Consider the following 124,908-nt stretch of genomic DNA (forward strand, 5'->3'; position numbering starts at 1 on the left):
TTAGAACAATGCTTGGCACATAGTAAGCACTTAAGGAAGTATCATTATTATTATTACATAGTTAAGGGCTTAACAAATATGTCGAGAGAAGCGGCGTGGCTTAATGGAAAGAGCACGGGCAGGGGAGTCAGAGGTCGTGGGTTCTAATGGCGGTCCCGCCACTTGTCAGCTGGGTGACTTTGGGCCAGTCGCTTCCCTTCTCTGGGTCTCAGATCCCTCATCTGTCAAATGGCGATGAAGACTGCGAGCCCCACGGGGGACAAGCTGATCACCTTGCATTCATTCATTCATTCATTCAGTCAGTCAGTCAGTCGTATTTATTGAGCGCTTACTGTGTGCAGAGCCCTGGACTAAGCGCTTGGAATGTATAATTCGGCAACAGATAGCGACAATCCCTGCCCAATGATGGGCTCACAGTCTAATCGGGGGAGAGAGAAGGCAGAGCCAAACAGAATGAAACACAAGACAACATTATGATGAAGGGGATGTACACCTCGTAAACAAAATAAATAAGGTAATAAATGATCTATACAAGTGAGTACAGTGCTGAGGGGAGCGGAAGTGGGGAGAGGGACGAGCAGGGAGTGGGGAAAGAGGGGGAGCGGTATCGCTCCCAGCGCTTAGAAGAGTGCCTGGCACAGAGTAAGAAGCGTGGCTCAGTGGAAAGAACATGGGCTTGGGAGTCAGAGGTCGTGGGTTCAGTCATTCATTCATTCATTCATTCAATAGTATTTATTGAGCGCTTACTATGTGCAGAGCACTGTACTAAGCGCTTGGGATGAACAAGTCGGCAACAGATAGAGACAGTCCCTGCCGTTTGACGGGCTTACGGTCTAATCGATGGGTTCGAATCCCGGCTCTGCCACGTGTCAGCTGTGTGACTGTGGGCAAGTCGCTTCACTTCTCTGTGCCTCAGTTCCCTCATCTGTAAAATGGGGATTAACTGTGAGCCTCATGTGAGACAACCTGATGACACTTTATCTACCTCAGCGCTTAGAACAGTGCTCTGTACAGAGCAAGCGCTTACCAAATACCACCATTATTATTATTATTCACCTCTCTGGGCCTCAGTTCTCTCATCTGTCAAATGGGGATGAAGACTGTGAGCCTCACGTGGGACCACCTGATGACCCTGTATCTCCCCCAGCGCTTAGAACAGTGCTGTGCACCTAGTAAGCGCTTAACAAATACCCCCGTTAGTAAATGCCGTCGTTACCATGACGATGACGGTTCTACCATCTTTTTAAAAAGACAAAAAAAGCGAGAGCTCCGCCCCGCCCCGGGCCGGTGTGGAGGTGGGGCGGCCGCAGGGTGCAGTGTGGCGCGGGGAGCGGGAGGGGGCGCTGCGGCGGGGGCCGGTGGGGCGCCTGCGCAGTGCGGTCGGCGGGGGGGGGGGGGGGGGGGGGAGGAGGCAGGACTCCCGGCAGGCTGTGCGGTGCCGTTTGAATGGCGCCGGCTTGGGGCCTGCGGGAGGTCGGGTCCCACACCTTCTAGGGCGACGCCTCCCCGCCCGCCGGGACCCCACTTCCCCACGCACCCCACCGCCGCGCATTCAGGCCCCGCAGCCCCCGCAGGACCCGCGCGCTGCTGCCGCCCTGGAGCCGAGGCGCCGCGGGACCATGAGCCGCCGGTCAGTGCAGGCCCTTCCTCCTCCCCCCCTGGCTCCCCTTGGGGTGACCCCCCGCCCCCTCCCCGGCCTCCCCTTCCAGGGGGGACCCCCCGCTTCTTCCCCTAGCTCCCCTCGGGCCGGGGGGGGACCCCCCCACTCCATCCCCGGCCTGTCCACAGCCGGTCCTGAGACCCCCCCATGTGCAGCCGGTCCTGACCCCCACATGTGCAACCGGTCCTGACCCCCCCATGTGCAACCGGTCCTGACCCCCCCATGTGCAACCGGTCCCGAGGCCCCCCGTGTGCAACCTGTCCCGAGCCCCCCCATGTGCGGCCGGTCCCGAGCCCCCCCATGTGCAACCGGTCCCGAGGCCCCCCGTGTGCAACCTGTCCCGAGCCCCCCCATGTGCGGCCGGTCCCGAGCCCCCCTATGTGCAACCGGTCCCGAGCCCCCACATGTGCAACCGGTCCTGAACCCCCCTTGTGCAACCGGACTGCGTCCGACCCTGACCATCGGGTAGCCGCCTACCCCCCCCGCCAAGTCCCCTGCGTGGCACAAAGTAAGCCTTGTAAAAATCCCACTTAAAAAACAAAAAGAAGAAGGAGAAAAATAAAGCGTGGCGTTAAAGAAAGGCACGTAGGGAAAGGTGATGAAGGCCCTTCCCGGGCCCGTCTTGCCCCTTCCCCTCCCGGGGACCCCGGATGGGGTCGGGGTCACCCCCCTCCCGGCCCTGCTAAACGTGTTATTGTGGATTGGCCTTTAATGGAAGGAATCCGGAGTCATTGTGTGTTTGCAGGCCGGGCCCAGACCGGCTGCTTCTATGGGGATCCCGTGACCCGGTGACTGCGGGTCTCTACATAGGCGCATATCCATCCATCCGGCCCCCACTCTTCTTTCGGGGTCCGCCGAAAAATCAGATCCAGCCCGACATTCCACCGTGAATTGCGCTTTGAATGGAGAATTAAAACCGGCCGGGACTTTGCCTCCTCACCCCCGCCACATGCAGCGCACACATAGGCGCTTCGGTGGTGATTATTATAGATTGGGTCGTACGGCAGGCGGTGAACGATTCGACTCTCTTTTTTTGTTTCTCTTCTCCTGCCCCATCAAATGGGCCTCGGAGAAGCGTCCGGCTGTTTTCGCTTCGGTTTCAAGGACGCGCTCGCGTCCGTTGCCGGTGAGGCTCCTGGGCTTGGCGAGGGCCAGGGACGGCGGTGCTCACCCGGGTGTCCGGCCGGGAGCCTGGGCGTGCAGAGTCCTCGGCGTTGCCCGGACGGGAGAGGGTACAAAGGCGACCAGCTCCCACTGCTCGTGCGGCTTCTGGATCCCCAGGCGGCCCCCGTCGGCCGGCAGACCGTCCCATCCTTGGATAACCTCGGTATGGATGCAGCCCCTGCACTGGGCTAAGTGTCAGACCGCCCTCAGTCTGCGGAAGCGTCAGGAGTGTCAGCCCGGCCTCCTCCTTCAGCCTCGAGGAGATCTGAGCTCATTTTACAGATGGGCAGACCGAGGCCCAAAGAGGTGAGGTGCCTGCAGTCTCCCAGGGGGCCGGGATGAGCCTGGGCCCAAGCCCCGAGAGGATCGCCGTGGAGCTCTTGAGGCGTTTTATTCCTAGGTTTCTGTGAGCAAGAGAGAAAGAACTGCTTTGACCGGTTGTGCTCCTCTGGAGAAATTCTTTGATGGCACTCTTCCCTTTAAAGAAAGGGTCTGAGTTCCTGGCCCCTCGTCCTCCTCCTCCTCCTCCCCCTCTGCAGGGGGGGGTTGTTGAACCTCAGGAAGTTTATTCAGCTGGTCGCTCGGGGCCACTTCTGAGGAGGTCCTCTGGACTCTCCCAGGCGCCGAATCGAGTGGAGCCGCACTCTAAATTTGCCGCGTCCGTCACAGGTGATTTGGATTTTTTACAGCTTTTTTTCCCCCAAACGTTGAATGGGACCTAGGGCGTCTCTCCGGGGACTGGTTAAATGGGAGGAACCTCCCTGCCTCGCAGAGTGGGCTCTGGAGGCCACGTTCTAGACGGCAGGCGGCGGAGGAGCGGAATTCATCCCGGCGGCGGCATCTTCCGGTCGTTCTGCCCGACCTCGAGGTGCCTCCGACTTGGGCCTTCCGGCCTCGGCGGTACAGAGGACGCCGCCCGCCCTCCTCGACTCCGAGGGGCAGCCGTGGCTGGGCGGGAGAAGTGGGGAGGCCCTAAGCAGGCCGGGTGGAAAGGGCCTGGTGGCCCGCGGGGACGGGGAGCCCCACGCTTCCAACCTGCGGGGGTCATGGCGACCAGAGGTCCCGGGTGCCCTTTTCCTGTCCCACAAGCTCAGTGTCACCTCCCTGTGGGCCATCTCGGAGTTCTTTCCTGCAGGGTTAAGAAAGGACGGCTTGTCCCCTGTGAGGGCGGAAGCGCCTTGTGGGCAGGGAACAAATCTCGGGCTTCCCGAGCACTAGCCCAAGGCATCGCCCACAGTGGGCGTTCGTGAGTCCCCCGGCGGTGGGTCTGAAGGAAAGCCTTAGCGCCCCGCTGGATGCTCGTGTGGGCGAGGATCTTCTCTCACCCTGATCGAGGGGACCGGGGGGTGTCCGATTCCGTCAACCCTTTCGGCCGTAGGGGGCCGCCGAGGACCAGCGAGGGGAACCCGGGCAGCCCCCACTCGAATCGCCTGCCCGTTGGCGTGGCCGGCCCTGCCCTTCCCCAAGTGTGATTTCCTCGCGGGCGGAGCGGCTGCCGACCTCCCAAGAGTCCTCGGCCCGGGCTGAAGATTCGTACTGAGGCTGGAGAAGGGAAAGTCCAGCGGTGACCCGGGAGGACGGAGAGCTGGGGGAGGAGACGGGGAAGAATCGCCGCGCCGAGACAGCGGCCGTTTACTGGGGCCAGAGACGAAATTCTTCTGCCTCGGTCTTATTGTCCATTGATTTCTCCCCCGGCCCTCTCTGGGCGCGATGGACGGGGGGAGCGGGGACCGGGCCGAAGCCGGAATTTGGTGGTGGGCGAGCGTCGAGGGGCCTGGAAGCCGTCCGACGGGAAGGCGGCGCCGTGGACCTTGGACCCCCTCCCCGACCCCAACTGTCATCTGATGTTGCCGGGGGGGGGACTTTGGGAACTGAGATGTTGGCTCTCCAGAGAAACATCCGTGGAATGGGCCCGGAATAAAGGCTCTTAAGAACTCTGCCTCACACGCGCGCCGACGCGGTTCTTTTCCCAGGCTGGACCCGGCGGGCTTCCTGGGAGCGTTTCCAACCGCGAGGCCCTATCCTCCGGAGGGGTCACCTGCCGGGCCGAGCCGCCGGCAGGAAGCCCGGGACCCGTCGGTCGGGGTCTTGGGGCAGATGATTTTGCCGCCGGTCCCCCCTTGAGAGCCCAGGAACTCGTAGTCTCCATCCAGGCCTGTGGACTAAAGCAAACGGGCAGGGTGTTTTCCAGGGGGAAAGGGTAGCAGGGCCTATCGGTGGGAGATCTGGAGGGGGGACCTGCACCTTAGAAGCTGTGCGACGGTAACTGGGGTGGGGGGATCAGAGCGGGGTCAAAAGCGATGGTGCGGGGACGGGGACTTTGGGGGAAGAGGATGCCACAAGCGGGGAAGCGGGCGTGAGCATCGGCATGCGGGAAAGAGTCCGCGGGTCCGTGCCGGGAACGGGGGTCGCGGAGCCACCCTGCGCCTCCAACCCCCTTCTGCACTGCGTGCGGGCCCGCCCGGGGGAGGAATCGCCCAGGAACGGACCGGTTCCGCTTCGGGTCTTGGGCCGTGGGGGAGGGTGTTGGTCCCTCCCACGGATGCCCGAACGTAGCACGGGCCCGTCCGTAGTGACTTCCGCTTCCCAGAGACCTCCAGGTGGTGCCGGGTTGGTCTGGGCCCCCGGAGAAGGGCCCCGGGCCTCCTCTCGCCCGCCTCCGCCCCCGCGGGCCCCGACCCGGGGAGTTTGCCGGCCGGCAGATCGGGGTGTCGTGCAGACGGGCCTAGGGAGTCGGTAGTTCCTCGGGAGACAGAGTGGCCTGGTGGAGGGAGCCCGGGCCCGAGAGTCAGAGGGCCCGAGTTCGGATCCCTGCTCTGCCGCTTCCTGCTGTGTGACCATGGGCGAGTCACTTGACGTCTCTGTGCCTCAGTTCCCTCATCTGCGAAATGAGGATTCACTCCCTGCCCTCCCTCCTACGTAGACTGTGAGCCCCGCGTGAGACCTGACTAGCTAGTATCTACCCAGAGCTTAGAGCAGTGCTTGGCAGGTGGTACGCGCTTAACAAAAGCCACGATTCTTCTTCCTTCCGCCTGGTGCGATCACCTCTGGGGAACCGTGCTCAGGGCGGGCAGATCGTCGGCTCCTCTGGGAGCTGCTTTCCGGGAGTTCAGTCCGAGAGCTGGCTCTTTCGTGGCTACAGAGACTTGGAGGGGATTAAATTGGATTCAGTCGCAGGAATTCCAGATTCTCATTCCTGTTGCATTTCTCTCTTCTCCCGGGGGCGGGGATAGGACGGGGCCGGCAAACGGATGGACCCCCCGTTGGCCCTCCCCCGGCGGCGGGAAGGACGAGAAGGGGAGGCGGTCGAGCTGAACCCCCCCCCCCCCCAACCCGCCGCTGGCACGGAAGCAGAGGGAGCGGCCGAGGAGAAGCAGGCCTGGCGGCGCTGTGTGAGGGATGGGGGGGTGGGGGCCAGGCCCTGACATGCCCCATTCCTCCGAGCCGAGCTGCCCCCTCCCCCGTCCCCACCCCCGGGAGGAGCGAGTGAGTCAGACCCCGCGCGGTCCGACGGCCGCCGCAGCCGTCCCCGGCCACGGGGGTGGAGGGGCCCTCGCGCGGCTGGCGTCCCCCTCCCGGGCTGGGGGCCGACGGGGAGGCCGGGCGGTGCAGGAACCGGGCAGCCTCTCTCCCGGGACGGTGCAGAGGGGTCCAGCTCGCCGCCGTCCCGGCCGACGGTCCTGGGGCAGAGTCCCCAGAGCCCCCTCCGAGGGAGAGGGGAAGCCGGGCCGGGGCCGGCCGACGGGCGTCGGTCGGAGGGGGACTCCAGGCCCGAGGGGCACCGACGGTGACAAGGTGCCCGGCCTGGAGCGGCCCAGCCGGGCACAGGCCCCCCAACCCCGCCGTCGGAGCGGCCCAGCTCCCCGCCCCCCATCGGAGCAGCCAGGAGGTGCCCTCCGACGGTCGGCTCCATCCGCCTCACACTAGCCCTCTCTGGGCTCCACGGCTGGGCCCCCCCCCGTCCGAGAGCAGCTCGGGGAGCTCGTGCCGGCCACCCAAGCTCCACCGAGCGCCCACCCGGCGAGCGGGCTGAAGACGTGGCGTTGGGTTATGAGCCCGTCTCCCCCGTCCCCTGCCGCGGGGCCGCCGGAGAACCAGTCCCCGTCCAGCCGGGGACCATCTGCTCTGGCCCACTTTCACCCGGGCCCTAGATCCCCCGCCAACATCTCCGGGTGTTTGGCACGGTGGGCACCTTCTCTTCCGCTGCGCCCAGCGGGCTCAGCTCAGGAGGCTGAGGTCCGGGGGGGCCGTGGCCGCCGGGAGTGGTCCGGCCGGGACCACTCGGACCCGGAAGCCGAGCTCTCGCGTGTTGTGCCTCGGGGGGGCCGGGCCCTCTGGAGGTGGCATCGGCGCGGAGGGAGGCGGGGCGGAGGGGAAGCGAGGCAGGGCTGGAGTCACGGAGAGTGGAAAGGAGCAGGCGGTCAGGGAGCTCGGGCTGCAGAGGGGACTCGGGGAGCGTCGCTAGAGAGGGGAAAGGGTCCAGGTCCGCGGGGTTTTGCAAAACCGAATCTCCCGACGGTATTTACTGTGCATTTCCTGCGACCGGAACGGCGTACCGAGCACTTAGTAAATCCCGGCACCCGTCCAGCCCGACACCCGCCTGGTGCCGGACGCCCCCATGCCCACCGCGTTCGTGCTCTGCGTTAACCGGGCTCCCGGGGTGGGGTCCGGGTGGGCCGGCCCGCCGGGCCGCGCTCCGCTCTGTCGACGCTACCGTCCGCTTTTTCGCCGCCCCCAGGGCCTTCTGGGAGTATGGCATCTGAACCTCATCATGACTGGAAACGGAACCCTCTGCAGGACGACCATCTCCTTAGAAAAAGGGCCTCGCGATTCCCTCGCAAGATCATGAAGGAGGTGAGTGGACGGTCTGGCCGGGCTTTGCCAGGCCCTCGAGGGTCCCGGGGGTTACCAGCTGGGGTCCGGCCGCCCGGTTGTATCAGCTGCGGGGGCCGCCTGTCGCTAAACAGCTGCGGGGGCCGGCCAGCTCTCTCACACTCTGTTAAAGAGCTCGGTAAAAGCGCCCTGCACGCAACCGGCGCTCGGCCGGTGCTCGTGATTCTGCTCCCCTTGGCCTTCCTGGGGCTCAGAAGTCCTCGGAGCTCGGAGCGGGACCGCTCGGCCCAGAGTGGGTCTCGAGGAGAGTTTCCCCCGTGGCGGCTCGGTACCTCGATCGGCCGACGGGCTCCTTCCGGGTCGGGGGTCGCCCCGGCTTCGGAGCTGGAGTCTTCGTCCCCCCCGCCGGCCGAGGCGCACGGGCAGGCCCCGGTTTTCCTCCCAGACTAAGCGGGTCCCGATGGCCACGGCGGCGGGGGGCTGGGGGCCTGGGCCGGGGAGGAGGTCCACGGTGGCGCTCGTCCCGCCCGCCGGACCCTCGGGGTAACGAGGGGGGCAGGCGGCGCTCCCGGTGGGGTCCACCGCGGAGGCCGGAGTGGCCCGTCGGCCGGCCTCGGGGCGCGCTTCCGTTTGGGGGATCACGTGGCCGATTCCTACCTTCGGTTGACAGGGTAAGAGAGCTCCAAAACAGCTGGCTTCTTACACACACAGGTAAGAGATGCTTCTCCCGACGGCGGGAACCACGCCCGGCGAGGGGTGGGGGGCGGCGAGGAGGGGAAACCCCGGAGGGTGGGCAGTACGGGCGGCGGGGAATGGGGAGGAGATGGGTCGGCGATGGCTCGGTGGTATGACTCCTGCAGCCAAGTGGGTGAGGGCAAGGTCAGCCCTTCGTCCGGTCTCGTGCACGCCGTAAGCGCTCAATAAGCAGGACCGGTTGACCGTTCAGGCCCCGCCGTGCACAGTGCCCTGCCTTGACCCGGTTCCGGGGACGGGACCTGAATCACCTCGATAGCGGAAACGTCGTCCGGGCAATTTTGGGAGCGTGGAGCGAGATGGCCCCAGGCCTGGGAAAATAAAAGAAGCCCAGGCCCGGGCTCGCTCCCTCGGCCCCTTCTCGTGGCCCCCTCTTGCTCAGGTTTCACCGGGCTGGGCCTCCTCCGAACCCTGTCTCTCTCTCTCTCTCTCTCTCTCTCTCTGGTTTCTCTGGGCCAAGGCTCCCGTGACCCATCTGATCCTGACCCGTGTGACGGTGCCTGGCATATAATAAGCACTTAACGGATACCGTAATTATCGGTGTCTCCTCTCTCTCTGGTCTCAGGGGGGCTGGGATTCTCCTGACCCCTCTCCCTCGCCCTGGTGTCCCGGGGCCAGGACTCCACCGATTCCCCCCGCCCCCGTCACTCCCGCTCACTGTGGTCTCACGGGACCGCTTCCTCCCGCAGACCCGCCGGTCGAGCCGTGAGGAGCCCAAACAAAGCGCCCAAAGCGGGGAGCCACAGGAGAGGTCGTCGCCACTTTCCGAGCCCCCGTTCTAGAAAAGCGGCGTCGCCCGGGGGCGGGTCCCTTGTCATGGCCAACAAGGAGAACGAGCTGGCCTGCGCGGGGCCCCTGGCCGACAAGCTGCGCCAGGACGGCCGGGCCCCGGGCCTCGGCCCCAGCGACTCGAGCGTGGCCCAGACCGAGAGCCCCTCGTCCAAATATAGCAGCTTTTTCTCTGAGGTGAGGCCTCCCCGGGCACCGCCCTCGCCATTCCCTCCTCCCCGGGGCGGGCGGGGCCCGGGGCGTCCGTGTCGGCGGCTCCCGGCTCCACTCCCTCCGCTCCCCGCCACCCCCCGTGGCCTTAGTCGGTCCCCACCTGCCGTCCCGAGGCCCACCCCGGCTGCAGCCGATCGGCCCGGCAGGGTGGCTCCAAGTAGTCCAAGGCGGAGGGGCCCGAGAGCGCCCGTGGCTCCCGAGCCGCACCGTGCCACCCACCCGTCAGCGTGTTTGGCCACACCGGTTGGACCGGGGCTGGGGAGACGGGCAGGCGGGTGGCCCGGCCGGCCCCGCTCTCCTGCCTCCTCCCCCGCGGGGTCCCCGGGAGCCCGACTGACCCAGTCGGGGCAAGTCAGGCCGACGAGTCCCCCGCCGTCTCCCCGGCCCCCCCCCCCCCCGCCCCCCCCGGGCACCGGCGTCAGCCTTTCCCCCTGCCTTCCGTCAGTTTGGGTTTCCTCCCGCCTGGAGCCATTTGACCCTCGCGGCAGCCCTGAGAGTCCGGGACGGGCAGGGATCGGGGTCCCCATTTTACGGAGGCCACGAGCGGTTGAACGAGTTGCCCGAGGTCTCGGCCGGCCGGTACCGGAACCCCGGGGCTCCGCGTTCCGCTCCTGCTGCGGGCGGAGGTCAGCGCCGTCTGGGGTGATGCCCTCTGCGGGGCCGTGCTTGGCGAATCTACCCGAGGGGCGCGGTCTCTCCTCCTGGCCGACGTGGGGGTCCTGTCCGGCGTTCCAGGTGTCTCAGGACCACGAGACGATGGCCCAGGTCCTCTTCAGTAGAAATCTGCGACTGAATGTAGCTTTAACCTTCTGGAGGAAGAGAAGTATAAGTGAGCTGGTAGCCTACTTGGTGAGGTAAATCGGTTTGCGCGTCTGGCCGGCTCGGTTCCACGCCCCCCCCCCGCCCCCCGGGCCGATCTCGGAGAGCCCGAGGGGCAGCCCGCCACCCGGCCCCTGACCGACCGACTCGGAAGCGCCCCCGCCACCCGGAACCCGGCTCCCCGGGAAGAATTCCGAGGCCTCGTCTCCCCCCCTCCCCCCGGGAGGCCACGGTCAGCCCGTCGGCGGAGATTACTGAGCGCCTGCTGGGAGCAGAACCCTGCCCCGAGTACACGGGAGGGCCCAGTAGATTCAGAAGGCGCCGTCCCTGCCCTGTAGACCATCAACCCGATGTGGGCGGGAAAGATCTGTTTATCATCGTACTCTCCCAAGCGCCCGTTTTAGTGCTCCGCGCACGGTAAGCGCTCAATAAATCCAATTGAGTGACCGATTGACCTGGGGAGCTTATATCTGGAGGAAACCTCTTGGAGGCCGTGGCAGGGGATTCTTGCCGCCGCTGTACTCTCCCGAGCACCCGGGACGGTGCTCGGGAAAGTGCTCCGTACCCCCGCTGCCTCCGGTGGACTCTCTTGACGGGTTCCCCGCCTGTGGGACAAGGGGTTCCCCTCCGCCGGGACCCAGGAGAAGCGGTTTCCACCTGTGGTGGGGAGGGGGGTGCCCGTTGGGACCGGGGCGGGGCCCTGAGCCCGGCTCTTCCTTCCGGCCCGCAGGATCGAGGACCTCGGCGTGGTGGTGGACTGTCTCCCCGTGCTCACCAGCAGGTAGCCCGCGGCCCCCTCCCAGGGTGGGACGGGGCGGGGGAGGCCGTCCGGCCAGGCGAGGCAGAGGTAACTGGGTGTCTCTCCCCCCCGTAGTCTGCAGGAAGAGAAACAAGCCGTCTCCCTGGGCTGCTGTGTGGATCTGTTACCTCTGGTGAAATCGTTGCTTAGGAGCAAATTTGAAGAGTGAGTGTGTCGTCCCCCCCCCCCGGGGCGGCCCCTGCCCTCTGGGCACGAGAGCCTGGCGTCGGCGGGGCGGGGCGGGGCTCTGCGACCGGCGCTTGGCTCGCCGCCGTCCCGCGCCCCGGCCCCCCAAGTTCGGAACCCGCCGGGCTCGGGGCCCGACGCGCCCTCCGGGGCGGGCGGGAGGCGGTGACAGGCTAAGGGGTCGGTCGAACGGGCGGAGCCGCGGCCTACGGATCGTCCCGCGGGGCCCGGCGAGCGGGTGGGGCGGGCGGAGCTCCCGACGGGGCCCGGGGGGACTAGGGACGGCCACGCTCACCCTCGGCTCGGCGCGGGGGCTCGCCGCACGTCGGGTCCGGCCCCCCCGGGGCCGGTCGCTCTCCCGGCCGCCGAGAAGCCGCCCGGGGCTCCGCTCTCCCTCTTCCCCGCTCGCCGCGGTGGGGTCAGGGAGGAGCCGGTGCTAGCGGGGGCCCGCGTTCGGTTGCAGATACGTGGTAGTCGGTCTCAACTGGCTCCAGGCGGTCATAAAGCGGTGGTGGTCCGAGCTGTCCTCCGGGGCCGACGCGGCCGAGGACGGGTGAGTCCCCCTGCGGCCGCCGGCTTCCCCCGGAGGCGTCCCCCGGCAGCCGGGGCCCGGGGAGTTCACCCCCGAGGGCTCTCAGCCCCGGAAAGGGGGTCCCCGGACCGAGGCCGGCCGGCCTCCGGGCCCGCTCCGGGACGTGCCGGCTGGCGTGCTGCGGGACGGTGGGTGGGGGCTCCCCGCCTCCCGTTTCTGCTCTCCCCTCTGCTGCGCCCAGGCGGCTCCCCGCTGGTCCCGATCCCCGGCCCACTCGCCTCAGACCTTTCTACCCCCCCCCCCCCCCGGCTCTGAGTCGGTCCACCGGCGGTGACCGGCCGCTCAGCGCCCGCCCCGCGCGTGGTCCCGGCCCTCCGGACCCCCCAGATCAACGCCCGCCCCCCCGTCTCACCGCGGCGCCCTCGTTGTCTCCTCTAGAAACGTGCAGATTTTAAAGCAGCAACTGAGTGGAATGTGGGAGCAGGAAAGCCACCTCACTCTGGTTCCAGGATACACTGGTAATATAGCTAAGGTAACGCACGTCTCCACGCCGCTGGCGCCTCCGGTAGCTTGGCTTAGGTAACGCTCTTGCAGCAGAGGCTCCAGTGGGGCAGGCAGACTCCACGTCCGTCCCGGGCCGCCGTTGCCCTTCGCCCTCCCCGCCTTTCCACCCGCCCCCGCCCCCCCCCCCCCCCCCCCCGGCACCAGGCCGTTTCTGAGCGTCTTCCCCGAGAAGGACCCCGGGGCCGGGCGGGCCACAGAGGGCGTTGGGGCAACGTGCCGGCGGTCGTGGGCTCGGGCGCGATCGGCGTCCGGGGCTGGGACGCGGGCCGGCGCTGGCTCTTGGCGCGGGGGCCGCCCGGGCGCCCCGGGGAAAGACGCCACGGAAGCCCCGGGTGGAATCCCGAGGTGCCTGACCCCCTGTGTCTCTCTCCTCCAAGGATGTCGATGCGTATTTATTGCAGCTGCACTGAGGAGGCCCGGAGGCCGGGGGACCACCCGTCTGTTTCCAATATCCCTAGACCGCCCGGTCTCCGGAGACGCCTCTCCGGGGAGCTGCGAGCGGAGGAGGGGTCCGAGGCCACCCGCCGTTCCCCCCCCCCCCCGCCACCTCGGCTCCGCCCCCGGAGCCGCCGACGGACCGCGAACCGGCCGCCTCGCGTCGAAGCGGGGGATGCCCGTCCGGGCCGGCTCCGACTTCGCCGAGGCGGCCGACGTGCGCTGTGAGAAGCGTCCACTCCTGCTGCCCCGGCCGTCGCTTCCGGGACGCCCCCGTGGACCTGGAAATGCCCCGGAGGTGCGGCCGAGTCTCGCTGCGACCCTGAGCCTCGGCCGGGGGGCGGGGGGGCGGTCCCGCGGCCCACATGGAAACGCAGGACCGGTCACGCGGGCGGAACCCCTCGGAGAGGCCCCCGCTCAGGCTGCGTCGCGCGGTGTGCCGCACCGGAGAACACTAGGTACGGCGTTGCTCCCGCCCCATCCCGTCTGGAGAGGCACCGGGGCCGCTCTGTGTCCGGCGGGCGGCCTCGATCGCTCGTGTCCGGCGGGAGAAAAGCCGGCGTCGGAGCCGCCGACCACCGCGCCCGAGCGTGCTCGGGCGGCGTCTGCGGCATCGAGGCCCCTTCCGCGGTGCGGGGAGCGGGGGGAAGCCCGCTCCTCCCCATCAGAAACGTGCCGACGGGATTCTCTGGCCTCTGCCGCCGCCAGGACCCCGACCCTCCAAGTCCACGGCTGAGCGGGCGCTTGGATGCCCGCAGTCTTGGCAAGCGCCCCTGCGGGAGGTGGCCGCCTTACAACCGGCCATTTTTTTATTACCGTATTTGGAGTACTGCTAGTTTCTCCTCTGGATCGTCTGAGCTACTTTGAGCTGAGTAAATATTTCTATATTTTTTCCTTTTCGAACTCGGGCCGATCCCGTGCCTCGTTCTAACCCGCCTGCTCCCTGCCGCTCTGCTTTCCGGGGGGGTGGAGGGTGGCCGCTGTCGCGACGGGTCCGCTTCCTCGGTCCCCGCTCCCGTCCTCCCGGTTGCGGGGGAGTATAGCCTGGCCCGGTCGATCCCAGAGGGACCGTCCCGCCCGCCACCCGGAGCCCGGTCCCGGAGCGGGGAGCAGCCGGACGAGGACCTGGCCCGGTGTTCCCCGCCCACCGGCCCCAGGAGCCGACCGTCTCCTCCGACTTCAGCATCAGTAGGCGGCATCCTGGGGGCCGGTGACCGGGCCGGCCCCGGCCCGCCCCTTCGCCGTCGCCAGCCGCTAAAGGGGCCCAGACCCGGGCGCTCCCTTGCCCTGCCCGGGGCTCGGAAATCCGAGCGGGGCCTACGGCCACGGCCGAGGAACGTCCCGTCGCTCGGCGCCGCGGCGTGCGGCCGGGGCTGCCGCCCGGGGCCCGTGAGGGTGTGCGCGAGCGGGCGGGTGAGCGTGCGCGTGCATCTCCCTGGATGCTGGTACGCGTGGATGGATGGGTTGTGAGGCCACACGGTTGTGAGTGGGTGGATGGGTGCGTTCACATGGGAGCGCAAAAGCAGTCGTGTCCGCGCCTCTCATCGTGATGGGCGCTCCCTGTGTGCCAGGCGCCGGGTAAGAACGCACGGATGCAAGTTAAACGCCCGAGGCACTCAAGGGGCTCACGGCCTTTGAGGGAAGGGAGAAAGGCCGACCGGACAACGGGCAAAACAATAAGAGCGCAAGACCAAAATAAAAGGCAGGGATAAATACAAAGGAAAAAAGGCAACGAGGGGCCGGGGACCTAGGTGTTTTTCCGTCTTGCACCTCCCAGTCCAATCACCGCCCTCACCACGGTCGACGTTTTACCGGGTTATCGCTCTGCCGCTGACTCCTTCCTCCTGCCTGGGTTGGAGCCGGGCATGAAAATGGTAATGATAACATCGAATCAATTGTGTTTACTGAGCACTTGCTGTGTGCAGAGCACCGGACTAAGCATTTTGGAAAGTACAAAACGGGCTGGCAGACACGTTTCCTCCTCACGAGCTTATAGTCTAGAGGGGGAGACGGCCATCGGTCTAAATCGTGAATTATGTATACAAGTGCTGGTGGGGCGGATGGAGGGTGTTAAATCAAAATGCAGGGTGTTGCGGAAGGGAGTGGGAGAAGAAGAGGAAACGAGGACCTAACCAGTCGTATTGCGCGCTGTGTGCAGGGCACTGTACTAAAAGCTTGGGGGAGTACAAGAACAACAGATCTAGTCATGGGTTCTAATACCAGATTATTATTTTAATGATATTTAAGGGCTTACTGTGTGTCAGGGAAGACTGTGAGCCTCACATGGGACAAACCTGACTACCCTGTATCTACGTCAGCGCTTAGAACAGTGCTCCGCACCTAGTAAGCGCTTAACAAATACCAACATTATTACTGGGGTGCGGGGAGAGGCAAGCTGATCGGGTTGGGCACAGTCCACGTCCCACGTGGCGCGCGCAGCTTTAATCCCCATTTCACAGCTGAGGTCATTGAGGCCAGAAAAGTGAAGTGACTGGCAGAAGGTCGCAGCGCGGGCACCTGGCGGAGGCAGGACCAGGGCCCGGGTTCCAGGTTGACGGAGGCACGAGTTGAGAGAAGACGGTGAGGCGGCAGGAACGGGGGGGCAGTTCACCGAAGGCCCACGGGGTTCGAATTCCGGCTCCACCGGTCGTCACCTGTGTGACTTGGGGCAAGTCGCTTCCCTATGCCTCAGTCGCCTCATCTGTCAAACGGGGATGAAGACCGCGAGCCCCACGTGGGACCACCCGATCCCCCTGTATCTACCCCAGCGCTCAGAGCGGCGCTCGGCACACGGTAAGAGCTTAACGGATCCCGTCGTCATCCTCCATCCCCGTTTTCCAGATGGGGTCGCCGAGGCCCAGAGAAGTGAAGTGACCGGCCCAAGGTCACCCAGCAGGCCAGTGGTGGAGGTGGGGTGACAATGCTGGTATCTGTCAAGCGCTTACTATAATAACGGTGGCATCTGTTAAGCGCTGACTGTGTGCAAAGCACCGTTCTAAGCGACGGGGGATACAAGGTCGTCCCCCGTGGGGCTCCCGGTCTTCCTCCCCATTTTCCAGATGAGGCCCGGAGAGAAGTGAAGTGGCTCGCCCGCAGTCACCCGGCTGACAAGGGGCAGAGTGGGGATTCGAACCCATGACCTCTGACTCCCAAGCCCGGGCTCTTTCCAGTGAGGTCGCCGAGGCCCAGAGAAGTGAAGTGACCGGCCCGAGGTCACCCAGCCGACGAGTGGCGGAGGCGGAATGATGATGATTATGCTATTGCACCGTTCTAAGCGCCGGGGAGATGCAGGGGCATCAGGTGGTCCCACGTGGGGCTCACGGTCTTCATCCCCATTTGACAGACGGGGCAACTGAGGCCCGGAGAAGGGAAGTGACTTGCTAATAATAAGGTCGGTATTCGTTAAGCGCTGATTCCGGGCAGAGCGCGGAGAGACGGGCTCATCGGGTCGTCCCACGTGGGGCTCCCAGCTAATCCCCATCCCCCAGATGAGGTCGCTGAGGCCCGGAGAAGTGAAGGGGCTCGTCCGCAGTCACCCAGCCGAGAAGGGCCAGAGGCGGGATTCGCACCCGGCGCCCGCCGCCTCTTCCGCTCCGCGCGCCGGAAGTCCCCGGGCGGGGGGGGGGGGAGGGGAAGGGGGGGACTTCCGGCGGGCGCGCGCCGGGGCAGGGCGGAGGCTGCCGGCTCGTGACGTCGGCGCGCGCGCGGGGCGGGGCTTCCGGTCCGTGACGTCGGCGCGCGCGGGGGCGGGACTTCCGGCCGAGCGAAGGGGAAGGGAGGGGGAAGGCGTCATGGCGGCGGCGGCGCGGCGGGCGCGGCGGCCGCTGCTGCTGCTGCTGCCGCCGGTGCTGCTGCTGTGGTGTCCGGCGCCGCCGGGCGTCGCGGCGGGGGGCGCGGAGCCGGGCGCCGAGGCCGGGGAGCGCTTCAAGATCGAGGGCCGGGCGGTGGTGTCGGGGGTGAAGCCGCAGGACTGGATCGCGGCGGCGCGCGTGCTGGTGGACGGCGAGGACCACGTGGGCTTCCTCAAGTGAGGGCCGCGTCCCCGACGGAGCCGGCCGGAAAAATCACCGGGCGCGGCGGGGGTCGACGAGGGAAGGCACTCGCCCGGGCTCACGCGGCTGACGACGGGCGGGGTCGGAATTAGAACCCAGCACCTCCGACTTCCTCCCCCCCCCCGGGCGCTTTCCGCTCAGCCGCGCTGCTTCTCTGCCTGTTTGTGGAGCGCCTGAGTGTGCGCCAGGCGCTGTAGTAGGCGCCGGCCCACGATGGTATCTGCCAAGCGCTTACTATGTGCCAGGCGCCGTAGTAGGCGCTGGGCGACGATGGTATCTGCTAAGCGCTTACTGTGTGCCAGGCGCTGGACCACGATGGTATCTGCTAGGCGCTTACTATGTGCCGGGCGCTGTAGTAGGCGCCAGACAGCAGTGGTATCTGCTAAGCGCTTACTATGTGCCGGGCGCTGTAGTAGGTGCTGGGCAATGATGGTATCTGCCATGTGCCAGGCACTGTAGTAAGCGCTGGACAGCAGTGGTATCTGCTCACCGCTTACTATGTAGCGTGGCTCAGCGGAAAGAGCCCGGGCTTGGGAGTCAGAGGTCATGAGTTCGAATCGCGGCTCGGCCACTTGCCGGCCGTGTGACCGCGGGCGAGTCGCTTCGCTTCCCTGGGCCTCGATGACCTCATCCGTCCAATGGGGGTGAACCGTGAGCCTCCCGTGGGACCACCCGATGACCCTGGATCTCCCCCAGCGCTTAGAACGGTGCTCGGCACGTAGTAAGCGCTTCACAAATAGCAACGTTATCATCATTCTAAGCGATCCCCGGCTCCGAGCCGCGGGCGGAGGGCGGGGCGGGCCCCGGCCTGCGGGGAAGGGGTCGCCGGGGCCAGAAACGGTTGGTTCTTCCAGGACAGACGGGAGCTTCGTGGTGCACGACATCCCCTCCGGCTCCTACGTCGTGGAGGTCGTATCGCCGGCTCACAGGTTTGAGCCTGTGCGCGTCGACATCACTTCCAAGGGGAAGATGAGGTGAGAACCCTGCCCCGCCGCCCCCCTGCCCCGCCGCCCCTTTGCCCCGCCGCCCCCTGCCCCGCCACCCCCCGCCCTCACCCCCAATCGGAGCGGCAGCGGCTTTAGGAGGAGGACCCGGTGACCCTGCAGATGAAAACCTCGGGAGCCCCCGAGGCTCCTCTTTCCGCCCCACCGGGGCGCGGGGGGCTCCCGGACCCCGGGGTTCCTGGGGGGGTCACCTCCCTGACCACCCCGGAGCGAGCAGCGGGTCTAGGCGTTCGGGGGACGAGAACCGGGTTCAAGGACGGGGGCCCTCTGTGACTCCAGGGGAGCTGGTGAACCGAAGAAATTATAATAACGTTGGCGTTAAGCGCTTACCCTGTGCAGAGCACCATTCTAAGCGCTGGGGGAGATCCGGGGTCATCGGGTCGTCCCACGGGAGGCTCCCGGTCTTCATCCCCATTGGACGGATGAGGGAACCGAGGCCCAGAGAAGCGAAGCGACTCGCGCCCGGTCACGCGGCTGACGAGTGGCAGAGCGGGGATTCGAGCTCGTGACCTCCGACTCCCGGGCCCGGGCTCTCTCCGCTGAGCCGCGCCGCTTCTCCCCACGCCGCCCGGGATCAGGACTAACGGTTCTGAAGCTCGGGCGGCGGCCCCCAGCCCGCCCCCGGGGTGAGGGTTTGGAGAACCCGGGTCGCCAGAGTCCCCGGGGGGGGGGCCGCGGCCGTTGGGCGCGGCGGGCTTCCTTAAAATGGGACCGTCGCTGCCGCAGCCCGCTCTCTCTAAGGTGAGGCCTTCCCCCTTGCCCGCCGCGGGAGTCCTGGGGCCGCGCGGGCCCTGGCTCAGCGACGGGGGCGTCCTCGGGAGAGCGTTCGACGAGGCGCCGTTTCTGAGCCGGCCCCGGGAGGGCGGCGGGACCCTCCCCCGAGGCGCCGGCCGCCCCGGGAGCCTGCTGAAAAAAGTGAGGGAGCGTGGCAGCCGGAGGGGCCGCGGGCGACGCCTCCCCGGCCGGCGGACCGCCGGCCCGGAGGCGCGACCGAGTCCCGGTGTCGACGGCCGCGACGGACTCTTCGACCGGGCCGGGGCAAGGGGGCGGGAACTCTCGGGGGGGGCCCCGTGGAGCCGGTCCGCCAGCTTCCGGTCCCGCCCCGTCCCCCAGGGCCCGCTACGTGAATTACATCAAGACGTCGGAAGTGGTGCGGCTCCCCTACCCGCTGCAGATGAAGTCGTCCGGCCCGCCCTCCTACTTCCTCAAACGGGAGTCCTGGGGCTGGACCGACTTCCTGATGAACCCCATGGTGCGTGTCCCGAGGGCGCGGGGGAGCCCGGGGCCCCTCCCTCCCCGCCGGAGCCGCGGCCCCGGGCGGGGAACCCCGGCTTGCGGGGTGGAGACGGGCCGGGGCCCGGCCGGGGGAGAGGGGAGCCCCGTCCGGAGATGCGGGCGGCCCGGCGGGCGGGCGGTGCGTCCCCGGGGCTGCCGCCGGCCCCGGAGGAGTTTCTCGACTGCCCGCGCGCTCCCTAGGTGTTGATGATGGTCCTGCCGCTGCTCATCTTTGTGCTTCTGCCCAAAGTCGTCAACACCAGCGACCCCGACATGAGGCGGGTGAGGACGGGTCCCGGGAGGGCGGGGGGAGGGCCGGGGGGCTCGCGGCCCGGGCCCGGACCCCGCCCCGGCGGGACCGCCTCCGGGGGGGGGGCGGGGGGAGATCTCACCCCCGGGTCCGTCCCCCGCAGGAGATGGAGCAGTCGATGAACATGCTCAACTCCAACCACGAGCTGCCCGACGTCTCCGAGTTCATGACGCGACTCTTCTCGTCCAAGTCCTCCGGCAAGACCGGGGGCGGCGGCGGCGGCAAATCCGGCAAAAGCGGGGTCGGGAAGAGGAGGTAGAGGGAGGCCGGGGCCCCATCCCTCCTCGGTGCTTCCGAGAGAGACCCAGGGGAGTGAGAGAGAGAGAGAGAGTGCGTGCGACGCGGCGGGGGGAGAGGAAGCGCGTGCACGCGAGCGAGCGCAGGACCGTCGTCCCCGTCCCCGCCCCCCCCCGGGCACCGTGCACGGCGTCCCTTTGTGCCGCGGAGGCCACTTCGTACGCGAGCCCCGCGCCTGCGTGAGGTCGGTACGGCGGCCGCCGCCTCGGATCGCCCGCGGGGCCCCGCCGACTGCGACGTGTAACTAAATTATAGCAAGTGCTCTGTATGTGCGTGTGCGTGCGTACGTGCGTGCTCCGCTCGGATCAAGTCTTAACCCAGACCGCCCCCGGCCCCTTCCCTCGCGCCGCAGCGCCGTCTTCTCCCCGATCCGGGCTTGGGGTCCCGGGGTCCTCGGGGCGGAGGGGCTCCGGGCGGGGACGGGGGCCGTCCCCATCGCCGCCCGCCGCCCCCTCCCCCCCCCCGGCCCGCCTCCGGTGTCGGCGCGGGGGACCCGTGCGGTCGGGGGGCTCGTCTCCGCTACCCTCTCGGGCAGCAGAGGCCAGGTTTCGGAGTTCTCGTTTCCGTGTCGGACCGCCCCGGGTCGGGGGTCGGGGCGCCGCGATCCCTGCCCTCGAGGGGCTGCCGGTTGGGTGGGGGAGACAGTGCGCGCACGCGTCGTCGTCATCACCGTCGTCGATGATATTTATTGAGCGCTTAGTGTGTGCGGAGCGCCGTGCTACGCTAACTGTACAATACAACGCGTTCGGCAGATGCTTTCCCTGCCCCCGACGAGCTTACCGCCACCCAGTTGTGTTTACTGAGTGCCCACTCCGTGCAGAGCGCTGTAATAAGCACTCGGGGAAGTCCAAGACAGTTGACGGACAACCCCCGCCCTCGGGGAGCTTACAGTCGACTTCGGGGGGAGACAGACGCTAAAATGAATCACAGTTTGGGGCGGGGGGAACCAACGGTGTTTAAAGATACGCGTCCAAGTACCTAGGGAACTACTACGTGACAGACGGCGGGGGGCTGTCAGATACGATAAGGATGGTATCGGTTAAGCGCTTACGTAGGGGGAGGGAGCCGAAGGCCGATGGGGGGGTCTCCCCATTGTACAGATGGACACCTCGAGGCCCGAGGGGGGCGGGACCTCGCCCAAGTCACCGGCGCCGTAGCGTCCTGGGTGGAGCCTGCGGCCGGGGCGCCGGGGGAGGGCGGGAAGGCCCGGTCAAGACCACGGCGATAACGGATCGGGCGGCCACGCGGCTCGCGGCTCTGCCGGCCCGGGGCACGGAGGGGGTCGGGGCTCACGCGAGCCCCGGGTCCGGCACCGTCGAGGCCGGTTGACGCGGAGGGAAGCCGCCAAGCCGGCCGCTCCCACACCCGCCTCTCCGCCGCCCGCCCCCGGGTCCCCGGCCGCCGGCACGGGACGTCTGATGACGGGAGGCTCGCGGCCGGTCGCGGCCCCCTTCCCTCCGCCGGGCCGCCTCGGCCTCCCCGCCCGCGCCGCGGGCAGAGCCGAGTCCGGGGAGACGGGCCAGGTCCCCGGTCGGGAGACGGGTGACGTGACGGGGAGGACGGAGGTCAGGCCCCGGGGGCAGCCGGGGCTCCGCCCGTTCCCTTGGGGGCCCCCGCAGGGAGATGACGGAGGCCGGAGGGAAGGAGGGGGGCCGCCCCCCAGCTGATGGGGTGGTCTGTCGTCCTGAGAGCGGGGCGTGGGCCGGGCAGCCAACCGGGGAGGCCGGGTCCGAGAGCCGGCCCCCTCCCCCAACCCTTCGGCAGCAGCCTGCAGGTCTGGAAGGGGATCTGGAGGCCCGGAGGAGGGTGGCGGGTGGACGTGGATCCCGGTAATTGTGCCCCGCTCCCTCCCGGAGGTCCTCCCGCGTTGGAGGCCCGGGGGCCGACGAGGCCAGGGTTAGGGAGATGCCCCTATCGGGCGTCACCCTCACCCCCTGTACTCCTGGGCCGGACGTTCCCGCCCCCCAGGAGCCCTGAAGCGTGAGGGCCCCCCCCCCGGGGGCAGCGGCCGCCTTCCGTCCGGGGGAGTGACGCGCCGGACCCCGTCTGCGGCCCGGCGGCTCCCGCTCCTCGTCCTGTGAGCCGCGCCGCCCGGCGGGGAGGCCGGGGAGGTGGCCCACGCCCACCTCCTCTCCCGCCAAGATGCAGAGGGGCCGGCCTCCCCGCCGGACGGAGGTTCCTGGGCGGGAGACCGGGGGAGGGATCGGCTCCTGCAGTCCCACCCCGTTCCCGGTCCAGCCCGGTGACCCCCGGGGACGGAGGCTTGTGGCTTCCTGGCTTTTGCCTTGGGTGGTAGAGGGCGGGACCCGGAGACGCCCAACTCGCGCCCTCCCCCCGGCCGGCGGCCCCGGCCCCCCGCCCATCGTTTTTCCCCTCTTAGGGGGAGGCCCGGGCCAATAACGACGATACTCCTTAAGCCCTTGGGACGTGCCTTGCACCGTACTAAAAGCCGGGGTAGGTAGGTGATGGGCTGGGCTGGACACCGTCCGTATCCCAGTTGGGGTTCGCAGCCTAAGGAGGGTGTGGGTTCCAGCCCCCCCGTTACAGATGAGGAAACCGAGGCGCAGAGAAAGGAAGCGACTTGCCCCGGGGCACCCAGCCGGTGCAGGGGTAGCTCCCGCCGCCGCCTCCAGCGGGGTCAGGCCCGACCGGGCGACCGACGACCGGCGGTGGGACGGGGACCGGGACGAGTAGCGGGATCGGGACCGGGACGAGGTGACGGCGGAGGCCGGGAGCCCCCGGGGACGAACTCTGGGCCGACCCACCGCAGGCCTGCATCGACCCCAGCAAAGGAAGAGCGGCGGTGCCAACCCGACTCCTCCCCCGAGAGCTTCCGCGAGGGTCGCCCGGCGCGGCCGCGGGCCTGAACCCCGCGGACCGTGGGAAGGAGGGACCCCAACCCCGAAGCCGTCCGCATCCTAGAGAAGCAGCGTGGCTCAGTGGAAAGAGCCCGGGCTCGGGAGTCGGAGGACCTGGGTGCTAATCCCGGCTCCGCCACTTGTCAGCTGTGGGACTCTGGGCAAGTCACTTCACTGCTCTGAGCCCCAGTGACCTCATCTGTCAAATGGGGAGGAAGACCGCGAGCCCCACGTGGGACAACCTGATCGCCTTGTATCCCCCCAGCGCTTCGAACGGTGCTTTGCAGATAGTAAGCGCTTAACAAATGCCACCGTTATCATCATCACCCCTCCCCTTCCCCCCGCCTCGGCCCAGGATGCCAATAAAGGGAGTGTCTGGAGCCCCCCTCCTCACGTTGGTATTTATTAAGCCCTTCCTATGTGTCAAGCACTGTTCCAAGTGCTGGGGTAGATATAAGGGAATTAGGTTGTCCCAAGTGGGGCTCGCTGTCTTCATCCCCGTTTGACAGATGCGGTCACTGAGGCCCAGGGAAGTGACGCGACCGGCCCAAGGTCACACAGCTGACAGGCGGCGGAGCCGGGATTAGGACCCGCCACCTGTGACCTACAGTAGCAGGGTGAGGCCCCTCATCCGTCCAACCCGGAGACGCCCCGTCACACCCGCAGGTGCGCACACTTGTCGACGCCCACACGCACGCTCACAACTGACGCGCGCCCGGCCGAGAGGGCACGCCGCTGCTTTCCTCCCGGGCCCTGGGTCTGCGGCGACGACGGGTGACCGGGAGCCCCGGGCGGAGTTAATCCTTTCCTCCAGAGTCCCCAACGGGCAATACAGTAAAGCATCCTCCGCCGTCCTTGCCCCCTGACTCGCCGGAGCCCCGAGCCCAAGGGGCGGCGATGGAGACGCGCGACGCCGCGCTGACACCGGCCGTACGCTTGCGTGTCCCTGGCAGGGTCCGGCAGCCGGTATCATCCCCCTCTCCCCTCCACCCTGAGCCAGACTGGACCGGATGACCTGCCCCCTCCCGCCTCAACCCGGGCCTGGGCTGAAGGCAGGAGAACGGGACCCCCCCCCCCGCCCCCACCATTTTCAGACCTTAGTGGCCAAAGCGGGGCCGGAGAGAGAGAATGGGAGGGAGCAGAGAAAAGACCCAGGAAGATCGGGAGACGTCGGGGGGGGGCGGGGGAGTCCAGCCGATGGATCGATCGAGAGTCTCGACTTGCCGCCGGGGGCCGAGCACCGCGCCGAGGGCTGGGGAGGGTTGGTGGACGGTCAAGTCTGTAGGTTCATCGCCGGCCCCGGGGCATCTCACGGTCTAGCGGGGGAGGCGGACCCAAAAATGAACGAGTGCCCCCCTTCTGTCACTCCACCCCGCGCCAGTCCCGCGGGGGGAGATGGGTGGAATCGCGACGGGCGGGATGGAGGCGAGACTCCGGGAAGGCAGAGCGCGGCGAGAGGCCCGGGCCGAGTCCGCCCCTCGCGAGCTCCCCGTCTCCTCCCAACCGCGGGCCGGCGCGGACGTCGGCCTCGGACCGCCGGGCCCCGCCGGGTCGACGTCCGGGGGCCGGGGAGAGGAGCCCTCGGCCCGGGGCTCCCTCACGGCAGGCCGCCGCCGTCGCCCCGCGGGTGCGGCCTACCCTCGGCCCGCCGCGGCCTCCTCCGCCTCCCCCAGCGGCCCAGCAGCAGCAGGCGGAAGGTCCGGCGGAAGCCCCTGTTGCACAGAGCGTAGCAGACGGGGTTGACGGCGCTGTTGACGTAGCACAGCCAGTAGCCCAGGTGCCACAGCCAGGCGGGCGTGCAGCGCAGGCAGAAGGCGGACACGAGCACCAGGATGTTGTACGGCGTCCAGGTCAGGATGAAAGCCAGCAGGACGGCGCTCAGCGTCCGGGCCGCCTTCCTCCCCCTCACCGGGACCATCCGCTTCCGCTCGGTCCCCCGGGGGCCGAGGCCGGCGCGGGGAACGTCCGGGGGCGCCGGGCCGGGCGCGACCCCGACCGTCCGGCGGCCGCCGGCGACCTCGCGCGCCGCCCCGCCGCCCCGGGCCCCGCGGCCCCTCCTCGACCCCCTCCGCGTCCGGGCGCCCCCGGCCCGGCCCGCCTCCGTCGTCTCCCGCGGGCTCCCGCCGCCCGGCCCGGCCCCGTCCCCCGAGGAGGAGGCGGACGAGGAGGAGGGCCGGCCGCCGCGGGGAGAGCGGGCGGCGGGGGCCGGGGGCCGCGGCCGGCCGGACCCCGGACCCCCGGGCCCGCCGGGCCGGGGCCCCCGACTCGGCCGCCCGCAGGCGGGCCAGCTCCTCGGCCCGGCGCCGCGTCTCCCGGTAGATGCGGCAGTTCAGGACGGTCATGACGGCGGCGGGGACGTAGAAGGCGGCGATGGCCGTCCCGAAGGTGACGACCGGCTCGGAGAGGAACCGGATCTGGCACTCGCCGGCGGGCGCCGTCCGCTCCCCGACCAGGAGCGGCCAGCCCAGGATGGCCGGGGCCCACAGGACGAAGGAGGCCAGCCAGGCCAGGCCGATGAGGAGGCCCGCCTGCCGCGGGGTGCGCCCGGCCCGGTACGTCAGCGGCCGAGTGACGGAGAAGTAGCGGTCGAAGCTGATGGCCAGCAGGCTCATGACCGAGGCGTTGCTGGCCACGTAGTCCAGGGCCAGCCAGAGGTCACAGGCCAGGCTGCCCAGCGCCCAGCGGCCCATGAGGACGTAGGCGGTGTACAGGTTCATGGAGAAGAGCCCGATGATGAGGTCGGCGCAGGCCAGGCTCAGCAGGTAGTAGTTGCCCACGGTCCTCAGCCGGCCGTCGACCCGGAACGACATCAGCACCAGCGCGTTGCCCACCACGGTGGCCAGGCTGACGGCGGCGCTCACCGTGGCGATGGCCACCGCCTCCCACGGGCCCGGGGCCCCCGGCGGCCGGGGGACCGGCGAGGTGACGGCGGCCGCGGCGCCGTCGGGGGAGGCGGCGCCGTCCATCGCGGAGCCGGGTCTTCGCTCGGGCCGCCCCGTCCGGCCCGACGCTGCGACCTGGTGAGGGGAGAGGAGGAGGAGGAGGAGGAGGAGGAGGAGCAGGGAGGGCCTCCGGCGGGGCGGTCCGGCCTCCCGTCCGCCCCGGGGTCCCGTCCCGGGGCCGGCCGCGGCCCGGCGGGAGCCGTCCGGCCGAGAGGAGGAGCCTCGGGCCACTCTCGGGGACCTCGCCGTCCGCTCGCCTGCCCCCGCGGTGCCCGGGGCCTTCTCTGCCCACCCCGCTTTCCCCGAAGGGATCGGGCCCCCGCCGGGAGGGAGAGAGAGCCGATCCTCGGGTCCCCGGCCGGCGTTCGGGAGCCCGCGGAGAGGGCGCAGGCCCTCCGTTATAAAAAGAAATAAATATTTATCTATCAAAAATCCCGAAGGCGGGATCTCGGGCCTCCCGTAGCCGGGAGAGAATAAACAACTGAGCGGCAGTCATCGGGCGACTGAAACTCGAGAGAGGGAGTCCCGGTTTGGCCGTTGCCCGGAGCTCAACTTATTTTTGATAAGCTTTAACTTATCCCGGGTCCCCCTCCGAGGCGGCGGCCCGCGCTCGGCTTTCGGGCCGGCTTCTCGAACGCGGCACCTGCGGTCCCAAGCGTTGGTTCCCAAGCGCTCGGCCCGGCGCTCTGCCCATAGAAGGAGAGAAGCGGCGTGGCTCGGTGGAAAGGGCCCGGGCTTGGGACTCGGAGGCCGCGGGTTCGAATCCCCCCTGGGCCCCTTGTCAGCCGTGTGACCGTGGGCGAGTCACTTCCCTTCTCTGGGCCTCAGTGACCTCATCTGGAAAATGGGGGTGAAGACCGTGAGCCCCACTCAGTGCCACCTGCTGACCCTGTCTCTCCCCCCAGGGCTTAGAGCAGTGCCGTGCACATAGTAAGCGCGGAAGCAGTGTGGCTCAGTGGAAAGAGCCCGGGCTTGGGAGTCAGAGGTCGTGGGTTCGAATCCCGGCTCTGCCACTTGTCAGCCGTGTGACCGTGGGCGAGTCACTTCCCTTCTCTGGGCCTCGGTGACCTCCTCTGTCAAATGGGGATGAAGCCCGGGAGCCCCACGGGGGACAACCCGATTCCCCCGTGTCTCCCCCAGCGCCTAGAACGGCGCTCCGCACATAGAGAAGCAGCGTGGCTGAGTGGAAAGAGCCCGGGCTTGGGAGTCAGAAGTCATGGGTTCTAATTCCGGCTCCGCCGCTTGTCAGCCGTGTGACCTGCGACCAGTCCCTTCCCTTCTCTGGGCCTCAGTTCCCTCATCTGTCAAAGGGGGATGAAGCCCGGGAGCCCCACGGGGGACCACCCGGTGACCCCGTGTCTTCCCCCAGCGCTTAGAACAGCGCCCCGCACAGAGTCAGCGCTTAACAAATCCCATCATTATCATTATTATTATCACCAACGTCATTAGGAGCAAGTCCCCGGGGGCGGAGGGGGCGGGGCCGGGCGGGGAGGCTCCGCCCCCTAGCGGGGGGAGGAGGGGGCGCGGCGGGGCCTTCCCGGAAGGGGCGGGGCGTCCGGCGGGCGCTGCTCTCATTGGTCGGGGCCGCAAGCGGGGCTCCCTCCCATTGGTCGGGGCGGGGGTGGGCGGGGCCCGGAGGCTCCTCCCCCTTCCCCGCTCCCCTCCCCTGGTGCGGGCGGTGCGGGCGGTGCGGGGCGATGCAGGCGGAGCGTTGGGCGCCCGGGGCCGCGGCGCGGGGCGGGCGGGGCGGGCGGGGCCGCGGGCCTCGGCCCGGAGGACGAGGAAGAGGACGAGGAGGAAGAGGAGGAGGAAGAGGAGGAGGAGGAGAAGCGGGACGCGGAGCCCCCCGGGGCGGCCGCCGGGACCCCCGGGCCCCCGCCCCCCCGGTGAGTCCCGCCCCCTCGGAGGGGCCGCAGCCTCCTTCCCTGACCTTCCGCCCTTTCATAAGAACGATGATGACGACGACCGCGGCCTGCGTGGAGCGCAGACTCTGGTCCCACCGGTCACCGGGCGGCTCCCCGCCTTCGCCCCCATTTTGCGGATGAGGCCACCGAGGCACCGAGGATAACAGTAGTGACGAGGAGGAGGAGCGTGTTCGTATTCGTTAAGCGCTGGACTCTGGGCAGAGCGCCCTTCTAAGCGCCGGGGGAGATGCAGGGTCATCGGGTGGTCCCACGGGAGGCTCACGGTTGGTCCCCATTTTGCAGATGAGGGAACCGAGGCACAGAGAAGTGAAGTGTCTTGCCCGCGGTCACACAGCTGACAAGTGGCAGAGCCGGGAGTCCAACCCAGGACCCTCTGACTCCCAAGCCCGGGCTCTTGCCGCTTTATGTCAATGATGTTGGTATCTGTTAAGCGCTTACGAGGTGCAAAGCGCTGTTCTAAGCGCCGGGGTTGATACGAGGTAATCAGGTGGCCCCACGGGGGGCTCGCTGTCTTCATCCCCATTTTGCAGATGAGGCCACCGAGGCACCGAGAAGAATAATGACGACGACGGCATTTGTTAAGCGCTGACCACGTGCAAAGCGCCGTTCTAAACTCCGCAGAGGATGCGAGGTGATCGGGTGGTCCCGCGTGGGGCTCACAGGCTCCATCCCCATTCTACAGTTGAGGGAACCGAGGCCCGGGAAAGTGAAGCGACTGGCCCGGGTCACACAGCCGACACGCGGCGGAGTCGCGATTTGAACCCGTGACCTCTGACTCCCCAGCCCGGGCTCTTGCCACCGAGCCACGCTGCTTCTCTAAGCGAAGCGACTTGCCCGAAGTCACCCAGCCGACGGGTGGCGGAGCCGGGATTAGAACCCACGACCTCTGCCTCCTAAGCCCGGCCCCTTTCCGCTGAGCCGCGCCGATCGGAACCCAGGTCCCCCACCGCGGGACCCGCGGTCTTCCGTCGAGACCTCCCCTGGCCCGGCCTTCTTGGGCAGATTCATTCAATCGTATTTACGGAGCGCTTACGAGTGGGCAGATGCTTGGAGCCTAGGCTGTCAGCCCGTCGTTGGGCAAGGCTTATGTCTATCTGTTGCCCGGTTGGACTTCCGCAGCGCTTAGTACAGTGCCGTGCACACAGGAAGCGCTCAATAAATACGATTGAATGAGCGAACTGCTCCGTCGCAGGCTGCGGATTACTACCCCGGAGCTAGGCCGGGCCGGCTGGGCCCGGTGCCCGCGCGGTGCCCTCCTGTGCCACGCTCCTCGGCAGCGAGACCTGCGGGCGGAAACCAACGTACGCCAAGAGAAGCCGCGCGGCCTAATGCAGAGAGCACGGTCCTGGGAGCCAGAAGGACCTGGATTCTAATCCTGACATCGCCACTTGGCTGCCGCCCGGCCTCGGGCAAGTCGCTTCGCTTCTCTGTGCCTCCGTTACCTCATCGGTAAAATGGGGATGAAGACCGTGGGGGACGTGGAATGTAACCGATCTGATTGGTCCGCATCTACTTGGTCTGCAGCGTGGCTCAGTGGAAAGAGCCCGGGCTTGGGAGTCAGAGGTCGTGGGTTCGAATCCCGGCTCGGCCTCTTGTCAGCTGGGTGACCGTGGCCGAGTCGCTTCGCTTCTCGGTGCCTCAGTTCCCTCATCTGTAAAATGGGGATGAAGACCGTGAGCCCCGCGTGGGACAACCCGATTCCCCTGTGTCTACCCCAGCGCTTAGAACAGCGCTCGGCACATAGTAAGCGCTTCACAGATACCAACGTTATTATTATTACTTCAGTGTTCAGTTCAGGGCTTGTCGCATAAGGGCTTAACGAATACCGTACCCCCTAACCCCAAAAGACAAAAAAACAAGGGAAAGTATCACAGATGATAAAGATACAGTAAACAAACATTCATGCAAATTTGGCCACTTGGGTCCCCAGATGGACTCTAAGCTTCCCGAGGCAAATTGACTGGAGAAGCAGGGAGGCCTAGTAGAACGAGTCTGGGCCTGTGAGTTAGAGGACCCGGGTTCTAATTCCGGTTCCGCCACTTGTAGGCCGCGTGACTTGGGACAGGTCGCTTCGCTTCCTCTGCGCCTTACTTTCCTCATCTGTAAAATGGGGATTAAATCCTCCCTCCTAGTTAGACCGGGAGCCCCAAGTGGGACCGTGTCCAACCCGCCACGGGGCGGGGGGGGGGGGAGTCGATCCAGGGTGGCCCGGGCCGCGGGAGATCGTGGGAGGTCGTGGAGAGTGAGAGCCGGCGGGGAAGGTCGCCGGGAGCGGCAGAGAGTGTGAGCTGGGGTGTGCCAGGCAGGAGGACAGGTGGGGAAGAGGGAGCCAGCTGGGAGGGACTTTGCCGCCGGGGCCCGAGGGCGTGGCCGGACCCCGCGGTCAGTCCATCCGGGGCGACCGTCCTCATCGTCGGCCTCCTTCCGGCCGGGGCTCCCCCCGCTCAAAGCCGGTGGGGCTCGGGGTGGGAAACTGCCGCCGGCGCCGGCGGGAGAAACCACGGTGGCGGCGGGGCCGGGCCGGGGCCGGCGGCCCCGGACTTGGGCGCGGTCCTGTTTGCCCGCGGCCTCGCCGCCGCCCCCGGTGTCCCCGCCCGTCGGCCACCCCCTTCCTACCCTGACCCCTTCAAGCTGGCTGCCCGCTCTCTCCCTCTCCCCGGCACGACACAGTTCCCCAGACCCACCTGCCTCTTTGGCTTCTCGTTGGGCGGACGCCCCCGCCCCCTCCCCGGGCGGCGGTGCCCGGGGGCCGCTTGGCTAGCCCGTCGGGTGGACGGGCCTCTGGTCCCTAGGTCCCTTCCGGGCTGGCCCGCCGTGGGGCCAGAGGGGTACGGGCGCCGCCCTAAGGGCCCGGGGAGCAGTCCGGGTGGGGCATCTTGAGGCGGTTAGGCCCCGCTGACGTGGGGCGAGAGAGGGGACTCGTCCGCGGGGTGCAGCTGGCGCTGCCCTCGGGCCAGTCGTCTCCCTCGCCCCGCTCGCCGCCCCTTGCCGCTCCCGTCAGAGGTGTTAACGTACGGGTCTTCCGCAAGCTCTCGGGAGCTTTCCCGAGGCTCGCGGCCGGCAGCCCGGGGTCCCCCGGGGGCCAGGGCGGCCTCGTGCCACTCAGGTGGAGGGGGCGGGGGCCGGGGGGGTCCGCAATGGGGCGTGGAAGCGCCCCCGAGGCCAAGCGCGGGCGCTTGCCCGTGCAGGCGCCCGCGGAGGAGGGCGTGGAGGGCAGCGCGCTGGCCGCGGCCCTGCCGGCCGCCCTTTCTCCTGATTAAACTTCTCCTCGCCGAAACGCGCAGACTAGGAAAGGTCAGCGGCGGCGGTTGCTGGGGAGTGAGGATTACCGCAGCCGGGGAATGTTTAATTTGGCTCCGCAGCGCGGCCTCCGAACTGCCACGCCCGTCTCCTCTTCCACTCCCCTGGGCCCCGGGGTAGGGGGAAGGCGGCGGGGCGGCCCGGGAACTGCCCCCGGGGGGTGGCGGAAGGCAGGGGAGGATGGCCAGAAGCTGGGCGGCCGGTCCCTCCGTCCGGCGGCCGTCAGCCTCCCCGTCTCCGCTGGTCGCCGATGCCCGTCGTGCCAGCTCTCCGGTCGCCAGGGTACTGGCTGAGGGCGGTCAGTGGAGCGGGTCAGGTTTGGGCCGGCAGAGAGTGGTGTCCGGAGGCGCTCTGTGGTAGAGAGACTGTGAATTCGTTACGGGCAAGGAACGTGTCTACCGATTCTGTGCCGTTGGACGCTTCTAAGAGCTTAGTACAGTGCTCTGCACGCAGTAAGCACTCGATAAATACCGGTCATTGATTGGTCACCACAACTGGGTCCTGGGCTCCGTACTGGACGTCTTCCATGGGTAGGTCACCACCTTGGGGGCCCACCGGGTAGAGGGCCCTGCCCCGGGTGGTGACCGCCATCCTGGGTGCCTGCTGACCGCTGTCCTAGGCAATTGGGAATATCCAATGGAAGAAAAAGAGAAACGATTCCCGCCCCCAGTGATCTCTCAAACACGCAAAGAGGTGAAAGAGTAAGGGCGAAGGAGCAGAATGGTGGAAACACAAGGAGTAATAATTGTGGAATTTGTTAAGCGCTTACTATATGCCAAGCACTATCCTGAGCGCTGGGGTAGGTATAGGATCGTGAGATCCCACACCGGGCTTACAGTCTTAGCGGGCGAGAGAATCGAGTGTTGAATTCCCCATTTTGCAGATGAGGGAACTGAGGCACAGTGAAGTGACCTGCCCGCAGTCGTGCAGCATGCAAGTAGTGGAGCCGGGAAGCGCATAAATAGTGGGGAAATAATAGCCCGGCCGATACCCAGGCGCGCGTCTACCAACTCTGTTGTACCGTACTCTCCCGAGCGCTAGTCCAGTGCTCCGCGCACGGTAAGCGCTTAATGAATACGACTGATTAGTATGGGAACGTGTGGGTGGGTGGACCAGCCTCCCCCTGGGCAGGGATCAAGACAGTGGGCTATCCTGGGGTGGGGACAGAGATGGGTCCGGCCCGGCCCGGCAGCCCGCCGTCTGGACATTCGGCCTCTGGCCTGGACGGACGGATGATGACCGTGGCCCGGAACTGCTCAGAGTTACGGATGCTGACTTGTCCTCTCTGCCCTCCCAGGTGCCAAGCCATGCGACAGCAGGCGTCCCCAGGAATGAGGAGGAGGAGGAGGAGGAGGGCAAGGACAAGGGCGAGGAGGAGGAGGAGTGGAGCGGTTTTTCCAGGCGGAAGATCGTCTCCAACTGGGACCGCTACAAGGATTCCGAGAAGGAGCCGGAGCCGGACACCCGGAGGGGGGTCGAATTCGACGTCCTGCTCACCTCTGCCGGTAAGAGGAGCCGCTGGCACCCAGAACCCCGGCTCCGCCCACCGCCGCTGGGCACCCGCTCTGCGCTCACACTCGCCAGTTCCGCGCCGTGCACACGCCGTCCCCGCCCGGCCACACGTGCCGAAGGGGTCCGGCCCCGGGGAGGCGGGGGTCAGCCCTCCACGTCGGAGGACCGTCTCCCCGCACCCCGCGGGGGTCAGGAGGTTTCCACGGGGGCAGGAGTCCTACGCTGACCACTCTGAGCTCTGACCCTCACTCGCCCTCCGGTCTGCCCTCGCGCCGTGTCTGCCTGGGCTGCTCGGGACGGGGACGGGAGCGCAGGGTGCTCACCGCCCTCTCCTCCCCCCCTCTGGCTGCAGCTGCCCGGTTTGGAGGTTGGTGGCGGCGGGATAGGGTCGCGGAGGGAGGGTGAGCCGGGCCTGCGATGGGGCCATCTTCTCCTCTGTCGCTCGGCCGGAGGGCGCATCTCGGGCGGGGACGCCCGGCCGGCTGCGCCGAGCCTCCGCCCTCACGCCAGCTGCTGGCCCGCGAGCTCATCTGTGGCCAGTCGGCCGGGCCGTGGCTGCAGCGACATCGGAGCTGCCCAGGGCTGGTCCCTCCCTCCTTCCTCTCTCCCTCCCGCCTGAGAGTCCCTTGCCCCTCTCAGCCTGGACGATGGCGGGAACTTGTTAACCAAACCGGGGGTCGTCAGGTGAGGCTGAATGTCCCCGACAGAGAGAAAGGGAGGGGAGCGGAGCAAGCCGTCATCGCTTTCCTTGTCGGGTTTGCGTGGGAGAGTGGAGGTTTCTTGGGTAGGCCGTCTCCGGTTGAAGGGAGACGGAATTCGGGAGAAGTCCGAGGCGAGGACTCCGGAGGAGCTGGCGAGGAGAACTCTGGACTTGGTCTTAGCTGCTTTTGACTGTGTTTTCCCCTTCTATGTCCCTGGGGTTTCCTTTGGTAGGGGAGGGGGCTCAGATGGGCCCGGCGATGGGCCGTATGAGGAAGGGAAGGAAGAGGAGCAAGAGTCCTGGGAAAACCAGCATCCCTTTGCCTGACTCTCACCCACTCCGGGGATGGGCGATCTGGGCTTCTGCTGGTTCTCCTCCTCCTCCTCTTCCTCCTCCTCTTTCCCTTTGTTCTTTTCCCTTTTCTCCTCCCTATACCCCATCCTGCCTAAGGGAAATCCCGCTGGCTCCTTGCACGCAGAGATCTGAATCGGCCTCCCTCCCCGAGCGGAGGGACAGTCCTGCTCCAAGGGTCGGGTCCCTTCTGGATGCGCGCTCCCCCCCCTCACCCCAACCCCAGCCTCCCGACAGGCTGGGCTCGGTGCAGGCCGGGCATTTGATTCAGAGAGCGAGAGCAAACAGAGGTCTTTGTCACCAGGGCCCAAATCTCTGGACGGTCCCAGGCAGGAAATGTCAACCGGCTCCGTTTAATTAAGCAGTGTGTGAACGGCGCCCATTAGCTGACGTGCGACGGCTTATTAAACGCTCTCGTTAGCTTAGCGGAGCGCTCCCTGGATCCACCGCTCTGGTTTCCCGCAGGAAATTAAAGCCACGCTCCCTCTCGCTCCCTCTCTGCCGTGTTTGCTTACAGCTCGTGAAAGTGATTTGGCCGTGGCCCCACACGGAGCTCCTGAGATTCTCCCCGCGTTGGTTATAGATAAAGGGGACCTCGCGGGCCGTGGGTGCGCTTGCCGGTGGTTTGATTAGCGTGTATCTCCCTGAAAATCGGATTTCCAGCGGCGACTAAAGAGGAGATTAGGTTTGGGGTGGGGAAAGGGGTCACGTAGGCCCGCGCTTCCCCGGGGGCCGGAAAGATCCGTCAGTCTTAGGGTCTTGCGGAAAGCCAGGAGCCCCCGTTTGGGGGTTTGCTGGGCCTTGGCCCCTGGGGAAACGGGAATGCTTGAGGAAAAGGGGATCCCCCAGACCCTGGAGGGGCATCTTCCGGACCGAGGGACTTCCGGCCCCTTTGAGTGGCTCTTCTCGATGTCCCTCTTCTTTGGCGGGGAGGGGCGTGCTGGGGGGTTTCCCTACCCTTCCAGCTGTCCGGGAAACAGCGGCCCTCCGTGTTGCGGGCAGAGACCCGTTAGGTCGCCAGGGTTCCCGGAAGCAGGTCGGGGACCGCGGGGAAGGGTGCTCTGGGTGTCGGGGGGGGCCAGGGGTCAGTCACTCGTTTTCATCAGGCTGGGGGCAGCCGGCGAACCTGGGCAGCTGAGGGACGCCTGAGATACGCGGGTGCCCCACTACCCCCCTAGGTCCCCCGGACGGTCTCGGGGATGGGTGGGAGAGTCCTGCCTCGTAGCCCCCTGCCCGGAACCAGCGGGTGGCCTTGAGCTCCTGCCACCAGGCTTCGTCTCTGCCTGGGCCCCCGGTGGGTCGGGCAATCAGTCAGGGGTATGTACTGGGCGCCTCCGGTGTGCAGGATGCAGTACTGGGCTCCCGAGAAGTACAACAGAAGCAAGGCCCACCTCTCCTGCCCTCCAGGAGTTCACCATCTATCTACTGTGTCCTGGTTGTTTTCTACCTCCCATTTGATTGCTGTTAGGGTCTGAATTTCCTGTGGGTTTACTGTGAGTTAAGCTCTAGGGTTGATACGAGATCATCAGTCCTCGCCGTTAAATCGCGAAATGTTTCCCTCCCCACAGACCCAATCTCGACACTCTCCCTCAAACCCCTCTCCCGCTGGGGCAAACAGGCTCCAGCGGCGGGCTTGCGCGCCCTGCCGCCGTGCCCCGTGGCTGTGCCCCGTGGCCATGCCCCCGGCTCCCCTCGCCTGGGGCTGTGCCCTGAGAGGATCTGAAACTCAGTGAGGTGTCGGGGTGGGGACGGGGGCTCGATGCAGTCCCGGGAGTAAGCAGGAAGTTCTAATCCAGGTGGCCTCAGAGGCAGATGCCAAGGAACGGTTGGTGGAGGGTTGGAGGGATGGGGGAAGACATCTCGCCTCCCCTCCCAGCAGCGGGTCGGGTGCCTGGATGTGGCTGGCCGGGAGTTTCGGGGGGCCAGAGGGGGCGTTGGAGCCCACCGCTGGCGTGGGGGCCGGGGCCGTGCGCCGGCAGCATCGGGGGGCGGCTCTGGACATCGGTGCCCGGCCGGGGGGCCGAGCGCCAGAGCAGCGCGCGCTCAGGGCGAGCGGTCCTGGCCTTCGGCCGCGCGTCTCCCGGGAGCTGGCTGCAGATCTCTTTCCCTGGGAATCTCGCCTTGTTCTCAGCGGGCTCTACGGGGATCTTCTCAGGGGAAGAGCCCTTTTGCAAGGGACCGTAGGCCGGGTCCTTGTGCCCAGTTCGGCCCCCACGTAGCCTGATGGAAAGACCGTGGGCTTGGGAGGCTGGGGACCTGGGTTCAAATCCGGCTCCACTGCCTGCCTGCTGGGTGACCTTGGGTGAGTCATTTTGCGTATCAGTATCGTCTCTAAAATGGGGATCGAACGACTGTTCTCCCTTCTTCTAAGGCCAGGAGAGAGGTAGGCTGGAGCAGCTCTCAGAGGGCTTGGGGGCTCGGCCCCTCGCCTCCACTGTGCCAGCTATGGTACCCGGGGGGATGGGAATTGCCGGGGGTGGGGGGAAACGCGTTGCCCGTTCAGCTGTGCCGTTGGGCCGCCCGGCGAGCTGCCGGCGATCCCGGCCCGGGAGAGCGAGCCGGCGGACGGCAGGGCTCTCCGGGGAGGCAGCAGGTGGGCAGCGACCAGGACGCCGCAGGGGAGGGCTGGGGGACGCGGGAGGACGCCTACCTCCGGAGACCGGGGGAGGGGTGGGAACAGGCGGTGGGGTGGCCCGATCCGGAGGGGAGTGAAGCCGGCAGGGAAAGGAGAAGAGGAAACGGCTCTTACCTGGCCCGGCGACGGGATGGAGGGGGGGACTGAGCCGCGGCCGTCTGGCTTCTCCTCGGGCAGTGCCCTCCGTGCCGTGTCCCGCCGGCGCCCCGTCCCGATCAGCCGTGGGGCCCGGCGCACCCACCTGTAGCTCAGAGCCTAACCCCAGAGTTGCAGTCGCCACGCTGACCTTTGCCTCGCTTTAGCCGTCCTCCCCGCCCCGGGACCGGCCCCTACGGCCGGCGAGATCGGGACGCCTTGAAAATTCCCAGCTACTGGCACCGTCTGGCGCGGGGACTCGGTCCTTTCCCCCGAGCGGAGCAAGCGGCCCCTGGTGCCAAGCGTGTCCGGGGACTTCCCGCGGGCGGACGCGCGTCCGCCCGCGCTCTCGCCCTGACGTTTCGGTGCGGGGCCCCCATCCCCGCCGCGGCCGGCCGCGGCGGTGGGGTGGAGGTAGCCGCCGGGTCGGGCTCCCGCCGGGTGTCACAGCGGCGAGCGCGTCCGGCTCCGGTCCAGAGCCGAGCCGGCGGCGCGTCGACGGGATGATGCTCCCGACCGGGGTGGCCCGCCGATCGCCTCGCCCGCGGCCGGCCGGGGCCACCGGCTGCAGGGAGCGCGGGGATGCGAGGACTGATAGGCGTTCTCTGTTTGAGCGGCTTGTTGCCAAGGAGCCAATCAGCAAGAGGCAGCTGGGGGGGCGGGAGGGGGCGACGCCAGCCGTGGGGACGGCAGGCGCACCCCTCGGTGCCTCACCAGGGGCAAGCTTTGGGGCCGGCGAGGGTGAAGGGAGTGAGAAGGAGCCGAAATACCTCTGGACAGCCTTTCCCTCCACCTCCCCCGGGGCAGTCCGGTCTCTCCCTCCCCTTCCTCAGGGCTCGAGGCCAGGACCGGCAGGGAAGGCTCTTCCTTGGGGCTGCAGAGTGCACACTCGCTGATGCCCCCCAGGCTCTGCCCTGGGCAAGGAGTCACCCTTGGCGGGGAGGGGGTGGCACACTGGGCCGCCCCCAAAGCCCTGCAGCGTTCCCTGGACGTTTCCAATCGGTCGTCGGAGCGATTTCGGGTCGCAGAACCGCAGCCCCTGTGGCCGCACCCGTCGGCTCCGACCCGTGGGCTCCAGCAGGGTGGCCGCCCAAAGGCGCGGGTTTCCCGGGTGAAGGTGGGAGGGCCTCGGAGTGAGAGTAAACAGGAGTCGCCGCGGTGAAGTAGGCAGGATTTGGGGCCATTCCAGCTGCTCAGAACCCACCAGGTCCGGTCAGAGCCCCGGGAGGAGCGAGGCTGGAGGTCCAGAGCGTGGACGGGCCCACCGGCCTGGGGTGTGTCGCCTCCCTGTCACCTCTCCGTCACCTCAGGCCCGGCTGCCGGCGGGCCAATGTCCGCCCCGACGGCCCGCGCGCTCCCCCGCCACCCCAGACCTAACGGTGGGGTGTTGTGTGGAAGCCGGGAGGGAAGGGGAAAAGCAGGCGGCGTTACCCCTGGCCGCTCCAGCCCCTCCACCCCTGGGGTCTTTGCGCTGGGCGAGGACCCCCTCCGGGCTGACACTCACCTGGGAAGGGCAAGGAGGCGCTCGCAGTCCCGACCACACCTGCGCTTTCATGCGTGATACACGCACACCAACCCCCGCAGACACATACAGACACAGGACCAGCTGTGCAGCCGCGGGCTCTGCCTGGCCCCGGGAAAGCTCCTGCCCCGGCCGCGGGCTGCCTCGGCCCCAGGCGACGGCCGGTTCTCCTCCTGGACCCAGCCGGGGCGGAGCGGCTAGGGGCCGCGTGCCAGACCCCGGTTAGGGCTAGGGGTTACGGTGGCCTTGGGGTCAGAGGGCGAGGCTGCGGGCAGCGGTCGCGGTGGCCGGGGAGCAGTTGGGTGATGGGCGAGGCCGGGGCGATGGCCAGGGAGTCGGTGGGCGAGGGTGAGGTTGCAGGCGTTGACCTTGGAATCAGCGGGTGGAGCCAGGGCAGCGACTGGGTGGGCCGGTGGGCGAGGCTGGAGCCGGAGCCGGGGAGGCGCAGTCACGGGGCCGCACCGTGGAGTCCGTATTCCAACAGTATTATATTCATTCACTGCCCCTGGGGCTGTAGAGAAGAAAGGGGTTCGCGGCCGAAGGGGAAGGGGCTCGGAGGGTGGGGGATCGGCCCCCCCGGGGAGCCGAGCCGAGGGCACGGAGGTGAGCCGGGACCGCTCCCCGGGGTTGAGGTCACCTCTGCACCGGAAATCTTATCTAGCGCGAGCCCGGACGTGGCGTGGCTCGGCCGAAACCGGACCGGGCGCGGCCTAAATTTAAACTATTGATTTTCTCACACGGTGTCAGGCTTCCGTGTGACCTTGACTCTCTCGGGATCACTGGGCCCACGGCTCAGCCCTCAGCCGGTTTTCGAGGCAGTGGGAGGCTCCCTCCCCCGCCCAGCGACCTCCCCTCACCCCCCAGCCCAACGACCGCCACGGTGAGGTGAACGGAGGGCAGGGGTCAATGTTGACAGAAGGAAAAGGCGCATCTCACGGGCTGGTCTCCCCCGTGGCACGGGACAGCTGGGAGCCTGGTGCCACGGGGCTGCTTCTGATGGGGTCCGCCCCCCAAGGAGCGGGCCGGGACCAGCCATAGGGCTCCAAGGGTGAGATGCCAAAGCTCTGGGCTGGAATTGTATTTGGAATTTTCTCCAGGAATCCTGCCCAGGAGGCAGGAGGTGAGTGAGGTGGTTACAGGGTCTCTCCTCCAAGGGTTCTGTGACTGACACACCCAGCAGCTGGGGCGTGTGTGAGATTAGGGTAACGGCCTCCAGGCTCCTCCCCCTAGGCGGCCGGACCCCGGGGTCAGGGACGATTCCGGTCACGAGACCGCTGCCCGGGTCACCGTGGTTCTGGCCGGGCAGAAGCAACCGGTTTCCCGGCCGTGCGGAAACTACAGTCGGGGTCATACTGGCCAGCCGAGGCCCCGCAGGTGTGGCCCACAGGCGACCGGACAGCAGGGGCGAGAGGCTCCAAACTCCCTCGGAGCCGCATCCCGGGGTCCGGGCCAGCAGGGAGGCCGGGGGGAATGGGGAGGGCTACCTGTGTAGACCAGAGGGCCACCGGGAAAGTGTGAAAATGACCCAGAAATCCCGGGGAACCAGGCAGACCTCTGCTGCAGGCCTGCCGGGTGATGCCGTTCCCACGAGGGACACCAGAAAGGGACAAGAATGGAGAGCACGGTGACCTTTCTTGGCCCCAGGCCAGGCCTCTTTCCTTTCTGACTCCTCTCTGGGCCTGTGAGGGGGGGGTGTTGTGGGGGCGGGTCACTGGCCATCCCCCAGGGGGTCGAGGTCGGGCCGGGGGTTGGGGCCGGGCTTGCCTGCTCTGCTCGGATTCCCACGCGCTCGGTCAGAGCCCTGAGCCCTCCTGAGACCTTTCAGTCACGCCGAGGTACAGATCCCAAAATGGCACCCAACAGCTTTGACCGAGCGCCCGTTGGGTGCGGAACGCTCTGCCAAGCGTCGACTGGGTGCAGGGGGCTGTCGCGGCCGCCGACTGGAACCCGGGGCCCCCAGGCTCACTGCCCCTTAGCTGGCCTTCCACTGGGGACCCGAAGCCTTGAGCAGGGGCGGGTTTGCCGTGATCCCTCTGGAGTGGGTGTTGCCCCCAGGGGGGAGTTGACGGGTTTGACTGTTGGGGCACAGTGGGCGCTGCCTCTGGTCGGAGAGCCTTCGTCTTGGGATCGATTGAGTCCTGTAGCGCCGGGGCGGGGGCGGGCCGGGCCCAGGGCGCGTGCTCTGCCGCCGCACCGGCCGGGAGAACAATGCACCCGCCGTCGGGAAAGCAAACAGGGAGGGGGCGGCGGGCGGGCGGGCGGGCGGGAGGGCGACCGACACATCCCCGTCTGTGACGCAGAGCGGCCCCCGGGGGGATCCTGAGTAAATGTCAGATCGGGAGACGTCCGGGCTCCTCTCCGGAGCCCCCTGAAATGCCTCCTCCCCGCTCCGCCGATCCCCCTCCCCTCCCCACCCTCCGCCTCTCCTTCCGTGCCGCCATTTCAGTGAATCGTATTTGTGGAGCGCTTACCGCGTGCGGAACACTATTCTAAATGCTTGGATTTCTCTCTACCTGCCTCTTTCTCCCCTTGCGTCTGTCCCCCTCACAAAGGGAGGGGCGGAAGGCTCTGAGGAAATTCGGCTCCCTAGGCAGCTTGGGGTGGGGCCGGGTCAAGAAGGCGAGGCGTGGGCTTCAGCCCCGTCGGGGAGCCGGACCTGGGCCGACCCCAGAGAGAGCAGGGGCTCTGGGCAGCGGGTGCCAAGTTTCCTGGCGGTCGCTCAGTGTCTCCGCCGACGGGGGAGCGTGTGCGGGCTGAGAGAAGCCCTCGTTGCCACTTCTGCTCCACAGGGGACTCAGTTGGGCCCGGCCCTCCCTCTGGCTGCCCAGCCAGGAGAGGTCTGGGCCGGAGAGCAGACCCCCGCTCTCCCCAACCAGCCCCCCGACCCCTACGGGTGCTGGAGGATCGCAGATGCAGAACAAGGGGCAGGAGGCACCCCCCGTCCACAGAGGTTTGGGCAGGTGCGTGGCGAGTGTCTGTGCTGGGGAATTGGGCTAGAGTCAGGGGCATTGGGTGGTCCATTTGTGACCCTGAGGGCAGTGGGCTAGGTGGGCAACGCATCCCTTTCTTCCCTCCGCCTCCAGGCACCGTGGAGTCCCTGGCGGAGAGGAGTAGCGTGGCTCAGTAGAAAGAGCACGGGCTTAGGAGTCAAAAGTCATGGGTTCTAATCCCCGCTCCGCCACCTGTCAGCTGTGTGACTTTGGGCAAGTCACTTCACTTCTCGGTGCCTCAGTTCCCTCATCTGGAAAATGGGGATTAAGCCTCACGTGGGACAACCTGATTATCCTGTATCGATCCCAGCGGTTAAAACAGTGCTCGGCAAATAGTAAGTGCTTAACGAAGACCGACAGTATTATCATCATTGTTATTATTCAGATTTCCAGAATAGGGGCTGACATCCTTAATTGCCAGCAACCTTTCCCTCTCACTCCCCCTCTCCCAAACCCACACTCTCTCTCTGTCTGTCTCTCTCCACGATTGTAGTAGATCTGCATCTCACCCTGCCTGCCGCTTAGAATCCATTCCTGTTTGGGGCTGGGCCCCTGAGGCTTCGGCCACTGGTCCGTACTGTGTCGGGTGGCAGGGTCCGGCTGCCGCCCTGCCCTGACCGCTGCAGCCCAGTGGCCCGGAGGGACCCGTCTGTCCTCCACAAGCTCTTTCCCTCCACCGTAGCCAGCGGGGCGACGCTCTCCCTGCCCTCGACCGAGCATCGGCCACCGGGGCCGCGGGTACGGGCGGGTGGGCCAAACCCAACTGCCGGCAGAGCCAGCCCCTCGGGGTCTGAGGACTTAGCTTCTCAGACGGGGGTCAGACCGGCCCAGGTCAAATTCCAGGGAGTTGGGCCGCGCACCCCTGGGTCGGGGGAGACAGCTTGGCTCACGGGGAGGGTCTTCGGTGCCCGGCCTGGGTGAGTGGATGGGACCCTGTTGGCTCCCCGCAGAGAGCGGGGGTGCCAGCCCAGAAGCCCTGGGTCAGAGGGCAGGAAGAGCTGTAGGCTGGAAACAACAGGCCTGAGGGGAACAAGCAGAGGGTGAGAGATGGGGTCTTGGGTCCAGTCAGTCAGTGGTATTTATTTATTGAGCGTCGACTCTTCTCAGCTCTTGGGCACATTCAGCAGCAGAAAATGACCCAGTCCCTGCCCTCAAGGAGCTTACATTCCAGCAGGGGAGTCGGACAAACCCAATTCATTTACGGGAGGGGGAAGCAGGAGGAAAGACAGCGGTAGGTAGCTCAAGGCCACCAGGATGAAACCGCCGAATAGCGTTGACCATTTACTTGTATCTGCACCTAGGCAGAAGTGCGGAGGACGGAGCAGCCGTTGGGAAGCTGGGATGTGGTGGCGAATTCACTGGGGAAGGCTTCCTGCAGGAGACAGGACGGTGGGAGAGCGGAGAGCGAGGTGTGGCGCGGCGCCTGGAAGCCGACTGGCGGACCGGAGTTCGTGTTCTTGCAGGAGGAGATGGGCTTCAGCGGGGGCCTGTTCCGGGCAGGCTACCGTAGCGGGCAGGGTGCCTCCTGGACCGGATGCCTACTGTGCGCAGAACGCCTTCCTGGGCTAGGCGGTATCTGAGCCGCATACACCTCCGCCCGGCCCGGGCTCGTCCCCGAAGTTTGGGCCCCGTCCGGAGGCTGCCGGCTTGTACCGAAATCGTCTCTCGGCTTCTTTGCAGGCGACTCCTTCTCTCAGTTCCGATTTGCCGAGGAGAAAGAGTGGGATTCGGACCCTTTCTTGCTGAAGCAGGTGAGCGAGGGGCGGGTTCAGCCCCGCGAGCAGCCCGTGGGTCCGGGCGCAGAGCCCAACCCCCGCGCTGGGTTGTCCCCCTCTCTGGCTCCCACCCTATGCGGAGGGACGCGGTGAGGGGGCCTGGGCCGGACCCGGAGCCTCACCCCTCTGCCCCCGTCCACCGTAGCTGGCCCCGGCTGTCTTCGTCAACTGTGAAGCGTTGGCCGATGCCCTGCAGCGTCTCCCTGTGGCGCTGCGGCTGAACGTGGCGGCCGACCTGGTCCAGGTGAATGCCGAGGGGGGACGGTGGGGTCGGGGGGGTGGTGTCTTACCTGGGGCCGGGCCCTTAGGGCAGCATGGGGCAAGGGAGGGAGCCTGGCCTCCAGGGTTGTAGTCCCGACTCTGCTCGCCGGCCTTTTCTGAGTCGACCGCGGCTCCGTCCCCTGCAGGAGGCTACCCCTCAAGAGCTCCCACAGGCCAAGAGCGTTGGCCACAGCCCGGCCCCACCCCAAGGCCAGCCCAAGGCGCCCTGCCCGTCCCGGGGCCAGCCCAAGGCGCCCTGCCCAGCCCGGGGCCAGCCCAAGGCTCCCTGCCCACCCTTGGCGCCGCCAGCCGACTGCCTGGATGAGGAGCTGGACGTGCTGCTCCAGCTGGAGGCCCCCGTCACTGCAGAAGCCACCCCGGCCCCTGCTGCTCCCGCCACCCACGAAGACAACGAGGATGAAGGTACAGAGCGTCTAGGTCGGGGGGGGGGGGGGGGGGGCCACCAGCCCAGGCCGGGGTCCGACCATTCCCGGCCATAGCTCCTGCAGCCCCAGCGGGGTCCGAGCCGCCCGCGGCTCCCCCCGCCAGCGTCATCAGCGAGGAGGAGCTGGAGGACTGGCTGGACAGCATGATCGCCTGAGCCGCCGCCCCCGGGGAGCACCGCCACGGGCGTGGACGGAATCAGACCCCAATAAACACCAAGGACAGGAAGTCTGGGTCCCGCACTCTCATCCGGGGGCAGGTGGGTGAGCAGGGGGAGCCTCGGCGTCGAGCCGGGACACGGGCGGGCGCGAGGCCTTGGCAGGGGCCCCGGTGGACCGCCGGGCCTCCTATCCCAGCTGGTCCTCATACTGCTTCCGGAAGCAGTCTCCCGCCGGGAAAAAGTCCCAGCAGCGTTCCTGGTACATCTTCCACACGTACGATTCCTGCAACGGGCCGGGGTGCTGCCGTTCAGACCCCCGCCGGGAGACCGCCTCCCAACCCCCAGCCCGGTTGACTCCTTCGGCTCCCTGGGGGCAGGGGGTGGGGGAAGGGTGTGTCCAGTGGCCCCTCCTCCACTCTAAAGCCGCCAGCTGCAAGCTGGTCAGAGTTGGGGGGGCAGGCCCAAGCTCTGACCATCTCACCTGCCCCGTGTGCTCAGTCTCGTCCTTGTTGATGAGGTGCATCAGGAAGAACCTGTAACCCCGGGGAGGTCTTGAGTGGGCGGGGGGCCACCTTCCTGCCCGGTGCCCCCTCGAGCAAGCGAGTCAAGACGGGGAGAGGGACTGTCACTCTGGCTGGTGACCCCGCGAAGGAGCGAGCCAGGGTAGGGGTTGCCGGGGGAGGACTCACAGGTAGTTGGCCAGGTTGTGTTCCTGCAGCGTGTGCGTTTCGAACCCGTGTGGCGTCGTGTCAAAGTAGTCGTTGCCGATGCCGCAGATGAAGCATTTTGTCTGGAAGAGCCCCCCGGGGAGAGTCCCGCGGTCAGCTGGGGGTGGGACCGGAGCAGGAGGCCAGGGAGAGGAGGGGGGCCCCACCCCATTACCTCCATGTCCTCCCGCACTTGCTCCTGCTGGTCCCTCAGCTCCCCGAAGGCGTCGATGATCAGCCCTGTAACGGGAACGAGCGAAAGGTCGGTCCACGGGGCCATCTCCCCTGCCTTTTCTCCCCCCCAGCCCAACTGTCCCGTCACCCTCCAAGAGACCTCCGCTTTCCAACTACCCTCAACTCCCTTCCCCCCCCCCCCCCGACATCCTTCCGCCACCCCTCAGTCGGGGATCACCCCAAGAGCCCGCCTCTTCTGCTCTGGGGTTCACGCCGCAGGGCACTGTGGCCGGATGTCCAGGCTGTGGCCCAACTCTGGCCCCTGTGCATCGACTCTCACCCGTTAGCCCTCAGCGATCACCTTCGGCTCCCACCAACTGTTCCAGACCTTCCGCTCCCTCCTGAAACCCCAGTGCCCTCACCTCCCTCTCTCTCTCGTCCCCGACGACCTTGCCAACCTACCGTGTTGACAAAATCGAAACCGTCCGCTACGAGCTCTCCACAGTGGCAACATCTTCACCTTACCGACTCCTTCCCCCACGGGCAGCCGTCTCTCTGAAGATCTGCCCGCCTGCTTTCACAGCTTCCCCCCTCCACCCGCACCTCCATCCTCCCTCCTTCCTTCCCTGACTAACCACCCACTCTCTCATGGCTCCTTCCCCTCTTGCCTTCAAACCTGCCCCCGGCCCTCAATCCTAAAAAACCCTTCCCCGCACTCCAGCGCACCAGGCGATAATCACCCACCTCTCCCTTCTCCCAAACTCACCGTTTCCAACCATTCTCCCTCCTCACCTCTCCAGCCCACAACTCTGGCATTACCCTTGACCCGCTAGCACTTTCGACCCCTATCTTCAGCCTGTCATTGTCCCTTCCAGGCAGCTCTAGAATCCCCCACTACTTCTCCGTCGAAACCGTCACCACCCCGGCCCGGCCACTTACCACATCCCACCCTGACGGTCTCCTCGGCCCCCTCGCTAACCTCCCTACTTCCAGTCTCTCTTTCCCACTCCAGGCAATGCTTCACCGTGCTGCCTGGATCGTGGTTCTAAAACGTCAGGCTGCGCCCCTCTCCCCACTTCTCAAAAACCTCCAGTGGCTGCCCAGCCATCTCGGCAGCAAGAGGAAACTACTCACCGCCTGTTTTAAGGTGCTCAGTTGGCTCATTCACTTCCTAATCCAGCCTAGCCCCGCACAGTTTTCTCCTCTCCTACTACCCTGCGCCTGCCTAAGTACCCTCTCTCCCCCTTCACATCTGGCAGCCCACCACTCTCTCCCTCTTCAAGACCCTCCTGAACTCTCATCTCTCCCCACCTACTGCCTCCCCAGCCCCTTTGGCGCTGCTGTCAACTTGTTCCCACTTCCTCCCTGCCCTCGCTCTTATGTGTACATCTTTAAACTCCGTGGCTTCCTCCCGTCTCTCATTTCAGTGTCCGTCCGTCCCCGGCTAGCTAGATTGTGAGCTCCTTGCGGGCAGGGATCCTGTCTTCTCCTCCCATCCTCCCAAGGGCTCAGTCCCGTGCTGTGCACGTGGCGGGCGCTCAGTCTGCACTGCGGAGGGACGGATTGAGCGATCTGATCCTAGTTCCCTCTCCGTTGCCCCCGGGGGCGTTGGGGAGTGGGGTGGGGGGCCGCAGATACCTTGGATGATGGCCAGCAGGATGACGATGACGAAGAAGAAGAAGGTGATATCGAAGACAATGCGATACATTTCGTACGGGTCCCCGGCGGGGTCTTCGATTTCGTCGCCGATGCCACCGCCGGCCCTCACCCCGACATACATGTGGAACAGGTAGCACTGGACGAGCATATACACGTGCACGGTTCAGGCATGGGGGGTGGGGCCCAGGGGTGCACTTCCCTCACGGGACCGGGCCCCCACCTCCCTTCCCCCCACCAGCCTGGGGCCCGGGATGTGCCACACCCCCAGACTCCACTGCTTAGGGTCACGGCCGCCCTGAGGTCCAAGGGCAACTCCAGCCCCAGCTGCGGTGACACCCCCCGCCCACCCAGGCCGTGCCCCCACCCCGCCCCGGCACCGTCATCATGTCGTTGCACTTCATGTCCGGCTCCTCCTCGTCCTCGCCCTTGTTGTAGAACTTGCGGAAGAAGTTAAACGCCACCACGGTGTACAGGTAGACCACGACGGCCAGCAGCCCCACCGTCAACACCAGCTGGGAGGGTGAGAACCGAGGGCTGAGGGTGCCCCACCCGCCCCCGGTCCCCACGCGAAGGGGCTCGAGGCTCGGCATCGCCCTTCCTTGGGCGGGACCGTGCCGAGGCCGGCGACGTCGCGGGCCGGGTGCCCGCCGCGGGTGGGTTACCGAGCACTTGGGAGGGCACAGTGCAGAGAAGAGGCACGTCCCCTGCCCACGAGGAGCTTACGCTCTACCGGGGGAGAGGACATAGGAGTGTGTACAGCCAGAGTCAATAAAATCAGTAATCAAACGAGCAGTTGAAAATTCATCCTGTACCCATGCTGAAGTTGGTGTAAATAAAGGTATGAATGTTCTAGTGTGTGCTGATGGGTTTAGACGGCTCAGTGTGCTGGGAGATGCCCCGGGGAAGAGTTGTTGGAGGAGGTAGGGAAAGCTGCGAGAGCTGGGGGCTCTAGTAGGGGGAGACGGATAATAATAATGACGGTATTTGTTAAGCGCTTACTATGTGCCAAGCACTGCATCCCCGCCTTAGAGGGGAAAGCGCACACACCACACCCCCTCCCCCCACAGACTTAAAGGGGCAGAGCCTCGGGGATGGGGACCTGAGAAGCCTGGGTTAGGGGAGAGGGAGAGTGTACTCCCTGGTTTCTGTGAGGGGCCCCACCTGCTTGCCGTTGTGTGTCACAGAAGACAGGATGGTCCTGAGGGTCTTGAAGCCCATGGCGATGTCCAGCAGGTGTGCAGCGAAGAAGAAGTTGTTGTAGTGGCCGAGGATGGACATGGTGGTGTACCAGGCCAGGTAGAGGAAGGACTGGGGAGAGCCACCAGCCGCCTTCAGCCCTGAGCGCCCGGCTGCGCCCCGCCCCCCCACCCCCCCCCCCCCCGGCACCGGACAGTCATCCCGTGCGCGCCGGGACTCACGTTGTCGGTGAAAACCACGCCCAGCTTCCAGGTTTGGTACTTTAGGTCAATGGCGCTCAGCCTGGAAGGAGGGGGAGATTGTGTGGCTCAGCGCCCCCGTGCCATGGCCGGGGTCGCCGACGGTGCCTGGGGATGCCCGGCCGCTCCCCGGGTCAGCGCGGTTGGGGACGGGCCCCGGTGGCCCCGTCCCGGGAGCCGAGAGCCTCCCCCAAGCCCCCGACCACAATCCGTGGAGGACGGAGGCCCGGCAGGGTAGGCAAGGGATGTGGGGGGCAGCTGCCAGCCCAGGCCCCGGGAGGAACGCGGTGACTGACCTGCTCCCCGGCCGCTGACCCCCAGCTGCCACCTGGGGTGTGGACCGCCCTACTCCTCCCAGCTCCCACCCCTGCCTTCCACACAGCCCGGACAGGCGGGAGCCGTCCCGCCTCCGCTTTTGGAGGGCGGGGGGAAGGCTACCTACCAGGACCCCAGGGAGGCCGCCTCGGGCTGCGTCTGGCTGGCCGGGCTGAAGTCCAGAGAGTTCCTGTCCAAGCCCAGGAGATCGGCGATGCGCACGGCTCCGTACAGGTCCCCAAACTTGTTAATTACCTGAGAATAGGGTCGGGGGGCGGCCTCAGCTTTCTCCCCTTTCCCCATCCCCCGACCAGTGATCCCCCCAACCCCAGCTGGCAAGGAAAAAGTTGGGAGAGAGGGAGGCAGAAGTGACCGTCTCCCGACCTCAGGGTCTCCCTGAGCAAGAAAGGCTGGGAGCCAGAGATTCCACCCACCTCCCCACCCGGCATCCCACGGACCCCACCCACCTTCCGCTTGACAAACTTATCCCAGTATTTGTTCGGGAAAGACCTGGGGGAGAGACAGAGAATAAGTCACAGCTGGGGGGAATGGAGGAGCAGACGGTTCAGAGGTCATCTCGGGCCAGGGTTGGGGGGCTCTGGCTGGGGACAGCAGTCTGGGGGAGGCTGCGGGAGCCAGCACTCACGGCGTGTTGATGACCAGCCGGTCCCACTGGCCTTTGATGTCATCCTCGGAAGGCTGGTCGGTGATGTACAGGCCGTCGAACTCCAGCTTGCGGGCCACCTCTTTCTCCCTCTTGAACACCACCAGTGGGACCTGGGGGAGAGGTGGCGGCCGGGAGGTGTCTCCCCTTGGGCTCCGTCCTCGCCCCGATCTTTTTTTTTTATGCTATTTGTTAAGCTCTTACTACATGCCAGGCACTGAACTGAATGCCGGGGCACTGATCTTAATGCAGGGTCCTCTCTGAACCAGCACCACCCTCTCCAGCTGCGGGCCATTTGGGGAAACCGAGGCAGAGGATGACCCGTCCCCAGCAGCGCGTGTGCCCCGTGGCCAGCTCCTGGCTTGCCTGGGGTCTTCGTTTCCCACCCCACCATTTTGGAGTGAGGTGGCAGGCGGACCGGGGCGGGAGGTGAGGGGCCTGGGAGCGGGAGGGGCAGGCCGCTGACCTTCAGGCAGTAGTAGCCAATGACGCAGACGAAGGAGATGAGCGTGTGGACGGCAGCCAGGAAGCGCAGGGTCGGCGCCATGTAGCCGGTGCTCTCCTGCAGCACGAAGAATACCACCCCGTCCTCCTCCTCTTCCTCCTCCTCCTCCTCCTCGAAGGAGTGCCACAGGGCCGCTCCCGCCTCCGCCGAGGGCGCCTCCGTCACCTGCCCACAGCCCCACATGCCCCAGCACACCCCGTCACACACCGACGGGGACCCCGGCTCCAACTTCTGCACTCGGCCCGTCGGCATCCAGCCCGGCCGGGCCCCCTGCACCCGATAAAAACCTCCGGAGTCCACGACGCTGTCAGATACTCTTCCTCCCAGTCGGCCCCCTCCCTGGCAGCCATCTTCCCCTCAGTTCTCGGAGGTTCCTTCCCCTCTGCCTTCCCCTGTCCGCATCTCCTCCGTACTGAAAAGACCTCTGGATTTGCCAGCACCATCCAGTTGCCACCCGTCTTTCCCGACTCCTTCCTGTCCACAGCCCGGCAAACGGCCGAATACACCCACTGCCTCCGCCCCTCCTCTAACAATTCCTTCTTCCTCCTGCTCTCTGGCCCCTTCGCTCCATGGAGACGATTCTCTCAAGCCACCGATGACCTTGCTGAATCGAACAGTCTCTACCCCACCTTAATCCTCGAGCTCTCGACGGCTTTTGATGGTGTGGACCCTCCCCTTAATACTATCAAACCCGGGCATCGCTGACCTTACCGTCTCCTGGTTCTCCTACCTCTCTGGGAGCCCTCTTGCCGGCCTCTCCTAAACCGGACTCCTCATCTTCTCTCCCAAATCCTCTTCCCTCACCTACCTTTCCTATCCCAGGTGACGATCCACCGGTCCTTGGAGTCTGTAACCTCGGCCTCATCCTTCGCTCCCGCCCCACTCTCGATTACCACATGCAAGACTTCTTGGATTTCCCTAACATTTCCCATCTTCTCCTCTCCCTCCTCTCCATCCAAATGACCCCCCACAAGGGTCCAGGTGCTGGTCAAATCCCGGCTTGTCTGACATCAGCCCCTACTGGCCTCCCTGCCTCTCCGGTCCATACTTGACTCCTCTGCCTGGGGCACTTTCTCAAACTAAATTCGGCACCGGCTCCCCACTCCTTCAAAACCTCCCATTGTTGCACGTCATCAGCTCTCTACCTCTCCCTATCCACTCTCTTCTCCCACCTCACCCGGCTCACACTCTTCGTGCCCCCCAAGCTCACCGACTCACTGTGGCTCGCCTCAATTCTTCTGCTTCTGACCCCTGACTCGCAGTCTTCTTCCTTCCTGGAACTCCCTCCCCCTTCGAATCTGCCAGACCACTGATCTCCCCATCTTCGAGGGGCTTCTCTGAAATCCCATCTCCTCCAGGAGACCTTCCCCGATCCTATTTTTTTTCCTCCCTAGTTCACATCCTCCCAGCTAGCCCCTCAGCACTACACCCTCAGGACCACCCGAAGCCCTTTAGGAAATGTCGACTTACACACTCCACCACTTAAGCACCTATTCATCCACGCGTCCATCTTTCCAGGCCCCTTTTCCTCCCGCCCGTAAATTAATTCTTGTCATTCTCCCATGTTTGATGGTAATTTCACTGGGGGTAGGGATCCTATCTACCGACTCTACTGTACCCTCCCAAGCACTCATTACAGTGTGGGGCACAAGGTAGACATTCGACGAATGCTATCTTAAAATTGTATCTTCATTTATTTCCCCAGTCGCCCTCCTGCATCACCTATGCGCTCATATCTATATCCTTTTAGCACTTGATGTTCACCCCAACCTCAGCCCCACCGCATTTACGTACGTATCTTTGCTCTCTGCCATGGCCCCTTCCTGTTTATTTGTTTTACAGAATGGAAGCTTCTTGATGCCAGGGGTAGGTAGTATCTACCAACTCTATTGTATTATACTTTCCCTAGCCCTTACAGAGTGCTCTGCTCACAGTAAGCACTCGAAAAGTTGACTGATAGACTGTATCGAGTAACTGATGTTCATGAGTGCGCACGCACAAAGTCACACACCGATGAATGACAGAAGGGGCTGATGGCGCTGGGAGCCAGGGCCCTTCCTCCCCGTCCCCCGGCCCCTCCCAAGGCGGATCCCAAGCCCGGGCCCACCCCTCGCTGCCCTGGGATTGGTGGGGAGCCCTCGGGGTGCCCCCGTCTTGTCCCTCACCTTGTAGAAGAGCAGGATGAAGTTGATGGCGAAGGCCACAAACAGGGCAAGGAAGCGCAGATTGTAGAAGTTCCTGGCCAGGTAGTGCTGGCAGAGGGAGACGGAGAGAGGAGTGAAGTGGAGGGGTGTAGCCTCAGCAGAGACTCCCCCCGCCGGCCCGAGGCCAGTTCTCCCTGCGGCGAACCGGGCCACCCCAGGTAGCCCAACAGGAGCTCAGGGGGCTGAGGACGGGGTCTTGGTGGGTCCCGGGAACGAGGATGGGAGTGGCCCAGGCGGAGTGCTAAGCCTGTGGTGGGGGAGGGGGGCTCTAAGGGGGAGAAATGGTCTAGGGTGGGGGCAGCCCACGGGGAGTCCTGACCCAGGGTGCCCCTCACCAGTATTTTTGTCTGGTAGATCTCCAGGCCCTTGAAGAAGTTGGCCGTGAAAGCTTCGGGCTTCTCCACCTTCTGTCCGCGTGGACGCTTCTTCTTCCTGGTTTCCCCTCCGGCCGCCTGCTGGGTAGGGGGCTCCTGCTCCTCTTCCTCTTCCTCCTCTTCCTCCTCTTCCTCCTCCTCCTCCTTGGCCTCATCCTGCTTCTCCTGGTCTTCCCTGCTGATTGGGAGACACCATTTTCACCAGTCATCTCACTCTACCACCGCTGCCCGAGTTCTGCTCCAGCCAGGCTCACCCATCCTCCTGCAGGCGGTCCACCCCTCCTCACCTCCCCGCACCCAGCTCGTCCCCGCTGCCCGAGTCCTCCGCCCCAGAGACTTACTCCGCCTTCTCGGATTCTTCCGTGCCTCCAGCCTCGCTCTCCTTTGCCATTTCCGCCACCTGCACAGTGAACGGTGACAGAGCTCCCTTTTTGCGGAGGGCGAGATAGACGGGCCAACCCAGGCGCTCCCGGCCTCCTCCATATTCCCGTCCCCCAGGGAGGCAGTTGGCAGGGGGAGGCAGTTGCCAGCACAGGCCCCCACCTCCTCCCTGTCCTCCCTGCCTCCTATTCCCTCTCCGGTCCTTATTTCATTCTGCTGCCCGGATCGTGTTTCTGAAAAACCGCTCGGTCCACATCTCCCCACTTCTCACGAACTTCCACTGGCATCTAGCCACCTCGGCATCAAACAGACTTCTTACCATGAGCTTTAAGGCCTTCGGTCAGCTTTCTCACACCGACCTTACCTCACTGACATCTCACTACAACCCAATCCACACACTTCGCTCCTCTAACACCAAGTTACTCGATCTCATCTATCTCGCCACTGACCCCTCGCCCGCATCCTCTCTCAGGCCTGGAACTCCCTTCCCTTCCTATCCGACAGTCCACCGCTCCTCAAAGCCTTCCTAAAAATCACATCTCCCAGAGGCCTTCCCTGACTGAGCCCGTATTTTCCCTCCTCCCTCCCGCTTCTGTATCTCCTAAACTCTTGGGTGTGTGCCCCTTAAATCACTTTACTGCTCCCCCCAGTCCCACAGCACTTTTGTAAATGTCTTGATACTCTACCATTTCCTCTATCCGTAATTCATTTTAATGTCTGTCTCTCCCTGTAGACCGTAAGCAGGGCAGGGCCCTCGTGAACTGTGGGCAGGGTTCATGCCTACCAATTCTAATGCAGTGTACTTTCTCTAGTGCTTATTACAGTGCTCTTAACAGCGTAAGTGCTCGATAAATACCAGGAGGCCCAGGGAGGTTGAGTGACCTGGCCCTAGTCGCACAGCACATAATTATCAGGGTAGATCGGTTTTGTAAACGTTTCCATGTCTGCCTCTCCGGTTAGAGTGACAGCTCTCTATGGGCAAGTATGTGCCCCGAGCTTCAGCTGGACTCCACAAGTGCTCCGTTCATTCATTCAATAATATTTACTGAGCGGTTACTAGGTGCAGAGCACTGTACTAAGTGCTTGGAATGTACAATTTGGCAACAGACAGACGGGTTTACAGTCTAATCGGGGGAGACAGACCAAAACAATAACAATAAACAGAATCGAGGGGATGTACACCTCATTACCAAAAGAAAATAATAAAATAAAATAATAAAATAAGTTCTAGTGCTGCCCCCAGGGATAGCTTGGTCCAAGCCCTGACCGTGATCCCCTACGTTCTCCCCTTCCGGCCAGAGCCGGCTGTACCCAGCTGTTCGGTTGAGCTGGTTGAGGGGTAGAGGCTCCCCAGAAGTTCCCCACTTTCAGTTACCTCCCCCACTCCCGGCCAAGCAGCCCAGAGGGTCTGAGCGCGACTGCCTGGAGGGGGGGTCCGGGGGCGGGCCGTGGACGCCGAGGGCCTTGGCCCAGCTCACCTGAGCCCTCCTCCTCCGCACGGCGCTCTCCAGGGTCGGGGGTCCGCCCTCGCCGCAGGCCGTCTCGGCCAGGTCCCCGAGCCCGGGGTCCAGTCCGGGCTGGCCGCCGCCTCCCTCCCCGGTGGGGAGCCCGAACAGGTCGCTCAGGATGTCCGCCGCCTCGCCCCCATCCCCGTCCACCTCCCCACCCAGCCCGGCCCCCACCCCGGCGTCATCCAGGTGGATGCCGAACTGGGTGGGGTCGGGCATGTCCCCCAGGATCTTGGTGACCTCGATACTCTTGGCCCCCTCTACCAGCCCGCCCCCGAAGACGGCGGCCCAGAGCGCCCGGCCCAGGCCACCCAGCAGGCCCCCGGCCAGCCGCAGCAGCCCGGCCGGGAGCGCCCCGGCCAGCCGCAGCCCCGGCCCCCGCCCCGCCGGCCTCGTCAACCTCCGCCAGTGCCACCGCAGGGTCCGCAGGGTCTCGGCACCCCACCGGGCCGCCGCGCGAGCCCCCGAAGGCGGGGCCGGGGGCCACCCTTCCCCCTCGGCCGCCGCCGCCGCCCCGGCCGCCACCGACCCCGCCTCCCCGCCCTCCTCCGCCGCCGCCCTCCCCGGGGCCGGCCCGGCGCCCCCGGCCTCGGCCCGCTCCCCCGGCCCCGCCCCGTCTGGCCGGTCGGGGACGCTGGACTCGGAGATCTGCGCGGCCAGCTGCATCTCGAAGATGGTGTCCTCGCAGAAGCTGACGAACAGCTCCATCTTCTCCGCCTCGCCACCCTCGTTGACCACGTCGAAGATGAACTGGCGCTTCGACTCCTTGACCTGCGGCTTCTCCCACTGGGTCCGGCTCGACTCGCCGATCTCGAAGTAGACCCGCTCGATGCGCTTGGCGCCGCCCATGATCTCGATGCGGCCCAGGTGGGGCTCGAAGTAGCTCAGCACGCGGCTGGCCGGGCCCAGCAAGCTCCGGAGCCGGGGGTCGCCGGGCATGTGTTCCGAGAGGTTGGTCAGCAGCACGGCCACGTTGAAGCCGATGTTCCTGGCCGGCCCGTGGAAGCGCTCGACGAAGTCCACGTAGTTGAAGGCGGTGTCGGCGTCGGCCTCGGTGCAGGAGAGCAGGAAGGCCATCTCGGCTGGCGTGTACTGCTTCTGGCCCTCCATGGCCTTCTGGAACTCCTTTCTAGACAAGACGCCCCGGCCGTCCCGGTCCAGCTCACGGAAGGCATCCGAGCCGGTCAGCTCTTTAAGCTTCAGGAACATGTCGAAGAACTTGAGGATCATTTCCACGTTGGCAGACGACTCCACGAGAGTATCCACCATCTGCTTGCCGATGGTCCCGTTCACGACGTTGCCTGGATGCACACGCGCCGCCTGCTGAGTGGGACGTGGCCACGGGCTGCCCTGGGGAGGAAACCTCCTAACCCCACCCTCGACGCCCGCGCCGCAAGGCTGACGGGTGCAGGGGAGGGAAGGATGGACGGGAGGGGCCCACCCACCTTCCAGCAGGGACAGTAGCATCACCACCATGTCCTGCAGTAGGTCCAGCAGCTCCTTCAGCAGCCCGATCTGGCTGGAGTCCTGCAGGTGGGAAAGGCATGGAGAACGACCCGGGGGTACCCGCTGGCCCACAGACGGGGGTACCCCCAAAGAAGTGACTCCCGTGGGTGCCCCCTGCCCCCGGCCCCAATTCTGCCCCCGAGAGACTGACTCGGGGCTGGTCCCCGCCTCTCCGAATCCCCAGGGTGGCAGCGAATCCCCCATCGGGGGGCCGGGGTCAGGGGAGGGTCTCCCCGAGGCGGAGCAGGGTCAGGGTCTCCAGAGTCCCCACCCTGCCACAGGACTGGGCCGGCCGCTACCTGGGACAGTTTCATCTGCATGTTAGCGAAGACATGGAGGAAGCCGACCACAGCATCCCACAGCCGGCTGTGCGCCAGGCTCTGCTGGTTGCCCACACACGGGCCCTGCGGGCAAAGTCGGCGGCAGCCGTTCCTCGTTGGCCGGCCTAGCCTCACTCAGGCTCTGGCCCCCCCCACCCGGACCGCCCGATCTCTGCTTCCATCACTCCCCCCGGCCCAAGGGCCCCCGATCCCACACATGGGAAGAAACGGACGTTCAGAGGTCAATCAGCCTATTTCCTTGTCCCGGGCTAAGTGACCCCAACCTGTTCCGGACAGATGGGATCCCTTTCGGCCAGTTCTTATCAACAGGGGACAGAAAGTTTCCCCCCTGCTGCTTCCACGAGGGCAGTGATGGCCGGCCAATGCCCCACCCCCACGGCCAGCCCCGCGACCGCCAGTGGCCAAGGGAAGCGACGGTCATCTGCACACCTGGATGTACTCGGTCAGCGAGTTGAAGATCTGCTTGGCCACAGCCAGGGCCTTGGAGAAGTTGCTCTGCCCGGCCTCGTCTATGATGTCTCTCCCGGAATAGAACCAGTAGAAGTCGCTGATGGACTCCTGGAGGCGAAAGGCCACGAGGTCTCTGGCTCTGGCCAAGGGTCCCCTGGGGGCCGGGGTCTGGTGCTGCTCCAGGTGGGGAGAAGCTCCGGGACTCCCCCATCGTGGCTGGTGGGGATAGAGTCCAGCCAGACTGGGACCCTCAGCCCCATGGGGAAATGCTCCTCAGAATGGCCAGAAGCATCAAAGAGATCACCCGCTGTTGTAAAGGCCTTCGCTTTTCCTTCCAGACCCCAACAGGAGGCCTTTAAAGGGCCAGGATGGAGCCCCAGATGGGAGTCCGCGCTGCGTAGCCGGGGTGAGCCAGGGATGGAGAGGGGAGATGGCCCAACCCTAACCATGAGGACAGGGGTCCGGGAGGGCGGCCAGCACCCGGTTCCTTCCGGGGTCCCGGTGCCCCAGTTGGAGCCAGAGACTCGGGCCGGCCAGGCCATTCGCCGCGAGGCCCCAGAGACTCGTCGCTCGGGGATGTAAACCTCTCACCCCTCACCAATTTCCTTTGACGCCCCCCCACCTCAGCCCCCTCGCTGGACCCCCCCCTCCGCCCCACCTCCCTCCAGCGATGTCTCTGGTGTCCCCTGAACCCGGTCAGACCGCCCCCCAACTCTCCGCGAGGACCACCTGCAGGCGCAGAAGGTAGTCCACGGTGCTGGTGATGATGTTCACCGTCGTGGAGTTTCCCGTCTGAGTGCGGAGGAAGTTCTGGAAGTCTGAAATCAGGCCGGGCCTGGGTCAGTGTGGGAGTCCGGCCTGCCCTTGGGTCCTGCCCCGCCCCAGTCCCCGCCGGACAAACTGACCGCTGTTGTGGCCCTCGCAGAGAAGCTGCAGAAAGCGGAAGAGGCCGCGGGTGAACTCGTCATTCTGCAGCACTTTCTCCCCTGAGAGACAGGGCACCGTGAGCAGAGCCCCCCGCTGGACACGCCCCCCCGGAGTCCTGGGGCTCCAGGGGCACCCGCACGAGAAGGGGTGCACTCGACAGCACCGGTCCGATCTGAGCGGCCGGGAGAGGAGCTGGAGGCACAGGGTCCAGCCAAAGCCAGGTCGCGCCATGCTGAGGGTGAGCGGCACAGGTGGGGAGGCGGCACGGGGTTGGCGGGGATGGGAGGAGGGGGCGGGGCAGCACCGGATCTCCTGCTCCAAAACCCTTTCGCTGATTACGCACCTGACTGATCCCTTCTGGCCTTGAGCCTCCCCCCACCCCACCCACTCCTCTGGTTCCCTGCCCGCTTTGAGTTGGGGGCACTGGAGAGCAGCATTAAGGAGGATCGGAGTGTCCACACCTACCCTGCTCCCGAATGATGACTGGGGCAGAGAAATAACGGGACCGCAGGTTAGGGGGTGCTGGGGGTTAGGTGAGGGGTACACGGTGAGGGGGCAGTCGGCGGCCGGGGAGAGGCGTGCACTTGTGGGGAGGACCGAGGTTAGGGGTGGTCGGAGAGCGGCCGGCCACAGGCTGGGATCGGATCCGGGGGGGCGGGGAGGGTGGTCTGGAACCAGGAGCAAATCAAGGCGCTCATTCGAGCGGGACGGGGGCAGATGGGAGGCGGGGTGGGAGGACGACGGCTCCTACTCACGGGTCCCCTCTTCCGTCACCATGCCCAGACCCTGCGCCTTGTTCTGCCGCTCAAATGCGTTCAGGTCCAGCACGCTGCAGGGGCAGAGAGTGGGAGGGGGCACAGAAGAGGGTGGTGGGTCCCACCCCTCTCACATGATGACACTGGCAGCCCCCCGGCACTAGCGGGCGGGGATATTTATGCAGGGAGTCCCCACGGGGTTGGGGGGGGGTGCAGGGTTGCCACAGGTCTGTGCCAGAAGGGGGCGGAGGGAGGAGCCCCCCCCCCGAGGGTGTGGACAGACTAAGCGCTCAATAAATACCATCGTTTGATTTTCCACAGGCCAGGGGGCCTAGGGCTAAAAGAAACCAGACGGCGACCCACGGAAGTCAGGCCGTGGGTGCAACAGGCTAATGGAATAACCTCGGTGTTGGCGGCAGGAGGCCAGGCCCCGGGGAGGCCCGCCTCAGCTTGCCAGTGGACGCGATCACAGGACCCCCGGAGCCATCCCCGCCTCCCCCCTCCCCGCCGGGGCCCCCCGGCCACGTCTCCATTCCCGCCGGCCCCGTCGGGCCCCGGGGGCTACCTGCATGATTGCATGAGGCCCGAGAGGCTCTGGAAGAAGCCGGCGTCCTGCTTCTCCTTCAGGTAGGCCAGCATCTTCTGGAAGGGCCAACGGGCGAGGGAGAGAGAAACACAGGAGAGACGCTGGACACGGGTGAGTCCCCGGGGTCCGGCCCCGCCACCGCCCCCTCCCCGCCCCATCCCGGGGTGCCCTGACCGGCCACCGGCCTACTCAGCCGGACAGACGGGGCAGTGGCACGGGCCAGAGGATGACCCACCCTGGGCCGCCCCAGCTTCCGTCACTGACAGGGTCCCCCTCACCGCCCACAGGGCGGCTGGCACCGACTTCGATACCGTAATAACGATAATGATAATTGTGGTATCTGTCGGGCGCTTACTACGTGCCAAGCACTGGACTAAGTGCTGGGGTAGATACTAGCTCAGCAGGTCCCTCAGCAGCGTGGCTCAGTGGAAAGAGCACGGGCTTGGGAGTCAGAGGCCGTGGGTTCGAATTCCGTCTCTGCCACTTAGCTGTGTGACTTTGGGCAAGTCACTTAACTTCTCTGCGCCTCAATTACCTCATCCGTAACATGGGGATGAAGACTGTGGGCCCCACGTGGGACAACCCGATCACCTTGTATCCTCCCCAGCGCTTAGAGCAGTGCTTGGCATATAGTAAGTGCTTAACAAGTACCAAAATTATTATTTAGAGAAGCAACGTGGCTCGGTGGAAAAAGCACAGGCTTAGGAGTCAGAGGTCATGGGTTCTAATCCCGGCTCTGCCAACTGTCAGCTGTGAGACTTTGGGCAGTCACTTAGCTTCTCTAGGCCTCAGTTACCTCATCTCTAAAAAGGGGATGAAGACAGTGAGCCTCACATGGGACAACCTGATTACCTTGCATCTACCCCAGCGCTTAGAACAGTGCTCGGCACATAGTAAGCGCTTAACAAATACCAACATTATTATTGTTGTCATCACAGTCCAAGTAAGGGGGAGAACAGGGATTGAATCCCCATTTTGCAGATGTGGGAACTGAGGCACAGAGAAGTTAAGCGACTTGCTCCAGGTCGCTCAGCAGGTACTTGGAAGAGTTGGGATTACAAGCCAGGTCCCCTGACTCCCAGGCCTGTGTTCTTTCCATTAGGCCACGCGGCGGCCGGAGCCCTCACCCACGCTCTGGCGCGGGGGTCACCGTGACCCGTTGAACCATCACGTTAGAGAGCCCGGAAGTCACGTGCTCCTTAATCCAAAGCCCGATGTTCTCAGCGCAACCGCACCGTCCCCACACGTCGCCCCTGGAATGACTCGCCCCGTCGTGGCCCAGAGAGGTTCGCCACCCGGCCCGAGGTCACTCAGCCGGCCAGGGGCCTGCCTAGTCTCTTCTCCCCCTTCAGCCTGGCAGCTCCCCGGGAGCAGAGTTGGGCTTCCTCCTCCCCCTGCCCACCCCCTCGGCCCCCAGGGCCCAGCCCCGGCCGCTCAGCCGCAGCTCCGGGAGCCCGACTCCTCACCTGCTGCACCCTGACATTGCCGCCGTTCAGGATGGCGATGCCCAGCTTCAGGGTCTCCATGGCCATGGGCCCCATCTCACCTGCCGGGGCAGGACAAGACAGCACAGGCCATCAGCCCAGACCCGTGGCCCCCGGCCCATCCTCCCGCCCTCCCGCCGCCGCCCGGACCGTGGAGCCCCACCGGGTCCCCTGGGCCGCTACCTTTGCTGGCGCCGATCATCTGCAGGACCATCTCGGCCGCGCCCCGCTCGTGCAGCCGCGCCTGCTGGGACAGCGTCTGCTGCTTCTCCGTCTCCTTCTCCTGCAGGACAGGGGCCGTCCGACTGTCCCCTCAGGGCCGGGGCCCGGGTACAGACCTCGCACGCCCGCCCTCGGGCACCTGGCCCAACCGTTCACTGCTGACCCCCCACTGACTCTCCCCGACCCCCTCACGCTGCTGTTAGGTGTGTCCTTGCCCTTCTCCCCGATCCCACCCCCGCCGGGTGCTTCGAGTCCACCGGCCTCTCCCGTGACGCTTCCAGGCAGCTGATGACCAGCACCTGGTCTTTCGCTTCTGATGGACTCTCCTGAGCGTTTAGGACAGTGCTCCGTGCACAACTGGTGGTAAGGAAAATGCCACCGCATGGTAAGTGTCTATGGGTCGGGGGGGTGCGGGGGGATGTCCAGGGGCAACACCGCCATCCCCCTTGCCGTCCCTCGAATCGGCGCGGGGAGCCTCGCTCACCTCGAACGTCTTCTCCTTCTCTTCATCCTCCTCCTCTGCGCCGCACTGACAGCTCTGCGTCGGGCCGGGAACGGAAGGGCCGAGACCGCTCAGTTAGCAATCGGGCCCCTGACCCAACGGGCCCATTTTAGAGATGGGAAAACGGAGACCCGAGGAGGCCTCGAGGGCTCGGCCCACAGAGTTGGCGTGACAACCCAGGGGCCCCGATTCCCTGAGGGGTGTCCTCGCCCGCGGGCCCCTCCCCCAGCCGCCCGGCCACGGGCCCCGCCGGGAAGCACTGGGGGGCCCGGGACCGGCCCCCGGGGACTGCACCTTGGCCATCATGGCCGCGTAGGCGGTGTAGAGGGGGTCGAGCTCCAGTCGGCTGCAGAGAGGAGAAAGCGAAGGCCGCATCTTGGCGTTAACAGCGGAGAGGAGGGGAGCGGGGAGTCTGGCACCGCGAATAGCCCCAGACCGCCAGGCAGCACGGGGCGCGCGTTCCTCGGATCTATCTGGGCCAGGGGATGGGGGACCCCCGATGGTAGCCCCCGACGTCACCGGGGCCGGAGGGGAAACGGTCAGAGGAAAGGCAGATTGTCTCCCGGGACGATCCACACCGTAGATAACCGAGAGCTTACCGAGTCCCCACCCCCACTACCCCCAAAGCCTGGGCGACTACTCTGTGGGGAGAAGCGAGGGAAGGGGAAGGAGGGGAGGAAGGAGAGAAGCTTGGGGGCGGTGGGAGGGCCAGGGCTCTGACCTCCTCTCCGTGAGCGCGTTGCGACTAAAGTGGAGGATGACCTGGTGGAGCGGGTCAGGCTGCTTCTCCTTCTCCTCCTCCCCCGCCTCTTCCTCCTCCTCCTTCTCCTCCACTTCCTCCTCCACGGAGCGGGACTTCTAGGCAGAGGGGTCACAGGCCGGGGTCAGGGCCTCTGGTCCGTACGCACGCACACGGTGCAAGGCTAGACTGGGCGGTGCAAGCCAGGGCGAATCAGGCAGAATGCTCGGCTCTTGCTCTATCTGTGAGTGGGGGCGGTCAGAGGCATGGGGGCAGGCGGGGCGGGGGGCATCCAGCCCGCGGGTCAGACCCATTCCCCGCCCCCCCCTGGGGCAGGGGAACGCAGAGGCAGGGAGGCAAACGGAGAGGCACGGAGAGGAGCGGAGGCAGGGCCGGACCCTGCCTACCCTAAACACGCCTGAGCCACGGCACTGACCCGAGTGGGGAAGCCTGGCAGAGAAGGCCAGACAGAGGAGAGGCAGGGAGAGGAAGGTGTGGGGAGATGGGGGAGGCAGGGGACAGGAGGGAACAGGCTGAGGTAGGGGTCTTCCTCAGAATCAAAGGGGCCTCTGCTTCCACCCAGCTACGAGGTTGCCACGGGAGGCTTCAGATCCTAGGGGGTGGGGGCAGGGGGACTAGAAGACAAGGGCGAGGAGAGGTGGGGACAGGGCCGGGCTGGCCTCTCTTCACCAACTCCATCCCCAAGCACCAGGAGAGAGGAGTCCAAGAGGGGAGGGGACGGGAAGAGCCGGAGCCGACCCGGGCCGGGGGGAGGGGGACTGGGGAGGGGATACTTCTTTGAGGACTGTGGACTTGGGGGTTCCCCGCGAGAGACCCTTCCTCCCATCCCTGTGATGTCCTGCCCACCGGCGAAGGGATGGCACGGCCCAGGGGGCCTCGGGCAGGTCAGGGAGGGGCCCCGGGCCCCGGGGGTGGGCCGAGGGTCGATCCGGGCCGCGTTGGAGGCTGAGGATGAGGATGAGGTGAGGATGAGCACGGCCGGGGCTCGGGGGCTCCCACGCACCCCACCCCCTGCCCCCCGCCAGGCCGCGGAGGGGAACGCCAATCCAGTGCCCGTGGGTGGGCACGGCCTCCCCCCACCCCCCAGGTGAACGAGCGAGCGAGCAAGGCGGACTGGAGCCGGCCTGGAGCCGGGACTCGCTCCCCCGCTCCCTGCCCGCCGCGCGGTACTCACTGACAGATCCTGCACTAGTTTCTCCTCAAAGGGACACTCCTCTGCCTCTAGCCAAACCCTCTGATAGCCGTGGAGGAAGAGGTTAATGGCGCGGTGCCTGGACGGGGGTGGGGGGAGGGGGAGAGCGGGGTCAGAGGGGTCCACCGGTGCGCTGGTGGGGGAGCGGGGGGCAGCGGCAGTGAGTGATCAGTGGGCGGGAGCTTTGGACAATTGGGGTCATCTGATTGGTCAGCACAACCTCTGCCCGCTGGTCTAGCGGGGCGGCCCCGACCCACTGCCGTTCACACCGGAGGGCTAGCGGTGCCCCCATTTGGCCGCTTCCCGGGCGGGAGCGCCGGCCTGTGGGCCCCGTGCTCCTGGACCCTTAGTGGTCCACAGGAATTCAGCCAGGAGAATCGGTCTGGACTTCGCGGCTCCCACCGGGCCGGGCCCCGGGTTCCGTCTGGAAGGAGCCTGGGATCTCGGACAGCAGATGGGGGAGTCGCACCGCCTGAAAGGTGGGTGCCGGTCACGACCGTCCCGCCGCCGCCAACAGGGACGCCGCGCAGACGGAAGCCCCGATCACCCGGGGGTCGCGGCTGGTCTTTCCGAAACGAACATTTACAGTTTGACCTCGCTTTCGGAGCACAGATGGCCACCGCGGCGGTGTTGGGGCTACCGACCGCCCAGCCCCCAGGGACTGGGACCATGGGACCACCCAGACAGCAGGGCTGGGGCCGCGACCACCGACCACCCAACCCCCAGGCGTCGAATGCAACAGCCTCTACTTCGTCTTGCTCCTCCTCGGCCTCTCGGCCATCACCGGCACGGGACCACCCCTTCTTGAAACGCTACGTGACCGTCCTCTCCCGTCCTCCTTTCTCTCTGGTCGCTCCTTCTCAGTCTCCTTCGAGGGGTCCTCCTCTGCCTCCCACCCAGCCCGAGGGGTTCCCCAAGGCTCAGTTCTGGGCTCCCTTCTCTTCTGACTTCACACGCAATGTCCCAGGGGAGCTCTTTCGCTCACATGGCTTCAACTACTGCCTCTCCTTGCAGACGGATGCCATAGCTACCTGGCTATCCCGATCTTTCCCCCCAACTGTAGTCTCGCATCTCCTTCCATCATGGGGACATCTCTGCCTGGTTGCCCTGCCGACACCTCAAGCTCAACCTGTCCGAAACCAAACCCTTCATCTTCCCTCCCAAATCTTCCCTCACCCGACTTTCCTATCCCACGTGACGATTCCAATCGCTAAAATCTGTAACTTCGGCCTTATCCTTAACTCCTGCCACTCTTCCAATTTTCACTTCCAAATCCCGTCGGTTTTCCCTCCCTGATGTTTCCCAGCTCCTCCTCTCCCTCCTCTCCATCCAAATGTCCACTACGGTGGTCCAGGAGCTGCTCTCATCTCAGCCTATGACAACAGCTTCTGCTGATGGTCTCCCTGCCTCCTGCCTCTCCAACCCAGGCTTCATTCCTCTGCTCAGGTCATTTTCTAAAACGTCATTTGGCATGTCTCTCTACTCCTCCGACGGTTGCCCCATTCCCGTCTGCATTAAGCAGAAACTCCTGGCCATGGGTTTTAAGGCACTCCATCAGTTTTCTCCTAACTCTCCGCTCTCTTATCCTACTCTACCCCAACTCACACTCTCCATTCTCCCCCAGCACTTGTGCTCGCCGTGGTTCGTCTTCAACTGCCCCGTCTCCAACCCCTACCTTACACATTTCCTCCTTCCGGGCACGCTCTCCCCCTTTACATCTGTCAGACCACAGCTCTCCCCATCTTCAAAAGCTTTCTGAAATTCCATCTCTTCCAGGAGGCCTCTCCAGATTAATTTTCCTTCTCCCCAGCTCATGTCATCTCAACCTTTGGGCCCTCATAGCCTCCCTCTGCATTTTGGCTCCCATCGATCGCTCCACTCTTCCACCGCCACACTTCTTCCTCTGAGCTCGGGGCTGTTTGTCTCCCCCACTGGCTCGTAAGTTCCTGGACGGGAGGGATCGTGTCTAGTAACTGTGTAGTACTCTCCCCAGCGGTCAGTCCAGTGTTCTGCCCACAGAAGTGCTCAATAAACACCATCGACGGGTTGACTGATCAAAAGCCCTGGCACAAATCACACTCTGCCATCTCTCTCCCTCCTTAAGCGCCCAGCCTGCCAATCCGCGGGAGCCCTGCAGTTGGCCGTGAGCCTGGCATAGGAGCAATAACTGGGGCCTTCCCACCCCCTTGCCCCACCGACCCAGGATCCCTGGAGGCCAGGGATGCCTGAAGCCCGGCCGCCTCTCCTCCTCCGATGCTGACCAATCAGAACGCTCCCCGAAAATTGTACAAATTGGCGTTTCATGGTGGTGTCGGGTCACGGCCGGGCGGCAGACGGAGCGCGGGGCGGGGTGGGGGGCAGGGGTGCCCAGGTCCATTACCGTTAACAAGACAATTAGCCTGTCACACTGCGTCCGCTCGTGGGCGGGGTCCAACCAGAGCCGGCGGAAGGAGCTCAGGAAGAAATTGTTAATTTTGTGTCTGGAGGAAGGCAGCAAAGGGGACCCTGAGTGCTGCCCGCCCCCGGGCCCCTGGGTGGGAGGACCGGGCCAGGGCACGGGCTCCAGGAGGGAGCGCCGTGATCGGGGAGGGAGGGAGGGAGGGAGGAAGGGCCAGGCCGGGGCCGGGACACCCTGTGACAGCACCCAGTCAGTTCGGATAGACGGTGACTCTGTTCAGGACTGGGTGAACAGATTGGACCCCCAACCGTTGGCTAGTCGAGGTGGGCCCACAAAGACCTCCTTCCCCTCCCCAAGATCACGGGCAATGGGAATCCCCGCTGCCAGCATGGTAGAAGTCTGGAGAGGGGGCGTCTCGGGGGTCTCAGGCCACTGGGGCACAGACTTGATTGCCCGAGCCTCCCGATAGAAAGCTCTGACCCTGTCAGCTCCCTCCCCATCGTTCCCCTCCCCATTCCGTCTCCTTTGCCTAACAGACCCCCTCCTCGGTCACCCCACCGCCATCCCTAATATACTCCTTCCCCAGAGACCCCCCTCCCTCCACAGGTCCCAAATTCCCTTTCTCTGGGGACCGGTCGTGGGGGCGGGCACCCACCTGGGCAGATTGTAGAGTGGTGCCATCCTGAAGCAGGCCACCACCGCCCGCTTGCGCTGTTTGGACAGGAGTTTGTGCCAAACGGCCTTCTTGGAGCGCAGCGGCTGCTCCACCTGCAGTGGGTGGGCCCCGAAGGAGGTCACGCGGGGGGTGGGGGGGCCCCGGGTGGCAGAGGGCCAGCCAAGGGGAAGGGGGGCCGGCCCACGGTGACGCCACAGGGCCGAGAGGATCTGTTGGCCAGCTTCCCCCAGCCCCTTCCCCGCTCCCCCTCCCCACCGCCTCCACAACTCCCCACAGGGCCACAGGACCCCAGGTCGACCAGCGGCACCTGCTCGAGGTGGAAAAGGGCGGCCGAGAGCCTCTGGATCCGCTCCACGGTCTGCTCCGCGGTCCGCTCCGGGGCTCCGGGCCCTCCGCTCCTCTGCACGTCCTTGTACAGGTTCAGCTGCCAGCGCACGGCGGGGTCATCCGACTGAAACCCAAATCGGGACCGACGTCGACCGGCCAACGGGGGCACGGCCCGGGTCCGGGCCCGAGTCCGGACCGGGGGCTGAGCATTCCGGGTCCGGGAATCCGGGAGGGCTTTACCTTCTCCCGGAGATGCAGGTTATTACGTAAGTGTTCCTTCACCTCCGCTTCGGTGTCCCTCTGTGGGAGAAGATGTGGGGGTCATCTCCTGATGCCATGCCCACCGTGGGTGGCACCGCACCCTGTGCCGTGAGCGGAGGGAGGAATGGAACAGGCGCGCACAGGACCCTCAGCTTGGCCCTGGCTCTTGCAGCAGGGAGTTGGTGGGTTGGGGGTTTTGTTGCCCCAGAGGATTCCCCCACCGTGGCCCCGACCCCCCAGGAATCACTACGGAACTGGTCGTGGAAGCCGCCGGGTAGAACCGGGCTGGGGGTGCCGGGGGGGCACCCAGAGGGGTGGGCAGCGGGCCAGGGCCGAGCGAGGCTCACGTGGGCATAGCGGGCCTTGCCCAGGGCGATGAGCTCCTGCTCGCCACGGGTGCCCATGTTCAGGCCGACGGGCAACATCTTCTTGAGCGCGGCCACGATCAGTGACGTCTGGACCGAGTATAAGTCCCCACGCCGGCGAGTCCTCTTCCGTTCCTGGTCCTGCCCCCCAGACTGCACAGGGACAACACAGGCCAGGGAGAGGGGGTCCGGGTGAGCGAGGGGTGCCGCGGGAAGGGAGAGGGCCTCGAATACTCTTCCCAGGTGCCCGGCAGGCGGGAAGGGACCGGAGGAGCAGAGACCGGGCATCGTGTGGGGTTGGTTAAAGCCTGGTCGGTTTCTGCAGGGCCCAGGCACAACTGCGACACGCACACAGAAGCACGCTTGCCCACTGTCCGGGCACACCAGGGCACACGCACTCCTGCCCACACCCTTGGGGGGAGGGGGAGAGCAGCTGGATCTGGACCCCCCGCCACGCAGAAGGCCCATCCGTCCATCCATCCGTTCTGACCTAACCCCGGGGCCGGGGCACCACTCTGCCCGCCCCTTGAGGGAGGGTGGGTTCCCGGCCCCGATGCTTTACGATCCTGCGATGGATCGATCTCCTGCGTCGGCCTGGCGCTCCGGGGCCCCTTTCCCCAGTGTTCCCAGTACAACAGGGGGCGGGGGACCGACAGAGTAGGGGTGCCACAACACACACAACAGACACCGACAAGTGTTTCAGAATCTTGCCGCTAATCGAAGCCCTACAGCGGGCGCTCTGCCCGCAGAAGGCGCCCACTCCATCCTGGAGACCGGACCAGTGAAAGCAGCAGGAGGGTGACACTTCAGGGGACACCAGGTCACAGCCGACCCCCTCCCCGGGCCCTTATCACGCCCCGGCCCACTCACCTTCCCCAGTTTGTTCTTGCCGCCCCCGGTAAGAAAGGCCAGGTTGTTGATCTCGTTCTGGATCACGAAGTTCTGCTCTTCCCGCTTGAAGTTCTGAGGGAGCGGGAGGGAAGGGCTCACCGACATGGGCCCGATCCAGAGCGGCATGGGCTGGTGGCAGGGGGTGGTTGGGGCGACTGGGAGTGTCTGGGGGAGGGCCTTGGGGGCGGGGCAAGGCGCGGGACCGCTCACGTGAGATCTGCACCACAGGATGAAGACCTCGGCCACCATGCGGAACAGCTCGTCCGAGTCAGAGTCCGGCCTCTTCAGCCAGCCGGCCCTGCGGGGCAAACGGCACGCTGACCATCAGAGAGGCCCGGCGGTCTGCCCCACCCCCCGTTCTGGCCTTCTCCCGCGGCCACGCTCACCTGTTGTTGTCCACGTAACGGATGAGCAGCGGATAGAAGGCGTACAGGTCCCTGCAGAGCGCCGCCAAGTCCGTCCAGAGACAACAGCTCGGCCTCCTGCGTGCTGCCCCTGCCGTCCGCCCGCCCGCAGCCGCTCCTCTCCTGCACGATCTTCTCCTGCCTTCTTCTTCAGCTTCTCCAGCGTCGGCAGGAAGTGGCTCCTGAGCAGGTGTGGCCGCGCCCTGTCGATGATGGGCTGCGCGTACACTGTGGGAGGGTGGGCGGCCGGGACATGAGCCCGGAAACGCTGCCATTCCCCCGGGGGCCCGGATCGGCCTGTTGAGACCCCCCTGGCCCTGGGGAATGACAGACTTAGTCCCTGCCCTCAGGGGGCTGCCCGTCTCATGGGGCGACTGTACACACACACACACACACACACACAAAATAATGCACTCTGTGCCCAACGAAGGGATTGGGGAAATTAATGATGACGGTATTTGTTAAGCGCTTACTATGTGTCAAACACGGTTCTAAGCGCTGGGGTAGATACAAACCAATCAGGTTGGATACAGTTCCTGCCCCACATGGAGCTCTCCATTTTACAAATAAAGGAACTGAGGCTCAGGGAAGGGAAGCCACTTGCCCAAGGTTACATAGCAGACAGGTGGGAGAGCCGGGATTAGAACCCAGGTCCTTCTGACTCCCAAGCCCCTTCTCTGTCCACTAGGCCACACTACTTCTCGATCCAAGTCAGCCTCCCGACCCGAAACCGCCCGGCCCTCCCAGGCCCGGCCCCAACCTGCGATTCTCTTCATCCAGGAGGCCTCGTCCACGCCCAGGTTGTTGTGGACGATCCTGAGGATGGCGCCCAGGACAAGGCTGAGCTGGTCGGAAGTGACGGTGGAGCAGCGGGGCCCGGGCCTGGAGGCCCCGCTCCCGGGAGGCCCAGCTATCGGGCCCGCACGCCCACCAGGATGCCAGGTAGCTGCACAGCATGGGCAGGGCCACGTCGATGACGTGTGGCGTCTCCAGGTAGCGGCCACCCGACTCGGCCAGCTCCACCACCATCCTTCAGCAGCTCCTCCAAACCGGGGGATCTCACGGGTCATCTCCTCCGCCCGCTCCGGCAGCCTCAGGACTGCCGGGGCCGCGGGGAGGGCCAGAGGGAGAACCGGGGAAACGGAGTCATCCCAGCAGTCCTTCCCTTAAGCCACTTCCCCAGAGGGAGAACCGGGGAAACGGAGTCATCCCAGCAGTCCTTCCCTTAAGCCACTTCCTACTCGGCAATGGAGGAGGGATGGGCGGGGGTACGGGCCTGGGGTGTTATACCTCCACCCCACCCTCCCAACCCTCCCCTCTAATCTGCCCCCTGCCACTTCCCAAGACCACTCTGACCTGGCTCTCCCCCTCTCCCGGCTCTCCTCCCCCACTGCCCCCAGATCACTCAGATCTGTCCGGTGATGGGCGTCCGCCCCCACCACCTGCCTGACTGACCAGGAAGGCTCCCGAGACCAAGGCTCCGCCCCCAGCCCCCACAAGCACGTACTTGCCCTCTCCCTGGGGGTCTTGGCGTTGAAGACGGACAGCGGGTTGTGGTGGTCCAGCGCCGGCTCCAGGAAGGCCACGGGGATGGCGGCGGCCAGAGCGGCAAGACACTCCCCCAGGGCAGGGCGCTGCCTGGACACCAGTGACCAAAAGGGGCTCTCTGAGTTGCCCGGCAGGGCGAGAGGAAAGGGGGAACAGCGAGGGGAAGCAGGGGGAGAAGGCAGCCCAGCAGCCACTGGCCGGACCCAGGGGCCCCCGCCTCCTAAAGCCAACATCCCCGCGACCCGTTGCCCTCAAATCACCTTTCCACATAGATGTTCTTGGCGGTTCCGAGGGTGTAGAGACTGCACAGGATGTGGTAGCAGGAGATCTGGATGTCCCCCACTGCGAGAAAGGCCACCGGTCTTTGAGGTCACCCCCGGCCACCCCAACGGCAAGCCCAGCCTAAGCCAGGATTCTGGCTCCCGCCGGGTCACCCGCTCACTCGGAGGAGTCCTGGGCTGGTTGCTCTCCTGGACACCGACTCCCGTGGTTAGAGATGGATGATTCGCCATCATCCTGACTCTCCTCTCTCCGTCCATTACTCACCCCCGTTGAACCGACGCGGACCATCCAACACTCCCGACTCTCCCCTCTCTCTCACTGGCTTTCCTCCGGGGACCCAGCCCGGACCATCCGACACCCCCAACCTCCCCATTCCGCTCCTGACTCTGTCCCAGGGCCCCAGGCTGGATGCTCAGGAAGTGACCTACGGAGTAAGTCAGAGCCAAACTGGTGCTGGGCCACGTGGTCGAAAATGGAGGTCAGGACGGGCAGAAGGGCGGCCGTGGTATAGTTGATGTTCTGGGAGACCCCTTTGATCTGGTTCCGGGAATGGGTGAACTTCCCCAGTTTCAGGTTCTCCGAGGTTTTTTCCAGGTCCTCGGCCGCATTCTCAAAGAACGCCCTCAGCCCGGCTTTCACCAGCTCAGAGCCAGACTTCATGACTGTCCTGTGGGCAAGTGGTTCCATGCAGGATTCTCCTGGCTCCCCGGCCCCTCCCCCTTATCCCCCCCTCCATGCAGGATTCTCCCGGGAGCTCCCCGCCCCCCTCCAAACCCCCCTCCTTCAAAGGTGCTCCTGAGGGGCTGGGGAATAGCCGTCATGGCTCCGAAGGGGCCCAGAGTGGGGAAGGAGGAGTCACCGGAGAATCCCGCCAGGGGCCGGGGAGGGATGGGTGAAGGTGGCGGGGGAGACCAGGTGACGATGGACGGGGGAAGGGGGCCCTCGCTCACCTTGTGTCGAGGGTCTGGGCCAGGATGTGAAGGCAGCTCACCATGGATGTGGCGTCGCTCCCTGGGGTCAGAGGTGAAGGTCACGCATCAGCAGTGGGTGGGGACATTCCTCCCAGGACCCCCTGCCCACCCGGCAAGCCCCGCCATGTGCCCTCCCATCTTCCTGGGGCCCGGCCGGCTTTCTCGGGTCGGGGAAGGCAGTTGTGATCTCCCACCCCAGTGTCCTCCCGTCCACCAACAGGGCAAAAAAAGGCTGCCCACGCCTGCGGACGGAGAGTCACCACCCTGATGGGACAGGCCGCCCACCCCCTGCCCCTGGTCCTCCCTTACCAAACAGCGAGATCCGATGTCTCACCAGGGCTGCAAGTTTGCAGAACAGGCTGCCGGGGGTAGGGGAGGAGGGGGGAAGCAGAGAAAACGGGGTGCTGAGCTCACGTGGTCGTGTCCACAGGCTCCAGGTCTGGGGGGAGGTCTTAACTAACAAGGGACAGTGGACTTCCGGCCTCCCTTCCCTGCCTTGAGAAGCAGCGTGGTTCAGTGGAAGGAGCCCGGGCTTGGGAGTCAGAGGTCAAGGGTTTGAATCCCGGCTCTGCCACTTGTCAGCTGTGTGACTGTGGGTAAGTCACTTCACTTCTCTGGGCCTCAGTTACCTCATTTGTAAAATGGGGATTAGCTGTGAGCCTCACGTGGGATAACCCGATTGCCCTATATCTACCCCAGCGCTTAGAAGAGTGCTCTGCACATAGTAAGCGCTTTACAAATACCAACATTATCATTATTATTGTCCCTAACTTCCAGCAGCCATATTCTCGGTAGGGTGGAGGCTGCCAGGGCAGAGAACCCCGCTCTCGCCCGACCTATAGGTCCACTTGACCAGAAGGGGAGCCACGCAAACCGCCCCCCCCCCCCCCCGACGGCCGTGCTACCTGGCCACCATTTCCTTCTCTTTGTTGGAGGCGGAGCCACTGCTGCCAAGCGGTCTCAGTGGGGAGGACAAGAAGTAGAGGCCGTGGTTGGTGAAGTATTGGTCCACCAGTGGCAGGAGTACCTGGAAAGCAGCCCAGGTCTGCTGGGGGCCCAGCCCGGCCCCTGGCCACCACCAGCCCCGCCCCGAGAGGCGGCCGCGTGACAGAACCCCGGAGTCCATCCGAGGGACCGAGGTAGGGGACGGAGCCCCAGCCCCAGCAGAGGTCCCCGGGCTAGCAGAGGGCGGGCGAGGTTTCGGGGGGCAGGAGAGGCACGAGACGCGACGACGCTTACTTTGGCAAAGAATTTGATCTCCTGGGCGTGTGGCGACTTCTCTGCCTTACCACTGCTGACGATGGCTTCTGGCATGGTGCGGTGGACAGAAACGTGGGTCCCGGTTGGTGAGGGCTACCGCCGTCCCACCCCCCATCCCAGCTCAGGGCAGCTCCCGGGGAACCACTTCTGTTTGCGGGCTTGGGCCTTCAGGACAGACGCCTGCCTGACTAGAGTCAGAGCCGCTAACTCCGTCTGGAGGCGAGGTGACCCGAGCCCAGAGAGGGTGGAGTCCCGGCCCGAGGCCACACAGCAAAGTGGCCGGGAGGGCAAGACTCAGGAGGCTGCTGAGGGGGCCACACTCAAGGCAGGATGTCAGGAACTGATCTTCACCCCCGCCCCACCTCACTGGGGACAAACGTCAGGTCTCCCGCCACACCCAACGGTGGACATGGACCCAGCGGGGGCGATCGGGGTCACCTTACCCAGGTGGACAATGAACTCTTGTGCCGAGCTCACGTATTTCAGGATCTTCTTCAGAAACTGATACGCAAACCTCTTCTCCACAGACGAGGCATCCGGCTCCAAACCCTTCAGGCCCCTGATTCGGAGAGGGGATGGTGGAGGGGGAGGACCGGTGGTGAAGAGAAGGGTTGAGGGGGTGTGGGTGGCACTTTTGACTAAGCAGATTTGATTGTTCCCTCCATGGGACCACCTGCCCTCCAGCCCCACCCGTTCATTCATTCAATAGTATTTATTGAGCGCTTACTATGTGCAGAGCACTGGACTACGTGCTCGGAATGTTCGATTTGGCAACAGATAGAGACAACCCCTGCCCAGTGACGGGCTCACAGTCTAATCGGGGGAGACAGACGGACAAAAACGAGACAACGTAATCACGATGAATAGAATCAAGGGGACGTACACCTCATTTACAAAATAAAGAGGGTAATTAAAAATCTATACAAATGAGCACAGCGCTGAGGGGAGGGGAAGGAGGAGGGGGAGGAGCAGAGGGTGGAAGGGGAGCAGAGAGGGAGCAGAGGGAAAAGGGGTAGCTCAGTCTGGGGAGGGTTCTTGGAGGAGGTGAGCTCTCAGGAGGGCAGCAAGCGGCCTGACACATTCTGGAGGGGAACATGGTAAGGAGAGCATGGTGGGGATCCTGGGTGGGGGGAGACATCGGAGGGGCACGGGGATCGTGGCGGACTCAGAACTCACCTGGACACCACCACGCCGTTCACCTGGAGGAATCTGAACAGCTCCTGCGCCTTCTCCCGGTCCCTGCACTTCTCCTTGGCTGTCAGGGTATCGTAGGGCACCAGGAGAGGGTGGCTGCCGCCCCCTGGACCAACGGACGGCGGGAGGGTGGGGTCACTCGCCGCGGTCCCCTCCGGCCACCCGTCCGCCTGCCCGTCTCCTCCCGCCATCGCTCGGCCTCACCCCTGCTCTCCAGTTCCGACTTCTTTTTCCTCGCCCAGATGTTGTGATAGTTCTCGGCTATGACCTCCACCATCATCTGGTCCCCAACAGGCAGAGGAAGCAGAACCCCAAAGGGGAGGTAGAGGGGAGGGGACAGTGAGAACAGCGGGAGAGAGAACAGCCTCATCAGAACAAGGAGCTAGCCGAGGTGGGAGAGGAAAAGGCGATTCAGGGAAGGGACGGGGCTTTACCAAAGAGCAGCAGGACAGAGGGATCCCCGCCAGGCAGTTTCAACTCCAAACCCCTGGCGAGCCCTATATCTTCCCCGCTACCTTGGGCAGGGCAGAACAGTGGCCCGGCCAAAGCCCGGCCCGGGGGGTTGCACGCTAGTGGGCCCAGAGAACCCTGAGGAGGTGGACAACTCCCCAGCCCCTCCCTCACCCAGCTATACCCAGAAAGGATCCCCAGGGGCTCTCCCCACCTGCCCGGCCAAGAAGTAAGAGCAGAACAAAATGGCGGGGGATGAGAGGCCGGGAAGCTGGGCCTGTAGCGACCGCGTGGGGAGGAGCAGGAGCAACCATGGGGGGGGGGGCGGGGTCTGGGCCACACTGACCTGCAGCTCCCGGGACAGCACCACGTTGGAGAGGTCAAGTGGAGCTGGGCTGTAGCCGTTCCCCTGCAAGGACGGTGGGGGTAGAAACCTTGGTCACAGAGTGCTTCCCTCGGGGGTGGCACTGCCAAAGCTGGGGCGCCAGCCAGCTGCCCCGGACTGGGGGCGATGTGTATGTGCGTACGCACATGAGTCTCGGCTCCCCAAACTGGCAGCGCCTCCAGGGCACAGACTCACAGACGGTACCTCCCCCTCCCTCAGAGCTCAGGAAGGAGGGAGACAGACACAGTATATATATATATATATATATATATATATATATATATATATATATATATGTGTGTATGTGTGTATGTGTTTGCATGTATGTAGCTGTGCTAGCTTCCCGTCAGATTGGGAGCCTCTCAACGACAGGCACCGTGTCTCCTCCTCCTGCTCTGCCCACGTGCACAGCACACTATGTGTGTTTCCCGTCTCCCCACTGAGACTGGCAGCCCTTCGAGGGCAGGGGCCAGGTCTCCTCGTCTTTCTGCCCTGTCCTTAATGCCTAGCTCAAAGATCTGCCACAAGGAGAGGCCCAACCCAATCCCCCCATCACCTCCTCCCCCACCAAGCTATGCCCCTTCCCGCTTGCCCCACGCCCCTCCCACCCCGCGCCCCACCTGGTTGGCCAGGGCCACACTACGCAACTTCTCATTTTCCCGTGAATGGGCCATGGCTTCTCCTTCCCTGGTCCGCTCCAGGGTCCACCCCAAGGCCAGCATGCTTTTCAGCGACTCCCTGGCTGGCCAGCGGTATAACTCTTTCTCCTGCAAATGCACGCGCCACCCGGTTATCTGGCCCGACCCGGCCACCCCCAGCTCAGTCCCGGCGGTGCCGCCATCCTTCCCGACGGCACCGGGCAGCTCCCCGAAATCCGCCGGTCCCTCAGGCCCGGCACCTCCCTTCCGCTACCGGGGATGGGGAAGCCACCCCACTGGGGGGCCCGTTCCCCTATCATCCCCGAAGCCCCTGAATCCACCCGCACCTTTTCGGACAAGGTCTTGAAAGGACGGAGCAGTGGGAGCGTCTTCATGTTTTCATCCAGCAGGAGTCCGTATTTCCACCCGCTCTGGCTCTGGAGGGGATGAGGGTTTCTATCGCATGGGCCTACCCTTCCTCCTGGGCACTCTGGCCATCCCCCTGGACAATGGGAGCCATGCCAACCCTGCTGCCCACCAATGTCATCCCCAAATAAGCCCATACATCCCCTTTGCCCCCAGCACTGAGCAAAACAGGATGGGTTACAAGTGCTTGTGCTGCGCGCGTGTGCACACCCACACATGACACTTTCTCAGTTACCGTGCCTGACAGGTGAGGCAGGGCAGGGCAGGGACGGCACCCTGCTCCCCAACTCTCCAGAGGCCCTGCTTGGTGGCCGGGCGCCTGCAGCCTCCTACCTTGTCCCAGGCCCAGCGGTCATGCACGTGTTCAGCGAACTTGGTAACGAGGGTCTCCAGCTTTTCTGGGAGGGTCAGGCTGGGAAACCAGGAGCCTCCATCAGCGGCTCCAGGGCCTCCGCGGGGGACGGACGGCAGATTGGAGTCCCGGCTGACCACCCTCCAACCCTTCTAAAGTGGCCACCATCTGTCTACCTGAACTTTGGACAACTGCAGCACCAGTGGCTGGAGAGTGGGGCAGAGGCCCGGCAGGCATAGGACTCCATTTCTTGTTGCTCCAGTTCTCTGTTCAAGCCTGTCTCAGCTAGCCCCCTGGTTCCCACTTGGGGGCAGAGACTTGGACAGTGGCTCCCGAGTGGGATTAGGCGGGGACCTCACCAAAGTTCCGGTGGAGGTGGGAGAAGGGGGTTAAGGGGGTTGGGGCAGCCCGTTCCTGGGGCTAGAGGAGGGGCCAGAGCTAGGTCAGGGCTGTGTAGAGGGGTAGTGGACTTGGATCTCCCCTCTGAGTGTTTTTCAAAGAAGGGGGTGACGCCCCTCTGCCCTGTCCACCCACTATTCAGCAGCGTGGAGGCAGAGCCTGGAGCCGGTGAACTTTTGGGGATGGTGGAAGTGGGGGGGAGGAGTCGGGATCAGGAACCCATCCCCCGGTCATTGTGGGGGTTCCTGCGGCCCCAGAACTGACCCACCCTGATTCCTGGGGGAGCTCCGGACCCCGGCCCGGCAACGCCGGGCTGGACCAGGGGGGGGGGGGGGGGCCACTTGCTGCCCCACACTCACTTGGAGGTGTCGATGGGCTTGGGGTCAAAGTTGCCATCCACGTCCACTGATGTCTGCTTGACCAGCGTGGCTGGGGCCCGGGTGTCCGTATAGTCAGGTGGAAGGGCCCCCGCGATGGCGCTGAGGCAGGGCAGGGCCATGCGGAAAAGGTCCGGCTCGAACTTCTGCAGGGAAAAGGTGTGGGGACGGTGGAGAGACCGGGGGGGGTGGCGGGTGACAGAGGGGAGACAATGGGAAGAGGGGACGGGCAGGTGAGGGGAGCCAGGAATAGAAACTGGGGCCCTCTGGGGTGGGGGGCGGGCTGGAGTCGGACCCCTGAATTCTGGTCAGCGAGCCCCAGGCCCGACTCCCCACTTGGCCTTAGAGCCGCTCAGCCTCCCGTCCTCCCCAGCCTGGTAGGGCAGGACACTCTTCTGGTAGGGGAGAGTCACTGGCCACCCTCTGCCCACCCACCCGTCCTCAGCCACAGTCCAGCCAGGGCCCGGTCTTTACCTTGTGCGAGAGGGAGTCAAAAATGCCCCAAAAAAGCTTCTCGGTCAGGTGGAGCTCCTCTTCGGCGGCAAAATCACAGCCTCCCCCGCCCGCGGGCAGGCAGTAGTACTTCCAGCACTGCTCATAGTGGTTGGTCAGGAGCTGAGCCCGTCCGCCCACCCACCGGGGAGAACGTCCGTCACTGCTCGCGGAAGGTCTGCGCCCGGGTGGCGGGGCAGGGACAGGCCCCGGCGAGAGCGAGACGTCGTGGCGGAGGGCGGGTCTGACCACCCCACGGGCAGGGACGTGGGTTTGGGGGAAGTGGCAGAACCCCTCAGCCAGAGGACTTCAGTCTGTACCTCCCATCACTGACCCCCCTCCACCTCTGGCTCCCCATTACCAGCCCCCCGCTTCGGGCCTCCGGCGATCCTCCCACTGTCCACTGCCAACCGCCCGTCGGTCCCCCCGCTGCCCGCCACCATCCCAGGAGGAGCTGCACCTTCAGGGGCATCCGGCAGAACTCGCTCAGGAGGGGGACGTCAAACACCAGGCGCCGCAGGAGCTGCTGGAGCATGGGCGGCCGTAGGTGGCTGGGGACGGGCAAGGGGGAGGGCAGAGGAGAAGGCATTTCAGCCAAGACAGCCACCGGGAGAGAAGCGGGGGTGGGGTGGGCAGGTCAGGACACAGAGCCGGGCCAGTTGGACTGAGGAGCCCAGAGTGGACACTCCTATCTCCCTCTTCCCTAACCCCCCTACCGCTGCCCATCCCCCAGGGTCTCCCCAGGGGACAGGAAAGAGTTCAGTAAGTCGCCTCCTGGTCCTCAGTACTGCCCACGCACATACACCCGCACACGAAGACCCTCGGGACAGCTCAGACCCACACCGGTCCACCCTCCAGCTCGCACGGCAGTCCACACGTACACACGCCGCCCGGGGGACCTTTCAGGACGGTCCGGATGCACACCGGCCCGCCTGACGAGCCTCCCCACCGTGTCCCGGCCCACGCGCTCACTTGCAGACCGCGAGCAGGCACTCTTCGACGGTGTCCCTCTGGGCCTTGGTGAGCGACCGCCCCTTGGAGAGGCGGTAGATGGTCTGCAGCGTGGAGTCCATCAGCGAGGTGCAGTGCTCGGTGCCGGAAAACAGAGGGGCACAGCGCGTCAGCAGCGGCAGCACAGCAGAGCAGAGGTATCTATTGAGGGCCAGGGCCGCCTCCGTCGTGCTCAGAGAAGCCTGGGGGCCGGGAAGGGGGTGGGAAGACAGGGTCGGCCGTGGCGCACTTGCCCGAGGGGAGTAGCCAGCCAAGTGCTCTGAGCAGTTCAGCCCAAGAGTCGGGACTCGCAAAGGAGCCCCTAGGGCGACTCAGCCCCATCCCGTGGCCTCAGACAGTTCCACTGAGACAAAGAAGAGACTGGACAGTGACCCAGTCAAGGGGCATGAGGATGAGTGGCCTGACGGCCGGAATCTCATCTCCTAGATTCGGGACAGGGTCCCATCCCCCGAGGCCACACCGGAAAATCCGTGTCTCTGTTCCCCCTTCTGTAAGACGGAAGTCTCCCACAGCCTCCTCTGGCAGGAGCCCCCGCCTCCCGCCCTCCAGCCGGGACCGGGGCTTCCCCCCGGGGGGGGGGGGGGGCGCAGTGCTCACCGTGTCCAGGGAGGCGGAGGCCCTGAGGTCGGGCAGGAAGCCCACCTCCAGGAGGTGGAGGAGAAAGTTCTGGTCCTCGACCCCATACACCCTGTCCAGGAACAGCACCATGGGGGCTTTGTGCTCGGGGCAGAAGCTGGCGCTCATGTCAGGCTCGGTGACCAGCCCGTCTGGAAGAGGCAGAGATCTTCCGTCTCTATACGGATGATTCGCAAATCCACTTCTCTCCTTCTCTGGAGTCCCGCATTTCCTCCTGCCTTCAGGATATTTCTACCTCAAACTTACCATGCCCAAAACAGAACTACTCATCTTCCCACCCAAACCTTGTCCTCCTCCTCCTGTCTTTCCTATCGCTGTAGACAGCACCATCATCCTCCCTACCTCACAAGCCTGTAACTTTGGCGTCGTCCTCGACGCATCTCTCTCGTTCAGTCTGTCGCCAAATCCTGTAGGTGACCTTCGCGATATTGCTAAAATCCCCCCTTTCCTCTCTAACCAAACTGCTGATCCAAGCACTCATCCTCTCCCACCTTGACTATCGCATCAGCCTCCTTGTTGATCTCCCTGCCTCTCTCCACTCTAGTCCTTGCTTCACTCTGCTACCCCCAACATTTTTCTTAAAAAACGTGGTCTCTGTTCCCCTACTCCTCAAAACCCCCAGTTGTTGCCCATCTACCTCCCCATCAGAGACTCTTTACCCTTCTTATTAAAGCCCTCAATCAGCTCTGCCCCCTCCTGTCTCACCTTGCTGATTTCCTACTGGAACCCAGCCCACATGTTTCAACCCTCTATCTAATGCCAACCTACTCTTGATATCTCAATCTCATCTGTCTCACCACCGACGCCTTGCACAAGTCCTCCCTCTAGCCTGAAACTCCATCCCTTCACAGACGACAGCCCACCACTCTCTTCCATCTTCAAAGCCACCCTAAAATCCTATCTCCTCCAAGAGGCCTTCCCCAAGTAAATCCTCATTTCCCCTACTCCCCCTCCTTTCCGTGTCATCTGCTCACTCGGCTCTGAATCCTTAGTTGATATTCACCCCACCCTCAATCCCACAGCCCTTTGTCTCCCTCCCTAGGCTGAAAGCTCCTGGTGGGCAGCAAACACCATATCTACCAACTCTTTCGTCTTGTACTCTCCCAAGAGCTTAGTCTAGTGCTCTGCACGTGGTAAGTGCTCAGTAAATACCACTTTTTGATTGAGTGTTAGTCCTTCTCTGACATCCGCCCCCAGAGTCTACCTCTGGCCGGCTTCCCAGCACCCAGGCCTTGTGGGAACCACAAAGCCGGTAGGCTGGATTGGGTGCTGGTTCCTGAATTCGGTTTCTGCTTCCCCTTGGGGTTTCCAGGACCCTCCAGGGTCTTCCTCCTGTTCCCACTGGATGACACTATCGCTGCCGGTGGGCCGCCCCCAATCTCCGGTTCGTATTGTGCTCTTCCAGGTGCCTACCTCAGTGCCTGGGGCAGTGCCCCGAACGGTGCCCCACACTGCCCTGTCCCACATGCAGCAGGTGCCCCTCAATAACAGTGATGCAGATGCGCACGATGCCCTGGCTCCCGGCCCTCACGACCGCCCCTGCACTCCGCTTTCCCTCTGGTTCTCAGCCTCCCCACCCTCAACCAGGGTGTGACAACTTGAGCCATGCACAGAAACCAGTCCCCCTTGAAGCCTCTTCCCCTAGCCCCTCCACCCCCTCTCGCCTGCTGGGAGTGACCACCTTTGTCCAACGTGGGCAGCTTCAGGCGGAGGCTGATGATGCCAACCAAGTCCTCTGTGGGCACCAGAGAGCGGAGGATGGACCGGATACGGATGGCCTCCCCCTTACCAGTCTGGATCAGCTGCGGGGACAGAGGGGCTGCTCAGCCACGGCCGGCCTAGCTCACCCGACCTCGTCTGCCCCCCTGCCCCCGGTTGGAGTCACAGTCGGTACTCACTCAGGGTCATCGGCCAAGGATCGGGAGCGATATGAGCGCCGGCCTAGACCAGTGGGGCCCCGCGGACAATACTGCTGGCACCCAGGCTGCCGTGGGCAGGGGCATCCTGGGGTGGCAGGTTAGAGTCAGCCCGCCCTCCAGGGTTCCAGCCCATCCTCTCTGAGGACCAAAGGAGGGCCTGGGCCCGGTCTGGGCCACTTACGTGAGTTTCAGGGGCACAGCGGCCCAGCAGGTCGATGAGGGCCGAGTAGAAGGACAGGATGGTGTAGCCCATGTGCACGATCTCCTCCTCTTCCCGCTCCTCCTCCCCTGTTGCCGCCACCTCTCCTCCTTCTCCCCGGCTGAAATCGATCAATCAATCCATCAGTGGTATTTATTGAGCCCGTTCTTTGTGCAGAGCTCTGTACTAAGCCCCTTGGGGAGCACAATGCAACTGAATTAACTGACATGTTCCCGCCCATAACGAGCGAACAGTCTAAAGGGAAAGACACCGGGCCACCCAGCGTAGGGCCGTGGGGTCGGCTGCTCTCGGGACAGCCCTCTCACCACCTGTGGTCCCTGGGGACATCCCCTCTCCAGTGGCAGGATGGACCCGCCAACCTTCTAGACTCCTCCTCAACCGCTGATCCAGGCCCCCAGCCTGGAGTCGCCCTCTCACCCCCACTGGCAGTAGGGATGGATGGAAGACAGAAACGTGTCAGAGTGGGGTCACAATTCGGGGACCCATGTAGTGCCCCACCCCGGCAGTTCTCCATTCCCCAGGCCTGGGGCTCACCTAGGACCCTGAATTTTGAAGGGTACCAATGGGCCACAGGGTTATCATTGGCCAACCCTCTCCCTCTCCCTCCACTGTACTGAAAGGCAGTGGAGCAGTGCTGGCGGGCATTCAGAGCCCCACCAGGAGAGTGAGGGTAGGGGCAGGGGGTGGGGGGACAGGAGAGGAGGAGGAGGAGAGGGAGGAGTGGGGGGAGCATATATCCACCAGGAAAGGCATTCCCCTATAGACTGTGAGCTCCTTGTAGGCAGGAGGCTTGCCTATCAGCACTTAATATAGTGACTGGCACAAAGTACTGTACAAATATCATAATTATTATTTTTTATTATTATTACCAACTCTACTGAATTGTCCTCCCCCATGGGCTTAAAAGAGTGTTCTACCTACAGTAAATACTCAATAAGTACCATCGATTAACCACTGATCGATTCAACTCTCATCTCCCCATTTCTCCTGTCTTCTGTGAAGCCTATGCACTTACGTCTGTTCCCCTAAACGAGTTGATACTCCACCCACCCCCACAGCATTTATGTCCATATCCTCATACTTGATTGTTTCCCCTGTCTGTAATTTATTTTACTGTGTGCCTGCCCTACTAGACTGTAAGTTCCTTGAGGTCAGGGATCTCATCTATCTTCTCTATCGTGCTCTCCCAAACATTTAGTCAGTGCTCCACATACAGAGAATGTTCAACTGATGGAAATCAGGGGGTGGTTGGATGGGGGTTGCTCCTCTCCTCGGTCTACCGAGTGTGACCCCTCACACTCATGCTGCCGGGACTGGGGGTTCCGTGCCCACTCCCTGCCCCCCCCCCGGGACTCACAGTTCCCTGCGGGGGCCCTGAGAGGGCAGGTCCAGGGCTGGTGTCTCCGAGATCTTGATGGCCCCCTGCACAGCGGCTAGGAGGCCCGCCCCGCCCTCACCCCGCAGGGCCGGCCCGAAGCACTCCGGTCGCCGGATGAGGAGCTTCACCACGACACTGGCGTTCTCCTCCACGCTTTCGCCTGGGCCGGTGATGGGCGGAGGGCGGGAGGAGCCCAGTCAGACCCCCAACTCCCCACTCCCAGTCCTCATCCCACCTCCGGAACTCCTGGAGATTTCCAGGTCGATCTGGAGCCCCCAGTCTGCCCATGGAACCTCCTCCCCTCCTTGCTCCCTCCCTCCCCGGTAGCAGAGTTCTGCAGGTGGGCAGAGTAGGAAGCGGGGGCACCGAGGGGCTCTCACCGTTGACAAAGACGGCGAAGCGCAGGAAGGACAGGTAGCGTTCCCCCTCGATGGGGTTCCAGCCGAGATCTGGGTAACCCCGGGCCAGGAGCAGGGGGCAGCTCTGCAGGCCGCAGCCAGCCAGATACGTCACCACCTGCGGTCCAGAGAGGCCCAGAGGGCCCCGAGGGTGGAAGGGGGGTTGAAGTAGCATGTGGGGCATGCATACATGCACGCGTGCACAAACACAGAGACACATACACACTCTGCGCCACCACCCCCCCGCCAAACTCCCAATCGCTGTACCCGCTCCCCCGGCTGGCCGAGCCCGCTCCTGACCCAAAGCCAGCCAGAGCTCCAAGCTCCTGCTCCCCGGCCCAGCCCAGCCCGGATTTAAGGCTCCATCTCCAGGCCCAGCCCCGGACAGACACCTTGTCCAGATCCGGCTCCTCCAGTCCCAGCGCCAGCTCGTTGTTGTCCATGACCGACGAAGCCGCCACGTCGAGCGGGGTAGAGCCCCTCAAGGAGGGGGATGCTGCGGGGGGGAGAGACACGCTGTCCGGAAGAGGGAGAGGGGGAAAGGAGGGAGAAGGGAAGGAAAAGAGAGGGAGGAGGGAGGAACCGCTCAGCGGGCCAGACGGTCTGTCCAGACCCATTCAGAGCCCAGTTCCCGGGCCCGGGTTGGGGCTGCCGGCGGGACTGACCAAGGCCGACGCTGCTGTTCTCCAGTAGGTAGCTCAGGTGCTCGAACATGGCCTTCTGATTCTGGCGGCTGATACGGCAGAAGTAGCACAGGAACCGGCAGCAGCTGGCCACCATCCTGGGGAAGGCCATCTGCTGGGGACAGGGTCATCACCACCATAATGACAACTGTGGGATCGGTTCAGCACTTACTGTGCGCCAGGCACTGAACTAAGCACTGGAGTAGATGCGCGATAACCAGGTCACGGTCCCCAGCCCACGTGCGGTTCACAGTCGAAATACCAAGTATGGGTATTTTAAAACCAGCTGCTCTCTCTCCTCACCCTTGCGTTCCCACCTCCCATTGCTCCTCAGTGCGCACTCATCACTTCCTCTAAACTCCCCGTCTCACTGTGCCTTGTTCTCAGCTGTCGTTACTCCGACCGCTTGCTCATACATTTCTCCCTTCCCCTTCGGATCTGCCAAACCACGGCCCTCCCCACCTTCGATTCACCTCTACTCTCTGTCTCTCACCCTCACCATTTACGCATTTACTGGGGAATTACTTAACCACTCTTACCGGTTGGGTCTCGCGTTTCCCGTTCTCACTGTTTGTCCCCTGGGTTTGTCTGTCTGCATGGCTCTTTGAGGGCAGGACTCGGAACTGCTAATTCTACTGTAGGTGCCCGGCTCAGCACCCCACGCCCGCCTGGCACATACTGATGCCGATGATGGTGACAAGACGGGCAGACTCCGGGGGAGAACATTCTGACCCAGTTCCCACCCCTCCTGTCCGGTGCTGCTGCTGCCCCCCGCCACCCTCCCACGGCTCCTCTGTGTGTGATGCTCTCAGAGCGTCCCCGGGCCCGGCGGTACCTGAGCCTTGTGTCCTCCCAGGACGTTGACCATGACCTCCATGACCGTCTCGTGCATGCCCAGAACACGCATCAGGTTGGGGTGCTGGTAGAAAACCTTGTTGTTCATTATATCCCTGGGGGCGGGAACAGAGGGACCTGAACCCTCCTCAAGTCTCTGTCTGCCCCACCCACCCAGCGCTCACCCACCTACCCCCACCCCGCCTAGGGAGCTGTGGCTGCGCTGCTGGGGAAGTGGGGGGACCAGGCACTCAACCACGTCTTCGAACTTTACAATTCTGTACTCTCCCAAGCATTCATTATGATGCTGTATGCATAGTAAGTACTCAGGAAATAGTAGTGATGGATTGATTCCCACTTCCCGGTCTCCCACCACTGCCCCAGTTCCTAGGACCCCTCCCATGCTGGTCCCAGGCCTCTGATAGCCAGGTTGGGGTGCTGGGGTGGAGGGAGTTAATTCCAGGCAGGAGATGGGGATCCCGGAACCTGCTCACAAGCTGTCAGGTCCACTCAGGGTGAAAAGGACACTGGGTGTCCAAGCAGAAACGCCCACCTGTAGGCCAACCCTGCCCCTGGCCCCCGAGCACACCAGGGCACATGGGCAGACCTCAGAGGCTACTGCTGCCAGCTGTGGAGGGGTCCAGTCTACCCACCCCAGGCCATTGATCATGAGCAGCTCCTCCTCAGGACCCATGGTGACACTGAGCAGGGAGCGGATCTGGCCCAGGGCGGCCAGCAGGTGGGCAGCATCTTCCACCGAGGCCTGGCTGATGGCGTAGGTCTTGCGCAGGGCCCGCAGCAGTTCGCCGACGCTGTCGTACTGCCGGCGTAGGAGGTGGAACATGGCCCGGACCAATTCCGGATCGCGGATCCGCTCCTCCTGGGCCCAGCGGACCATCGTCTGGGAGATCAGCTCCTTCAGGGAGGCTGGGAGGGATGGGCCCAGGAGACGGGGGTCAGGGCCAGGCCCGGGAGCGGGAGTCAGGGCAGGGCCGCCATTTGTCCAGGAAGGAAAGCCTGAGCCACAGGTCACCCACCACCATCCACCCAGCTACTGGCTCACAGTGGCCCCCGTTAGTCAGTTACGATGTCCTGGTGCAGAGGTGCAGCTGGGAAAAGACGGACACAGCCCCTGAGAACTCCCTGCGGCCCGGGGTCATTGCCCCAGAGACCGGGTTGCTGGACGGGAGCTGGGACAGGACCCCGTTGGGAGCCCTGGCAGGGAGGGGCTGAACACTGAGCGTGCATTCACTTACTCGGGCTCCTCTCTTCCTCCTCCCCCATTTTCTCCTCCTGTGGCCCGGACCGTCTCTTGATCTTCCCCACCAGTCCCCAGAGCCTGTGCATCCATGCGGTGTCTTCCTCCTCTTCCTCCTCCTTTCCCAGGGGTACACCTGCAGGACCGGGGTGCAGCGCAGAAACCGACGCCCTGGTCCCTCATTCACACCACCCCCAGCACACACACTGAGGGTGTGTGTGGAAAGAGGACACGGTTCAGGCCTCTTTCCTCTCCCCCCTATATCCAAAACAGGTCTTCCCGAGCCCCCCCATCTCTCCCCACCCCCCACTGCCCTCATCGACCACTGCACACCAGCAGGGTATTCTGCTCCCACCCATCGGCTCTCCCCCAGCTCACCAGCCCGGGATCCCTTCCCCTCCGGACCTTGTTCTCAGCAGGGGGAGCAGAGGGAGTGTTGGCAGGGAGGGGAGCGAGGGATGAGGCCCGTGTCCGCGGTCACTCACCACAGTGACTGAGGAGGTCCTCGTGGAAGTCGTACAGATCCTCGCGGAGTTCGGGGGGACACGGGCAGTCCTCTCCCAGCTGGAAGTTCAGCAGTATGTTGATCTAATAATAATAATCATCGAGGAGTTCGTTAGGTGCTCACCATGGGCCAAGAACTGTGGTAGATGCAATGTAATCAGAACAGACAGTCCCTGTCCCACATGGGACTCACAGTTTAAGACAAAGGGAGAACGGGTACTGAATCCCCCATTTTATAGATGAGACAGCTGGGACACACAGAAGTGACGTGACTTGCCCAAGGTCTCACAAAAGGCAATTAGCAGAGCCCAGGATCCTAAAGCAGTGAGGCTAGTGGAAAGAGCACAGGCCTGGGAGTCGGAGGATCTGGGTTCCAACCCCAGCTCTCCCACTTGTCTGCTGTGTGACCTTAGGCAAAATCACTTCTCTGTGGCTCACTTACCTCATCGGGAAAATGAGGTTTAAGATTGGGGCGTTACTTGGGACAGGGACTATGTCAGCCTGGTTATCATGTATCCACCCCAGTGCTCAGGACAGTGCCTGACACACAGTAAGCAATTAACGAGCCCCAGTGGGCCTGCTGGGGTCGGGGGCTGTGAGCCCGCTGAGGATTCTCACCTGTTCCTGGGGTGGGGAGCGGAACTCGCGGGTCTTCTTGGCCGTCAGGGCGGCGGACATGTTCAGCGCCTGCATGAGCTCGCTGTAACGCTGCTTCTGGTTGACCTGGAGCCTGGACACGTAGCCATCCCCGAACGCCACCGTCGCCTCCACCCGGTGCTGCAGCTCGCAGTCACAGAAATGGCTGAGGAGCTCACACATCTGGGGAGGGAGGAGACCCCCGGGATCAGCCTGGGGGTGGCCAAGGGGAGAGAACTGGACAGGGGTAGGGCCGGGCAGTCCCCCCACTCCCGAATCTCATCCCTTCTCACCCCACTGCACCCCCTCTTCTCTCCTCCCTGACCTCCCTCATTCTGTCCTCGACCGCGGTCCTGTAACGGCTCCTTCCCCTCCAACTTCAAATACATCCACGCTTCCCCTTCTCTTAACAGACCTCCTGTGGACCATCCGGCCACTGCCCCACCTCTCTCCCTCCCCCTCGGTCCAGTTCTGGGAACTGGGCATTTTCTATGGTATTTGTTAAGCACTTACAATGTGCCGGGCACCTTACTAAGTTCTGGGATAGATACAAGATAATCGGGTTGGTGGCAGTCTGCATCCCGCATGTGGTTCACGATCTTAATTCCCATTTTACAGATGAGGTAACTGAGGCCCAGAGAAGTGAAGAGACTTGCCCAAGGTCACACAACAGACCCGTGGCAAAGTCAGAATCAGAACCGAGGTCCTTCTGATTCCTAGTTCCATGCTCTATCCACTAGGCCACCCTGCTTTGCCATTTCACCTCCTTCGATTCCCTTCTCATCCCTCTATGCTCCAGGTTCACCCGGGACCTTCTCTGGCTGAATCCAACAGGCTCTACTCCGTTCCAATTCTCCTGGGTCCTTAGCTGCCTCCGACCCCACGGGCCTGCCCCATCTCCCAGGAATGCTACCTAAGTTCGATTTTTCTTACACTCCCTGCGGAGCGTGGGGTCCCTGTGCCCAGGGGAGGGGGCACCCCGAGGGAAGGGCAGGGTGCAGGGTGCCCGATGAGGCCTGACCTCCTTCCTGACCGAAGCCGCGTTACCCCCATCCCCCGGGGGCCCCTGACCTGCAGTTTGACCGACTCCGGCAGCCGCATCTGCAACAGCCCTTTGGCCGGCCCCCGAGGCTCCTGGCCGGCCTCCTCTCCGGCCTCCACCGCCTTCCCCTCCTCCCGTGCCTCCGCCTCTTTTCTGGCGCCCGCCCCCGTCTCGGCCTGGGGCTCGCCGAACACGGTGGGGTCCACCAGGAGCAGAATCTGCCGGACGTTGTCGCCACTGAACTCTCCCATGATCAAGAGGGCGCGCACCAGCTTGAGCACAGGTACGAACTCGAACTCCACGGAGCCTCCGACCGGGTCGCGGACATGGGCGCCACTGCCCCGCACGGCTTCGGTCAGCATGGCCAGGGCCCTCTCCTTCAGGGCCCTCAGCGGGACCCCGGGACTGGTTCCCCGGGCGCCCCCGCCCGTCGAGACGGAGCCAGGGACGCCAGCCCGGGGGGCGGGCCCGAGGCGGGAGCCGGGCCTGAGGCAGGAGCCGGGCCCCACGCCGGGCAGACCGTGCCGCTCCGAGGGCCCCGGGTAGAGGCGGATCTGGCGCGTGGCGGGCGCGATGGGAATGATGAACTCATTTTTCATGGCCAGGTTGGCCTCCTTGGCCTGGTCCAGGTAGGCGCTGATGAGCAGGTCAAAGAAGCCAGCGCGCAGCAGGCCGGGCAGGTACTGGTCGTCGATGGCGTGGAAGAGCTGCGGCAGGTCCACGTGGCCGCACAGGGCCGCGGCCGCCCGGCCGTTGCCCAGGGCACACACGGCACCGTACAGTCTCAGCGTGTGGTAGTGGAAGAGCAGCAGGTCCTCCTGCTCGCACAGCTCCAGCACGTCCACGCACCTGGTGGGAGGGTGGGTGGAGGACTAGGTCACCATCCCGGGCCCAGCCCGCCCCTGGTCTCTCCCTCTGCTCTTTGGGGGCAGCCCCTCGGGGCCTGGATTCTGACCTTTTGCCCCAGATCCCCGGAGGCAGGGGCAGGGAACGGGGACAGGGAGGGTGCCGAGGCCACCTTGTTTCTGCCCGGGGAGCTCTGCTCAGTGAACCTGTGCACAGGGAAGCCAGTTGGCCAGGGCAGAGGGGAATTGCACTCCAGGTCATATGGCAAGGCCAGAGGGCAGCATTACAGTCTGGAACCAACGCCAGAGCCTCAGGAGCCTCCGATGACGACGACGATGATGATCATAATGACGATGGTGGTATCTGTTAAGCACTTACTGTGCGTCCAACACTGTTCTAATCACTGGGCTAGATTCAAGTGAATCGGGTTGGACTCAGTCCCTGTCCCACATGGGACTCACAGTCTTCATCCCCATTTTACAGATGAGGAAACTAAGGCCCAGAGAAGTGAAGTGACTTGCCTAAGGTCATACAGCAGACAAGCGATGGAGCCAGGATTAAAACCCACGTCCTCCTGACTCCCAGGCTCTGGCTCTATCCACTAGATAACCACCCCCATCACCCCGTCTCCCTGCAGGCCCAGCCCAGGCTGGAGTCTTCAGGAGAGGAAGGGTCTGAGTTCCAGAGCCCAGGAAAACCCGGGCCCCGGGTCGGTCCGGGTGGACAGAACTGTGGGCGGTACAGGAGGTCGAGAGTCAAGGCCGCAGCCTGTTCTCCCCCGCCCGGTGCCCCGCCCAACCCCAACACTCGCCCCGGTCCCGGCTCCGGCCCGCCACACCTGTTCTCCTCAGGGATGTGGAGGGCCATCATCTGCAGCGGCTCCAGGCATCGCACCGCCCAGCCCTGTCGCTCGCTCACCCGCTCCGTCTCCACCTTCAGGAAGCGGCTGGGCATGCGGCTCCACAGTACCGGCCGCAGGGTCTGCACGTCCAAGCGCGGCGGGCACTGCGGCATCGGGTTCCTCTCCTCGCTCGGGAAGATGGCGGCCGACAGGGGCATCGCGCCCTGGGGAAGGCAGGTTGGAAGGATAGGCCCGCGAACACACACACGCACACATCTGTACATATCTGTAATTTATTATTTATATTAATGTTGGTCTGCCCCTCTAGACTGAAGCAGCGTGGCTCAGTGGAAAGAGCCCGGGCTTGGGAGTCAGAGGTCGTGAGTTCGAATCCCGGCTCTGCCACTCGTCAGCTGTGTGACTGTGGGCAAGTCACTTCACTTCTCTGTGCCTGTTACCTCATCTGTAAAATGGAGATTAACTGTGAGCCTCACGTGGGACGACCTGATGACCCTGTATCTACCCCAGCGCTTAGAACAGTGTTCGGCACATAGTAAGCGCTTAACAAATACCAACATTATTATTATTATTATTATTAAGCTCGTTGTGGGCAGGGAATGTGTCTATTGTTACAGTGTACTCTCCCAAGTGCTTAGTACAGTGATTTGCACGCAGAAAGTGCTCAATAGGATTGAATGCGTACACATACACACTCCCCTTCTCTCTCTCTCTCTACACATCTTACCCTCTGCCCCCTCCAACTCCTGTCCAGTTAAACCCAGGGCTGCCCCAGATTTCACCGAGGGTAATGAGGTCTCTCTAAAGGGCTTTTAGTGTCACCGATTCCTGTGCCAGTCGGGTGGGTGGCCCCCACCAGGGATGGGAGGCTAAGGGGAGGGGAGAGTGGAGGAGCTTGAGCTCTCCATCTCCCCGGGGCACAAGGCTGAAGGCTCGGTATGTGCTAGAAGACTCCCTGCCCTGCCTCAGCCCTTCCCCCTGACCGTGTCACCGCCACCTGCCCTGCCCAGAGCCGCTGACGGATACCTTCAACCTGCCGAGTTCAAACTGAAACAGAGCGGTGCTGGTGGGCTGCAGGAAGACGGCGGGGAACACTTTGGTGTGGGGCTCCACCTGCGGGGGAGGATGGCCTGTTTGAGGGCTGACAGGTGGGTGGGGGTCACAAAGGGGTGGACAGGGGAAGGACCCCAAAAGAGGAGACCCACCCGGAGCGACGAGGTGAAAGTCATCAACAGAGACTCAAAGCAAAGCCAAGACTCGGCGTGAGAGACAGAAGAAGCGGAGACACCGGATCTCCTCCCCACCCCCTCCTTCTGATCACCTGCTCCCCCCCCCCCCCGCAAACCTGGTAGCACGTGGTCAATTCCGTGCCATTGGCAGAGAAGGACAGGATGCCACTGGCCAGGTCGAGGACGCAGCCGATCTTCAGGTCCGCGTTGCTCCGGACGGGTCTCTGTGGGGCGGCGAGGGTCTCGCCCCCACACACCATGTAGCAGTTGCTGCGTCTCACACTACGAGCCCAGATGTGGGGGTTCGGAACCACCCAGAACCGGGGAATTGAGTGTGTTCCATCCCACAGTGGATAAGAGCACCCTTTCCTGGAGGGCCCAGGTGCAGGAGGGGGGCGAAACTGAATCAAGGATGAGGGTCGAGATGACCTCGGATGCCGGATCTCCCGACCCGCCCTGACTACTTCACGCACACGGCTCTCCTCCCTCCCTCCATCCCTCCCCGCTGCCGCCTCCCTGGACTGCTGAGCTGGCCCAGCCCTCACCTCTCGTGGACTCTCCCTCGTTCATCCCCCAGCGTCACAGTCACGGAGCAGCTTTGGTGCAGATCAAACTTGTCACTGTAGAAGTGGTAATCAGGGGTGACCCACCCGACCCAGACGCAGGAGGGGTCCTGGCCGGCAAAGATGCGCACTGAGAAGGAGCACTGTGGTAGAGGAAAGAGAGCACTGTGGTGGGGACGGAGCACTGTGATGGAGCACTGAAAAGTGCTCAGTTGTGTTGAGCCAAGCTTCTCCTGGCATAGAGAGCAGGGCAGGGAGAGAGGGGGGATGGCATGAGTATTGGGCTGGACTACCAGCCGCCACGGGGGACTAGTGGCTGGAATCCCCCAGGCCGGCCACGGGTCCGCCAGCGACATGCAGCGGAAGCAGAGTACTTACTGCTGTGGGGTGGGCTGCGGTGTCCAGGGTCTGCTTCCTAGGGAGATGGAGAAGGGTGAGGAGGAGGGTGATGACCTTGAGCCCGTCCGACAAAGGGCAGGAACGGCAACCTCCATCCACCCAGAAGAGGTCCTGGGGCTCAACCCAGAGGCTCAAGAGCACTCACCGCCAGCCAGAGGCGGACGGGTGTCAAACCCTGGGACTGGACAGCCACCCTCTCCCACCCTGCAGGAAAGAGTCCCCCCTGGGAACTGGGTACGGCCAGTCTCAGCTCCAGCCTGGGGAGGCCTATCTTGAGGGAGGGTTGGAGGAACTGTCCAGGGTTGGGGGGGCCCCAGGCTGGGCTTCTTGGCCTTTAGTTGGCCGGGTGAACCACGGACTCCCTCTCTATGTCGGCCTCTGGGGCACCAGGCAGGCAAGTCCCTACAGTAGTCCCAGCCGCTAGAAGGGCCGGACGGGGGTGAGTCACCTCTTCAGGAAGAGGTCTCCATCCACGAGGGCAGGGCGACACTCGACGGGCATGCTCAGACGACAGTACAGCATGCCCGGGCCACTGCTCTGGGTACCAAATGTCTTGTGGGTGACCTTGAGGCAGGGAGGGCTGTCGATTGTGCCGTCCACCCTGGTCACCTGGACACACACATACACAGGCACGTTCCACTGCCAACCACCCTCTGGCCAGCCAGGGGTTGCGGGCCCCCTCTCCTCGCCTGACATCAGGACCCAGCCGGGTGAACCCCTTCGGGCTCTGCCCAGGTGTCCGGCTGAGTTCTGGGATTCACCCTGTTCTGTGTGGGGGGGAAGATCGGCCTCGTCCAGCAAGGCATGGATGCGGTGGTATAAACTGCCACACAAGCTGACCGGCCCTCACTTCTCCAGACCGGGATGCAGTGAGGGTGTGGGAGGGAATGACCAGTAGGAGTGATTTCTTGGATGCCCAAGAGATCAGACAGCAGGCAGGTTGAACTTTTTAAGCAACACCGCTGGGCCTGGGAAGCATGATGGGATCTGGGACGGCAGGGCACGGCGGTAGACGTGAGCCACTCCCCTCCCAGCACAATCACCCCTGCTCGGAGGAGGTGCCCACCCCAAGGCTGAGAGGTAAGTGGGAGGGGAAGGGAAGGAGAATTCAGAGGGTCAACTCCTCTGCATCCAGGAGAAGAGCCACCCATGGGCCCCACGTGCCCGCGGGGGCTTCCCTCCTCACGGGCCTGGCTACCTCCACGTGCGGGTGGTTCCCAGGCACGTTGACAAAGGTCGGCAGCCTCTTGCTGAACCACATGGCCACGTCCCGGTTCATGTTGACGGCAAACGGCTGGAAGCCCTCCTGGAGGCCACACGTGGTGTAGAACTTGAAGGTGCTGGCGTCCATCCCGAGGTTCATGCGACCAATCTGGGCCAGCCCCAGCGAGCAGATGGGCACAAAGCCTACACGAGACGGCACAGCGGGAGAGGGGCAGGGCTCAACCCAACGGGCTCTTCATTACCTGCATGAATTCAAGGGAGTCCCCCAAAGCAGCCTGAAAGCCACCCTGGGGAAACGGCCCCGGGTCACTGCGGCAAGGCCTGGGGAGGTGAGGGGGAGACTGCTGGCCTGCTCAGCGAGGGTGAGGGAGTTGAGGTGAAAACTTCAGCTGCCCTTCCCTTTGCCCCTGGGGAAGCTACTCTTGCCCCAGAGGGCTCAAGCTAGGGAGTTGACAGCTGGATGGCAGAGGCTGGTGGGAGGAGGAGACTCTTGTACCGCAGAATCCAGGGGAGGTGGATAATCTACCCAGATTCCTTCCGAGGGTGATATCAGCCTGCCCTGGGGGTGGCCCCTTGGGGGTAACCCCCAGGGATTGGCACTGGATGGTGAGGTGACTGACAATTTTTCAGAGATGAGGTAGACTAGCCAGTGGGAACAACTTCCTCGTCCTGTCATCAAAGTCATCTTATCCCACCCCCTTCCTCCTCCTCCTGCTTCCCTCCTGCCCCTCCATCCCATCTCTCTGCCCGTCTTCCTCCCTATTCCTGCTCCGTAACCCTACCCTCCTCTTCTTCCTCCTCATGGTCCCCCCTTGCCTCCATGAGTCTTCCTCCCACCAGGATGATTCAGAGTCCATCATGGGGCAGCTCCAATCCCCTGGGTCCTGGGGCTGAGCCAATCCTGAGGCTGAGAGTCAGTCCACCACACTCAGGGGAAAGGCAGGGCTTCCCAGAGAGGAATAGAGATCAGCAGCCCTGCACCCGCCACCCCACACACCGTGGTCGATGTCGTAGTCAGCAAAGGCCAGTTCGGAGCCCAGGGAGGTGATGAGCAGGTCCCCATTGAGCGTGAAGAGCATGGACGCGTCATCCAGGTTGACCAGGCACCCGACCACGTCCCCTGCCTTCCAGCAGCGCCCGAAAGAGCTGCGACCCCGGTGCCACCGCTGACCCTGTGGGAGATGGGGGTCCAGGACCAGGCGGCCTGGATCAGATGAGCTAGCTGGCTGTGGCCAGGCCAGCACCCACCCCGCCCCACGGAACCGTGCCGGGCCAGGGGAAGGCAGCAGCACCTCTCCACGCCCATTCTCCAGGGAAAGAGAGACAGAGACAGAGACTGAGGCCCAGCCCTGCAGGAACTCGCTTGGATTTCCGGGGAACTCCCAGCATATTGTCCCAGGGGAGGAGATGGGGAGGGGGCAGGGCACCAGCTCACCCTGTTGCCTTCAAACACAAAGGCCTGGTCATCCGCCCCCAGCTCGACATCCGGCCGGCAGCCCGGCCTGGCCCAACCGACGCGCATGTCCCCGCCAGTGACCGCCTCGAACTCGAAGTACCAGCGGCCCGTCTTCACCGCGTATGATCGCTCCACACGGAAGAAGCGGATCTTGTCCACGCTGACCTTCTCCACATTCTGGTCGGCTGCCAAGAGACAAAAGAGGGTAGCATGGAAACAAAAACTCATCACGAGGGCTACTGCTCCGAGACTCCACAGTGACCCTGAATGATCACCCCTCTCAACTTCCGACTCTTCCCTAGTGACCCAATATGGACCATCTGACATCTCTGACTTTCTCAGTGAATTAGCACTGATGACCATCCATGGATCTGTCCAAACCTCTTTGGAACTGCCGGGGCTTCCAACTGCACAGCTTCCTGGAACAACAGATTCCCTGTGCTCACCCTGAACTGAAGAATGAAGTGTTCTTGCTGTTCGTTATTCTTTCCCTAGTGCTTAGCACAGTGCTTCATGCTCAGGGGATGGCGCTGGCAGTAAGGAAAATGGCGGGGGGTCACGGGATGATGACGGCGATGAACAATTCCCTGTTTGCCCTGCTCATTGCCTCCCTGGTTCTGCAAACTCCAATCCTATGGTCTCCCCTCTCTGTTTTCAAGACCGCAGAGTTCTAATCTTCCCAACTATTCTTGAAGAAAACCCATCTCCCCAACAGACTTGCAGCCCACCGAGGGCAGGAACTGTCCCTTCTTCTTGCCCAACCCGGGCACCCGGCCCAGCGTGTGTGCGCGTGCGCATATGTGCGTCCGTCTTGCCTCCGCTTCAGACAAGCAGCCCCCCGAGGGCAAGAACTGAGTCTCCACCTGGCCCCCAGCCTCGAACCGACGTGGCGAGGGCTCTTACGCAGTTCCTGGTCGGATGGCTCGATGCTGTACCCGTAACCGACGATGCTGCGGACAGCCTCCCGGAGGCTGTCCCGGCCGGACTTCTTGGTCCGCTCGTCCAGGAGAGCGTAGGGCACCAGGCGTGGGTTCCGTTTGTTCTTCAGGTCCTACAGGAGCCCGTATGGACCCAGGCAGGGGCCTCATTCCAACCCGCACCCCACACACACAGCCCCACCCACTGCCCAGAGTGCAGTCCACTCCCCTGCCCCGACGTGGGGGACATTCTGAACTCAGAGTGACCCCCACGATACCTCCCAGCATGCCGGGTCAAGGGGCAGCAAAACTAGTGGAAGAACCCGGGGCTGGAAGTCAGGGAATCCTGTTTCTAATCCTCAAATCTAGACTGCTGTGTGACCTCTCTGAGCCTCAGTTTCCTCCTCTGTTAAATGGGCACCATCATCCATGCCCCACGGGGATGTCGTAAGGACGGAATGAGACCAGGGACGAGAGAGTGCTGGGGAAGGAAAGTGCCCGACACAGCTCTGTTTTCCCCGGAGGCATAAAGAGTCAGAACCGGAGCCCGGGCTTCCTCAACCGGAAGCGGAGACACATCCGCCCACACTCCATAAGGGAGACAAGACTCTCCCGAGCCACTCCAATCGCCTCCAGAGCTGGACGCCGGGGACACCAGGCCCACGGCTCCCGCAACTCGTACCCAGGGATACCGATCCCATCACTTTCACAGCTGGAACCGAGGGACACCAGCCCCACCGTTGTCACCACTGGACCCAGCTCCATAACCCCAGCTACTGCAATTTTGAATGAAATGTCTCAATAGCAAATTGTGTGTGTGCTGGGGGGAGGGCCTGGGGGTGAACGATTTGAAAACAAATCATCGCCCCTCCAGCTAGCAGGCCCCAGGCCCGGCCTCACCTGCTGGGTGCCGTAGGTCCACCCCTGCTCGATTCGGTCCTTGGCCCAGATGTTGTGTGCATTCTCCGCCAGCTTGTCCACCAGGGCCTCCTGCGTTGGTAGCAGCTTCACCTCAGACAGGTCCAGAGGGGCGGGCTTGTAGCCACCGGACATCACATAGCTGACAACCAACCAAGGCCCAGGCAGGCATAAGGCCCCTTCGTGGGGACCTGGAACCCAAGGCCTCTGAAGGCGCAGCCGTGGCAGGGCCCCCCTCAATTCCCGAGGCAGGGCAGGGATTGGATAACCAAGGGGCAGGGTTTGACACCACCTACTTCTTGGGGAGTTTTAGTTTCTTAAGATCTTCCTCAGCAGCAAGATTAGCATGAACCACGTGGCAGCCCAAGGCCAGGAGCGTTCTGTAATAAAAAACCACACGTTTGAGTGCATACACACACACAGATACACAAACAGGCCAATAGACACAAAGAATAACACACCGTTCCCAGCCATTCCCTCGGTGAATCCAAGACCCCCACAAGACCATGTCCTAAATCTACAGAGGAGACAACTCAGCATCTGAGAGAGGCCCAGAGGTGTACCACAGATGCAGTGACCTCTGACCTCCCCCATCCCCTGGGCCTCCCTCCCTCTAGACTTAGAGCTTGTTGTGGGCAGGGAATGTGTCTGTTTGTTGTTATATTGTGTGACTGTGGGCAAGTCACTTAACTTCTCTGGGCCTCAGTTCCCTCATCTGTAAAATGGGGATTAAGACTGTGAGCCCCACGTGGGACAACCTGCTTCCCCTATGTCTACCCCAGCACTTAGAACAGTGCTCGGCACATAGTAAGCGCTTAACAAATACCAACATTATTATTATTATATTGTACTCTCCCAAGTGCTTAGTACAATGCTTTGCACACACTAAGCGCTCAATAAATACTACTGAATGAATGAATGGGAGCGCCCCCGCCCCACTGATAGCCAGAGAATCGCTCCCCACTCCAGGGCCGACCCGGCCTCAATTCTCGCTTTGGACCCAAACTAACTTCAGGGTCTCTGTTGACATCTGCAAGTTGTAGTTCTTCTCTGTGTCGGGCAACTTGGAGAACTCCACGAGGCAAGGATGCTGCTTCTTGTTGTCATCCCGCACCTGGGGACCGGGGCAGAGGGACGGGGAGGGTGTTGGACCAGGCACTCCTGGGCCCCCGCCCCAAATAACTACCCACCCGGAGGCCCGAAGGGTCCGACCCTGAGAACTGGCAACGGTGCCCCCCCCCCCACAATCAACAGAGACGGGTGTCGTGAGTTGGTCCCCAATTCCCAGGGAGGAGGAATGGTGGGGGCACTGCGGGTGGTGGAGGAAGGGGAAGATGTCGCTGTTTAGGAGATACCGAGGCACCGGAACGGCCAAGAGTCATTATCAACATTAACAATACTGAATCTCATGCCGGAGCAGGGGGAAAGAGAGGAGGGAGAAAGTTGGGGGAGGTTTTGTGGGGAGGCAGGGTGAGAGAGAGAGAGAGGGCCGGGCTCTCCCCCAGACCCACACCCCCTGCTGGGAGCCGGGCTTCCGCGGGACTGACCTTGCCGAAGGTCCAGCCCAGCTCGGTTTTGCTGACGGCCCACAACTCGTGGATGTTCTCAGCCAGCCTGTCACGGACCTTCTCCAGGTGTGGCGGCAGGGAAATCTGCAGGGGGAGTGGGGTGGGGGAACGACTGCTCCCTCACTTTCCATGCAAAGTTGTGCCTCTACCACCATCCCTATCCCATCCCCCAGCAGGACAGCGCGATCCCGGCCTCGGCCCCGACAGGGTGGCCGATAGCCATCCTGTCGGCAGGCAGGCACGTACCCGACTGGTGTCTATGGGCCTGGGGGTGAACGCGGCCTGTGAGAGGAAGTGTGAGGTGCCCAGCAAGTCCCTGACACCCGCACGGTCCCGCTTGTACTCCTTGACGGGTTCCAGCCTCATCCTCTCGCCCGGCAGCAGTGCCTCGGCACAAGGCGCGTAGCCAGATGGGGGTAGGAACTTGAAATCGCCGTGGCGACCGCCCAGCAGAAAACGGATCCTGCAGCCCGGGGGAGACGGTGGGTGGCCAGGGTGTGTACACTGGCGGTCAGGCTCCCCCACAGCTATGCCACTCTGGCCCCCTGCTCCCCCCAAGGATGCAGTGAGTCAGTCGTCCCGGAAGACAGCACTAGCTCCGTCCTCAGTCCCGCCTCAGGCAAGCCAGGCCGGCAAATGGAGCAACCTTCCACACCCCAGCCGCCCACGCCACCCCGACCAGATCCCGCGATGCGGTACGTTGCAGTGCCCGAGCAGGTCACGGAACCCCCGGAGAGGACAGTTGGAGCGGCCGGTGCCCACTTACTTGACACCAGCAGAGAAACTGGCCACCGGGAAGAAGTATCCGGTGGTGCCGAAGCCCTCGAACATGCCCTGCACCGGCTGCCCATTTATGCGGAAGGAGACGCTGGGCGCCGCCAGGTCCAGGCAGCAGCTCACCACATCGTCGGATTTCAGCAGGTGCTGGTTGGCCGAGGCCACGGCCCGGGAGATGCGGCCTGGGGGCGGGACGGGGGATAGGGTTAGAGGGGCTGGGCAGGGAGAGCGGTCTGTTCTGTCTTTCCTCCCCCTGCCATGTTTCCACGACCATATGCCCCTCATTTTCAGACCCTGGGCGGCTCCACCATAACCCAGCTGGAGCCAAGAAGGTTGCAGAATGGCATAGGGGATACGGGACGGGCCTGGGAGTCAGAAGGTCAAGGGTTCTAATCCCGGCTCTGTCATTTGTCTGCTGTGTGACCTTGGGCAAGTCACCTCACTTCTCTGGTCCTCGGTGACCTCATCTCTAAAATGGGGACTGAAACCGTGACCCCCACGTGGGACTGGGCCTATGACGAACCTGATTTACCTGTATCCACTCCAGCACTTAGTACAGGCCCTGGCACATATTAAGTGCTTAACAAATACCATCATCATCATCCTCATTATTATTATTACTTCCAGTGGGGGGTGGGCTTTGCCCAGGGCCAGGAGCTGGCCTGGGGGGGCCAAGCATGTGAGGGAGAGAGAAACAGAGAGTGTTTGTGTGTGTTGTGCATGTGTGTGTGTGTTTGTGTGTACAAGAGCTTAAGTAAGAATATCCATGTGTGGGTGGGGGGGGGTGGTACGGTCTGAGGAGCTCTGTGGTCAGAGTCAGGGCCGAGCAGGGACTCACCTGACCACAGGTGCAGCCCGTCAAAGCCATAGGAGTAGAGGTCATCACCAACTCCGTTGCCGCCCCAGCCCTCACCGCCCCCGGGGTAGGGGGCGTAGCCGGCCGAGGACGCCCAGCCGACGCGCAGGTGCGTAGGCTCGGCCGTGAGGAACGGCTGCACCTGGTCCAGGATCAGCTCGAAGTACCATCTGCGGTACTGTGCCGAGCCCTCCGAAGTGCCCAGGAAGATGTTGGGCCGGATGCTGGAAGGCAAGGAATGGGCCGGGGGTGAAGGGTCGGGGGTGGCCCGCTCTTTTGTGCCCCAATAGAGAACAGCCCAAGGTTGGGGATAGGGCTGCTCCTCGGGGGCAGAACTGGACACCCTGGCACAGGGAGGCAAACTGCACTGGCCACGCCACTCAAGCTGGAGGATCAATTCCTCACCCACCGGGTCCTGACTCCTTTCCCAGCAAGACTCGGGACAGGGGTTCAAGAGAAACAGCAGGGAACTCCAGGGAACTGCAGGAGAGCTGGGCTGACCTTGGGCCCACTGACCAGATGCTGAGGGATGGGAGAATGCATCCCCTGCCTAGAGCCCAGGGTTGAGTGAGGAGGGGTAGGGCCCATCCTTCTCCCACACCGGCCTCCATGGTCCCCAGGACGCACCTGGTGACGTCATTGACGAGCCGGGTCTGCAGGAGCAGGTCCCGCCGCGGTAGCAGGTGGTCACAGATGAGGTTTTGGTTGGCTCGCACGGCCACGCCGTTGCACAGACACAGGGAGCAGAGGACAACCAGGACCTGGAGGGGGTTGCGGGAGTAAGTCCGGGGAGGGGCCGGGAGGGACCGCATGGGGCCTCAGCTTCCCCTCCCTACCCACCTCTCATCCTCCTGCCCAGGATCCCCACTTTCTCCGACGGCCCCTCTGTGTGATCAGCAGCCCCAGGCCTGGGGCTCCGAGGGGACCGGGCGCGGGGCCTGACTCTGCTCTCACCTTGGGGTTGCGCCCGTGCTTGTCCAGAAGAGAAATGATGGACTTGATGTGACTTTCCGTGATGAGGGTCAACGCCTCGGGGCTCTCAGTCAGGATGCAGTGGACAACCTCCAGGATCCCTGTGGCCACCGCGGACCGAGTCACAGACGAGTCACGGGCCACCCCTCACCCGACACTTCCCACGGCTCCGTCCTACGAACCCCTGTCCTTCCCCTCCAGCCATCCTGACCTGAGCTGGACTCCAGTCGGTCCAGTTTGCCGATCAGCCAATCCAGACGGCGGGAGAACTGTGCGCAGTTATTTCTGTTTCCACGGATCAGGGCGGCTGCCGAGGAGGCCAAGTCCCAGGGGGTCACGGGGGAAGGGGAGGTGGGGAGGGCCTCCAGGGCAGGCCGACGGGATCTGTCTTCTACTCCCGAAGTAGAGAAACCCCTCCCACCCTCCCAGCCACCGACTACAAGCTCTCCATGAACATGGGTAAGTTCTGCTAGGCATCCTGCCCAAGACTCTTAATTCGGGAAAATCCATTTCCTGAGAAGCGGCAGGTATTGAAAGTCTTCACTGGGTATAAGAGCTCCTGGGGTCACTATGCCCCCTAGCTCCAGCCTCCATCCCCCACATTCCTCGGCGGGGAGGGGTCTCTGCCTTAGTGACCCTCACCTTCCTGCCCCAGGATTTCCCGTCCCGCCCCCCCCGCCCCGACCTACGGGACACTGCGCACCGAGTAACTCGTAAAATAAGTTGAGAATTTCCTTCCAGGCTGCACTGCTCTCCTCCCTGGCAAAGCCCGCGAAGTGGGTAGCACTGTTGTAGATGTTCAAGCGGTCGATGCAGTTCAAGACCAGAGTCAGCATCCCCTGAGAGAGTCGGGGGAACAACAGGTAAGAGGGTGACGGGGCCATGGCATAGGGAAGATGGGCCGTACCAGGCAACCGGGGCGGCCAGGGGGACAGAACCACCCGGGATGGGAGAGGTGGGAAGGGTCGCAGGGGCTGGGGCGTTCTGTCGGGCCGCTATGCCCCCAACCTCTTCCTTGAACAGGTTCTGCCGGTTGCGGAGGGCACGGAGGCGGCTCTGCTTGTCCTCGTGCTGGACGCCCTCGGCGGGCGGCCGGAAGTAGGCGATGAGGTCACGCAGGGTCTGGAGCACTGCATCCGGGGGCGGCGCGATGGGGGCTGCCGCCCGGTTGTGGCCACTAGAGATACAGGGAAGAGGAGGTGCAGGGGGGCCCGGACTTTGACCACAGGCTCCTCTTTCCCTTCTGTATGACACAGAGGTCCTCCTGCCCCGCCACTGGTGGCTGGCCAACCCACACCCCACCGGGGACAGGGGTCCCTGCCGGTGCCGCACGCATGGCCCTGGCCCATGCCCTCCCCGCTCCCATTCCCGGCCCGTACCTGAGAAACTGACTGAACAGGCTTGTTGTGTTGCGGATGATGCGAGAGGCCTGCGACTCCTCACGCTGACAGCGCTGGAGCGTCAGACCGTCGTCCGTGTGTCCCTCTTGGTGGAGTATCACCTGTGGCCAACGGCGCTGCTCGGGACGGCTCCGTCCACATCCCGGGCCCGCCCGGGGGTCGCCCCGCCTCCTTCCCACCCACCCCCGCTCTCCAGGGCCTCCACCTGCAGCGATGGGGGCCCACAGGGCTGGTTGGCTATGCTCCTTGTTGTTCCCTTCCTGGCTCTCTGGGGGTAAGGCGGAGGGGCCGGGGACTCCCTCCCTAACTGAGCGATGACCCTGGGGCAGGATGTTGGGGCGCAGCCCCAATCCCACTCCACCTTCCCTCCTGCACCCATTGCCCTGGGGGCTCAGTAAGGCCAGCATGGACACCGTGGACGCCCCGTGTGCTCCTGCCCACCTTCCTCCTCAGGGGCCCGAGGCGGGAGGTTTTCATATCCTGTGCTTTGAAGGTGACCCACAGGCCGCTGGCCACGTGCTGGACGAAGCAGACCGAGTCGCCATACTTAATCTCCGCTACCCCCATGCCCTCCGGCTCCGCCTTGTGGCTGCCGTCGGGCTTCCCTTTGGTTTCCTGGGGGAAGAGGGAGAGAAGGAGGGACACAGAGAGGGAGGGAAGGAGAAAGGAAGGGAAAGAGAGAGAAAGAAAGAAAGAGAGGGACAGAGCGAGAAAGTAAAAGCAAAGAAAAATATAGGTGCAGGAGGAGAATGAAGAGTGAGAATGGCTTTTACCTCAGGCACCCACCCCCTGCCCCTTTGGCTTCACCCGAGCGTGGGTTCCACGGTTCCCAAAAAGCATTCCCTTTCGCTATCCTCCCACCGGTGGCCTGCTTGCCGGCCCTCTGTGCCCAACCCCAACCCCGCGGCGTCTCTGCCCTGTTTCATTCATTTCCCTGGGATTTCTCCCTGCTCCGGGGGGGAGGGGGGAGGGGTTGACCTTAGATGGCCGGAAGCAGAAGGCGGTGGATGCGGTGTCTGCCCTGCTGCGGTCCTGCAGCACGAGACCTTGGTCTTCGGCCAGGGCCAGGTACTGGCCGGAAGTGATGTGCCGCAGCCGGAAGGCCTGACCCCACCTGATGCTCCCACCGCTCCAGCTGGACCAACGAGGCCGCCAGAGCACCCGTCAGGGCCCCCCCACCAGGCTTCCTCCCCGGGCAGCCACAGGGGCTAGCCCGCCGAGGTCCAACAGCCCGGGTCGGAGAGGCAGGAGCCCCGCCCCGAGGCGGCCAGCAGGGCGGTGCTCCCCCACCCCCGCCCTCCAGATCTGAAACGGAGCCAGGTCCTCCTGCCTGAGGGTCCTGGGGCCCCGCTCCTGGTCATCACCCTTGGGGTTTGACCCTGGGGTCCCCTGCTTCCCCAGGCCTCCCCTCCGGTCATTACCCTAGTCTCTCCTTCATTCTCCCCAACCCACATCGACTTTTAATTCTCACTTGTTTGGGGTAGTTGAGGACCCAATAAAGGGAGCAGCAGGGACACGGGACAGAGGGGCGACAGGGGGTTGGGGCTGGGGGACAGAGATGGCCAAATGCAGGGATCTAGATGGGGCAGAGGGAGAGCACAAGGCTCCTGGGGAGCTGGGAGGACCCGAGCGCTGACCTAGCACAGCCCCTCTTGGGGCTCACCAAGACCTCAGCCCCTGGGGGATGGAATGACCCCACGAGGACACCCCACCCTTACCCCCGGACAGTCAGCAGCTCCGGTACCTGATCCGTAGAGGCTCCACAGTCCATAAGGACCGGGCCCGGCTCCCGGCACCTCCGGCCTCGTAGAAGACCCTCCTGAGCACAAAGGGGAAGGTATCGGGCCGGCAAGGGATGAGTGGGGAGGAGTCCCGCATCAGGATCCCAGGGGGCCCTCATCCCTCCCTCAGCCCGGCCCCCCACCTGTGCTGGGAGTCACTCTGGTCGGCCAAGGGGACGGTCAGACACTCGTCGTGGCCATGGAAGAGCCTCACCACGTGACCGCCGAGCAGGTACCCTGTGGGAAAATACACACACCCCCGGTCATGGGAGGCCACACCATCAGGCCTGTGTCCGCCAACCCCAAGCAGGGGTGTGGCAAGTGAGGGTGTCCCGCGGCAACCTCTCGTGGCCTTGTTTCTGCCTAGGGCAGCCTATTCGGAGGGTGCCGCCCCGGGACCGGCGCAGCGCCCTGCACACAGCGGGGCCTGGGGCAGGTCGGACAGACCAACGGAGGCAGGGGTCGTTGGGTGGGGGGGTCCAGCACGCGGGACTCACCTTCCACGATGCCGCCTGCTGAGCAGGTGGGGTGTACGTTCCACAGGGTCTGCAGAAAGGCCGCGTCCACGCCAATGGCGCCGTTGGACACGGACAGGTGCTGCAGCAGAGGAGAACCACGGCACCGCTGGCCAGGTCTTCATAGGATGCAACACCGAACCGACGGGAGCAAGACCCGCATCTCCACTCCGCGGAATGGGGGGCTTTGTTTCAGAGGGCAGAGTGGGCGGGTCCTCGCAGCTCAGCCGGCGTGGGTCAGCCTGTCCTTTGGGCCCGAGCAGAGCCACTGAGGCAGTTTCCCAGGGGCCACACCGTTGCCCCCATCCACATGGTGGTGATGGCTGTTGGGGGGGCACGGACCCCCTGACCCTGGGGATTGTCCGCGTTCGCTCCCCCTCACCAGATATCTCTCAGAGGAGACGCTGACGAGGATGAGGTCATCGCCGATCCGGACCTTCTCGCCTTCCGAGCGCTGTTTGGAGGTGGGGTGGATGGTCCACCAGCAGGCTTCACCTGGCCAGAGTCCGCAGGGTTAAAGGTCAGCAACCCAGGCCTCTCTCCAGTGCCCCCACACACCCCACTCTGCCCCAGGGAGGAGGTTGGAACACAGATCCCCAGAGAGTCATGGCTCAGCCATCAAGGCGGGCAGGGAAGAAGGTTACAGGGAATTGGGGAGCTCAGTCCAGAGAAGGGAAGGCCGAGGAGAGACTCTGTGTGTGTTTGTGTGTGTCTCAGGTGGTGGGAGGCCAGGCGGCTGCTTTGTTACCTTCCAGGCTAGGGAGGAAGCTGACTGTCATTTCCTGTGACCCCTGAGAACCGAGTAGGCAAAACTGCGGCAGGAGAGATTGAGGAGTTCCTTTGCTCCATGGCACCTGGAGTTCTGCAGGGGGTCAGCAGCCTGGCCCAGCCCCCCACCATAGTCTTTACTGAGAGCTTACTCTGGACCAAATGCAAGGCTCGATCCAACATAAGCAGATCGGGGATAGTCCCTGAGCCAGTGGGGGCTCCCTTTCTAAGAGGGAGGGAAAGCGGGGATCTTATTTCCACTTTGAAGGGGAAGAGACGGAGGCCCAGAGAGTGAGGTGACTTGCCCAAGCTCACACAGCGGGTGAGGGGCAGCCGGGACTGTGCTCGCATTGGCTACCATTCCTGCGTTGCTTGCGCTACGCCACACTAACAATGGGGCCCCTCTCCTGGCCCTTTGCCTCCATCCCGCTCCCTGCCCTCAAGACCCGATTCCAGGGAAGAGGTCCCCTGAGGGGTGGAGGGGTACAGAGGGACCCAGCCCCCATTCACCCTGTCCCCCTGGTTCATCCGATACATCCTGCAGTCCTCAGTATTCACCCCATCCCCCCATTTCCGAAGCGGGGGAGGGCAGCTCACCCACGGCGTGTTCCCGCAGTCCCACATCAAAGGCCAGCTTGTCTGTCTGGGACCGCGACATCGTCAAGCAGGTCAGATACTGCAACGGTGGCGGGGGCAGTGGGCAGTCGGCGATGGGCCTCCCAGGGGCTCTCCCCGCCCACCTGTTGTGTCTCACCCCGCCCCCAGCCCAGACCGGGCAGGGCACCCACCATCCCGCTGAAAGCGTGGCGCAGCAGGAGCGCATGGCCATACAGCAGCGTCCGGCGGCTGCCCCCTTGCGTGGCCTGCGGGAAGCAGCAAGGAGGAAGAGGTCCAGCTGGGTCCGACTGGCCCCGGGAGCCACCGGCTGCAGCCTCGAGCAGAGGACAACGACCCCCAAGCTGTAGGCTCCAGACCTAGCCCGAGATAGGAGCGCCCCGCGCTCGGCCAGAGGGCCTGAGCCCGGAGCCCCTTACCTGTGTTTGGAACTTCTCAGCAGCGTTGGACGTGGGAGAGAGAAGAGGAGGTGACATCGCCAGACCGGCTCACGGGTGGGCCCAGACTCGCCCCAGAAGGGTGAGCGTACAAGCCCTCCCAAGCCCCGCGGCACCTCGGCCTCTGGCCTCCCTGCTCTCTGCCCCGCTCCCCCGCTCCCACTCCCTAGTGCACACAGCGGACACCACGGGCCCTCAGGGGAGATGGAGATTGGCGGTGTGGCCTGAGGATGGATGGGGTCCCCTCAGGCCCGAGCTGGACGCAGCCTCGAGCCTGAACACCAAGTTCTTCCCACCCCACATCCTTTTTTCAGGGGAGGGGTGGAGAGGGCAACCGGTCAGAAGGGAAGGAGACGATGGACCCCGGCCATGGCTGGCAGCTTCCTCCGTTTCTCCGAGGCCACCTCTCAGACACTCACCCCGTCTCCTGGGTCCTCGCCACTGTTGGCCAGCATTTCCTGCAGTGCCCGCACAGACAAGGACTGCTGCAGCACGAAGTGGCAGATGCAGAGATCTGGGGGCACATACTGCCGCCGGGGCAGCACCGGGAGGAGCGAGACCTGAGGGTCAAGACTCTCCACCTTCCCCGGACCCACATACACACATGCGTATGCACATACGTGTGCACGCACCCCCACACACACAGTGCCGGGTACTGAGGGAGGGAAGGAGAAGGAGGAGTACTTGGCTCTGCCCTCAGGGGACTTCCCCACCAGTCTTGCACGGAGACTGTAAGTTCCAACAGTGAGTGAGAGGGGCCAGCCATGTGGCCTAGTGAAAAAAGCCCAGGCCTGGAAGTCAGAGGACCTGGGTTCTAATCTACGATCCACCACTTGTCTGCTGTGTGACCTTATTCAAGTCACTTCACTCTTCCGTGCGTCAGTCCCCTCATCAGCAAAAGGGGGATTCAATTCCTGTTCTCCATCCTTCTTAAACTGCGAGCCCCATGTGGGACCTGATTATCTTGTATCTACACCGGTGATTAACACAGTGCTTGGCACATAGTAAGTGCTTAACAAATGCCACGATTATTATCATCACTGTAGGGCACAGTTGGTCAACACCTAGCCTAGACAAGCCCTTCTGGAAGGTCTCTTAGGAGCTTGTGGAAGCCAAATCTCCCATGTCCCAGTGACCGGTGGCTTTGAGAGTATGCTCTGGTGCTGACTCCAAGGGTCCAGACCCCGTGGGGCTCCCAGAGGGGGTAGGTGGGTGGCAGGGTCTTACTTTGGCTTCAGAAGTTGGTTCCAGGAAGCACAATCGGTTGCCCAGTCCTTCAGCTGCCAGACAGAACTTCCTCTGCTCCTTGTGGATGTTGGCGACACACTGCAGCACCACCTCGTCCTCCTGCAGATGGAGCACCGTGAGAGGGGTGGGCGGGGGATGGGGGCACTCCAGCGGCCTCATGCCAGAGCCATGAGCCCACCGCAAGACTCCCACCCTTTCCCATCGACTCCTACAGAGCCACCCTCTGGAGGGGTGGGGCCCTCTGGGACCACCTTCCAAAATCATCCAAAACTAGGACTCCTCCTAGTCACGCTTTCCCTGGCGTTTCTGATCTGGCCTCGGTGGCAAACACACCCAGCAACAACCAGCCAGTGCACCGATCCATGCTTCCCCAAGCCTGCCTCACGCGGAATGCCCTTGTCCATCTGGGTCATCGAGCCAGCGTCTGGGGAGAACTGCTGAATCCGGGCGTCCTTGGGGTGAGGGGGCGGAAAGAGGAAAGGCCAGGGGAACCTGGGTGGTGAGAGATTCCTCAGGATGGATATCTAGGAGGCCGTTACAGTAGCATAGCCTACTGGAAAGAGCACGGATGTGGAAGCCAGAAGACCACTTGTCTGCTCTGTGATCTTGGGCAAGTCATTGATCTTCTCTAATGCCTCAGTTCCCTCATTTGTAAAATGAAGGTTCAATGCCTGTTCTTCCTCCCCTTAATAAATTAATCATATTTACTGAGTATTTACTGTGTGCAGAGCACTATACTAAGTACTTGGGAGACTACAATATAACAAGACTCCTTAGACACATTCTCTGCTTACAGCCTAGAGGGTTAAAGGCAGGCAAATGGCTCTACCCTGCTTTTTTTTTTATGGTATCTGTCAAGCGCTTACTATGTCATATTTGTTAAGCACTTACTATGTGTCGGGCACCGTATTAAACACTGGGATAGATACAAGATCATTGAGTTGGACATAGTCCATGTTCCACATAGGGCTCAAAGGCTTAATCCCCATTTTACAGATAGGTCACTGAGACACAGAGAGGTTAAGTCCCTTTTAGTCCGTGAGTCCTGTGTGGGAGGAATGTGTCCAACCTGATTATCTTATCTAGCCCAACACTTAGATCTGCACTTAGCATATAGTAAATGCTTAGTACCCACCCCATAATAATTATAATAATAGTTTTATTATTATTATTGTTATTAAGGTCTCTACACGAACTGTGCAGGGCAGGTGAGGCTCTAACTTGGGGGGCAAAGCTGGTCACCTCACAGATCAATCTCCAAGAGATGAGGGCCCAGCTAGCCAGTTATGATGGTTCAGGTCACCAACCTCTGCATGAACTTGAGACGCCAGGAATTGCCCTAACCAGGGAGGCACTTCAAGAGTTCTCCTTACCAGGCTCGTGGGCTTGTACACCTATACCCTCAAACACACACACCCACACACTAATACACACACGTGTGCATGTGCGTACAGGAGGATCGTGGCCTAGTGGAAGGAGCCCAGGCCTGTCAGAGGACCTGGATTCAAACCCTGACTCTGACAATGGCCTGCTTTGACCTTGGGCAAGCCATCATCAGTGGTATTTATTGAGAACTTACTGTGTGCAAAACATTATACTACGTGCTCGGGGGAGTACGATACAACAGGGTTTATATTCCCTGCCCAGTTATTCAGTGGTATTCACTGAGCACTTATGTGCAGTGTACTGTTCAAAGCGCTTGGGAGTGTACAATACAACAGAGTTGGTAGACATGTTCCCTGCTCACAATGAGCTTACAGTCTAAAGTCACTTAATTTCGCTGTGCCTCAGTTTCTTCATTGTCAAATGGAGATCCGATACCCATCCTCCCTCCTCGGACTGTTAACCCCATGTGGGACGGGGCAGTGTCCAGCGTGATTAACTCTTATCAACCCCCAGGACTTAGAGCAGTTCTTGACACATAGTAAGAGCTCAACAAATACCACAGTAACAGGTACTATTTTTCGCAGGGAGGGGGAAGGGATGAAGAGGTAAAAGGAGGGGTATGAGAGCGGAGTTGTTGGCAGGGAGAGAGGTGCCAAAGAGACTAATAACCAGTTGGGGGCCCGGCCCCACCCTAGCTGCCCTGGGGGCATAAGAGCAGGTGCAGCTACCCGGCCGGGAGCCCACGGGTGGAGATCCACCGCCCCAGCCTGAGCCAACCCCAACCTCCGGGCCCCGTTTCTACCGCCCTGCACAGCCCGAGGGGGAAAGGGAGGGGCGGAAATTTTAGAGGGAAAATAAACGGCCGAAACGGTCCGTAGGTCCCGCCGCTCGCCGGTGGCCACAGACACACCTATCCCCGTGACCCTGTCACTCACGATCGCCGGCGTCAGGTCTGGGGACCAGGGGCAGTCCTGGTTCCCGGTCACAGCGCCTGTCCGCCAGCGGGAGGGCTGTAGTGAGCACCCCACCTTGCCGCAGGCCGGCTCGGACCCCGAGGATCCGGGGCCAGGGCCTCCCTCCCTTCCTCCCCCCTCAAACCTCCAGCCCCGCCTCGGCCTGCTCCCTCCCTCCCCCGGCCCCCTACGTGGTAATGAACACCCCCCTGGGGCGGGGGGCTAGAGGACCAGCACCGCGCCTTCTCTTCTCACCTGTGACTCAATGTACCGAGAAACTCGCCCCCTCCTCCCACGCCGGGGACCTAAAAAGCAGGGTCCCCCGTGTCACCGAACCGAGGCACACCCCCTGGGACCCCCCGCTCCCGCCCCTCCTGCTCAGCCCGCTCTTCCCCTCCGAGGGGCAGGGGACCGACCTTCTCCGCTGACCTCCGACGGGGGGTGGCCCACGGCCCCTCGCTGCACGGAAAATACGTTCGGGGGGCGGGGAGGGGGGCCTAGGCGACCGAGGGCTCCTACGTGCTCTCGTGGGCCAGGGCCTGAGCCACCCCGTGGCACGGGAGGAAAGGGGCGGCAGATTTTGCCCAGGTTCTGATGAGAACAGGGGCCAGCTGGGCGGGGGAGGGAGGCTGCACGTGGTCCCGAAGGCCTGGCCTCCCCCGCCCCCCTGGGGAGGCCCAAAGGGGCTGCCCGGATGGGGGAAGAAGTTGGTGAAGAACCTGGGCTGCGGGCTAGGGAGCGGGAAACGGGGAGGAGGAGATGGTGGAGGAGCTAGATGGGGGGGACCCTGGGGGAGAAGAGAAAAAACAGGGAGAAGCGGGAGATGTATTTATCAATAATAAAAATGGTCTTTGTTAAGAGCTTACTCTGTGCCAGGCACTGTTCTAAACGCCGGGGTGGGGACAAGCAAATCCGATTGGACACAGTCCCCGTCCCACGTGGGGCTCACAGTCTCAATCCCCATTTTACAGGTGAGGTAACAGGCACAGAGAAGTGAAGTGATTTACCCAAGACCACACAGCAGACAAGTGGCAAACCCGGGATTAGAACCCATGACCCTCTGACTCCAAGGTCCGTGCTCTATCCACTGTGCCATGCTGCTTTTCAATCCTGTTGTCTGTCTCCCTCTCTAGACTGTGAGCTCGTCGTGGGCAGGAATGCATCTGTTGTCATAGTGTACTCTCCCAAACGCTTTGCACACAATAAGCGCTCAATAAATACGATTGAGTGAATGAAAGGTGTAGGAAGGGAAGGATGGTGAGGAGAGGAGGAGGCCAGCAATGATTCCCAGCCCAATCCCAAGGCATGCCGCCCCTCCTGGAACTCTCCCCAAGGGGCCTCCAACCTCAAATCTGCCAGATCACAGGTTTCCCTATCTTCAAAGTCTCCTGAAAGCCCACCTCCTATAGCAGGCCTTCCCTCGTTCTACCCCCTCCTCCGGGGCAGGTCATCCTTATCAGCCCCTCAGCACTCACGTGTGTAAATGTTTCCGGATCCGTTCTCGTTTCATGAATCCCCTTGGGCTTCTCACTACCTTAATCCCGTTAACGATTGTCTGCCGGTCGACGTACAGTCGCCTGGCAGGGACTGAATCGATCAAGGACAGGAATCTTGTCTGTCACTTCTTCTGTTTTTCAGGCATTCAGTACAGCGCTGTGGACGCAGCAGACGCCCAGTAAAATGCTCCTCACACAGCTGATATCCAGTACAGCACTTTGCACTCAGGCGCTCAGTACAGGACTTTGTGCCTAAAATACACCACTTGGCACACAGCAGGCACCTAGTTCAGCGCTTAATACAGTGCCTGGCACATAGTAAGCACTTAAATACCATTATTATTATTACAGCACTTTGCACACAGCAGACGCCCAGTACAGCACTTTGCCCACGGTAGGAGCCCAGTACAGTATTCTGCACTCAGTAAGTGCCCAGTTCAGTACTCTGCACAAGATAGGCCCCCGTTTCCCCCGTCCTCCCGTATTTTTACATCCTTGCAGCCTGATTTTTCTGGCTGCCAGCCTGGTTTCTCGGAAGTGGGCAGGGGCAGCCAGCGTGATTGGAGTAATAGCACCCAGCCGGGCCTGCTCCCGGCTGTCTTGCGGCTCGGATGGGCTCGGTGTTCCTCCGCCAGCTGTGCCTCCGAGCTCTCCCCTCCCGCCGGTGGCAGCGAGGACCTCCCGGGGAGCCCGGCCGGATCTCGTTGCCATGGCGCCCGGGCTCTCCGGATCCAGCGGGCCGGGAGCCCGGCTCCCGCAGAACCTCTGACACCGCGTCAGCTCTGTCGTATGGTTCTCTCCCAAGCACGTAGCACACAGAAAGCCCCCGATAAATGCCTCCGATTGATTGATGGCGTCTGTCTTCCCTACACCCCTTCCTCCCTCCGGAGGCTGCTGGGGTTGAGCGGAGGGAGGGCGGGCGAGGATGTCCAGCAAGGAGACCCCAAGAAGGTTCGGGTGGAAGTTCGGCGCACAAAGAGAAGCAGTGCGGCCTAGTGGAAAGAGCACGGGCCTGGAAGTCAGAGGACCGGGGTTCTAATCGCTCCTCTGCCTCTTCCCAAGGTCTCACAGCATACCAGTCATTTAACTTCTGAGCCTCATTAAATCCTACTCCCTCCTACTTAGTCTGTGAGCCCCCCGTGGACAGGGACTGTGTCCAACCTGATTATCTTCTAACTAGCCCAGCAATTAATACAGCGCTTGGCACACATTAAGTACTTAACAAACGCCACCACTGAGGGAAGTGTGGGGCCCTCACGGGACCTAAATCCGCAACCTCTCAGGCATGAGAATGATAGTCCTGGTTTCCAGCTGAGTGAGCGATGGAGACAGTTTTTTTAATGGTATCTGTTAAGTGCTTACTATGTACCAGGCACTGTACTAAGCACTGGGGTGTCCAAGCTTGGACACAGTCCATGTCCCACTTGGGACTAACAGTCTTAATGCCCATTTTACAGAAGAGGGAATTTAGGCACAGAGAAGTTAAGTGACTTGCCCAGGGTCCCAAAGCAGACAAGAGGCAGAGCCAGGATTAGAACCCAGGTCCTTCTGACTCTCAGGCCTGGGCTCCAACCCCTAGCCCACTCTGTTTTTCTGCCAGTGTCCCGAGGAATATTAATGTCTGTCTCCCCCTCTGGACTGTAAACTCATTGTGGACAGGGGATGTGTCTATTATATTGTACTGTATTCTCCCAACCACTAAGTACAGTGCCCTACACATAGTAAACACTCAATAACTACTGTCGATTGATTGATTGATCGATCGAAGGGATGGAGCCCTAGTTCCCAGCTTTGAGCCCCAGCTATTGCTTCCCACACAGCTCTCGGGGCTGGACCACGGCCTCACTCACTCTGTATCCCCAACCAGACCAGAGGCTGGAAATATCCCTCAGATCCGGTGGGCCTGCTCCAGCCACCCGCCCCTCCCAGCCCCACCCCACTGGCTACCTCCCTGGAAGCCCCCTTCCCCACCCTGTCCCCACAGGGACCGTTCAGATCTCTGGCTGCCGTCTTCCTTTCTCCCCTGGCAGGCAGCTGAAGGACGCATCTGTGGCCCTGAGGAATGACTGCAGATGCCTCTCTCTGCCAACGGCGGGTTCGGGGACAGCGAGAATCGGCAAGTTCCGGCTGGTTCCCGCAGGGCATAACCCGCCCAGGGAACGACGAGGGCCTGCGCTGAAAAGGGGCCCCGGGGCCACAGGACACTGACTGGATTAGTCGCAGCACTCCCGGGGGTCACCAATGGAGTCTTTTCCTCTACCGGAAGCTAACATGAAGCCCAGAGAGGCTGAGCCCCTGTGGTCTGAGGTCTCACAGCCCCTTAGCTCCCTCCCCCACCCTTCTTTTTCCCCTGGGTCAGCTGGCGGCCCTAGTGGGAGGACCTGGCCTCTTAGATTTGAGATCTGATTTCCTGCCCATTCTCCAGGCAGGACAGTTGTGCCAAGCAGGCTTCTTCTCAGGCCCGAGGGCGCCGAGCCCTCTCACCGCCTGTTCTTGGGAAGTCCGCTCCCTTCCATCCTCGCCTCAGCCCTGCACCTTTGAAGGAGAGACTAGCCCGGGGTGGGGGAAGGGGACTCAGAGAAGGGCGGTGCCCCCAGGACCCTGGCCTACAGCCCCCCAGCATCCTGGAAAGGGGCAACCTGACCTGGGGGGAGATAGGTTTAGTTTCACTGCTGGACGGACACAAGACCTGAGCCCCAGGCTGGGGGGTTAAATCATCCAAGGACCAGCTGTTCCCCAGCCAGGGGCGGGGCAATGGGAAGAAGACAGGAGAGGAAACTTCCCCCTCAGCCCACCTGAAAGGCTGACCCTATGGCAGAACCAGGTCAGTTGCGGGGAACATGGCGGGGAGGCGGAGATATAATGGGTGGGCGTTGGTGCAAGCGAGTGTGTACGTGTGTGCACCATCATCCATTCATTGCACCATCATCCTCGTCCGCACCATCACCACTGCCATAGCACCACCATCTTTGTCCTCAACATCATCGCACCGTCATTCTCACCTTCACCACCACCGCTACCATCACATCGTCATCGTCGTTCTCACCGTCGCCGCCGACACTGCCATCATCATCACCGTGGCCCTCTCCCAGTCAATCGATCAGTCCCAGTCCTAGCTACCAGCGGCACGTGCCCTGCCTGTGCCAGGCGTCCTATAAATGAGCTGGACAGACCCCTCCCGCCAGGGATTGACCATCTGAAATTTCCCAGATTTCTTCAGGGATCAAACTCCTTCTCCCAGGAGCGGGGGGTCTTAGCAGTTGTCAGGTAGCCAGTCGATCGTGTTTATTGAGTACTTACCGTGGGGAGAGTACTGTACTAAGCGCTTGGAAGAGTACAACACGACAATAAACAGGCACAATCCCAGCAGGTCTCACCGTAGGGGAGGAGTTATCGGGGAGAGGGGAACCCGGGACCTGTCTGCCCACTGCCATGACAAGCCCACTTGTTCTTAGGAGGGGCGAGAATATGGTGGGTAGGGGTGGAGCAGTGGGGAAGTGGACTCCTATTCTAAAGTCTCCCTCGTCTGGGCAGCTTGTAGGATTCAGGTCCAGTTATTAGAGGAGACTGGAGTCTCTGCTCGGAGCTGGAGTGGGGGTTGGGGGGTTGTTACTGGGGTCTCTGCTCGGGGTTGGGAGGGTCGGTTGGGGTCCCTTCTCGGGGTTGGGGGAGTTGTTGCGGTCTTCCCTCAGGGTTAGGGGGGCCATTGAGGTCTTTGCTCGGGGTTGGGGGCGGTTGGGATCTCTGGTCGGGGTTTAGGGGGCAGCCGAAGGTCTCATCTGTAGACGAGAGGGTGGCTGGGGGCGGCAGGGGTCCCTGTACAGGGAGGGGGGCGGACGAGTTGGGGGCTCTGCGTATGAGGAGGGCAGGGTCGAGACCAGCGGACCCCCAGCTCTAGAGGTCAAGATGTTTAGAAATGGGGGGGCAGGGGAGGCTCCCCGCCTCCCGGGCCCCCCTCCTCCCGAGACGGCTCCTTAGTCGACGCCCCCGAGGCGCGAGGCGGATGGGTGCGCTCGCCTCACCCCCCCACCCCGGCCCCAACCCGGCCCGACCGGCACGTACCGTCCGCAGAAACTGAATCTCGTCTTCGGCTCCTTCGGCTCCCTCGGCCATGGCTCGGGGGCGTGAGAGGGGGGCGGCAGGGCCGAGGAGACTGCTGGCCTCGGCTCGGCCCGGTCCGGTCCGGTCCGGCAGCGTTCCTCGGTGCGGTGCGCTGTGCGTTGTGCTCTGTGCGCGCCTCCCGGCTCCGGCTCCGGCTCCGGCTCCCTCCCCGCCCCTGCCCCCGCCCCGCAAAACGCGTTTCTCCGCGCTGTCCTCGCCGGGTCTTCTGGAGAGCCTGGACAGCGCACCGCACTGCAGAGTCCGCCCGGCGCCCGGCCCGGCCCGGCCCGACCCCGGAGCCCCAGCCAGAACCGGACCTAAAACCGGATCTGGAACCGGAGCGGGAGCCTCAGGCGAGCTCCAAACAGAACCTGAGCTGGAACCGGAGTCCCAGCCCGGACCAGACCGGAGCCTGGTCCAAAACCCAAGCCTAAACCCAAGCCCAAACCCCAGCCCACACCCCAGCCCAAACCCCAGCCGCAGCCAGAGTCTGATCTGGAGTCGGGGCCAGAACCGAAGCCCGAGCCGGAGCCGGAACCAGATCTGGAGCCAGACCCGAGGCCGCAGCGGGAATCAGACCCGAGACCGGAACCCGAGCTGGAGCGGAATTAGAACTAGAAATGGAGCCGGAACCCCTGCTGACCTCAACCCATTCCGGAGCCCAGAAACTGAGATGGAACCAGACCAGGGGGCTTAAGCGCCCCCCACCCTCGCACCTACAAGGAGTCCAGGGGACTGCACTCCAGGGGTCAGGAAACAGAGGGATCCGGCCTCCTCCTCCTCCCAGGACCCTGAATCCGGCAGTCTCCTCGCCCCTGCGACCCCTTCAGCCACCCAGACTGTACGGCTGAGGCCCGCTCAGGGGTCGCCCTCCCCGCCCCCCGTCCCCTGCCCCCTTGGTGCCTTTACTCCAGACCTCAGAGAGGTCGGAAGCCCTGCCCATGCTGGACACTGGCCCAGATGAGGCCAGATGCGGCCAGGGGCTAGCACGGAGATGCCCTCCGCATCCTTCTTCATCTGTGCCCCAGAAGCCCAGAACCGAGGCCCCGGAAAGTGGGGCGGGAGAGGGGGCGGAGGTGGTGGGGGGAAGGTTAAGGTCGTCTGCTGCTCTCCACGGCTCTAGTGTGGACACACAGGGCTCAGACAGAGGGGCAGAGTCGGGGGGTACTTGGGGCACTAGGGGGGAGTCCAGGGCAGCAGCTGCCCCCTAGCTCAGACGGACTCTCTGTCCCTGCAGCAGGGCCAGAATAAGCCCAGCCCCCTGATCGCAGTCTAGAGCAAGAATGGGGGAAGTAGGGGCAAGGGGGAGCGTCCAGTGCAGAGTTGTGCTTCCAGGACCCCAAGGAACAGAGCTAGCCTTGGGCCCATACGTCAGGCTGTCCTCCCACTGGAGTCAAGGCCACCCTTTTACCCCCACCGGATCGGGGGCTTCCTGAGGTCAGGGCTGTGTCCGTCCCATCTCCCCCGCCGGACCTGGGCCTCCCTGAATGCCAGCGCTAGGGATCTGTTTCCCATAAGCTCTGCTGCGCTTGGGGAAGTGCCTGGTGTTGCCTGTGGGGAGCCACCTAGGCGCCCCGCAATTCTTTCCCCACGAAAGGGGCAGCTGCAACCGTTTGTTTCCAGCCTCCCGATTGCTCCTGAGGCTGAGATCCGGCCACTGAGGAAGTGGCAGTTGGCCTAAGTCCCGCTCGGCCCAGATCCAACGCCTCTGACTTGGATTTCTTGATTTGGGGGCCTCCCGGTAATTCGGGTACCGGGATTTGTGGGCGCTATTATGGGATCTTTATGGGGGCTACCTTTCCCCAGTCACCAGGCCAGAGCTTGACGGGGGGTTGCGGTTAATTCGGGGGTGGGGAGGGGAGACGGAGTGAGTCTCACTGCCACAGGGTGAAACCTCCTCCCAGCTGGCAGGATCCGACCTGAGCTTCCTGGGGCCGAGCTGTGTCCAGCCTCCTCCTGCCATGGCCGGGGCGAGCGTCTCGACCACACTTGTCTGGGCGAAGGCCTCGGCAAACTTCATTCATTCATTCAGCAGGGTTTATTGAGCATCTTTGATGTGTAGGGAGCTCTACCGTGGGGAGTGCTATTATGGACCCCTGCGGGGTGCGGGGAGCTGCTCGGGTCTTCGGGGATAGCAGCGTGGCTCAGTAGAAAGAGCACAGGCTTGGGAGTCAGAGATGGTGGGTTCTAATTCCGGCTCCGTCACTTGTCTGCTGTGTGACCTTGGGTAAGCCACTTCACTTCCCTGTGCCTCAGTTCCCTCATCTGTAAAATGGGGGTGAAGACTGTTAGCCCCACGTGGGACAACCTGATTACCTTGTACCACCCCCAGCGCTTAGAAAAGTGCTTGGCGCATAGTAAAAGCTTGACAAATAACATCGGCATTATTATCATTATTGTAATTAAAAAAGTTGGTATTTGTTAAGTGCTTACTATATGTATCAGCTGTGTGACTTTGGGCAAGTCACTTAACTTCTCGGTGCCTCAGTGACCTCATCTGTAAAATAGAGATTGACTGTGAGCCCCATGTGGGACAACCTGATTACCTTGTATCCCCCTCAGCGCTTAGAACAGTGCTTGTCACATAGTAAGCACTTACTAAGCGCCATCATTATTATTATTAAAAAAGACAATTCAGGTCTGGGTCCCCGGCCCACAGGGATCTCCCAGACTAGGAATACTTAGAGGGAGGGGAGAGAATGGGTGATAGTAAAAACAACCTAGGAAAACAAGGATCCCAGTAAAAAAGAGTAAGAGCTACAGTTACATGAAGGCAAAAGGAGCATTTGACGGGCTCCAGGCTGCCCCTTCACCCCTTAACCTCCCCTCAGCTAAGCCCCCTTTTCCCCCTTTCCCTCTGCTCCTCCCCCCTCCCTTCCCCTGCCCTCACCACTGCGCTCATTTGCACATATTTTATTACCCTATTTATTTCATTACCCTATTTATTTTGTTAATGAGGTGTACATCCCCTTGATTCTATTTATTGCGATTACGCTGGTTTGTTTTTGTCCGTCTCCCCCGATTAGACTGTAAGCCCGTCGATGGGCAGGGATGGTCTCTATCTGTTGCCGAACTGTACGTTCCAAGCGCTTAGTACAGTGCTCTGCACATAGCAAGCGCTCAAAAATACGAATGAATGAATGCCCCTGCAAGTCAGTGGGACTAACGCAGCCGCAGCCGCAGCCGCCGCAACGGCCTCTGCTTAAAACTTGGACGCGCATCAAAAGTAACAACGGGCTCTGACGTTTCTCCTCCTCCCCTCCTCTGGATGTCGTCACTCCCAAGCCTCGAAAGGCCAGCGTCCCCACACGGGAGAAATGATCCTACTGATGAGAATCTCTCCGGGACATAAAAGAATCGTCCCCGTGTTAGGAAAGGGCGAAGACGGGCAGTGATGGGTTGGTCCCCCCTTTCCGAAGAGGTCTAGAGGCAAGAAATGTTGGGGAAGCAGGCCAATCCATCCATCTGTAGTATTTATTGAGCGTTTACTTTCTAAATGGAATTTAAAAGCTATGTGCCATGCATTGTACTCAGCGCTGGAGTAGATACGAGGTAATGATAATGTTGGTATTTTTAAGCGTTTACTATGTGCAGAGCACTGTTCTAAGCGCTGGGGTAGATACAGGGTAATCAGGTTGTTCCACTTGAGACTCACAGTTTATCCCCACTTTACAGATGAGGTAACAGGCACAGAGAAGTGAAGTGACTTGTCCGCAGTCACAGAGCTGACAAGAGGCGGAGCCGGGATTCGAACCCATGACCTCTGACTCCCAAGCCCGGGCACTTTTCACTGAGCTCAGGTTGGACTCAGTCCGTGTCCCCCGTGGGACTCACATCCTTAATACCCATTTTACAGATGAGGACCTGAAGCAGAGAGAAGTTTAGTGACTAGCCTAAGGTCACACCGCAGACAAATGGAGGAGCCGGGATTAGAACCCAGGTCCTTCTGACTCCCGGTCCTGTGCTCTATCCACTAGGCCATGCTGCTTTTCAAGCACAGTGCTTCTGTGTTTAGAGTGGGTGAGATCTACAGGTAGGCTTTGGCTATCAGCTGTCCACACCTCAGCTTCGGCCTTCAGAGGGCCAGACCGACTGGAGAGAGACACCCCCGAATAGCCATCAACCCTTCTCCGCCTCTGCCCAGGGCCGAACAAAAGACACCCAGCAGGACAGGATCCCAAGAACAGCTCTCCCGGGGCACTTGTCATGTCCGGGGCCAAAGTCCGGAGGCAAAGCCGAACATTTTAAGAGGCGACCCCGCTTTTCTAGGATAGTTTGGGTCTGTCTTTAGCTTGAGGGCAGGGGGATGGGTTAGGCGGTAAATCAATCAATCGTACTTACTGACGGTTTACTGCCTGCAAAGCATTCTACTTAGCGCTTTGGGGGTACAATATATAATAGCCCCGCCCCTCCCCCACCCACCCTCTGCTCTTCTCCCTTCCCCTCCCCTCAACACTGTGCTCATTTGTATATGTTATTTATTACCCCATTTATTTTGTTAATGAGGTGATATCTCCTTGATTCTATTTATCTTGTTGATGTCTTGTTTTTGTTTTGTTCTGTTTTGCTCTGCTGGGCAGGGATTCTCTCTGTTACCGAATTCTACATTCCAAGCGCTTAGTACAGTGCTCTGCACATAGTAAGCGCTCAGTAAATACTATTGAATTGAATGAATGAATTACAGAGTTGGTAGACATGTTCCCTGCCCACTACGAGCTTACAGTCTGGAAGGGGAGACAGACATTAAATAAGTAAATAAATTACGGTTATGTACTCCACCCTCCTCCCATTGCGATCCCCTTACCCCTAGTCCCGCAGTCCCCCTTCTCAGACTTCTGGGCCCCCCACACCCACCTCTCAGCCCACCCACCCCTCCCGGCGCACTGACCCTACACGTTTTCAGGGCTTCTCCAACTGAGAGCATTCATTCATTCATTCAGTCGTATTTATCGAGAGCTTACTGTGTGCAGAGCACTGTCATAAGCGCTTGGAAAGTACAATTCAGCAACTAGTAGAGACAATCCCCGCCCAACAACAGGCTCACAGTCTAGAAGGGGGGGGGGAGACAGACATCAAAACAAGAAATAATAATAATAATAATAATGTCAGTATTTGTTAAGCGCTTACTATGTGCAGAACACTGTTCTGAGCGCTGAGCCAGCTGCTTCAATAAATGCCGTAAAGAGGCGTCAATGGCATCCATACGAATGAACAGAATTATAGATATATGCACATCATTAATAAAATACATAAAATCAATTAATATGTAAATACGTACAAATATACACAAGTGCCTTGGGGCGAGGAGGGGGGATAGAGCAGAGGGAGCAAGCAGAGAGCAGGGGTCGTGGCTGAACGACCTGTGAGGTGAGAGAGGTTGGGAGTGAGGTGCCGGCGCGGTCCGTCTCTGCTCTTTTCCTAGGATTGTTCCCCACGAAAGACTGCGGGATCCCCTTTTCCCCCTCCAATTCCCGGGAACTCACCCAGTCGGGAAGAGGTGGTTAGAGCGCCATCTGGTGGGCGAGGCTACTCCGCCCAGTCGGTACGGCCTTTCTCTGAAGAGATGGAAAGAATAATAATAATGTTGGTATTTGTTAGGCGCTTACTATGTGCCGAGCACTGTTCTAAACGCTGGGGTAGATACAGGGTAATCGGCTTGTCCCACATGAGCCTCACAGTCTTCATCCCCATTTTACAGATGAGGTAACTGAGGCACAGAGAAGTTCAGTGACTCTTCCAAAGTCACACAGCTGACAAGTGGCAGAGTCGGGATTCGAATCCACGACCTCTGACTCCCAAGCCCGTGCTCTTTCCACTGAGCCACGCTGCTTCTCCTAACAAACCCGGCCTCGATGACAACAGGCCGTAGTCAAACGCGAACTCTAAAGAAAAATGCATAAAGACGGCCCATGCTTCCTGGCAAGCCTCCAGGAGGCACAGGCAGGATGGGGACGAGGAAGGCGATGGTCATGGCCCTGCCGTCTTTTCCTTGGGATGGAGGGGACGTCTGGGGGGGGGGTCAAGGACAGTGGAGAAGAGGAGGAGGGATGATGAGGAAGAAGAAGTGGAGGAGGGTGTAGGGTGCAGCCTCTCTGGACCCCACACAACATCCCAGACAGCAGACCGGATCAGACGCTAGGGTAGACATCGCCTTGCCCGCTCTCTGCCCAGCTCACTGCAGGGAGGCCGGAAAACTCCCACGTGACTCTAGAAACACCTTCCCCAAAGGGGGATTCTAGACCTCGGGTGATAGGGCGGGGGGGAAGGGGCGTCTATGCAGCAATATCTTGGTCTCTCATGCCCCTAAGGACCGTCTTCATCTCTCATCTGGCCTCGGAGGCCTTGGCCGAGATCAGAAAACTGCGGGAGGAGGGGCAGGACGGGTCCCCTAAGGCAATCTAAAGTGGTTGCTCCCGGACTTCTATCGCCCTGGCAGACAGGACGGAGGTCAGAGCGGACCCTTGCTCCCTCGGCATCCAGCCCCCTGCCTCCCTTCCTTTTATCCCGCCTTCCCCCTACGGAGGCCCCGGAGGCAGCATGCAGAGTGGCCTTCTGCTCAGCTTGGAGCTCGGGAGTACGGGGTGGGGGAAGTTCGGAGACGGGGGATGGGAGATTGAGAGGGATTTCTGTTTCCTAAACCCATGGTTGGCTGGCTAGTTGGTGGGTAGGTGGGTGGGTGTATGAATGGATGGATGGATGAATGGCTGGATGGATGGATGGATGGGTGGCTGGACAGAAGGATTGCTGGGGAGTTGGTTATTGAATATATTCCCAGAGAGCTGGGGAAGGTCCAAAGAAGTAGCTCGGAGCTCGGGCATATCTCTGCCCTACTGGGGACTGCCCAGTTTTAGAGGGTAGGTCAGAAGCAAAGAACGTGACAATTAATGCCCCTGACAGTCAGCTACGGAGTCGACAAATCAAGACCCCGTGTCTGGCAAAAGAAAGCTGAGAGCCTTCCACCAGACAGGAGGCCTTCGTTCTAAAGGACCGCAGGCTCCTCTACACCGCAGGCAGGTATAAAAGCTTGGAGATGCCGGTGCAGGCCCACGAATGTGAGTTTCCAGTGTTCGTAAACAAAAGTCGACCCCATCCCCTTGTGCTGAGGCCCCATTCCCAGTCTCACTAAAGCACGGACTCGGGGTCTGTACCCTGGAGGGGTGGCTGTGTCCTGGGGTGGGGGAGGGATGCTCTCAGAGGAGATGCCTTGAAGTGCTGTGTCTTGGGAGGTTCCTTGGGAGGGATGTCTTGGAGGTTGTGCCCTGGGAGGGTATCCTGGGGTGCTGTATCCTGGGAGGAATTGCCCGGGGGGGGGGGGTGCTCTGGAGGGGTGTCCTGGGAGGCTGTGCCCTAGGAGGCTATGCCCTGAGGTGGGGAGGGTGCCCTGGAGGGAGTGTCCTTAGGAGCACTGATCTTCCTCCAGCTCTCAGAGGACCCCGCAAGAATTCCTCCTGGAAGGGCCCAAGCTGCATCACCAGAGGCTCCATACCTGCGTCTCCACTCGGGAGACACCAACACCTGTGTCTCCAAAGGTTTCCAGGAGACATCAACAACTTTGTCTCCACTGGCTCACTGAAAATCTGACGTCCAGATCTCCACGGGCTCACTATGGGTTCAGCACAGGCTCACCACGGGTTTATCAAGGGCTCACCGGAGACTCCGGCCTGAATCCGGGCCTCTCTCCTCCAGACAGCAACTGGCTCCACTCGCCAGACCTGACCTGACCCCGCTGAGATGAAAAGCTGATTACGCGGTGAGGGCAGATGGAGGGGAGCCTGCCGAAGCTCAGCCTGGCCCTCGTTCAGTGCCCTACATCGCCTAAGGATATAATCTCCTGCCGCCTCCTTAGGGAGCCCCGTCCCGAACCTTCCCGTGCTCCCAGGAAAAGGGATCGAGACTCTGAGCCTGAAATGGCAACGCCTGGGCTTGCCTGGAGGGCTTTGGCATCACCAGGGTGGGGGTGGACTGCCCCTGGCACCTCAGGACCATCATGGCTAGCGTAGATACGCCCCTGATACACCATCAGGATTGCATAGCTTAGGTTTTCCCCCAGACTTCAAATCCCGAATCACTCAAAGAGGATGGCCAGTGTAGACACCACCAGGCTCCAAGACCTCTCAGTTTCTCCCCCAACACCCCACATCAAGAATGACTAGTAGAGAGTCATCCCCAGGCTGAGCGACCACCTCAGTGCCTCCACAACTTCCTAACATCCAAGTGCTTCGATGGCTGCCCAGATTGAGGAGGTCAAATTTCTTGCTCTCCCAAATCGCTGAGACTAGGACCCCCCACACCAAGAGCAGGACCCACTGAGATCAAGATGGTCCTTCCCTGGCCTCCTCCTGAGATCAGTGGGGGTCAGTGTGCTAGTGATTGTGTGGTGGTCTCGGGGTGTATGGTGTATCATTATGTGTGACTATCTATGAATGTGTGTGTGTGTGTGTGACTGTGAGATGGAGTGTGTCAGTGAGTGTGTGTGTGTGTGTGTGTGTGTGTCTAAACCAAACCAGATTTGTCATAACATTCTCAGATTAACCGACACAAATCCGGGATATACTAAAGGTGTCCCTGAAGACCACCCAGCCCCTCTCCCAACGCCCCGCTCTTCACTTTCAGTCTGCAGATGTGGTCTACACCGTCCCTTTTCCAACTCACTTTGCACTTCTTTTCCCCGCGGGCCTGGGCCCTCCTGCCCCTGCCAACTCTTCTCACCCGGGGATCGCGGGGTACTGGGCTGCGGGGGGCCGCGTTAGAACGGCGCTGGGCCGGGGGAGGGGCTGGAGAGATTTCCCCTCCCCCTGCAATCTGGCCTGGGTCACTTAGGTGGGAGGGAAGACTGGGGGCCCCAGGCCTGTACAGAGAGGCGGGGGCTCAGGGGAGAGTGATGCCCCTTGCCCCGATTCTGGCTGTGAGTTTGTCTTCCTGGAGCTTCCTCCTTTTCCTCTTCCTCTTCTCCACCCCCTCACCCCACCTCGGCTACGGCTGGCCCCAGGCCTGTCCGGAGTCGGGGGGAAAGGGAGACCGGTCATCGGAGGGCGAGACCAGTGAGACCCCTGTAACCCCGGGGCAGGCCCTGCCCCCGCTCCTCTGCCCCAGGTCGGTTGGGCCGGCCTGTCCCCGTCCCTGTCCCTGTAGGGTCTGTCCCTCGGTTGGGGACGCCCCCAGAGCCCCTTCTGGAGCATCGGGACCGCTCCTGGCCCCGGCCCCCTGGCCCCCGGTCTCCCGGCTCCCGGCCCCTCGTCGCTCTCCCCGCTCTGCGGCTCGGCTGCGACCGGGGATTGGCCATCGGCCCTGCCCGTCCGCCCTCCCGCTCCTTCCCCTCCCCGCCCCCAGCATCGGGCGGGAGGCGGGGGGAGTCCGGGGCCGGACAGGGGGCCGGACAGGGGGCGGGCCGGGGGCGGGGCCGAGGACCGGACTCAGCATCCGCAGCATCCTGGCCGCCGCCGCCGCCGCCGCCGCGGAGCCTGAGCAGGTAAAGTCCCCTCCCGGGCGCGCTGTCCGTCTCTCTGTCCGTCCGACCGTCCGACTGCCGTCCCGCTCGCCGGCGCCCACATCTGCGCCCCCCAGGCCCCCGACCCACACCGCTAAGGACAGGCCGGGGCAGAAGGATCCTAAGGTCCGGGAGGGGTCCTTGGAGCGTCCGTCTCCCCAGCCGCCCGGCCCGGCCTCTGGGCTGCGATCGGGAGGAGAGAGTTAATCCCGCTATCCGGCTCGGAGTTGTCTCCCGCCAATTAATCTTCCCGCAACCTCCATCCGTCCCCCCCGCCCCCAACCCCCCAGCGTCCGGCTCTCCCCATTTGGCCGAGCCTCCCTTCTCTGCCCCTGAGCAGCTGGGTGCCCCTGAGCAGCCGGGCCATTCACATAATCTCACTGGGCCTCGATTCCCCACTCGGGGCCGTGGGAATAATTTATTATTCCCTTCTTCCCTCCTCCCTCCCCCAACCCAGGGTTGGAGTGAAGAAATCCGGGTTTCTGTTCTTGAGATCTCTGGGCTGTTTGGCGCAAGTATGGAAGGATATTTCGCGGTGAAGGAGAAGGAATGGAAAGTTAAGAAGTATTGGAAACTGATGGGGGAGTTATTTACTATTATTATTTTTTTAAGTATTTACTATGTGTCGATCGCTGTTCTAAGTACTGGGGTAGATACAAGTTAATCAGGTTGGACACGGTCCCTCTACGACATGGGGCTCATAGTTGAATGTGGAAATACGGAGAGAGTGCAGGACTGGGTGGGGGAGCCTCATTTCCGGGGCAGCCCCTTGGTTCACCCAGGCCAGGCCTCTGTCTCTGGTAGGGACAGCAGGACGCTTGGACCAACTGGGTGTCTGTCGTCCTCCTGAACACCGGCTTTCATGCTTAGGGATGGACTAGCCAACACCCCTAAAATTCTCCCTCCAGTGATCCAGCAAAGACCACCCAACACCCCGACTCTCCTCTCTCCATCCCTGAGTCTCCGCCAGTGACCCGGGACGGATCATCCAACATCCGTGACTCCCCTCTCCATCTCTGACTCTCCCCCACTGAACAAGCACGGATCGTCCAACACCCCTGACTCTCCCCTCTCCATCCCTGACTCTCCCCCAGGGGCCCGGCATGGGCGCCAGTCCGTGGATCTGTCCAAACCCCCTGGACCAGGTGGTGTTTCCGGCTGCACGGCTTCCTGGAGAAACGGATTTCCTGTGCTCCCTGTGGTGAAGAAGCGTTCCCTACTGTTGGTCCTGAAATTGCACCCCTCCAGCTCCAGTGGGGACCCCTCGCTGTGGGCGGAGGAGGATTTGGGGAGCAATGATTCCCTCCCACGGCCTCCATGGCTTTGCCTTGGGGTCAGCAAGCGGTTCAGAGCAATGACTCACCCTCCTGGATCTGCCTTTCCCAGTTGCAGGGCGGAGGACCGGGGCGATGATATGCCCCTGGGCAGGGTTGTCATGGTTGCCGAAGGCCTGCTCTGGAGATGCTCAGACCTCCTGGGCCTGAATTCTGCCCAGGATCGCCAACCTCCAGCTAGGCTAGTTTTACAAAGCGAAATTGTATGCACGTGTTTGTGTTTGGATGCTTGTGTGTTTCTTTGGGCGTGTGTGTCGGTGGGTGGGTGGGAGTGCGCCCAAGTGGTTTTCGGCTCATGGAGCGGTGTCTGTGTACGTGTCTGTAAATCTGTGAGTGTGGAT

General features: G+C 63.2%; 4 protein-coding genes across 5 annotated transcripts; 2 read left to right on the forward strand and 2 right to left on the reverse strand.

Annotated features, from left to right (window-relative positions):
• Nucleotides 1-1,416: 1,416 nt before the first annotated feature.
• Nucleotides 1,417-13,650, forward strand: KATNBL1 (katanin regulatory subunit B1 like 1). 2 transcript variants are annotated; one of them, XM_039913999.1, is made up of 10 exons: nt 1,417-1,630; nt 7,563-7,678; nt 8,328-8,368; nt 9,100-9,376; nt 10,148-10,266; nt 10,962-11,012; nt 11,106-11,195; nt 11,680-11,769; nt 12,187-12,280; nt 12,714-13,650. In XM_039913999.1, exons 2-10 carry the CDS (start codon nt 7,577-7,579, stop codon nt 12,720-12,722), a joined length of 873 nt encoding a protein of 290 aa, XP_039769933.1. In that variant the 5' UTR covers nt 1,417-1,630; nt 7,563-7,576; the 3' UTR covers nt 12,723-13,650. The 2 variants fall into 2 exon arrangements, with proteins under 2 accessions (XP_039769933.1, XP_028933079.1); XM_029077246.2 differs by having other exon boundaries at nt 1,418-1,630; nt 12,690-13,650.
• A 2,873-nt stretch (nt 13,651-16,523) lies between these two features.
• Nucleotides 16,524-19,953, forward strand: EMC7 (ER membrane protein complex subunit 7). Its single transcript, XM_029077412.2, has 5 exons — nt 16,524-16,774; nt 17,654-17,773; nt 18,917-19,055; nt 19,280-19,360; nt 19,492-19,953. Exons 1-5 carry the CDS (start codon nt 16,539-16,541, stop codon nt 19,645-19,647), a joined length of 732 nt encoding a protein of 243 aa, XP_028933245.2. The 5' UTR covers nt 16,524-16,538; the 3' UTR covers nt 19,648-19,953.
• Nucleotides 19,954-24,140: 4,187 nt separating this feature from the next.
• Nucleotides 24,141-25,509, reverse strand: CHRM5 (cholinergic receptor muscarinic 5). The gene is made up of 2 exons (XM_029077413.1): nt 24,787-25,509; nt 24,141-24,560 (listed from the first exon to the last, which is right to left on the reverse strand). The coding sequence occupies exons 1-2, from the start codon at nt 25,507-25,509 to the stop codon at nt 24,141-24,143; spliced, it is 1,143 nt and encodes a 380-aa protein (XP_028933246.1).
• A 17,849-nt stretch (nt 25,510-43,358) lies between these two features.
• RYR3 (ryanodine receptor 3) lies at nt 43,359-113,853 on the reverse strand. Its single transcript, XM_039914006.1, is given in 106 exon segments — nt 43,359-43,478; nt 43,677-43,728; nt 43,885-43,985; nt 44,078-44,142; nt 45,715-45,871; nt 46,113-46,247; nt 46,897-47,043; nt 47,154-47,214; nt 47,614-47,741; nt 47,954-47,996; nt 48,133-48,263; nt 48,617-48,820; nt 50,821-50,907; nt 51,195-51,411; nt 51,575-51,633; nt 53,093-54,423; nt 54,568-54,649; nt 54,928-55,032; nt 55,399-55,527; nt 56,149-56,237; nt 56,325-56,405; nt 57,102-57,175; nt 57,667-57,743; nt 59,154-59,233; nt 59,355-59,454; nt 59,878-59,931; nt 60,190-60,241; nt 60,617-60,753; nt 61,830-61,926; nt 64,901-65,013; nt 65,229-65,372; nt 65,489-65,548; nt 65,857-66,027; nt 66,745-66,837; nt 66,976-67,063; nt 67,152-67,222; nt 67,224-67,274; nt 67,276-67,397; nt 67,930-68,074; nt 68,076-68,201; nt 68,204-68,268; nt 68,677-68,807; nt 68,978-69,059; nt 69,428-69,666; nt 69,950-70,010; nt 70,280-70,329; nt 70,876-70,997; nt 71,210-71,277; nt 71,674-71,789; nt 72,407-72,530; nt 72,629-72,704; nt 73,221-73,283; nt 73,880-74,026; nt 74,245-74,334; nt 74,657-74,735; nt 75,434-75,597; nt 75,926-76,066; nt 76,404-76,494; nt 76,916-77,136; nt 77,552-77,721; nt 79,272-79,392; nt 79,691-79,829; nt 81,087-81,267; nt 81,488-81,623; nt 81,898-82,001; nt 82,171-82,300; nt 83,024-83,138; nt 83,676-83,949; nt 84,279-84,416; nt 84,766-84,868; nt 85,403-85,603; nt 86,492-87,311; nt 88,147-88,373; nt 89,194-89,280; nt 89,513-89,678; nt 89,942-90,102; nt 90,338-90,374; nt 90,807-90,967; nt 91,557-91,765; nt 92,580-92,754; nt 93,018-93,223; nt 93,942-94,089; nt 94,856-95,015; nt 95,170-95,253; nt 95,884-95,987; nt 96,421-96,525; nt 96,688-96,904; nt 97,208-97,400; nt 98,057-98,298; nt 98,702-98,835; nt 99,029-99,147; nt 99,258-99,353; nt 99,750-99,885; nt 100,055-100,223; nt 100,426-100,547; nt 100,888-101,061; nt 101,425-101,581; nt 102,191-102,265; nt 102,371-102,464; nt 102,725-102,824; nt 103,125-103,237; nt 104,108-104,186; nt 104,299-104,373; nt 104,982-105,089; nt 105,790-105,909; nt 113,708-113,853. Coding segments are annotated over 106 exon segments (14,721 nt in total). The 5' UTR covers nt 113,759-113,853; the 3' UTR covers nt 43,359-43,382.
• Nucleotides 113,854-124,908: the final 11,055 nt, after the last annotated feature.

This window comes from Ornithorhynchus anatinus, chromosome 13 (genome assembly GCF_004115215.2).
Source record: "Ornithorhynchus anatinus isolate Pmale09 chromosome 13, mOrnAna1.pri.v4, whole genome shotgun sequence".
NCBI classification, from domain to species: domain Eukaryota; kingdom Metazoa; phylum Chordata; class Mammalia; order Monotremata; family Ornithorhynchidae; genus Ornithorhynchus; species Ornithorhynchus anatinus.

Bases quoted from the DNA above. Each gene is read 5' to 3' on its own strand.
- KATNBL1 (XM_029077246.2), top strand. From the start codon at position 7,577: ATGGCATCTGAACCTCATCATGACTGGAAACGGAACCCTCTGCAGGAC. The intron at 11,770-12,186 runs GTGAGTCCCCCT...TGTCTCCTCTAG, and splicing joins GCCGACGCGGCCGAGGACGG to AAACGTGCAGATTTTAAAGC. The intron at 12,281-12,689 runs GTAACGCACGTC...CTCTCCTCCAAG, and splicing joins ACACTGGTAATATAGCTAAG to GATGTCGATGCGTATTTATT.
- EMC7 (XM_029077412.2), top strand. From the start codon at position 16,539: ATGGCGGCGGCGGCGCGGCGGGCGCGGCGGCCGCTGCTGCTGCTGCTG. The intron at 16,775-17,653 runs GTGAGGGCCGCG...TGGTTCTTCCAG, and splicing joins GACCACGTGGGCTTCCTCAA to GACAGACGGGAGCTTCGTGG. The intron at 19,361-19,491 runs GTGAGGACGGGT...CGTCCCCCGCAG, and splicing joins GCGACCCCGACATGAGGCGG to GAGATGGAGCAGTCGATGAA.
- CHRM5 (XM_029077413.1), bottom strand. From the start codon at position 25,509: ATGGACGGCGCCGCCTCCCCCGACGGCGCCGCGGCCGCCGTCACCTCG. The intron at 24,561-24,786 runs GCCCGGGGGTCC...GCGGCGCGCGAG, and splicing joins CGGGGGCCCCGGCCCGGCGG to GTCGCCGGCGGCCGCCGGAC.